This window comes from Mastigoproctus giganteus, chromosome 11, assembly GCF_048544385.1.
Source record: "Mastigoproctus giganteus isolate SK-2022 chromosome 11, ASM4854438v1, whole genome shotgun sequence".
Lineage (NCBI taxonomy): Eukaryota > Metazoa > Arthropoda > Arachnida > Uropygi > Thelyphonidae > Mastigoproctus > Mastigoproctus giganteus.
The window spans coordinates 103,699,023-103,843,201 of NC_143585.1; the positions used below are offsets into that span (position 1 = coordinate 103,699,023).

At 38.6% G+C, this 144,179-nt stretch overlaps 1 protein-coding gene across 2 annotated transcripts; it reads right to left on the minus strand.

Moving 5' to 3' along the window:
* Positions 1 to 7,149: 7,149 nt before the first annotated feature.
* On the minus strand, positions 7,150 to 114,106 carry LOC150078318 (uncharacterized). 2 transcript variants are annotated; one of them, XM_090384766.1, is made up of 7 exons: positions 114,041 to 114,106; positions 111,887 to 111,988; positions 107,350 to 107,434; positions 90,955 to 91,043; positions 78,163 to 78,278; positions 31,129 to 31,285; positions 7,150 to 7,299 (listed from the first exon to the last, which is right to left on the minus strand). In XM_090384766.1, the coding sequence occupies exons 2-7, from the start codon at positions 111,969 to 111,971 to the stop codon at positions 7,172 to 7,174; spliced, it is 660 nt and encodes a 219-aa protein (XP_090240892.1). In that variant the 5' UTR covers positions 111,972 to 111,988; positions 114,041 to 114,106; the 3' UTR covers positions 7,150 to 7,171. The 2 variants fall into 2 exon arrangements, with proteins under 2 accessions (XP_090240892.1, XP_090240891.1); XM_090384765.1 differs by lacking the exon at positions 114,041 to 114,106 and adding an exon at positions 113,401 to 113,822.
* Between the last annotated feature and the right edge of the window lie 30,073 nt (positions 114,107 to 144,179).

Sequence of the window (144,179 nt, forward strand, 5' to 3'; positions counted from 1 at the left end):
GCTTCTATAGGGATGGGATACATTTAAATAGAAAGAGTGCAAGAATATTTGCTGATGCTATCGAGGCAGTGTTAGGTGGGTCGGAAAACTGATAGCTTGGGGGGATACAAGGCCTAATAGTTTAACAGTAGCCGTAGGCAGAGGTGAAGGTGATTCTTGCACAATTGATAGGTGGAACAGGACCAGGGTATGTCTGCCAGGGGCAAAGGTTGATGACGTTGTAGAGCGAATTTCATCTTTTAAGGGCACAAAAGGTGATATAGTTGTACACGTTGGCACTAATGATATTAAGAGTAGGAGACCGGCAGAATTACTTAACAAGTACAGGTCACTGTTGAACAAAAGCCGAGAATTAGGGTTGAATTTGAAAGTGTCTGCAATTCTGCACAGACACGATAGGAGGGAGTATATGATGAGAGCCTTGTCGATCAATTCGGCCCTGGAAAGATTGTGCAAGGCTCAAGGGGTAGAATTTTTTTCAGCCTGGACTGTACTTGTTAACAGGAGAGATTGCTTCTACAGGGATGGGATACACTTAAATAGAAAGGGTGCAAGAATATTTGCTGATGCTATCAAGGCAGTGTTAGGTGGGTCGGAAAACTGCTAGCTTGGGGGGAGACAAAGACCAATAGATTAACAGTAGCCACTGGCAGAGGTGAAAGAGATTCTTGCACTGCTTCTATTAGAATGAGCAGAAGCCTGAAAAACAAGTTGCATGATATTTCAGAGACTGCTGGGAGCCATTGCAGTACAAGTAAACACATGGGTTGTGTTAGGTAGCTAAGAATAGAAACAGGTGCAGGTATACTTGCGTGTACACCAATGCTAGGTGTTTAGTAAACAAATTTGATGAATTTGAGGTATTGCTCAAAACATCAAAGGCAGATATTGTTGGGATATCAGAGACGTGGTGTCACACAGATATAAGGGATGCAGAACTGGAATTTGGGGAGTACAACGTCTACAGAAAGGATAGACAGGATAGGAAGGGGGGAGGGGTTATGCTATTAGTTAAGAAACACATAAAAACCAAGGAAGTGAAGCCAGTCGACATCGCTGGACTGTGCAGTGTTGAGTCAGTTTGGTGTGACATAAGCATTGGGAGATCAAAATTGAGAGTAGGAGTGTGCTATAGGCCTAATGACTCTGATGAGTATAATAAGAAACTGTACAGGGAAATAGAGTGGGCCAGTAAATCAGAGAGAGAGAGTCTTATAATGGGAGATTTTAATTTCCCAGATATTGACTGGAATGTGGGGCTGGTCACTCACACACTAGCAGGGCTTTTGTGGATTTATTGGATGATTGTTTTCTACATCAGCATGTTCGGGAGGCAACTAGAGGGAGTAATATTCTTGATTTGATTATCAGCAGTGATTCTTCATGCATTAAGAATCTGCAGATAAATGAACCACTAGGTGGCAGTGATCAGTGTGCTGAAGTGGGATTTACTCAAAGAGGTAACTACCGTTAGGGGTAAAGGGAAGGGTTACTGCTTCCGTAAAGGCGACTACGATGGACTGAGACAGTATTTAAATTCTATACAGTGGGACCAACTGATGATGTTACCAACAGCAAATTCAAAATTGGAAGCATTCAAAGAACTTATCTTGGAAGCTACTAGGCTTTACATACCAACTAAGAAATATTGTTCAAGGTTTAGGCCAAAATGGATGTCAGATGAACTAATGAGGTATATGGCAGAGAAGAAAAATGCATGGGATACTTACAAATTAACACATGACAGAGAAGCCTATGACAGATACAAGTTGATATGCAACCAAGTTACAAAGGAGGTTAGGCAGGCGAAGGCAGATTACGAGAAATCCTTGGCAAGTGATGCAAAGAAAAACAGCAAAGAGTTCTTTACTTATGTAAACTCTAGAAGGAAGGGGATGAATCAGATTGGTCCACTTGATATTGATGGGTCAACTGTTGATGATCCTGCTCAGGTAGCTAACAAACTAAATTAATATTTTGCATCGACATTCACACATGAGGAGTTATTCAGCAAGGGGAATGCCAGAGGTGTATTCAACTCTAGCAGTAAGCTACAGAATCTTGAAATAACTGCGAGTAAAGTGGAGGAGAAACTGTTGAAGATAAACACAAGAAAGGCACCCGGGGTGGATGGGATCTATCCAGTTATATTAAAGCAGGCAGCAAAGGAAGTAAGCAAACCCTTAGCCATAATTATGAGAGCTTCCTTGGACTCAGGGGAGGTACCCATAGACTGGAAATGTGCAAATGTGATCCCAATTCACAAAGGAGGATCAAAGGCTGACACAAGTAATTATAGACCTGTGAGCTTAACTTCTGTTCCAGGAAAATTAATGGAGGCACTGGTTAAAGAAGCACTGTAGGATCATCTAGACAAGACTTCAGTTATAACTTGGACACAGCATGGTATTGTTAAGGGGAAGTCTTGTCTGATCAATTTGATTGGATACTATGATGTGGTCACAAAAGGAACTGTATGCAGGGAATAATTTTGATATCATATATTTGGATCTTAGAAAGGAAGACTGCTGCACAAATTGGAGTAGTGTGGTATTGGAGGCAAATTGCTGATGGTTGAGTGGGAGAAGACAGAGTGGTAATCAATGGACACTGTTCTTTGTGGACTAATGTTATTAATAGAGTCCCTCTGGGTTTAGTGTTGGGTCCATTGTTGTTTTCTGTAATTATAAATGATATTGATGATGGTATATCAGGTTTAATGTCCAATTTTGCAGACGAAGGTTGGCAGGTTGTTAAGGACACTAATGACAGTACACTGCTGCAAAATGATCTAGAAAAGTTGAGCAGATTGGCTGAGAGGTGGAAAATGAAGTTCAACATTGACAAATGTAAAGTACTACATATGGGAAGCAGTAACCCCAGAGTAACGTATCAATTCTGTGGTACTAAACTGACAGTGGTAGAAAATGAAAAGGACCTGGGGGGTAATTGTGCAGGCAGACGAAGTTTTCTGAGCAGTGCAGATGGTCTGCAAGAGTAGCTCATGGTGTCTTGTCAATGATATATAGGAATTTTTCTAGCAGGGATAAGGAGGGTATTATCCCCTTGTATAAGGCAATGGTCAGGCCACACTTTGATGGACTGATCTGTACTGTATACAGATCTGGAGCCCTCATTTTAAGAATAATGCAGAGCTGTTTAACGAGTACCGGGAAGGGCAACAAGATTAGTGAATGGAACGAAGGGTTGCTCTTATGAAGAAAGGCTTAAGTTTTGCAATTTACAGTGCCTGGAGACTAGGCACCTGCGAGGTGATCTGATTGAGGTGTATAAAGCCTTGAATGGTTTGAGCATGCTCAATGCTGATGGGATTCTTCCTCTTGCTTGGAATAATCACCTGAGAGAGCATATATTCAAATTGTGGATAATCAGGTAGCTGATTGGTGGAACACACTTCCATCTTTTGTTGTGGAAGTTGATAGCCTAAATAAATTTAAGGCTGAGCTAGACAGGTATTTGGAATGAATGGAGGGGTGAAATGGGAGTGGTTTTTTTTTTTTTTTTTTTTTTTTTTTGCTGATGGTTCATAAGCTTGCTTTCTTGCATCGTATGCCTCTTCTAATGCTAATGATCATATTTCAAAGCAACCTCTTTCCTTATAACCCATTACAAAGGGAAATTCAAAAATTATTAAATTAATTACAAAAACATTAAATTACAGAACTACAAGTTTTAGGATGTCTATTTCAAAATTTAAACCAACAGTTTGTGAAAAAGGACAGTATTTTTATCCCACAGTATCAGAATCAAATTTTTTTAAACTATATGTTTGTAATAACCCTGTATATTTAATATCAACGTATGGTGAGAAAATATTCCAAAAATAAATATGATAATTTTAAATTATAGCCAGATTTATTTGTTTTTTATAACTCTGAGCCAGAACAGAAACAACTAACATTTCATCTAATTCAAATGCAATCATACACATTTCCTGGCCACTTTATTAGGACTATGGAAGTTTGAGCTATATGCAATACAACCAGACTATTAACAGTGTGGGAACAGGATCTTCCCAACTTTCAAATAAGTATGATTGCTGGTGCACATTCGGCAAGTGCTACAGCAGAGAGGGTGGCTGCACTTGTTCAGATACTTATTATTCGAGTTTTGAATGAATATAAAAATATCTGAAAAACATTTGAGCAGAAACAGCTGTGTCTGAAAATGTCATGAGAAGGACAACATGCTTGATATACAAAATAGACTGTCAAGTATAATAATTACTAAACAACTGAATTATTATTATCTGTATGGTGTAAGGAAGCCTGAGGCTTATGCTGCACTGCCAAAAAAAAAAAAATTTCTGAATTACCCTGACTGATTGATTGAGAGAGAGAGAGAGAGAGAGAGAGAGAGAGAGAGAGAGAGAGAGAGAGAGAGAGAGAGAGAGAGAGAAAGAAAACAAGAGTCAGAAGCAGAAGGGAATCACCAAGAAAGAGAAGAATGATGATATCCAGCTAAGGATTGTGGGTGTGCCAAGCTCATACAAAGCACTATAGGAATATCAGACCTTTACAAAGGCCACTGATCTTGTATGCCAACCAGAATATACTTCTTGGTGATGGAAATGCAAAGGATGGACGCAAAAGAAATGGAGACAAGTCACATGATTCAATGAGCTCTTTTATGTTTTTAAGCACCTATAAGAAAGTGCACATGGGGAGGAAAGCATACAAGGTGCCAAAACCATCCTGCTGTGTACCAACAGTACAGGTGTAATGATGTCAAGCATGTTTTCATAGCATATGAAATTTTCTCTTGATCCTCTGATCCAAATGGAGGGTACCATTAATGCCAGAGCATGTTTAAAAGTTTTTGCTGATTAGGTACACCCACCAGTATTGCATGTTTATCCCTATGCATAGCTGTACTTTCAAGATAACAATATAACCATCCATCATGCCAAACATGTAAAAGAGTGGTTTATGGAACACAAGGACAAATACCTGATTTGGCCAGCTAAGTCTTGTGGTCTCAATCCCATTAAGCATCTGGAGATAAACTGGAAAGGCACATATGTCAGTATAACCCTCTGCCTACACCACCCCCTTCCCCACCTTCCATCCTTTTCGCCTGGTGGACTCTATGGACACATCTTTTATTGCTCTTAACAGTCTCCCCCCATGGAGGATGGACTCCTTCCACAGGGTGGTCCCTTTAACTTCCTATTTCCAGGTGGAAAGTTCCAGAGTGTGTGTGTGTTTTTTTTTTCCTGGTGCCTTCCCTGGCAAGCTCAGGTATTGTCCAGGTTTGACCCCGCCAGAGACTTTTCTATTCCCTACTACACCCAGCCTGCCTCCCTGAGGCAGAGGAAGGGCAACGTGGGGTCCCACTAGGGCCCTGCAGCTAAATGGCAAGAGGAACAACACAACCCAACACTAAACTCACACTATCTCTGGCCTTTACAGAGTTTGTACCGCAAGACAGAGTATATAAACATGGAGCTGGAGGAGACTTCCCACATTGCTGCCTGACAATCAACACTACACTACTCGAATAAACGAGGACAGTTTTGTTTCATGAATTGCCCAATATTCCTTATGTCACTTCTCAACACCTTGTTGACTCCATGCCATGTTGTGTCAGAACAGTGACTCGACTCAGGACAATAGTGCTCAAACAAACTAATCGTTCATGTATGGTCTTATAAAGTTTCCAGGCAGTGTAAGAAAAATTTTTAAACAGAAAAGGCAGATCAAAACGAAGCAGAAACTATTAAAAATACAGAAAGTTAAAAAAATAATAATAAATAATAATTATGTCTAGAAATAAGAAAATAAATATAAGTAGTGGGTAATGATTAAGACAAATAAGAGAAATGGATTAAAAAATAATGCAGAGATGAAACTTTAACAACACTGCAAATTATCTCACTAATGCATATCAAGCTTAATGTCTAAGTTTACAAACTATACAAAGGTTGAAAGAGTGGTTTATAAAAGGTAATCAGCATATCCTATTGCAACAAGATCTAGAAAAATTATGGATGGGCTGAGAAGTGGCAATTGAAATTTAACATTGACAAATGCAAGTGGCAAGTAATCCCAAATACTGTCCACCCATATGCAATATTAGAATAACATAGAAACTGTGTGGCACCAGACTCAGGATAGTGGAGATTGAAAAAATCTCTAAGCAGTGCATATGAGCTGCTAGGACAGCTCATGGGGTTTTGTAAATGATATACAGGAATTTTTCCAACAGGGATGAGAAGATGATTATTTCATTGTACAAGGCAATGATTAGGCTACATCCTGAGTACTGCAACACAGGTCTGGAGGCTCATTTTAAGAAGGATGTAGAACTGTTGAAATGGATGCAGAGAAGAGCAATAAGGTTGGTGATGTTAAAAAAAAAAGACACTCACCATGAAAGACTTCAGTTCTGCTAGTTGCAGCATCCAGAAACTAGGCACAAGGAGATCTGATTGGGATGTTTGAAGCTTTGAATGGATCGCGTAAGATAAATGTAGATGTTATCTCACTCTTGTTCAGGCAACACACACACACACACACACACACACACACACACACACACACACACACACACACACACACACACACACACACACACACACACACACGCAATGGGACATAAATTTAAATTATTTAAATTTGTGCCCCTAAAATTAAATTATTTAATTTGGAAGGATGATTGCAAGATAGATATGTGTAGATTTGCTTTCAGTCAACAGAGTTGATTGTTGGAACAAACTTGAACAGAACCTGAAAAATTATTAAAGCAAATGGATAGACAATGTAGAGTTTTTTTTATTTTTTTTGGATGATGCTATATAAGTTTCCTTCCTAGCATTATTTGCCACTACTCCTACTATTAAAATCATATCATAATTCTCTATTAAAACTAATGATGTAGAAATCTGCAAAATACATCCAATACAGGTTTTAACGATAGCTATAATTATGTGGTATGAAAACAAGTAATTGATCAAACTGTCCTTACTTGCAGATATGTATGTTTTAAAGTTTATTTTACTTTACTCAAACCGAAATGAAGAAACTTCAATTTAGATCATATTAATTCTTAAAATGAACTCAGTGATGTAATATATATAATATTAAATGACAATCATGTCTTTTGTTATAAATTAATAAGATTAAAAGCAAATATCAAATAAAACATTAACTTATAAGCCAGTGTAAACAGGCTGTAAGTTTTGTGCAAAACAGTCTTCTTCAAGTGATTCCCAACGTCGTAATCGAAGCCTGAGGTAGAACCGCAGAGTTGCATATGCTATAAGCGGCAAGAGCAGAACTAGGAGAAAAGTAAAATAATCTGACATCATACAAAAGAAGCAATGAAGTGAAACAATTTTTTTTAAAAAAAATGTTAATTTACTCACTAGATAGTTTCCTTCAAGACTTAAAACTTATATTAAGATACTTAGTTTAAATAAAATTAATAAAAACATGCAAAGGCGGTTGATCCAGATAACAATAGTAAAGAGGGAGAAATGTGGATAAGAAAAAGCTACTTCAATGAGTCTGGAATTGCTTTGTGAATCAGTTGAATAGTTAAGGCATATGTTCAGACTGGTCTAGAAAAAAGAGGTGAGATTACAGATACTAGCTAATTCAGAATAGCACTCATGACAATATCTATAGAAGAGGCAAGCAGCAGATGAATGTCTGTGCGATTGGGAGTGGAGTGAGACTGAGTAATTATTAATTAACCTGAGTTAAAGAGAAGTTCTGGATACACTATCTCAGTTATGCAAAGGCAACTAGGATGGTATACAATATTCCAGGTAGGTTGGATTTGTATTATATTAATAATTGTTCAGAAGAAAATTAATGTAGAAAGTAAAAGAGAAAAACCTAGTTTTTTTTAATGCACACAATGTTTAAGCTAAGTAAGGTTATCCCAGTAAAGATATGCAATCTTGTTTAGAAATAATTGTTGAAAACAGTCTGCTGCTCCCATGTTCACATGGTAGCAGCAGACTTTTTTGTGAAAAATGAGACAAGACTAGGTTTCAGAAGTATGAAAACCAAGTTTTTTTCTGCCCACTTGAGAATTACTTGGAGATGAGCAATTTAGGAACTGTGGTGGAGACATGAGAAGTTGTAGCTATTTAAATAGAGTGTATGTACTACATATCATCAGCAAAACCACGGACAGGATTTCCAATTAATGGAAGAAGGTTGTTAATATGCAGAAGGAAGAGTGAGTGAAAGATCCAAACCTTAAGGAACTACAAAACAAAAAAAAAAAATAAATAAATAAATAAAAGAAAAAATAGAAAGCATACTACAGGATGGAAGCTTGTTTTGAGGACTTATGTGAAATACAATCCTTAGAAATGTCATGTACAATTGCTCAAGTTTCACTGAACTTTTCCCCAGAATTTGTTCAGTTCAGATATCAAATCAGTGGATTGATATTGATGAAATCCACACTGATAACTGTTGGTCAAATGGAAGCTTTCTGGACAGTGCTAGAGTGGAAGTCTTCATTACTATGGGAAGAGTTGAAGTAGGTGCAATGGGAAGGAATTTATCTTTTTTCTTTTTCAAGGAACTGTCTGGATATGAGCAAGTTCCATACATTAGTGGAATAAACCAATGCAAAAAGGCAACATAAAATGGGGGTTAAGATTTGAGCACAAGTTTTAAGGACAAGAACCTAGACTTCTTGTCATCAAGGTTGTTCTGAATTCTTCTAATACCTTTCTATCAGACAAATGGGGGAAGGCATTAACTGGAATATGTCCAGTATTGCAGGAGGAATGTTTACCAGGATTATATGCAAGAGTTAGAGGAAAGAGTAATGATATGGAGGGACACAAGGGTAACCCAAGTTAAACATGCTTATTCATATATCATGAAATCTATGCAATGATTCAGTCTCATTTGGCATCACAAGAGTTCTTATTAACTGTATTTGTTTAAGGTAGGCAAATAGTTCATCCAGATTCACATTATTTCTTATAACATGGATAAGCAAGAAAGATTTTAAAATCACTATACTTTACTATGATTTCCTATGATTAAAGCCGGCCCCTTTCAAAATCGGCCATGTGGTAGGCAATGGCATACTACCACATTATCTGATGCCACAGAGACCACAACAAAAACAACTCCAAAAACTGCTGTTAACCAGATCCCAGATGCCACTGTGTGCCCTGAAAAATTAAATTTAAGAAAGAAGAGGGTAAACATGGCCACATTGAATGTAAAAAGTTTAAAAGAAGGCAAGCTGGATATGGTCATCAATGAAATGGAAAGGTATAAAATTGACATTTTAGGAGCAACCAAAAGCATGTGGACAGGACAAGGTCATTTCAAAACCGGAAATGGGTTTTTGGTTGTTTTTTCTGGAAGTGACCAAGTAAAAGAACATGGTGTCACTGTCATTTTGAATAAGGAATGTTCAAGGTCTCTTCTTGGATACAATCCTATTAACAGTAAAATGATGACGGTTAGACTTCAGAGCCAGCCAGTAACTATCACAGTTTGGCTAAGGTAAAGAAACCAACACGAGAACAATGAGAAATGTTGGATAACTTATGTGGAAAATTAGTTTCTCGACACTGGACTCTAGCACTGCTCACTTGGTAAACAGACGGTAGGTGTTATCGGTCTGGAGCCAAAATCGAGAAGGATATATTGATTGACAGGTAGGCGTGGCAAACGATGAAATGATTGGTTGGCATTATAATGTGTATTTATGAGTAAAGAACAGTGCATAATAGTTTTGCGATGAACGGTAAACAGGTAATAGTAGCAATGAATCTTTTAAAGATGTAAGAAATTTGTAAGGAAAATAAAACGTTGGTTGATTTTTTGATGAAAACTAAATTAATAAAAGTTTCGTTCTGTTCATTTTTATGTTCTTCATTATGTTTTTTTCTCATTATTAAATGCAGATTTTTGTAGTTCATGATTGTTTTTACTATATTGTTGATTTAGGTTTGGTTACGAAAAAAGCAAAAAGGTTTCTTTATTTTTCATTATATTTCGTAACTTGACCTTAAATAGTAGGTTAGGAAATAATAGGAAAAGAAAGAAAGATTCTTTTATATATATATATATATATATATATATATTAGAGAGAGTGAATAGCTATTGACATTATGATACGTGTATATCTGCAAGAGTGTCTTTAAAAATAAAAGTACAGTAATAAAAGATTAATATTTTGTTAATAAACAATTCATGTGCCAGTCCACCCATGATTCTTAAAAAAAAAAAAAAAAAAAAAAGGTTAGGTTACCCCCTCTATTTTCGGAGGGGTTCAAGCTCCCATGGGATTCAAGTGTTTATGAATTCCATGGAAAAAAGGTCACCATTAGGGCATATTATTGAACAAGAAAATAAAAATACAATCATTAAAAAATTTATTTTTTTATGAATGTATTTCTAAATATGACTGTGATTCTAAAGGAAAAAGGTTAGGTTACCCCCTCCACTTAAGGAGGGGTTTAAGATCACAACATATACAGTCAGTCCTCGTATAACACGTGTTTACATTACACGAATTCAATCATACACGATTTATAAATAGGGGAACGATATCTTATATAACACAAACCGAATTCGCTTATGCACGATTTGCCTTTGTGTTTACAAGAAATTTGTGTATTTATGTTTCTTATATCAGTGAAGGGGAAACACATTTCACCATAATAACGAAAAACCCACACAATTCCAGCTATCGGTATTATCACAAATGCAATTGGATCAAGTTTACTTCCAGTTTATAACAGATTCCACTAGCAGAAACGCAACTGGAAATTGTTTTTATTGTTTTATGGTAGTAACCCCTAGAAATGTGCTTTAGTAAAATGTGAGGTGTTAATAGTGTATCTCTGCCTTTACGGTGTTGTTTATTCAGTTGTTACACACGTGCAGCTTTGTTTATGTGTATCAAGCGTGCCTCCTTGTTTTGTAATTTTGCTTTATTCCCTAAAAATTAGTAAAATACTTAAAAGGTGTGAAAAGGAAGCATCCTGGTGAAGACACTACAGATTCAGAGAGAAAAATAAAAGCAATATTGATAAACAGAGGCGGACTGGGTCAAAAATTCTTACCCAGGAAAATTTATAGTGGCCTCATACTAGCGTTTATGGCCAAAATCACACTGGCCTCCGGCCCACCAGGGTTTCTCTGGTAAGGCTTATGGCCAATCCACCTCAGTCGATAGAGAAAAAATATGCAATTGTGAAATGCTTTGAGCGAAATGAGAGACCATGTGATATTGCACGTGCTACAGACCTAAATGAGGCAACCCCGAGAATTACAAAGAATGCTTAGAAAATAAAAACAACTCTCATAGCAGGAACAACTCAAAGTGTAATTAAAATCTTTAGATTAAGACACAAAGAATTGGAAGAGATGGAACGGCTGTCATCTGTTTGGAAAGAAAATCAAGCAAAAAACAAGTTTGCTTACGATAGAAGCAAAAGAATTAGCAATATTTTATTACGTAATAGTCGTAATGAAATACGTATTTTATTACGATTATTTATTGTGTTTGATAATGTTTTGGTTAAAATGTGTGTTCAATCTTGGGTGGTCGGCACCTAACCCTATTTTTCCCATAGGGCCTGTTGTTCGTATTGCACGATTTTGCATTGCACGAGGGTTTCTAGGAACACAACTATCGTGCTATACGAGGACTGACTGTATTATGGAAAGCCTTCATTAGGGCAAGTTACCATTAGTGCTGAGTGCTACTAAACCGATGTTATAGTGTGTTGTCTTCGCACCCCAATTGGCACATTTTTCCACGCCTACATGTCAATCAATATTTCGTTCTTGACTTTACTCCAGACTGATAACACCTACCGTCTGTTTACCAAGCGAGCAGCGCTAGAGTGCCATATCAGGAAACTAATTTTCAGCATAAGTTATCCGATGTTTCTCATCGTTCTTATGTTGGCTTTCTTTACCTTCGCCCACAGTTTTAGTTGCATATGCACTGACATTAACGTCCACAGATGAAGATATGAAAATCTCCAATCAGCTCTTGATCTGGTCCCAAAAAAGGATGTTTTGATACTCGTGGGTGATTTTAATGCAAAAGTAGGCAAGACAGTTTTTTCTAGTCCGGAATGTGGTAGGTCTGGTCTTGGTACTAGATGAACGGGGTGAAAGTTTAATTGAATTTTGTTATCTGACAGTCTTGTCATATGTAACATCTGCTTTCAGCAGCACCCGAGAAGGCTCTACACATGGAAATCCCCTGATCATAAAATAAGGAATCAGATTGATCACATCCTTATGCAGCAAAGGTGGCATTCCAGTGTAATCACAGCAAAAATGCTTCCCGGAGCAGATTGTGGCAGTGATCATCAGCTACTCCACATCATTCTCATGCTGAAGCTGAAAAAGATCATGAATAAGGTTTTCCTTAGACAATTGGATGTAGAAAATATTCCAAACAATTATATACTTGAAACAGGCAATCGTTTTCATAATTCTTAGTAACATTACCCTGTCAGTCCCTATAGTAAAGTATAATGATTTTAAATATGGATACACAGTCCATTATAATATCTCCCCCCTTTGATTTACATTTTCTCCCAACTCAACTTATATTCTATTCAAATATTCATGACAACCATTGATTTCTTTATCATGTCTAATGTATTCTATCATTACATTAATTATCATTTGATTTTAATTTAGTATGTTAAATCTTTTAATTATGATTCAGTTCAATACTAATTTACATTTTGGCTTGTTATGCTTGCTTATTAAACACATACAAGGCAGTGGACTCCAAGTTTACCTTTGACAATTGGGTGCTTCTTAAATGCTCTTGGTGTTTCAGAATGATACACCAAGAGAGGTTTGATTTTCAGGTCTCCACTAGCATTGGCAACAAAGAGGAGGGTCAGCCTGTCCTTCATAGGCTTGTGGCCTGGCAGAGCTTATTCTTCCTTCGTGACGTAGGTTTTACTGGGCATATTTTTCCAGAAAAGCCCAGTTTCATCACAGTTGAAGACCTGTTGTGATAGATATCCTTCATCTTTCATGAGCTTCTGAAATTTCTTGGCAAATTTATCAGTGGCTTCTTTATCAGCACTTGCTGCCTCTCCATGCCTTATGACACTGTAAATGCCAGTCCTCCCCTTAAACTTCTCAAACCACTCCTGCTGACCTTAAATTCAGATTCTTCAGAGCTTGGCCCTGGAGTTTTTTCCTTCAGGTCAGCATAGATGTGCTTGGCTTTCAGACAGACGATGTCTTTGCTGATGGTCATCATCATCATCAGCCATTTTCAATCCACTGCACGATGAAGGCCTCTCCAGCAACTTTCCAGTTCCTTCTGTTTTGAGCACTGGCCATCCATTTACTACCCACAAACTCATGAATTTCATCTATCCATCTCCGCCTTTGTCTTCCAGGTTTTCTTCTAGCTCCTCTTGGGTACCATTCTGTTATTTTCTTAGTCCATCTGTCATCATGTCTTCGAGCTATGTGTCCTGACCAAGACCATTTTAGTTCTTTAGTTTTGATAAGAATGTCCTTTACTTGAGTTTGCTGCCTAATCCATGTGTTTCTCTTCTTATCTAACAGTCTGATTCCCAATATAATTTGTTCCATTCTTCGCTGTGTAGTTCTCAGCTTCTCTTCCATTCTTTTGGTGAGTGCCCAAGTTTCACTTCCATAAGTCATGGTGGGGAGTATACATTGATTCATTATTTTACGTTTCAGACAAACTGGGATATTGCTCTTCAGTATGTGACGATATTTCCTGAATGCAATCCATCCAAAATTTATTCTTCTCTTGACTTCCAGCCATTTATCATTATTACAGCTAATAACTTGTCCCAGATAAGTATATGACTCCATCTTTTCAATTACTGCTCCTTCAATCATTATTTCCCTTTCCTTGGCATACTTGTTCATCATTACTTTTGTTTTAGCCATATTCATCTTTAGTCCAAAATCCTTACTAACTGTGCATAACTGATTAAGATTTTCCTCTAATTCTTTGGGATCGTGGCTTATAACCACAATGTCATCTGCAAATCGTAAATGGTTTAGGTACTCTCCGTTCACATTGACTCTGTGACCAGTCTAATCTTCTGAAAGCTTCCTCAAGGGCAGCAGTAAACAGCTTCGGAGATATTGTGTCTCCTTGTCAAACTCCTTTCTCGCTTGCTGATGGTATCTCCTGCCATTTTCCTTTGGTGGATCCACAGCAGCAGCAAGTTCTCCATTTCTTCAATGATGGGGTTTCTTAGGGTACTTAATCTGGCACTCCCTTTGTAACCTCAACATTCTTGATGGTCCCCTTGTTCTTCAAGATGGTTCCAATGGTGAATTTGTTGATTCCATATTCAATTGCCAGATCAACTACCATAGCTCCTTTGTCATGCTTGGCAATGATGTCTTTCTTGGTTTCAATAGTGATTTTCTTGAATGTTTTCTTGGGCTGACTTACACTGACACTTTTCTTAGGACCCATTTTTTGAATCTTTTCAAAATCTTTTTTAAACTCTTTTCAAAACAAACTTTCAAAAAACAAATTTGAAAGACATGGTAAATAAAACAGAATGTGTGTTGTGTTTGTATTAACCACTTCCCTGACTATCCCGAGTTAACTGGGGTTAGCATTTAATGTCATAAATTATCATCGCAAAATATCTCGTGTCGTGTACGAATTTGTGTTCTTTCAATACTTACCCAAGTGAAGTCATCAGAAGTTGACGCCTCCGTAGCCAAGTGGGCAGGAGCAGCAGTGCGCAGCACACGCTTCTTGATTAGACCGGGGCTCGAGCCAGTGACCACAAAATACGGAGGATGTAGAAAGGTTAGGGACTGACCACTGACTTGGTTAAAATGTGTGTTCAATCTTGGGTGGTCGGCACCTAACCCTATTTTTCCCATAGGGCCTGTTGTTCGTATTGCACGATTTTGCATTGCACGAGGGTTTCTAGGAACACAACTATCGTGCTATACGAGGACTGACTGTATTATGAAAAGCCTTCATTAGGGCAAGTTACCATTAGTGAAGTCATCAGAAGTTGGTCATATTGCTCCGCATATCTCCGGAGCAATATGGCCTTAGTTACTAATGCTCCTAAAAACCAAATAACAACAACAACAGCCATCAGAAGCAGTGAAGGGTCACCTGAGTGAAGCCGTTGGCGCGTGGTAAAGTAGTGCATTCATCGCAATATGGCTCTTGTGGCCATTTGCCAGTGGGCACGTTTCTTGGAATATTTTTATCTGAGACAAGCGTCAGATGATGCCTGCTGATACCTTGCATATTGTTGTTGCCTGGTGTTCTTTCCTGAGCACTGTGCTGCACGAGGTTGTCTGTTTCATATTCAAGAATTAATTATGGATAAGAAATTATGGATAATTAATAATGAAGAATGAATTATGGATGATGACTGAAGAATATTGCAGTTCTGATCGGGATAATAATTCTAGGAATATACAACACTGAATATCTCATTGAATACTTCAATTTGTTCCATAATCATGCAACATATTACATGGCATAAAAGCAATAAAAATCGTTATTTAAAAAATTAAGTATTTTTTTGATATGAAAATAGGGAAAAATGGTAAAGGAAGAGGTTAAAACTCGGGCCCACAAACCCGGGTTCGTGGTACGAAAAGTTCATCGTATGGAGCATTCGCTGTACGAGGCCCCACTGTAATAATAATAAGTAGAGGTCAATGTTGAAAAAGAATCACAAGTTAGGGTTAAATTTGAAAATGTCTGCCATTCTGCCTATGAGGGGGTACACAATGAGGGCCTTATCAGTCAATTCGGCCCTGGAGAGATTGTGCAAGCCTCATGGGATAGAATATTTCTCAGCATGGTCTGTACTTCTTAACAGAAGAGACTGCTTCTACAGGGATGGGATACACTTAAGTAGAAAGGGTACAAGATTATTTGCTGATGCTATTGAGACTATGGAGGATAAATTGAAGTTAAACATAAGAAAGGCATCTGGTGTGGATGGGATCTATCCAATTATATTAAGGGAGGCGACAAAGGAAGTAAGCAAACCCTTTGCCATAATTATGAGAGCATTCTTGGATTCAGGGGAGGTCCCCATGGACTGGAGAACTGAAAATGTATCCCCAATTCACAAAGAGGGATCAAAGGGCGACATGAGTAATTACAGACCTCTTAGCTTAACTTCTGTTTCAGGGATAGCAATGAAGTCACTGGTTAAAGAAACAATGCAGGATCATCTAAACAAGACTGCAGTTATAGTTCAGACACACCATGGGTTTGTTAAGGGGAAATCTTGCCTGATCAATCTGATTTGATACTACTACAATATGGTCACAAAGGGACTCGATTTCATATACTTAGATTTCAGGAAATCTTTTAACAGAGTTACACATAGAAGGATGCTGTACAAATTGGAGCAGTATGGTATTAAGGGAAAGCTGCTGCTATGGATAAAAGGATGGTTGAGATGGAGAAGACAGAGTGGTAATCAATGGACACCGCTCGTCATGGACTAACATTATTCGTGGAGTTCCCCAGGGTTTGGTGTTGGGATCACTGTTGTTTTCTATATTTATCATGTTATACCTTCATCAATCATATTGATGAAGCTATAACAAGATAAATAACAAGATTATATAACAAGATAAATAACAAGATAAATAACAAGATTATATAACAAGATAAATAACAAGAATATATAACAAGATTAATGTCCAAGTCTGCAGATGATACAACGGTTGGCAGGGTTGTTAATGACAGTAACAATGGCATGCAGGTGCAACAGGATTTAGGAAAGTTGGGTAGATGGGCTGAGAGGTAGCAACTGATGTGTAACATTGACAAATGCAAAGTACTGCACATGGGTAGCAGTAACCACAGAGTAACATACAAACTATGAGGTGGTAAACTGAGGTTAGTGGAGAATAAAAAAAAAATGTTCTTGTTTATACTCCGGAACGACCACAAGGTCAGCAGAGTTTACAATAAATCAATCAATACAAATGCTAACCATATTTAGTAATTACGGACTTGAACCCCAGTTCACTCAAAGAATGTGTGCTACTGCATTCATGCTCCTGACCGCTTAGCTACGCCAGGTCAAAAAAAAACAGGGGGAACTGTGCTGTCTGATATGAAGTTTTCAGAGCAGTGCAGACAGGCTGCCAGAGCAGCTCATGGTGTCCTGTCAATGATATACAGAAACTTTGTTATCAGGGATAAGGAGGTGATTACCTCTTTGTATAAGGAAATGGTCAGGACACACCCTGAGTACTGTAGGATGAAGACAGGGCTGCTCAAAAGCATGGAGAATGCATGACCAACAACACAGGTGGCAAATCGAAAGGGCAAAAAATACTGTAAAAATTGAAACCAGCACTACCCTCTATAAATACATTTTATATGAATAGGAGTCCTAACTAATTTGATTTTCATGCTGTGCATGATTGTGTCGATTGGTACGTGTATACTTTGTGCAGAATATATATTAAATTATCGTGGTGCCATAGACAATGTACTTGTGTATTTCTGCAAGAGGAGGATTTCATCGGGACTATAGTGAGAGGTGCATAAACATGGCATATGAGAAGACTAGAAAAGAGTTTCTATCGCTAACCTTTTTATTAATTTAACAGTAGTAAAATTTTATGATTAGAGCAAATAATAAGGTCAGATTACTCAAATATCTTAGAGCAAAATACATAAAATATTAATTTTTAAAATTACCCAGATTAAGATTTTTCTGAGAAAAAAATTAAATGGAGCAGAATATAAAAAAAAAAAAAAAAAAACTGTAAAAAAAGAAGAAACAAAAAACCATGAAGGAAGTACGTTAAAGTATTCCAAAAGTACTACAATTATTGCACATGCAGAAAAATACGAGGAATATCAAACACCAGTAGGAAGATGCTGTTTTTAACATTAGTTGTCTACATATTCAATAACTAACACGTGAAATTTCATTCCCGCGTACACCAGAGGTGGAGCCCAGAATCACAGGAAGGATGTTATGGTTGACAAAGTGGAGTATCGAGCAGTGATCAAGTTCCTGTATTTGAAGGGCAAGAAAGCTCAGGAAATTGACGAAGAAATGAAAGCTGTGTATGGGCAGAATTGTCTATCCTATGACACTGTAAAAAAGTGGAAACAGGAGTTCCAGTGTGGCTGTACAAGTGTCTTTGCCGAGCCAAGAGAAGGAAGGCCATCAACGTCCAGAGACAGCGAGACGGTTGCAAAGTTTGAGCAGCTAGTGCTGAGTGACAATTCATTTCATCGCGAATGCAGTGGGAATTAGTTATGGGTCTGCCCACAGCATTTTACATGACCATCTGCACGTGTCTAAGGTCTCCACACGATAGGTTCCAAGATTGCTGATGCCTTTGCAGAAACGTTGAATGCAATGTTTTTGCCAACTGCTGGATTTGTGCTACTGTAGCACCCACGCTATTCTCTTGACCTAGCACGAGACTTCTTGTTTCGAGAAATGAAAAAACCATTTTGTGTGGACATCACTTTAATTCATCTCAGGAAGTTATCAATGAAATGGAATCGTGGTTTCAGGAAAAAAGTGCAGACTTCTATGATCAAGGAATTAAACAACTGATCCATAGATGGGAGAAATGTGTTACTATACATAGAGAGTACATAAAAAGGATTAAAGTTCTTGTGAAGTTTCACCTATCAAAGGCTATTATTTCTAGGTAAGGGTATTAACTTTTTGATACCCCCTTGTATGATGAATCAGAGCAAATTTCTGAAGATGATAAAGTAATAGGATAACCTATAGTGGAGCAAGAAAATTATTATGCTTCTACTGGAGGTGAAAAATTAGAAGCAGTGGATGAAAACATTCCCATATAAGCCATTGAGGATTCTGGTTGTTTGCCCAAAATTGTATCAAGAAAGTGGATAGACATGTTGATGGAAATTGGATCTAAACAAGTGAATAATGTTTAATTTCCTTCGAATGAAAAAAGAACGATTTTCAAGTGTATATTATACAAGGACATTATCAAACAACGAAAAGGTAAATCGTGACTGGTTAATATATTCACTTTCAACAAGTAGTATACATTGTTTTTGTTATAAAATATTTGGAACTGCAAATATTTAATTGTGTTCAACTGGATTTTCCGATTGGAAGCATGTTAGTATTCATCTGCAATGACATGAAATACCTTCTACTCATATTTCTAATTACAATAAATACTGTACAGTGAAGTCCATGTTAACAAAACAAACAACTGTAGATAAAAAACAATGTAGCTTGTATGAACTAGAGAAAAATTGGTGGACTGAAATTTTGAAACAAATTTTTGCCATTGTTCAATATTTAACTAGCCAGTCTCTTGCATTTCACAATTCCTCAAGTGAATTGTACATTCCCAATAATGGTAATTTTTGAAAGCAATTGAAATGTTAGCTAAATTTGATCCATACATAATGGACCACCTTTCCAAAAAAATATTAACCGTATGCCACATTATACTGGGAAGTAAATTTCAGAATGAAATTATTTCTTTTAATTGCTCACAAAATAAGGAAAGGAACATTAGGTAAAGTCGAAAATGGCAAGTATTTCTCAATTATTCCAGATTGCACCCCTGATATTAGCCATCTTGAACAATTAACATTTATCATACTTTTTGTTGTATATTCCAGCAATAACATAGAAATAAGGGAACATTTTTTTGGGATTTCATCAAATTAATAACACAACAGGTAAGGGGTTATGTACATTAGTATTAAATGATTCATTCCCAAAATACAACTTAAAACTAAATAACACGAGGGATCAAGGTTACGACAACGGTTCCAGTATGAGTGAAAAATATATTGGCCTTCAAAAACTTATCAAAGATGCAAATAGTCGTGCAATGTTTGTACCATGTAATTCTCATACTTTAAATTTAGTAATCAAGGATGCAGCAAGAGTCACTTTTGAAATTGTTGTTTTTTGATATTGTGCAAGAGTTATACACTTTCTTTTCTTCCTTCTTGGAAAATATTCCAAAATTCACATTAAAATCTGTGAGTGATACTATATGTGTTAGGAAAGTAGAATAAAAGCAGTTTCACCATTAAGATTTCAACTTGCCTTATGAAATATATAACACATTGTTACAATTAATATCTGACAAAAGTAGAGACATAAATACTAAAAATCTTGCTCAAACCCTTGCCACAAAGATTTGTTCTTTTAAATTCATTATATCAATTATATGGTATGATATTATAAAGTCAACATTGTTAGTAAGATGTTGCAAAATCCTAAAATAATCTCGCAGAATGTACAGAAGCCTTGAAACATTTGATAAAATATTTTGAAATGAAAAGGTCTGATGAATATTTTGAAAGGTGTATTTCTGGTGCTTTCTCATTATCAAATGACTTGGATTTGGAAACCACATTTTTTGCAGCAGCAGGTTTGAGAACAAAACACTCAAAAAATCAACTGGACTTGCCAGACAACCGAATCACAGTCCGAAAATTAAAATATCGGGTGGACTTTTATTTTATACTTTTTAGATAAGGCAATAAATTCAATATGAACTAGAGTTGACATGTTAGTAGATATAGATGCATGTTTCAACTTCTTACTACATTTTTATGATTTAAATGATGACGAAATTAAAATGCATTGCAGTAATTAACATACAAAATTGACAGATCCTTCTACATGTGAAAGTGATACAAAACGACAAAGAACTTTTTGAAGAGCTGAAATCATTAAAAGCATTAAAAATTGGTAGTGACGACCCAAAAGAGTTTCTTGAAATGATATGTAACAATAATATAATAAATACGGTTCCAAATGTTGTGATAGCAGCGAGAATTTTTTTTGACTCTTCCAGTTTCCATTTCAACTGGTGAGAGATCTTTTTCTCAATTAAAGATCATTAAAAATTATTTAAGATCTACAATGCTTCAAGAAAGACTAAGTGACCTTGAAATAATTGCTGTGGAAAATATTTCAGAGAGCATTGATATGGATGATTCAGTCAAAGTATTTCGTACAATTAAAGCATGAAAATTTATGTAAAATTAGAAGTTGAGCTGAATGCATAAGCAATTTTTTAAGGGTTTTTTTTTTGTTGTTGTTGTTTAGTGTCTTTTCGATAGCATCAGCAAATATTCTTGCACCCTTTCTATTTCTATAGGTCCTTGAGGTTGTCACAGACATTCTCTCAGATATGCCAGACAAGCTGTACTTGCAACCTGGGAGTCTAAAACGCTGATGGAACAGATATTCGGGTGACATTCAAGTCAGGTGGACCCAACCTAGGCAAAGTCCGGATGGTTTGTGACAGCCAAATCCTCTGCTTGCATCTTCACAATGGTGGGAATGTTAGTAACAATGGGTATAACCTCCATGCACTGCACACTGGGTGACACCCACATGTGAACCAATGTAAGCAGGGGTCAAGGATGGCGCCCACACCACTTGGAGGAATTGCCACCCCTCTGTGTTACCAGGCAATACTAGGTTGTAGATGACTCTCATCAACTGGTGAAATACCACCACTCTGCTTATTGGAGGCTTGAAGTGGTGGAATCCATGTTTAGTCTCCAGAGCTAAGTTCCAGTCAACCCTTGCCCATCTCTTCCATCATGCAGTATGACTAATGACTTTTGAAGTTATGATGACGATGTCCATTTCCACTTGCAGTCTGCCAAATCCCACGTACTTTTTCTGACAGGATCTCAGTTATCAGTTGATTCAAACACTGCTTATCTCAGTTGCCCAAATTATTCGCTGTATGATTCCTTTAACCTCAAAGGTGGTACTTTGTGCATATGACCGTTCCAATATTCCCTGTCAGACTTGGTAATTTGGAATCTTCTCTGGCTTAAAATCTCTCTACCTCACTGTGTCAAATTCATCTGTTGTCTCTACCGTTCTCCCAACTCCACTAATCACTTGGAGCTCTTTAACTTCCTCTCTTTCCAAATTGTCTTTCTCCAGTCCAACTTTCCTAACAATCAGGTAATTTTCCTTGGTGATTTTAATGTTCACAACTCCACTTGGCTTCCGCTTTCTAGTAACACCGACCCAGCTGGTCGAGATGCTGAGACTTTTGTAATTACTAATGACCTTGCACATATTGTTCATTTACCTACAAGAATACCGGACAATCCTAATCATGCAGCCAATACGCTTGATCTTTTTCTCACAAACAATCCTAAGTACACGGTCGAAGTGAGTGGTCCTTTAGGCACCTCAGATCACAACTTGGTGAGTGTCTCTTCTCAAATGGAGCCTTTATCTCATGGCTATTCCTAACCTCGTATTGTTTGGCATTACAAGAATGCAAAATGGGATGACCTGTGAGATTTCTTTTTTTCTTTTCCTTGGTCGGATTACTGTTTCAAAACTTCTGATGTCAACATTTGCTCAAATTGTGTCAATGAAATTATTCTAGTAGGAATGGAATCCTTTATTCCACACTCCACTTTAAAATCTCGTCCTTTATCTAAACCTTGGTTTTCCAATAAATGTGCTAAGGCTGTTCAAGAGAAGAACATTGCATATTGTAATTGGCTTGTTACCAATTCTTCAGTTTCATTTTCTGCCTATGATAAAGCTCGCAACAATTGTAAAGCAGTTATTAATCAGTCTAAACTAGATTTTGAATAGGCTAAGAGTAGAAAACTTGCTTCTTGCCCTAATGATAGCCAAGCATTCTGGTCTCTTACCAAAGCTATTGGCCGCAACTTTTGCCCTTCGCTGCTCTCACCTCTATCAAAACTAGATGGATCTGTTGTCACTTCAGCCAAGGATAAAGCTGACCTGCTAGCATACCATTTTTCTTACAACTCCTGTATCAATGATCTTGGTAAAACACCTCCCACCATTCCCAACATGCTCCATTCAATGCCTCGTGTGGTCTTCCGTCAAAAGGATGTTAGAAGGATTTTGACGAATTTTGATGCTAAGAAAGCTCCAGGTCCTGATGGTATTTCTCCACTTGTTCACAAAACCTGTGCTCCTGAACTTACTCCTGTTCTTTGCCGCCTTTTTTCACTTTCTTATTCCAAAGGTGTTTTTCCTTCTGCTCAGAAATTTGCTCATATCCAACCAGTTCCTAAAAAGGGTGACAAATCCCTCCCATCAACTTATCATCCCATTGCAATTACTTCTACTCTTTCTAAAGTAATGGAGAAATCAATTAACTGCCAACTCAAACTAACTAGAAACCTTCCGTCTGATCAATGAACATCAGTATGGATTCCGTCAGTGTTGATCGACTGGTGATATTCTGGCCTATGTTATCCATTTATGGACAAATTCAATGAAAAAGTTCGGGGAAACACAAGCAGTTGTTCTGACATCTCAAAGGCTTTTGATGGTGTTTGGCATAAAGGTCTCCTAAACAAGCTTCCATCTTATGGTTTGCCAACTGTTTTTTGCAATTGGTTATCCAGTTTTCTCTCTGATTGCTCACTGAGAGTGATGGTAGATGGCTCTCTGTCTTTAACTTTTCCACTAATGCTGGTGTCCCCCAAGGTTCAGTTCTTTCCCCCACTCTTTTCCTCTTGTATATTAATGACCTTCTTCCATTGACTGTAAATCTTATCCATAGTTTTGCCGATGATAGCACTTTGCATTCCACTTTCCATTTTGAGAAACCTTTCCCTGCTCAATCAACTTCAACTTCTCGAATATCCGCTATCAATTCCTTAAATGCTGTTCTCCAGGTAATTCTCCAGTGTGGAAAAGAACTTAGTTGATTTCAATCCTAAAACTCAGTCTTGTCTTATATCTCGCAAAAAGGATTCTTCTGCTCCTATGCTTATCTTTGGTGACACTCCAATTTCTAGAAAAAATTATATATCTCTTTTTGGAATTACTCTGACTTCTAATCTCTCTTGGCACAAGCACATTACAAATATTGCTTCTTCTGCATCTAAAAAAACTTGGTTTTCTCTTTTGCTCTTCGTGTTACTTTTCTTCCAAACAGCTGTTCACTCTGTACAAATCGCAAATCTGCCCTACCATGGAATATTGTTCCCGAATCTGGGGCGGTGTCCTCAAAACCTCTCTCAGGCTTCTAGATTCCATTCAGAAGAGGGCAGTTAGGTTAATTAATGACTCATCTCTAACAGAGTCTCTCAACTCACTGTCTCATAGATCTACTGTTTCTGCTGCATGCCTTTTCTACAGATACTTCCATGGGCACTGTTCTTCTGAATTGGCTTCTATAATTCCTGCTCTCTCTTTCAAAACAGTCCGAACATGTGTCACTACAATGCTAATATCCATTTACTGTCCAACTTCAAACCTACAGAATGAAATTTTCATCTTCCTTGTTTATTCATTCAACTGCCGTTTTCTGGAACAACCTTCCTTCGTACGTATTTCCTGAAAATTAGTCTACAGGTCAAGTCTAATGTCAACAAATATCTTCTTTCATCTTCTCAACCTCCAACCCAAGCATGGTACTAAGTACCATAAGTTCTAATACCTCTTGTGTTTGGGATTTCCATATAAAAAAAAAAAAAAAAAAAAAAAAAAAAAATGTAAGGTATCCCATCCCATCCCTGTAGAAGTCTCTCCTGTTATCATGCACTTACCATGCTGAAAAAAAATTGTACCCCATGAGCCTTGCATAATCTCTCCAGGGCCGAATTGATTGACAAGGCTCTCATTATATACTCTCTCCTATCATGTCTCAGCATAATTGCAGACACTATCAAATTTAACTCTAACTCGCAACTTTTTTTCAGCATTGACCTGTACTTTTTAAGTAAATCTGCAGATCTCTTACTTTTAAGGTCATTAGTGTCAATGTGTACAAAATATCACCTTTTGTGCCCTTAAAAGATGATATCTGTCCTACAACATCAATTTTTGCCCCTGGCAGACATACTCTGGTCCTGTTCCACCTATCCATTTTACGTAATATATTCCCCATCTGCCTGACTATAGAGTCACCAACAATAACTACTTCCTGTGCCACCAGCACATTCTGCCTTGGAGATTGCCACTGTGTTGCCTGATGCACAGGAGTGGCGTTCAGTTGGGCAGCTGAGAGCTTGATGGGCCCTCATATTAATTTCTTTGAGGGTATATACCCTAACTCTCATACACCTCAAACTCTCATAGACACCCATCAGAATGCTGAGTTAGTGACTAATTTCTTCACAGTCTCTGCACCTAGCACACACACAAAGACATCCTCCTTGGCTAGGTCATGTCCTGTTCTAGACAGGTCTGCAAACATTTCACACATTTTTTTTAGATTTTTTTTTTTTTTTTTTAGGAGCATTAGCAACGAAGGCCATACTGCTCTGGGGATATGTGGTGGTCATTCCCTGACCTTTCCGCACTCTCCGTATTTGGTGGTCTCGGGCTCGAACCCCGGTCTAATCAAGAAGCGTGTGCTATGCATTGCTGCCACTGTCCACCTGGCTACGTAGGCGGCATTTTTTTTTTTTTTTAGACTGTGATGCGTTAAAGAATTGCCCTCTTTGGTTCTCCCGTGAGCCACAGTACTACCGCTACTTTGTGCTCACTGTTTTGCTGCTCTAGTCTGGGTCATGATTCTGTTTAAGTATATTTTAATTGACAATGAAATTTAATAAGATTAATAAATTTTACTGATTAATTGATAATACTATACTAATCTAACAGATTTCTAATACAGTGCTACGTATTTCGCTATTTAGTTTTACATTAAATCTTATGCTATGAAGTTCGGGATTTACGTTACTCTATCCCATATCGTAAACAATGCCGGCAAGTTACGAACGGTAAGATCTATGGATATTGAGTATTAATTTCCAAAATCTATATCTAAATTCAAATAAACAAGGGAGTTTGACAAGGACCATAAAGCTACTTATAGAAAATAATTCAGCATAAAAATTAAGTCAATAAAACAACTAAATATATATCAAAACTTAGCGTTTGCCAGAGCTGCAAAAATCTTGGCCAACACGGTAATAACCTCATACCCAGATTCCATTGTATTAGTCGGTTCAACAGAGGTGTGCAAGGGCACACCTCTGTTGAGATTGAAGACACTACGGCAACTGGTTATATGTAGTGCTTCAAGCCAAGATCGCTGACGGTTGTCAATGATCTTGGCTTGAAGGCCTCTATCTACAAGACCTACAAGGCCCTTTCTCTCTCTCTCCTACACGAAAGTGATGTATATGAACCAGTATAAGACTCCCCCATCAAAGTTTTAGAGGAATTAGAAGTCAACAAAATGGTATACAGCTGGTTTTCATCCAAAAAGATCTCCAAAACTGTACGGTGGCAACTTCATGCTGCAGGCTACCAGCTTCTGCAATTTTATGGGCTCCTGAAGACACACAAACCGGGCATTCCTCTAAGGCCCACTGTTTCTTGCTGCAACTCAGCAATATATGAACTTTTAAAGTACATCACCAGACTGTTAACACCCCTTGTAGGGAATACCAACTGTACTGTTTCCAACAGTGTGTGATATTTCTGAACCTTATTAAAGACCTCACCATTTCCAAAGACCAAGTTATGACCTCCTTCAACATAGTCTCCTTATTTACCTCTGTTCCAGTACAGCAAGCCATTACCTGTACTAAACAACTTTTGGATAATGATACCACCTTGTCTGATAGAACTTCACTCTCAACCGAAGATATTTGTGCTGCCCTCAATCTATGTCTGACCGGCAGTGTGGTTATGCTTGACAACTATATATTGGCAGATCCACGGCACGGCTATGGGTGCCCCAGTCAACTCAATCATAGCAAATATTGCTATGGAAGAGCTGGAAAACCATATATTTCCAAATCCTCCCATCATCCTCTGGTGCCGGTAAATAGACGACATTTTTGCAATCATCCCCCAGGGTTCAGACACCCAACTACTACAGCACCTCAACTCCCTGTCCCCCTTCATACAGTTTATCATTGAGCAAGATCTAACAACACCCTCTCCTTTCTAGACGTGTGGACTCATGACTAAGACATCTAGAAGAGGGGGTGTTGTTAGATTCTAGCATGATGTGTACTGGTGAGTTTACAAACTCCAGGTCAGCACATGCTCCCAGCCATTGACTTTTCATTATCATTATTAGCAATATGGTGCAAGGAAGCCTGAGGCTTTTGCTGCACCAGGCAAAAAAAATTCTGTGTTACCCTGAGAGAGAGAGAGAGAGAGAGAGAGAGAGAGAGAGAGAGAGAGAGAGAGAGAGAGAAATCACCAAGAAAGAGAAGAATGATGATTCTTCATCATTCAGGATCCTGGGTGTGCCAAGCCCATACTCACTGGATGATGTGAGCCCCTGGGGTAAATTTTAGTACTGCATGCACCCTACTCACTCATGCCTGGACCCATTCTAGCTCTATGAATGACAGGCAGATGGAAATTTCGAAAATAAGAACTGACCTCTTAAGTTGTGGCTACCCCACTCATATCCTAGACAAGTGTGACTTATGCACTTGTCTTGTGAACTTGCTGCGCACCCTGATCTACCCCAGGTTAACTAAAACACTTCTACCACCTACATCCCTTATTATCCAGGTGTTTCAGACTGCATTTCCAGAATTCTGCACGCCTATCATATAAAATGTTTACAACTTCCAAGCTGAAAACTATGATCGCTTACCTTGAGGGTGAAAACACCTATCCCCTCCTTTTTATGTAGTGGTTCTGCATACCATATTACTTGCCCTGAGTGCGGTAGTTGTTACGTTGGGGAAACTGCTAGAAGGCTCTAAGATTGCATCTCCAAACATTAAAGGGTCCTCCGATCTGTTGACTCCAGGCACTCCTTAGTCGTAGAACATGATTGGTCTGAGCAATCATGTCCCCCCCAGCAATCATGTTGGGGGGGTAGAGCAACCTCTTACCCCCCCAACGAATGTCGAGATTGTTGACCAGTCACATAACTACCATGAATAATCTTAGCTTGAAGCACTACATATAACCAGCTGTCTTCGTGTCTTCAACTACAACAGAGGTGTGTCCATGCATCCAATTATGGAGGCAGTTGTCTTGCAATGCAACGAACATTGGCACATATGTCCCATGTACATGCCCTACATTCTCAGCAGCAAGTGTCCAATTCTGCCCAGTAACCCATTTAACATTCTCCAACCTTGTGCACATGCTTCACTTTTCTAATACATGACCACGCCCAGCATTATTTAATATTCCGTTGTAACGTATTTGTATATTAACATTAGCTGATGAAGCTAAAGTTCCTATTTGTTTATATAATTTATATATTTGTATCCTACCTATTAAATATTTTTTGTTCCTGCTCTTTTGGATGTGACAATATTCTTTATATATTATGGAACCCGAAGCAAGAGGCCTTTTCCTAAGTGTTTTATGCTTATTTTGGAATGAAACTCTGTGACCAAGATAAAAAATGAGCTCCACATAAAGTTTTCCGAACCCGTGTTGAAGTTCTGAGATTGTGGAAAAATGGTAAAAAGAAGGCTATACCATTTGCAATTTCCATAATTTGGCAGAGCCTACAAACCACTGTGATGACTGTTACTTTGCTTAGTTAATGTAGTGGGATGCAATGCAAAGAGTAAGAAGAGCATTGCATATCCTAATATTCCATCTGCTATTAGACCAGCCCCACGTGGAACTAACCTTCCGATTCCATGCCCTCCACTTATATTGGAGAATGTAGCAGCAGTAGAGTGCTGAAGGTGAAGATTCTGAAGATGAAACTGAAGTCTACGTGTCTAGAAACATTGAGTCCAGCCCTAAGTTGTTTTCACAGTATGAACTCAATGATCTGATAAGAGATTTAAGTTTACCAAAGGAATCTGTAGACTTAAGTCAAAAAAAATTCTAGCACAGGGGACATTTTTTTTCATGGTACAGACACAAAAAGCAAGAACTAGTCCGCTACTTTTCTGAGGATGGTTCTATGGTTTTTTGCAGTAATATAAATGACCTAATTAACTATTTAGGAATTAATCACAATCCTACACAGTGGAAACTTCTTATTGACTCATCAAAGAGGAGTCTCAAAGGTGTGTTGCTCCACAATGGAAATATGGGTCAATTCCAGCAGCTCACTCTGTGCACTTGAAAGAAACATATGAGAACTTGAAGAAGTTGTTGACAAATATTAGGTAAGAAGAACACTGTTGGTTGGTCTGTGCTGACTTTAAAGTGATAGGCATGTTACTTTGGCAGCAATCTGGCTATCCAAAATTTTTTTTTTATTTTGTTTTATTTTATTTATTTATTTTTTTTTTTTGTGCAAGTGGGACAGTCAGGCAAAGAGTAAGCATAGTACAGTTGGTCGTCGACTTACGACCGACTTCTGTTCTGACTGACAGGTCGTAAGTCGATCTGGTCGTATGTCGGCTATATATTTATTAACAGTATTTTTAACCTTTCTAATCTTTTCATCATCTTTATAATTTATTTTTATAATCTTTTAAATTTTTATCATCTTTTATTTTTCATTTTAAAGACTAATGTTTTCATCTTTTACTTAGCGATACTGTACATACCTTCGTTTCTACGCCTAGGCTATCTCTCTCTCTCTCTCTCTGAGGTTAAATTCAAACGTTCTCTACATTTTAATTGGTTTATTATTCATACTGTTTATAAAAAAACAAAACTACAATCTATAATTATATTGTACATAATGTGAAAAATAATACTGTACATGATGTACTGTAAACACAAAAATACAATCTAAAATTAATGTAAAAATTAATACAAATGAAATTTACAAAATCAATTTTTAATCTTTGCTTGTGCTGGGTTGTGCATCGTCAGGGTCATGTTCTTGGGTTGAGGTAGGAGTTGTTTATTTATAAGATACCGTGGAATGTGATAACTTCAAGTCATGTGCCATCATATTCACTTTCTTTTCGCCTTCATACTGCTGGATAATTTTCATTTTACACTCTAAATCAATAGTTTTCCTTGACTTCTTAGTGGCGTATATGTAGATGAAGACATTTTCCTTTTACTAAACATTTTATGCGTATTTCAGTAGAATTTTAATTAATACACCACATGCAACAGATGCTTGAAAGCGACTGGGTGTATGTGAGAGAGCGACTGAGTGTATGTGCCTGGTGCTGTCTTCAGGCCTCCCGTCATCGATGTGCCTCCTCACCTGGGTTATGGGTGTCCTCAGTAGTGACTTCCTGATTTATTATTATTATTATTTTTTTGTGGTCGTAAGTGCGGCCGGTCGTAAGTCGCATAGGTCGTAAGTCGACGACCAAGTGTAATGTCAAGGTCTGGCCAAAGAGGGCCAGTTCATTGCCTGGATCAAAGAACAGGTCATAAACCACTGGTAGACCCCAAAACTGTCCTTCTTCCATCCTTGCACATCAAACTGGATTTGATGAAACAATTTGTGAAAGCTTTCAAAATTAAATTCCTGCTTCAACTATCTTTGTGCTAAATTCCCACTGATCACCCAAGAGAAGCTAATACAAGATATTTTTGTTGGATCTCAAATTTGAAAACTGATGAGGGACCAAGATTTTGAGGGAACTATGAATAAAAGAGAAAAACAGGCATAGATTAGGAAATTACTCAACAACAGACCCTTCAGGTCTGTTGTTGAGTAATATGTTGGCGAACTATTGCCAACATATTGCCACATTGAACCAACTGTAATTGGTTGCAAATAATACATAGCTGTAATTGGTTTGCAACCAATTACAGCTATGTATTATAATTACATTTCACTGCTTACATAATTACGACTGTTTTAGATAAGAGTTATTTGGATAGTGGCCTTAAATGGATTGAGCAGACTTAATGCTGAGGGGATTCTTGCTCAGATTACAAACCTGAGGGGGCATAGATTCAAACTGAGGAAAGACAGTTGTAGAATAGATGTGGGGAAGTTTGCCTTTATCCAGTGGTTGATTGCTGGAACAAACTTCCATTTGTTGTTGTGGAAGTTGATAGTTTAAATAAATTCAAGGCAAAACTAGACAAACATTTGGAATGAATGGATCAGTAAAATGGGAAGGTTTTTTTTTTTTGGCTGATGCTGTATAAGCTTGCTTCCTTGCATCATGTGCCTCTACTAATGCTAATTTCAGTGTTCACCTTCTGTTATGTTACACTATAACAAAATGTCACTCTTTTCAATATTTATTAATTTAAAAATTTAGGTTTTAAACAACTCCACTACAAAAAACCTTACAACTTACCAATCAAGAAGGATATAGCTATACCCACTGTTGCACTTGATAGGTGGCAAGTCTTATTTTCCATTATATAGAATGGACTGCTACAATAAAGTGGTACAGAATGACCTTTTGGACATAGGGCATGCTCTGGACAACGATATGGCTCACAATAAGTACACTGAAAAATTTCAATAAGGAAAACATTTATTTTAATTTAAAATCAACTTTATAATAAACAAATAAAATGACAAAATATGTACCATGACAATAAAAATATTTTGACAAAGATTGTTACTTTTAAAGCATACTTATAAGAAATATATTACCATAATAAAATTTTAAAAAACCACAATCAGAAATAAGAACAGTAAATATAATTAATTATTACTTATTACATATTAATATATAAATTTTTGTTTTAGTGTTTAATTTATTCATCTTAAGTACAATTGAAAATGTGTGGGGTCAGCTCACATTGTGCTAAGTTCAGTTCAGTTCAGATCAGCAATTACTTTTTTTTTTTTTTTTTTTTTGTTTCTTTTTCTTTTGGTGCTGAATCAGCAAACTGCTTATGGCAGTAGAATGAAAAACTTGACCCCACTAAAACATGGTCTCTTTTGTTACAGATCCATATCTACTTTTTGTAAATTTTCTTTGAAAAATTTCCTCTAGAAATAAGTAACTACTGGCAGGAAAATTCTCACTGGATGCATCATCATCATACATACTTTTTTTTGTGTGTGTGAAAAGGTTAGTGCATTGTATTGTTGCATACTGCAGAGAGAGAGAACAGATTTAAGCATTAAGCACAATCATTCAAAAATGTAGAAATGGTAGAGGTTACTGAATTCTTTTAAAAGTTACATTTTTGATTCAAGCAAATCTGCTCACTGCCATATTTACAATATGGAGTATATATATCATTCATAATTTTCAAAGTTTTTCTTTTGTTGTATAATACATTTTAGGCAAAGGTGAACTCTGAAAATTTTTTTTCACTTCATTATTTTTCAAAATTGTTTTACTCAAACAAGTATTATGATGCACTAATTCATAAAAGAAGTAATTTGGGAACAAGAAATATTTTTGTTATAGTGAAATTTCATTAAGATAGTATTCGTTGTAAAGGCATCTGTACATCTATACACTCTCCATCCCCCACCCCCACAAAGCAGAAAACTGAGTAACCAACAAATTTTTATCATATTCATATGTAGGCAGACTGCTCTTACCACACAAAAACAAACAAACAAACAACAGCAAGTAGGACAATAAAATAATTGAAGTTCTCCATTCACAAGTGATGAAAACAAATATTTCTACAAAGAAGATATTGGCACAAAGTGGAACACTGTATCAGTAAGTGTATTTGGTTCTACTGTATAATTAGTGGTATCACCCTAGATTTTTAATAACCAGTCACTTCAATTATTTATTTATTCATTCAAATACACTAAAATGAATGATAGCAACATGTCTAATTTATAAATTTCATAAATTAACCTTCATAAATTTTAATTTATAGAAAAAAAAATTTTTATAAATTTTTAAAAAGTCATTCCACTGCACTGGGTGTGGCAGAACCAGTTGTTAAGCAGGCAATGTAAGTAGGTTTATTTATTAGACATGTACTTTAGATAAAACATTTTCAACATAGTGCCTACCAATTTCCACATAATTAAGGTATCCCGCTCAGGAATGTGAAAAACGATCATCACCTGAGATGAGATATGCACTTCTAATCTCACAACACTGGGTATGTGTATAGATGGTTTGTAATCGCTTATTCAGTTCGGTTTCTACTATTAATTATTACGCTGTTATTAATTTGTAAAAAAATTCAATTTTGGGTGGTCCCACTGGCATTACATTTTTAATTTTTATTCATTACTGGCTATTACATGTCAAATGTAATAATTGAATCCTCTTGTGCCAAATGGACTATTACTGCATAATACCTCTCAACTGCTAGACAAAAATATTTAATAAACAAATTCTGAAACAGCAGCATTGTAACTCACACCAACCCTTTGCCTTCCAAGTTACAAGTAGAATTTCAAAAATCACTGCAAAGCTTCAACATTTATTTTAAATGGAGTTAGAGAGATCCTAAGTTGAAATCTCCCAGAGTATTAGTACCCAGGAATAGAATAAGCTCATTTTCTACATTTTTAACTCATGTATTGACTTCCCTTGATAATGAAAATCTTTTTGGGCAACTTTCAACAAAACCCAACTTCAATAAACTATGGGTTGTTTAATGAACCCAACCTCATTAAACCTCATCAATGAAAATCTTGTTGGGCAAATTCAAAATAAAACCCAACTTCAATAAACTATGGGTTATTTAATGAACCCAACCTCATTAAACAACTATATTAAATAACTTTGGTGTATAACCCTCTCCACAATCTCACTTTTCTTTTCAAAAAAAGTTCCGAAATCATTTTACAAAAAAAAAAAAAAAAAAGTTTTCTCCTCCTTCTCCTTCATATTTCTAAAATTTAATTTCAAATGTATTAATATTTTATTCTGCAGTTAGCTTTAACAGCAATGCATAAAATTTCTTCTATGCATTACATCTCAATGCTTCTTTACATAAGAAAACATGACAGAAAAAATTAGTCACATTGTTTTTGAATATAGAACCCTTCACTAAGGCAATAAAAATATAAAATATTGATTGCTAGTATACGTTAAACAAATATTACATATTCTATTGTAACAATCAGCAAACACCTTTTTCAAGTTAAAATTTTTTGCCAACAATCAGCTGCTGCAGATCCAACTACCTTTTAACTTATTAATAGTGGTAAATGATGCAAGAAAGCAATGTTACACAGCATCAGTAAAAAAAAAAAAAAAAAAAACCACACACACACACACTTCTCACATCACCTGTCAATCCCATCTAAGAATTTTTCTAATTCTTCTTTAAAATTATTCAAACTACCCATTTCCAGAAAACAAGATGGAAGTTTGTTCCAACAATCAACCACTTGCAAGCTGAAAGAAAATTTCCACACATCTATTCAGCAACTCTCCTTCCTCAATTTAAATTTATGTTCAATCAAGAGGGAGGATGACATCTGCATTTAGCTTGCTCGATCCATTCTTAAATGCTACAATCAGGGCTCCTCGCAGATGCTTAGTTTTCAAAAGCAGCAATTTGCAGAACAGAAATCTTGGTAAGAGTACCCTTCTGTTTATCTCAATAATCTCATTGCTCTTCTTCACACCCATTGCAACAGATAGACATCCTTTCTGAAATGAGGCTCTCAAACCTATATGCAATAGTTAAGCCACATCTTGAGTACAGGTTTTCAAATCTATATTCAAGATGCGGTTTAATCATTGCCTTATAAAACAGTATAATCACCTCGTCATCCCTGCTGGAAAAATTCTTCTATATCATTGATAAATGGGAAGCATTCAAAGAATTAATCTTGGGAGTTACTAGGCTTTTCATACCAACTAAGAAATACTGTTCAAAGTTTAGGCCTAAATGGATGTCAAATGAACTAATCAGACTCATGGCAGGGAAGAAAAATGCATGGGATGCATATAAATTACCAGGAGACACAGATCCCTATGGTAGATATAAGATAGTCTGTAATGAAGTCACAAAGGAAGTTAGGCAAGCAAAGGCAGATTACGAGAAATCTTTGGCAAAGGATGCAAAGAAAAACAGTCAAGACTTCTTTACTTATGTAAACTCTAGAAGGAAGGGGATGAATCAGATTGGTGCACTTGACATCGACAGTTCGATTGTTGATAAACCTGCTGAGGGAGCTGACAAACAATGAGTATTTGCATCTACATTCACACATCGGGAACGTCTGCAGGAAAGTGGAGCCCAGAAGCTTATCAAACTCTGGCAGGGAGCTAAATGACTTTGTAATAACTGAGAGGAAAGTGGAACAGAAATTTTTGAAAATAAACATAAGAAAGGTACCTGGGGTAGATGGGATCTATCCAGTTATATTAAAAGAGGTAGAAAAGGAAGTAAGCAAACCCTTAGCCATAATTATGAGAGCTTCCTTGGACTCAGGAAAGGTCTGGAGATGTGCAAATATAACCCCAATTCACAAAGGAGGATCAAAGGGTGACACAAGAAATTACAGATCTGTTAGCTTAACTTTTGTTCTGGGGAAATTAATGGAGGCACTGGTTAAAGAAGCACTGCAGGATCATCTAGACAAGACTTCAGTTATAGTTTGGACACAGCATGGGTTTGATAAAGGGAAGTCTTGTCTGACCAATTTGATTGGATACTATGAAGTGGTCCCAAAGGAACTGGATGCAAAAAATAATAATGATATCACATACATGTACTTGGATCTTAGGAAGGCTTTTGATACTGCTATACAAATTGGAACAGTGTGGCATTAAGGGCAAGTTGTTGATAGGGATAAAGGGATGGTTGAGTGGGAGAAGACAGTGGTAATCAATGGACACCGCTCTTTGTGGACTAATGTTATTAGTGGAAAGTCCCCCACGGTTCAGTGTTGGGTCCATTGTTGTTTTCTGTATTTATTAATGATATTTTGATGATGGTATATTAGGATTAATGTCTAAGTTTGCAGACGATACCAAGGTTGGCAGGTTGTTAATGACACTAATGACAGTATACTACTGCAACAGGATCGAGAAAAGTTGAGCAGATCGGCTAAAAGATAGCAACAGAAGTTTAACACTGACAAATGTAAAGTACTGCATATGGGTAGCAGTAAACCCAGAGTAATGTATCATCTGCGTGGTACTTTACTCAGGGTGGTAGAGAATGAAAAGGACATAGGGGTAATTGTGCAGTCAGATATGAAGTTTTCTGAGCAGTGCAGATGGTCTGTAAGAGTAGCTCATGGTGTCTTGTCAATGATATACAGGAATTTTTCTAGCAGGGATAAGGAGGTGATTATCCCCTTGTATAATTCAATGGTCAGGCCACACCTTGAGTACTGGTCTAGAAGCCTCATTTTAGGAAGGACATAGGGCTGCTGGAATGAATACAGAGAAAGGCAACAAGATTAGTGAAGGAAACAAAGGGTTGTTCTTACGAATAAAGGCTTAAGTTTTATAAATTACAGTGTCTGGAGACTAGGCACCTGCAAGGTGATCTGATTGAGGTGTATAAGGTCTTGAATTGTTTGAGCAAGCTCGATGCTGATGGGATTCTTCCTCTTGCCCAGATTAATCACCTGAGGGGACATAAATTCAAATCGAGGAAAGACAATTGTAGAACAGATGCGTGGAAGTTTGCCTTTAGCCAGCAGCTGGTTAATAGTTGGAACAAACTTTCATCTGTCGTGTTGAAGTTGACAGCTTAAATAAATGCAAAGCAGAACTAGACAAACATTTGGAGCAAATGGATGGGTGAAATGGGAAGAGTTTTTTTTTTTTTTTGCTGATACTGTATAAGTTTGCTTTCTTGCATCATATGACTATGCTAAATGCAAATGCTAAAGATTACTACTAATTCATTTTTTTGAAATTTTGAGATGGTTATTCAAATTAACACAATTTTTATAGTTAGAAATCCTATTTAATAATAACTTTAAGCAGTGCCATTCATCTTGACTCTCTTACAAAAAATGCAGTTTAATTAAACAAGGAAACATTTTCATTCAATTTGGATATACAATTGTTGAATTTTTACAGATTTTATTCCATATTTATGACTGAGAATGATGAGATATTAAGAAATCAGGTCTGGAGGTCTATTTTTAGGAAGGATGTAGAGCTGCTGGAACGAGTACAGAGAAGGGCAATGCAATTGATGAGGGGAACAAAGTTTTGCTGTAACCAAGAAAGGCCTAAGTTTTGTAAATTACAGTTTCTGGAGACTAGGCACTTACGAGGTGATCTAATTGAGATATATAAGCCCTTGAATGGTTTGAGCAAGCTCAATGTTGATGGGATTTTTCCTCTTGCTCAGATTACTCACCTGAGAGGACATAAATTCTAATTCTGGAAAGACAATTGTACAACAGATGTGCAGAAATTTGCCTTTAGCCAGCAAGCAGTCAATAGTTGGAACAAACTTCCATCTGTTATAGTGAAGGTCAACAATTTAAATAAGTTCAAGACAGAACTAGACAATCATTTGGAGTGAATGGATGGGTGAAATGGGAGGTTTTTTTTTTTTTTTTTTTTTGGCTGATGTTATAAGCTTGCTTTCTTGCATCAGATGCCTCTACTAATGCTAAAACCCCATAAGCAGTGCATAATTACTCCACATTTTTTAAATTTTCTACCTTCATTGTGGTACCACCCAACTGGTATGTTAGTCGTCTAACATCAGTCTTAAAACCCAGCCCCTCAAAGTATCTGTGTTACAATTTCTAATACTGAATAAGTCTACTATATAGATAAACTATCTGTCTTCAACACATGCTTTTGCATGTGTCTCCAAACTACAACATTCATTCCCCCTCTATTGTATATTAATTCATTAACTATTCCAGGGTTTTCCATTCTTAAAAATTAAAATAAGTTATGCAATTCCAGTTTATTTTTGTACTGATAGCTTTATCTCCTTCAGTTTTTCCCTTTTTTTCTGTGCTTGTAAAAGGTGAATTTCATTAGCTTTGCTTCCCTCCTTCCAGTTCTTCAGCATCCTTATCAATAACCTTATTTCTCTTTTTCTCTTAAAACTTTCCTCACATTGGTACCAAGAAAATCTAGATTCTTGGTACTTCAATATAATGTACTGATACTCCCCTCTCCCAAATGTAACAGCACCATAAATTTGATATAAAACCACCAAAGATTTTCCTTTTAGGTTTTCTACCTAGAATCTGTTCATTTGTAAAGTCATTTTCAAGATATGCATTACTATGGACAAATTCAATCTACTATTTTTTATAGAAAAAAGTTCGTAAATTTTTCTCTTAGTTCCTTGCCAATCCTTATATTATTAACGGGTGCCTTAAGCTGACAAACAGCCTTTTCTGCAAAAGGAGCCTTAATTTTTTTTTTCTCTCTAACTTCTTGGGCTAATACTTCCATACACTAACTGCAGCAAGTGGAGACTCAATAATCTGGGGTGGTACTGTGCTGGTAGAAACTGTACCCCCCCCCACTGTCATATAACAAATTGATGTGAACCCGAAGAGAAAATATGCACCCTATACCTAGTATAGTTAATTTGCCAAATAATACATTAAAGACATCTATTTGGGGTCAGGACTGATGATAGGAATCCAAAGTGAATCCAGAAATTCCGCAAGGAATATACAATTTGATTCCTGTGTATTAGAATACACATTTGAGTAATTTATTTTATTGAGTTTCTACATATTAAAAAATAAATTACTCAGCTTCTAATATGTAGAGGCTAGGCTTGGAAGAATAGACTAGAGCCGACCGGACTAGCCAGGTGGGTAAAGTGCCTGCCCAGCAACCCAAAGGTCGTGGGTTCCAATCCTGCCTCAGGCTTGGATCAAAGTAAAATGCAAAAACTTTGGGAGGTGCATTATGGCCACAGAAGCCGATGCGCCAACAATTAACAAAAAAAAAAAAAAAGACTAGATTTCAGACCAATGTAAACTCTTCACCTTATTGTGGTGTAATCTGTTAACAGGAAGGCAGCCATATGGCTAATAAATAAATGAGGATGGGAGCAACAATATGGGACTAAGTCAACCAAACTGGATAAATTATTGGCTGAAATCTCATCACTGTAGAACAACAGAACTGAGACTCATGCTGGTTAGGATGTCATCCAGATCAACAAAATTCTTGCTATACATGTCTTGGAACAGAACACATGCTGCTAAATATACTACAGGAACAACCATCAATATTAGAATCTTAAACAGCAAAAGAAATAGAATTGGTAGAACTAGATCAATATGATATCAGATATTAGGCTGCAGCTAAAAAATAATTATCAATTAATTTATTCTAGAAGTAAGACACAGTGCAAGCAAGGTGTAGAAATAGCCTTTACAACTAGTTTGGAAGAAAGGTTTAAATGACTGGAAAGCATTATCATCTGTTAGTTATAAGGGAAAAAGTTATGATTTGGGTGATGAAAAAGTCTATGCATACAACCTAGTTGAAAGCTCAAAAAAAAAAAAAAATAAATAAAAATAAAAAATAAAATAAAATAAATAAACGATGACAGAGAAAAGTAACAAAAAAGCCTTTACTACATGAAATATTTAATTATTTTGTTGGTATAAGAAAATAAAAGGACAAATTGATACAGTTTGACCAAAATATTCCCAATAACTAAATAAAATTTGACATTGTTTTGAATTTATACATTGAACACCATCTTCAGTCCTTGACATTGTGTTAAGGAGATAATCATTTGTTCATGAGAGAGTGTATTTGGTACAGTTAGATTTCTCCTATGATCAAGTAAACAACAATGAAAGAAAGAAAGAAAGAAATGAAGGAAAGAAAAAGAAAATGGTTAGAAGATTCATCCAACACAGAATGCACACACTGTAAGCCAAATCATTTACTTGCTTGTGTACAGATAAGAAAATTTAAGATATCTAAAAGTGCAGGCACTGAGTATTGCTGCTTAAATTATTTTGGCCACCTTTTAACTGGAGGTTTCAAGAAGAGATGAAGTGAGCAGTTCTTTATGAGCATTCTATTATGCTACAGCAGCAGTTCCCAAATTGTAATATTTGAGATTAGTGCAGCTATGTCATCCATATAACTGAACATTAACATCAATAGAGGCATATGATGCAAGAAAGCACGCTTATCCATTAGCCAAAAAAAAAAATAATAAATAAAAAAACCCATCCCATTTCACAAATCCATTCACTCCAAATGTTTGTATAGTTCTGCCTTGAAATTATTACGCTGTCAACTTCGACAACAACAGATGAAAGTTTGTTCCAGCAATCAATCAACCAACTGCTGGTTAAAGGCAAATTTCCGCACCTCTATTCAACAAATGTCTTTCCTCAATTTGAATTCATGTCCCCTCAGGATGATAAATCTGGGCAAGAGGAAGAATCCAATCAGTTGAGCATTCAAGCCCTTAAACACCTCAATCAGATCACCTCGCAGGTGCCTAGTTTCCAGACACTGCAATTTTTAGAATTTAAGCCTTTCTTTGTAAGAGCAACCCTTTGTTCCCCTAGCCAATCTCATTGCCCTTCTCTGTACTTGTTCCAGCAACTATACATCCTTCCTAACATGAGGCTTCAAGACCAGCATACAGTACTCAAGGTGTGGTCTGACCACTGCCTTATACTATTGGATAATAAGCTCCTTAATCCTGCTAGAAAACTTCCCATATATCATTGACAATAAACCATGAGCTACTCTTGCAGATTTTCTGCACTGCTCAGAAAAATTCATATCTGACTGCACAATAACCCCAAGTCTTTTTTATTCTCCACTACCCTGAGTGTAGTACCACACAGTTGATATGCTATTCTGAGGTTACTGCTACCCATATGCAGTACTTTACATTTGTCAATGTTAAACTTCAGTTGCCTCCTCTCAGCTTATCTGCTCAATTTTTCTAGATCTTGTTGCAGTAGCGTACTGTCATTAGTGTCATTAACAACCCTGCCAACCTTCGTACTGTCTGCAAACTTGGAAATTAAGCCTGATCAATATCATTAATAAATACAGAAAACAACAATGGCCCAACACCGACCCATGGAGGACACCACTAATAATATTGATCCACGATGAGCAGTGTCGATTGATTACCACTCTCTGCCTTCTCCCACTCAACTATCCCTTTATCCATAACAGCAATCTGCCCTTAATGCCATACTGTTACAATTGTACAGTAGTCTTCAATGGGGGTGGATGTACAGCTCACAATACCGGTCAAAATCTTAATACCGGTATTTCGGTATTTTTAATTTATGAAACCGGGATACCAATATTAATACTGGTATTCGAAAAAAAAAAACATTTTTTGCAATAAATTTTGATGACAATTAGGTGCAATAAAGTAAGGAAAAAACAAGTAATTACTTGAATTCACATTTTAAATCAAACTTTTATTACAATAATAAATATTCTAGCAAAAATTATTAAACATACAGTTATTAGACTATGTATATATTAAGTGCAATAGCATCATTAATACACAGCCATTTCAGAATAAACACAATATTTGTAAGGTGGCATCGTTTTAAGTTATATCTCATATTGTGAATACCTTCACAACGAGTTGCCATGATATTGCACTACTTCGAATAAGTAATGCTTCACCTAAGGAGAAGACTAATATTACTTATTCTCAGATAGGTTGGATGGCTGTGTATTAATGATGCTATTGCACTTAATATATACATAGTCTAAATTTGCTCACAGCTTGAGGCTTTAGCCCTAAATGCATCTTAGTCTAACATACAGTTATTCTAAAAACAAAAAATGAGCATCCACACTACCTGTCCGAATAAAGTGAGCTTTTAAGAAACACAATAGTGTTATCGTTTAAACCGGATCTAATTTTGGTACATATTTAATTAGCAGCAGAAAATGTCTGTTTGGATTCTGTGCTGGTTTCGGTTTCTGCTTTTTTGGATTCTCTGCTTTGTACTGGGATAGTCTTAGACGAGTTGCAGTTTAACGCCCCCCCCCCCCTTATTCTCTCATCTTCAAAAAATCTTATTTTCTTTTTATCAAAAATAAAAAAATATTTCCTTTTTAACTTTTTATGGGACTATATCCATATTAACGAAAGAAAGGCACCGACGGTTAAGCTTGCTGAGGAAACCAAATTTAAGTTGTGGGGGGGGGTTATTAATTCTTATTTTCCTGTACCTTACTATCACCATCAGTGGCCATTGTTATGATATTCGTACAGCAGAGCTCCCCTCAAGCACTAAGCCCCACAAGCTACCTGACTGCTTTAAGAAATGAGAATTTCCAGGAGCTGAGGGATACACCCCCTACACACACGAGTACATATATTATATATATTATATGTGAGCTGTCAGTTTCTCAAGAGCAATGACACAAATATAAAACAAAAGTCATTTATCATACAAATCTACTTACAATACATAACTGGTGTTTATTTACAATCTAATCTATTCATTTTTCTCATATGATCTGTTAATACATGCTATCATTTCCATAAAATTTCTCTTAATTAAAAATAATCAACTCTCTGTACAGCTTCAAACACTAAACTAATTCAATCTTAATCACTTCCTCATATTTCTCTTAATCACTAATATCAATTCTCTGCACAACAGCAATCCATAAGTCACTAACTTAATGCTAACAATTCCATGTAATCTCTCTTAATTTAGCAGTATCAATTTTCTTTACAACTTCAACCAATAAATAAACTCAATACTAAACATTTCCATATTTCTCGTAATTTCTTCAACCTTACTCTAAAATAATCTCCCACTTTATCTAAGTACCATTTCCAAACCAACACAGTTCAGAGGATTTACCTTCCTTCCTTTTCACGGTGGGATTCCTTTGTGCAGGTTCCTTATACGGAGTGCGGCGAGGTCTCTCTCCCTCCTCATTTTAACTCTGCATCTCTGCTGTATAGCTCTTCCAGTATACTGTCTTATTTCGGGATTTTGAGAACAGTTCTCTGTTAATACTGAAGGAAATTACCACAGTAGAAGCCAGGGCACTATCTGACTGGCTTGTCATTCAACTTCCAGATTAAATTCTAGCATAGGAACATGCCCAGCAGAACCCTTCACACTATACAGCTGGACACTCCCAGAACAAAATCCGAAATGAACACAGAACTACCACTGGAAGTCTGCAACCCCTCTGAACAATAACCACAAACCCCTCTTTTGGTGCGAGCACCTTGTTTATTTCCTTCTCATTTATTTATTTATTTATTTATTGAATTGATTGTAAGTTACAATCGCCCCTTGTACTACTTTTTTATATGCAAGGTTATAAAAAAGTAATTTAAACCTGGCCCAATCACGGTGTTATTCTTTAAACTCACACTTCTTCCTTTGGTGGGAAAAACAGAATATTTTTCCCACACAACACACGCTTTCATCCTTTACCTCAATATCACCTGTTCACAATACCTTTGAACTGCTCCATACCGACACCTTTCTCAAAATGCACGAAGTGTCACATCCTCAAGTAGCATGTAATAGAGGGATTAAACTATTGCTCAGAAGCTTTTAATTTTAACCCTTCCGCACATGCCATATCACTGTTCACCATATTACCTAATTGCACTACCAGGCCTACTGCCACTAATGGAAATATTTCCGTAATGATGTTTTTGTTATTCCTTAAGTGCTTTATTTCCACACACATTATACTTACTAAGAGAAATATATTTGTAAAATTTTATGTCTTACAGTTTCATGACGTTTCCAGGTTTCTGTTGCATTTGTACTGTGTATAACAATCCCTCATTTGTACTGTGTATAATAATCCCTCATTTGCAAATTCAGCAGCATTAATGATTTATTGTTGTCGATTCTATAACATTTATGTGAATAATTCATGATAATTATTTTTTAAATTAGTACCGAAAAACCGATATTTTTGTATCAATACTGGGATTTGAATAGCGGAAAAAAATTACCGGGATCCCAGAATCTCGTTGCAAGCCATAGGTAGATGGGATCTATCCAGTTATATTAAAGGCGGTAGCACAGGAAGTAAGCAAACCCTTAGCCATAATTATGAGAGCTTCCTTGGACTCAGTGAAGGTACCTACAGACTAGAGATGTGCATACGTGACCCCAATTCAAAAAGAAGGATCAAATGGTGACATGAGTAATTACAGACCAGTTAGCATCAGCATTAGTAGAGGCATATGATGCAAGAAAGCAAGCTTAATCAGCATCAGCCAAAAAAAAAAAAAAAAAACACTTCCATTTCACCCTACCATTCGTTCGAAATACCTGTCCAGCTGAGCCTTAAATTTATTTAGGCTATCAACTTCCACAACAAGGGATGGAAGTCTGTTCCACCAACCAACTACCTGCTAGCTAAAGGCAAATTTCCACAAAGATATATTACATCTGTCTTTCCTCAATCTAAATTTATGCCCTCTCAGGTGATTATTCTGAGCAAGAGGAAGAATCCCATCGGCATTGAGCATGCTCAAACCATTCAAGGCTTTATACATCTCTATCAGATCACCTCGCCAGTGCCTAGTCTCCAGACACTGTAATTTGCAAAACTTAAGCCTTTCTTCGTAAGAGCAACCCCTTTGTTCCATTCACTAATCTTGTTGCCCTTCTCTGTACCCGTTCCAGCAGCTCTACATCCTTCTTGAAATGAGGCTTTCAGACCTGTATACAGTGCTCAAAGTGTCGCCTGACCATTGCCTTATACAAGGGAATAATCACCTCCTTATACCTGCTAGAAAAATTCCTGTATATCATTGACAAGACACCATGAGCTACTCTTGCATCCCGTCTGCACTGCTCAGAGAACTTCATATCTGCCTGCACGATTACCCCCAGGTCCTTTTCATTCTCTACCACTGTCAGTGTAGTACCACAGAGTTGATACGTTGCTCTGGGGTTGCTGTTTCCCATATGTAGTACTTTACATTTGTCAATGTTCAACTTCATTTGCCACCTCTCAGCCCATCTGCTTAACCTTTCCAGATCCTGTTGCAGTAGCATAGTCAGTAGTGTCCTTAACAACCCTGCCAACCTTTGTATTGTCTGCAAACTTGGACATTAAGCTTGATATGCCATCATCAATATCATTTATAAATACAGAAAGCAATAATGGACCCAACACTGAACCCTGAGGGACTCCACCAATAACATTAGTCCACGATGAGCAGTGTCCATTGATTACCACTCTGTCTTTTCCACCTCAACCATCCCTTTATCCATAGCAGCAATTTGCCTCCAATACCACACTGCTCCAATTTGTGCAGCAGTCTTCCATTTGCAACAGTATTGAAAGCTTTTCTAAGATCCAAATATATCATATCAAAGTTATTCCCTACATCCAGTTCTTTTGTGACTGCATTATAGTATCCAATCAAATTGGTCAGGCAAGACTTTCCCTTAACAAAACCATGCTGTGTCCGAGCTATAACTGAAGTCTTGTCTAGATGATCCTGCAGTGCTTCTTCAATCAGTGCCTCCATTAATTTTCCTAGAACAGAAGTTAAACTCACAGGTCTATAATTATTGTGTCAGCCTTTGATCCTCCTTTGTGAATTGGGGTCACATTTGCACATCTCCAGTCTATGGGTACCTCCCCTGAGTCCAAGGAAGCTCTCATAATTATGGCTAAGGGTTTGCTTACTTCTTTTGTTGCCTCCTTTAATATAACTCGATCGATCCCAACTTCTGTTCCCGGGAAATTAATGGAGGCACTGGTTAAAGAAGCACTGCAGAATTATCTAGACAACACTTCAGTTATATTTCGGACACGGCATGGGTTTGTTAAGGGGAAGCCTTGTCTTTCAAATTTGATTGGATACTATGATGTGGTTACAAAGGAACTGGATGCAAAAAATAATTTTCATATCATATACTTGGATTTCAGGAAAGCTTTTGATACTGTTGCACATGGAAGACTACTGTACAAATTGGAGCAGTATGGCATTAAGGACAAAATGCTACTAAGAATAAAGGGATGGTTGAGTGGGAGAAGACAGAGTGGTAATCAAGAGACAACGCTCTTTGTGGACTAATGTTATTAGTGGAGTCCCACAGGGTTCAGTGTTGGGTCCATTGTTGTTTTCTATATTTATTAATGATGTTGATGAAGGTATATCATGCTTAATGTCTAAGTTTGCAGATGATATGCAGGTTGGCAGTGTTGCTAATGACAGTACGCTACTGCAAGACGATCTAGAAACGTTGAGCAAATGGGCTCAGAGGTAGCAACAGAAGTTTAACATTGTAAGGTACTGCATATGGGTAGCAGTAACCCCAGAGTAACTTATCAACTGTGTGGTACTACATTCAAGGCGGTAGAAAATGAAAAGGACCTGAGGGTAATTGTGCAGTCAGATATGTAGTTTTCTGAGCAGTGCAGACAGTCTGCAAGAGTAGCTCATGGTGTCATGTCAATGATATACAGCAATTTTTCCAGTAGGGATAAGGAGGTGATTATCCCCTTATATAAGGCAATGGTCAGACCACACCTTGAGAACTGTATATAAGTGTGAAGTGTTCCGTAGGTTTTTTCTCCGTTGTAATGTGTGCTTGCCAATGTTCCACAGCTTCTCGGTTATGGTGTGTTATGTTAGTCGGTCAAAGTTAGCTGGGAGTCAAACGGTCTCTGGCAAGAACGAACACTAATCTTTGCATCCAGAGAAACATGGGTTTCATATGATTGTCTAGCGATTTATATTAGGACAAAAATCTTGTGCCCTCAAGACTCACTCAGATTGACACTGAGAGAAAGCTCGCAGCATCGAAGATTGCATTGTGTTCTCACTTTGAAACCCTCTTCTAACTTAATTGGGCTCCAGAGTGCCACATTAACTATGGCTCTTCATCAATAACTCATCCAGGAAGTTGTGTGTCGTCAGAGAATAATCATAAGGCAAACATTAACAAACAAAACATGGTTTATTACACAATACAATAGGTTACCTAAGTGAGTAAATAAAATCATTAGCAAGGCCGTTGGTTTGGCCAGGATACAATTATTGTTTGTACATCATGTTACAGTCACAATTAGGCATGTCTGATGGCGTTCTTCATGTGATATCCGTAGGATAGGTGCCACTCATACTCAGGCATACATATCAGCGTCGGGCTGCTTGATCACTCCAGTGTAAATGTAGAAGTTGCCTAAATTCAGTAGATATTACAAGTATCAAGATACTTAAAGAAGTAAACTATGTTGTTATAAATTCCTAAGTGCTAGATATAGTAACACAGGCACTCACTAGAGTGTAAAAGTTGAGAGGAGAAATGCGTGAAGCCCATGAAAGTATTACAAAGGGGCATATGTCTATGTGGGCAGTCAGTATCATTAAGTATCAGATCAAACAAGAGTGAACTCACCATTAGTCTTCTCCTTCGTCTCCAGGATGATCGTCTCTCAGCAGCAATTTCTCATCTTTAATCTTTTAATCTCGACTCTTCCGTCCCCTTGTTCTCATCTTGAAAACCCCGAGCGAAAAAGAAAAGGTCCATGCTTCTCTCCACGGTTTTCTGCTCCTATCCTTTTACTCTTTTTTCCCTTTTTTTTCGTTCGGGATTCTTGCTTTTCCAATTCCACAGCCAACAACCACACCTAAAAAAAAACTCCCTGGTTCTCTGTCCTCCCCTGTACATATATAGTTCCCCCTCCTTTTTCTCACCCCCCCCTGTATTGGTCTGGGTTAAAATTTTATTGAATTGAGTTGGAACTCGGGTACGGTAACTTTTGGACACCTGACAAAACCAAAGGGTGACTTAATGTCGCGGGTGAGGGGAACTCCATATTTCTACGAGACTGTGTCTTCAAACTGAACAGAGGCCGTCGGACATAAAGTTCGCCCACTCCAATATACCAAATCTTCAAACAACAAATACTCCATAAACACTTCTCATATTTACGGGATGCGACACTTCCCTGTAAATCTCGGGAAGTGTCGCATCTTTCTCGTTGTTTTCGTAAACAATGCGCTCCGACACTTTCTTTCTTCCATCGAATAAATGACCTCGAGCCGTCAGCCAGCCGGTAACTAACGGAGATATAGGGTTTCACAGCTGTGGCATCGATTGCTCGTGCATGAGCGAAAGCAAAGGGGCTTTCACAAGAAATGGCAATTGTATCGAGTAAACATAGTCGCCGCGGGAGTATAGGGCGACTGTTTTATATCTTTCTCTTTAGGAATGAATCACGACGAGTAAAAATGAATGCATTTTTACTTTTTACATACCTCACCGCCACTGATAGATTTTGTGCAAGTGAAAAGAAAATTTCACATGCCCCAAAATCCAAAGGGTTACACCTCTTGAATGATTGAGCGTGTGGTCTTCTTTCGGTTGGATGGGGTACCGTACACATATATCTCCTCTTACATAAATAAATTAACCTAAGTTTGACAAAAAGTGTCGTACAAAACAGTTTGTTCAATCTACTATATACTAAACATTGATAGGATTGTGTAATGATAATTAATAATTACTGGGAATGATCTCCCAGGTGATAACCTTACCTTGGTTTAAGACATTGGGCCTCAAGAAAACAAAAACTTTGGAGAAAAAGGAGAAAAAAAAAAATCAGCGTGTTTTTATGAAATATAATATTCATTTCAAAATATAACACATGTTTGTAAATTGTAATGTCACTGTCTTTCAAGTTCACAAAAGTTCTTTATGAAGTATACTGGAAACAGAAGCTGCTTTTCATTTTCTCTTGAATGTTCCATCTGGAAATTAGTGTTCTGGAGTGCAGAAAGGACTGTTTATCACTGGTCCGAAGATTCACCATGAGTTCATTTCTTCTAGGACATGTTGAGTATTGCGGGTTCATGATGTTTTTCTCACGTGACCATTCGATGCAGTATCACATATGAAACAAATAATAATACAAAGAATTAGTATCTCTCCTTAATTCCATCATCGATTACAAGATGACATATACATAACACATGCTCCAAATCGCATCCATTACAATCTATAGCTAAGATTAACACATTGTATAACAATAAATTTTTGTTAACTCAATATTGGTTGGCCCCTTTTCCTGAAATGCATGTTCAGGGTTTAGTAATGGAAAACATTTAAGACAATAAACAACTAAGGTGAGTAAATAACAAAAAAAAAAAAAAAAAAATACATTGGAGTTCAGTGTTGGCATTCAAGGTGAGCAGATGCGCTTAGTCAGGGCTCATCAGTTAAGTGGTTTACTTTTGGATAGTGCTTTTAAATATTTCTTTTATTTAGATATTGTTGGATTATTTTGTTATAGGTTTTCCTGTAACAGTTTGATTTTAATAATATTATAGATATAATTTTTTAAAGTTACCTTTTATTGATATTTATTTAATTTTATAATGGTAGTTACGAGATCTGCCTTAAACACATCACAGGGTATCGTGACTCACATGGAAATAGCCGATGGCAGTTTACGGATGAGTCATGATTTAATCCGTTGGAACCTGTGGAATGTTTTCCAAGGTCGACCTGGTGACTAATCCTACCACACCTGGGGATTCTTTTCCTTGTGATCGATGTAAGGAGTGCACCGATCTTAAATTACAATTTGGTGCACTGATGGAAAAATTTGAGTCCCTGAAAAAACAGGTGCTTGCCCTTGAGATTAATGCATCTGGGAGCTCGTAAGGGACTCAAGACTCCAGAAATTTACCAAGTGAGGCACACCCGATTCGAGCCTCAAAACAGAAAAACCAAGTACAAACTACTCTGGTTAAAAAGGACATTGTTTTATTAGGAGACTCCATTGTCAGGGAAACAGGGAATATTTTTTGTAATAAGGATAGGTGGAGTAGAACCAGGGTATGTCTGCCAGGAGCAACTATTGATGATGTCACCAACAGATTGTCAGATTTTAAAGGGGGTAAAGAAAATATTATTATTCATGTGGGGACTAATGATATTAAATGTACACGATCTGACGATTTGTTGGAAAAATACAGGACCATGCTGAAGAAATGCCACGAGCTAGGCCACAATGACTATGTGTCTGCAATTCTGCCCAGACATGATAGGAGGGATTATACGTTAAGAGCTTTGTGGATTAACTCAAGATTTGAAGGAATCTGCAAGGCTTTGGGGGGGGAGGAATTTCTATCGGCATGGCCCACACTTGTAGGTAGAAGGAATTTGTTTTGTAGAGACGGGATACACTTAAACAAAGGTGGTGCAAAAGTTTTTGCCAGTATTATTGAGGATACCTTAAAGGTTCAGGGAAACTGCTAGTTAGGGGAGGATGTGGGTAATACTGACACGCGTTTATCTGATAATATTAGTCAAAGTAACTCTTGCACATACCTCAAAAGTTCTTATCTGTTACCCCAACTGGACATATTATCTAGATGTTCTGGGGGCAGAAACGTTTCACGTGAGCAGGTAGCTAATATCAGGGAAGAGAGCCTAAAAAACTTCAAGGGTTGTGTTAGGGTGTTAAATATACAAGAACAGTAAATCTTAATTGTTTATACAGTAACGTTATAAGTGTCGTCAATAAAATGAGCGAATTCGAACTGCTGGTTAAAACAAATAACGCGGACATAATAGGGCTTACAGAGACGTGGTGCCACCTGGAAATTGGGGATGATGAGTTTAACTATGGATTGTATAATGTATTTAGAAAGGATAGAGTAGGGTAGGATAGATAGATAGAAGGGGTGGTGGGGTAATGCTTCTTATCAGAAGCAGCCTGAGTACGATGATAGCTTTCCCGGATTCAGACATATCACATGCTAGTATAGAGTCTGTATGGTGTGAGATAGTTGGAAACAAAGGTATAATGCGAATAGGAGTAATCTACAGATCAGATGATTGTGAAGATTATGACAAAAGCCTCTACATGCAAATGGAATGGGCAAGTAAGCGTCAATGTCTTATTATGGGCGATTTCAATTTGCCTCTAATTGATTGAATAAATGGGAAGGAAACTCGACATGGGGAACAAAATTTTTAAATCAACTAGATGACTGTTATTTGTATCATGTCAGGGAAAGTACTAGAGAAAAGAATATCCTAGACCTCATCATCACCCATGAATCAGATAACATAACAGCGCTGACAGTAGAGGAACCAGTAGCAGGAAGTGATCACCGAGTTCTACGGTGGATAATGACGAGAGAGGTAGCAAAAGTAAAAGGCAAAGGAATGGGTTTTAATTTCAGAAAAGGAAATTACGATGCCTTAAGGTACTACACGGCCTCTATTAACTGGGTAGATATCGTGCAGAAAATGAATACATTTGAACTGTGGTACGCTTTTAAAACATTAATCACAGATGCCTTGAATGCGTATATACCATTAAAAAAATACTCCATGAGGAGGGTTCCAAGTTGGATAAATAGTGAAGTTGCCACATTACTTGAACAGGAAAAGGTGGCATGGAAAGGTTACAGAGCAATAAAAAAGTACTGAAGCCTATAACAGCTACAAGGTGATGTGTAATAGAGCCACAGAAAAGGTTCAACAGGCAAAGGCAGTTTATGAGAAATCACTAGCAAACAGAGCAAAGAGGGGGGATAAGGAATTATTCACATATATAAATGCCAAGAAGAGCAGAACAAACCAGATTGGACCTTTACGTAAGAGAAAAGGGATAGTATTAAATACACCAGCTGCCGTTGCAGATGAACTCAACAGTTATTTTGCATCGATATCTACAAATGAAAAACCTTTTGTGGCAATGGGAAATTGTGCGAGCGAAGTTAAAAAATATATAATTAATGATATTGAAATTTTGCAAGATTATTTAATGAAAAAATTTTCAAGCCTACAGACCAGTAAGGCTCCTGGAGTTGATGGAATATACCCTATAATCTTAAGGGAGGCGGCAAGCGAGTGCATTGAACCATTGAGGCTAATTATGCGAGTATCACTAGACTCTGGGGAGATCCCCTTGGATTGGAAAAGTGCAAATGTATCTCCCACACATAAGGGTGGCTCTAAAAGTGAAGTTGGAAATTATCGACCTGTCAGTCTGACTTCAGTAGTAGGGAAAATCATGGAGGCAATGATCAAGGGTGGAATTCAGGATCATTTGGATCGAATTGAAATTCTCAAGGATACTCAGCATGGTTTTGTAAATGGAAAATCATCTTTAACAAATCTGGTTCGCTATTTCAAAAGGGTCACTCACGAGCTGGATTTAGGGAATAATTTCGACATTGTTTATTTAGATTTCAGCAAAGCTTTTGACTCAGTCCCACATGAGCGGTTGCTTTATAAGCTGGAACAGGTTGGAATCACTGGGAAAATCCTTAGATGGATAGAAGGATGGCTTCAGGGCAGGAGGCAGAGGGTTGTGATAAATGGCTATTCCTCAGATTGGGTTGATGTAAGAAGTGGGGTTCTCCAAGGATCAGTATTAGGACCACTGTTGTTTTTAATTTTCATAAACAACATCGATGAAGGGATAGAGGGTGTGATGTCTAAATAAATTTGCAGATGATGTTAAAATTGGTAGAGTAGTTAATGATCACTGTCAAGCTGAGCTTCTTCAGAGAGACCTAGATAGACTTCAGGAATGGTCAGAAAAATGGCAGCTATGCTTTAATCCAACAAAGTGTAAGGTATTACAACTGGGAAACAGTAATCCCAAAAAACGTATTCACTTGGTGGAGTTCAACTAAACCCAGAACTGGAGGAAAGGGACTTGGGTGTTACGATGTGATCAGACACAAAATTCTCTGAGCATTGCAAACAGGTTGCAAGGAAGGCCCGTGATGTCTTATTGATGATCTATCGAAATTTTGCAAGTAGAGATAGGGACGTGATAATCCCATTATATAAGGCTTATGTTAGACCACACTTGGAATACTGTGTTCAAGTATGGAGACCGCACCTAAAGAAAGACATCGAGCTTCTTGAAAGGGTACAAAGACGGGTAACTCGCTTGGCGAGATCAGCAAAGGGGCGTCCTTATGAAGAAAGACTTCGAATATGTGGGTTGCAGAGTTTGGAAACTAGACACATTAGAGGAGATTTGATTGAGGTGTTTAAGACTCTGAGAGGCATCAGTAAAATGAATGAGGACGAAATTTTCAAGATTATAAATGACGCTAGAAGTAGGGGACATAAATTCAAGTTACGAGGGGAAATGTTTAGATTGGACTGCAGGAAGTTTTATTTTAGCCAGCGAGTTATAAATTACTGGAATAAGTTGCCTTCGTGGGTGGTAGAGGCCGACGGTTTGGAGAAATTCAAAGGTCATCTGGATAGTATTTTCGGGTAAAGGAAGCGCATAAGATGGTAGGTTTAATTTCCTTTTTTTTTATTAATTATTATTATTTATTTATTTTATTATATATTTTTTTTGTTTTTATCATTGTTTTGTTCGGATTTTTTTTTTTTTTTTTTTTTGGCTGGTGCAGCATAAGCCATAGGCTTTCTTGCACCATGCGGCCATTACTAATACTAATATATTCGATTAATTGATTACACGATTATCCATGCAACAATAAACGTGAAATTATACAATCAGTGTACACTTAGTTCAGACAGGTAATACACTTCTGTCTGTATTAAATAAATCAATATTATAACTATGGTTCGATTGATTTCGACAGATATCACATTCTTATCGTACAGCCGGTGGTCATCACACTATGATAGATAGTGGTAAAGGCAGAAAGCTGGTTATATATATAAAAACAGAAATTCCTTTCTCTCTCTTTTTTTTTTTTTTGCGAGAAAGTAAATTCAACTACTTACTACTACATAAGGCATATACTAGAATAATAGGTCACAAGAGGAAAGAGGTTACATGTATATGTTGAGTAGTAAATAAAAGGATGATCAGGAACATACAAATAAAACTCACTCCCACCATCTATCCAGGTCCATAGCGCATCACACTTTAACTAGTCCTTTGCATTTAAGCCAAAAGGCGCGAATGCTGGCTGAGTGGGTGGCACACATTTCTTGTGGGTAGCCCCAGGGGCATTGGAAGTTGTGGTCACTCGATTGTGGGAGCATTTCCTGACTCGGACAGTTTTTTTTTTTTTTTTGGTAGTTTTTTGGCGCATAGGCTTCTGTGGCCATAATGCACCTCCCAAGGTTTTTTTTGCAGTACTTTGATCCAAGCCCGAGGCGGGAATCAACTTGGACAGGAGAAATCTCGGACATTGACTACCGTTTGGAACGGGAGCGTCTCCTGGAGTCTTCTTGCTTTTTCCCCTCCATCTATGAAGACGATCTGATACGGGCCGACAATCGGGTTGATCCATGTGCCAAAACGGGATGAGGTGAAAGTTCCTGGGTTGAAGACGCAGGCAAAATTCTGATTGTCACATGTTATGATAGCTACTTCTTCTGGTGCTAGCATTCCTCTCTGTCCACTCACTAAACGAAGCTCGAAAAAGGCCCAGGTATCGAATGGGATGGTGAAGGTCTGGAAGGGGCATCTGGTCGAAGATACCTTAGAAGGGGAAAATTTAATTATTGTCGTGGAAGTGAGCATTCCTTCGACCCTTCGCGACTTGCCGAAGCCTGCACCACTTCCTCCTGGTTAAGGGAGTCTTCTACATAATGCATGGTAGCATTGTGGGAAAAACACCTTTCCTGGGAGCCTACTGGGTCAGATTTCCTACCTATGGGCAGACCCTGCCTCCTCTCTACCTGTTCCTTTGCGAGTCCGAACAACCGTTGAGGTGACGAAATTAGTTCGACCATAGAGGGCTTTCGGTGCGAGTTGGCAGGTCGATTCAACGCCGGAGCTCTCCGGGCCTTTGAAGAGGTGGGACACACAATGCTCCAGATCCAATACGCTGGCCCCAGGACGGCGGTTACCAACTTCTCCAAGAATCTCACAAACGGTTTGCCGAGCACCTCCGATACAACTATATCCAGGAAGAGGAAAAAGAATATAGGAAATACGTGAGGAAGGCAATATCATTTGCACACATGCTCTCTTCTCACTTTGCCCTTTCAGACAGTATTCCATTCCTTTCACACCTCCTCTTCTCCACAAAGTTCCAACCGGGGGGAAGGCATTTTATGTCCTTGCACTTCACATTCACACAGCACAATTACGTTCCCAATCACGAATATCACACTCTTGGTTCCCTCACACATGCATCACTTGATTTATTTGTGAAAGCATGCCAGGCATGAAGAAACTACAAATATTCCCAACAGAGCCACAGCAAAAAGAATAATAATAAGTATTTCGATCCAGGAGAAGAATCCCTCATCGATCAATTGATGGAACCACACTGTCCACGGTGACAGCCCTGGTGCATAACTGGATATGTGTGAGACATGGGAAAAATTTGGATGATTAACATGTTAACGTCGGGTCTTCCAAACAAAACTATATCTTTACATGCGGTGATAATTCGAGCGACTAGGCACAAGTTGGGAACGAGGGTAGCCTGTCCGGAAGAAGCTCTTTGACGCTCATAGAACAGAGACGTTTTTCCTGATTTATTTTCTGATTATTAGCTTAAATTGGCATATTAACTTATTTTCTAGAGTAGCTTTATATTCCTAGTTACGATACTTAGTTTAAAGTTTAACTTAGACAGAGATTTTGTAGGTATTACTTAGTATCGGTAACGGTATCAAATCCACGTGTTACAAATTGAACGAGAGGTTTTTTTTTTTAACCAAATTTAGTCGATTTATTAACCAATTGTTATATCAAATTATCTTCTATAAGTAGATTATAGACCTAGTCAGGATCCTTAGTTTATTCTAAATTGAGATAGCGAGATTTGGAAGCTAATCAATACTTACGAGTCCTAGAAGTACCGTTCTTGAATTCCCGCCATTTTTACACGATAGCATAAGCTTAGTGTAGTATAGTGCATAATATAATATTGTCAATTAATCAGTAAATCTATTAATCTTGATAAACTTTATTATCAATTAAATTGTACTTTTAACTCTATATATATATATATGACTTAACCGTAACAAATAATTAATACATAACTATAGTGGTACACGTGATACGGAAGTTATATAAAGGGAACTCGTAGAAAACACTCGATACCGAAAAAATAAATATAGCGTTATAACTGTTTTGGGATATAACTTAAGGATTTAATTTTGTTCTGAAATTGAAATTTTATTGAATTAAATCGGAATCATAACTCAGACAAGAGCAGCAAAGCAAAAGGCTCAAGCTAATGGGAGTGCTGTGTCTCAGGGGAGAACTGAGGGGGGGGGGCAGTTGCCCTCTGAATCACAGTCTTTTAAAATGCACTGTTTGCTTGACGTTTGCAGAGCAGTCGGGTGCGGGACATGATACTGCCAAAGGGGATGTCTTTGTGTGTGCACGATGTAAGGAGTGCAAGGAAATCAGGCGACAACTCAGCGTTATTATGGGCCTTTATGAGAGCTTGAAGGACAGGGTGGATGCCCTCGAAGGAAATAAATTGAGGGGCCCATCAAGCTCTCAGCTGCCCACATCAACGCCAGAGCTTGCACTTGGTCATCAGGCAACACAGAGGCAGCCCCCTAGGCAGAATGTGCTGGTCCCACAGGAACTAGTAGTTGTTGGTGACTCTATTGTCAGGGAAACAGGGAACATGCTTTGTAAAAAGGATAGGTGGAATAGGACCAGGGTATGTCTGCCAGGGGCAAAGGTTGATGACGTTGTAGAGCGGATATCATCTTTTAAGGGCACAAAAGGTGATATAGTTGTACACGTTGGCAGTAATGATATTAAGAGAAGGAAAACGGCGGAATTACTTAGCAAGTACAGGTCACTGTTGAAAAAAAGCCGTGAATTAGGGTTGAATTTGAAAGTGTCTGCAATTCTGCCCAGACACGATAGGAGGGAGTATATGATGAGAGCCTTGTCGATCAATTCGGTCCTGGAGGGATTGTGCAAGGCTCAAGGGGTAGAATTTTTTTCAGCCTGGACAGTACTTGTTAACAGGAGAGATTGCTTCTACAGGGATGGGATACACTTAAATAGAAAGGGTGCAAGAATTTTTGCTGATGCTGTCAAGGCAATGTTAGGAGGGTCAGAAAACTGCTAGTTGGGGGGGGATACAAGGACTAATAAATTAACAGTAGCCACTGGCAGAGGTGGAAGTGATTCTTGCACTGCTTCTAGAAATGAGCAGAAGCCTGAAAAACAAGATCTAGGATATTTCAGAGGCTGCTGGGAGTCATTGCGGTACAAGTAAACACATGGGTTGTGTTAGGGTAGCTAAGAATAGAAACAGGTGCAGGTATACTTGCGTGTACACCAATGCTAGGAGTTTAGTAAATAAATTTGATGAATTTGAGGTATTGCTCAAAACATCAAAGGCAGATATTGTTGGGATATCAGAGACGTAGTGTCACACAAATATAAGGAATGCGGAACTGGAATTTGGGGAATATAATGTGTATAGAAAGGATAGACAGGACAGGAGGGGTTATGCTATTAGTTAAGAAACACATAAAATCCAAGGAAGTGAAGCCAGTTGACATCGATGGACAGGGCAGTGTCGAGTCAGTTTGGTGTGACATAAGCATAGGGAAATCAAAATTGAGAGTAGGAGTGTGCTATAGGCCTAATGACTCTGATGAGTATAATAAGATATTGTACAGGGAAATAGAGTGGGCCAGTAAATCAGAGAGTCTTATAATGGGGGATTTTAATTTCCCAGATATTGACTGGAATTTGTGGGTTGGTCACTCACACACTAGCAAGGCTTTTGTGGATTTATTGGATGATTGTTTTCTACATCAGCATGTTCGTGCGGCAACAAGAGGGAGCAATACTCTTGATCTGATTATCAGTAGTGATTCTTCATGCATTAAGAATCTGCAGATAAATGAACCACTAGGTGGCAGTGATCACAGTGTGTTGAAGTGGGATTTACTCAAGGAGGTAACTACCATCAGAGGTAAAGGGAAGGGTTTTTGTTTTCGTAAAGGCGACTATGATGGTCTGAGACAGTATTTAAATTCTATACAGGGGGACCAACTGATGATGTTACCAACAGCAAACTCAAAATGGGAAGCATTCAAGGAACTAATCTTGGAAGCTACCAGGCTTTACATACCAACTAAGAAATATTGTTCAAGGTTTAGGCCTAAATGGTTGTCAGATGAACTAATGAGACATGTGGCAGAGAAGAAAAATGCATGGAATACATACAAATTAGTGGGTGACATGGAAGCCTATGATAGATATAAGTTGGTCTGTAACCAAGTCACAAAGGAGATTGGGCAGGCAAAGGCAGACTACGAAAAATCCTTTGCAAAGGAAGAAAAACAGAAAATAGTTCTTTACCTATTTAAACTCAAGAAGAAAAGGGATGAATCAGATTGGTCCACTGGATATTGATGGTTCAACAGTTGAGGATCCTGCTCAGGTGGCTAACAATCTAAACCAGTATTTTGCATCTACATTCACGCATGAGGAGTTATTCAGGAAGGAGAATGATGTAGGTAAAGTAAACATTGGCAGTGAGCTAGATGATTTTGTAATAACTGAGAAGAAAGTGGAGGAGAGATTGTTGAGGATAAACATAAAAAAGGCACCTGGGGTGGATGGGATCTATCCAGTTATATTAAAGGAGGCAGCAAAGGAAGTAAGCAAACCCCTAGCCATAATTATGAGAGCTTCTTTGGACTCAGGGGAGGTACCCATAGACTGGAGATGTGCAAATGTAACCCCAAATCACAAAGGAGGATCAAAGGCTGACACAAGTAATTATAGACCTGTTAGTTTAACTTCTGTTCCAGGTAAATTAATGGAGGCACTGGTTAAAGAAGCACTGCAGGATCATCTAGACAAGAATTCAGTTATAGCTCAGACGCAGCATGGTTTTGTTAAGGGCAGGTCTTGCCTGACCAATTTTATTGGATACTATGATGTAGTCACAAAAGAACTGGATGCAGGGAATAACTTTGATATTATATATTTGGATCTTAGAAAGGCTTTTGATACTGTTGCACATGGAAGACTGCTGCACAAATTGGAGCAGTGTGGCATTGGAGGCAAATTGCTGCTATGGATAAGGGGATGGTTGAGTAGCAGAAGACAGAGAGTGGTAATCAATGGACAATGCTCAATGTGAACTAATGTTATTAGTGGAGTTCCTCAGGGTTCAGTGTTGGGTCCGTTGTTGTTTTCAGTGTTTATGAATGATATTGATGATGGTATATCAAGTTTAATGTCCAAGTTTGCAGATGATACAAAGGTTGGCAGGGTTGTTAAGGACACTAATGACAGTACACTGCTGCAATAGAATCTAGAAAATTTCAGCAGATGGGCTGAGAGGTGGCAAATGAAGTTTAACATTGACAAATGTAAAGTACTACATATGGGAAACAGTAACCACAGAGCAACATATCAACTCTGCGGTACTACACTGACAGTGGTGGAGAATGAAAAGGACCTGGGGGTAATTGTGCAGGCAGATATGAAGTTCTCTGAGCAGTGCAGATGAGCTGCAAGAGTAGCTCATGGTGTCTTGTCAATGATATACAGGAATTTTTCTAGCAAGGATAAGGAGGTGATTATTCCCTTGTATAAGGTAATGGTTAGGCCACATCTATACAGGTCTGGAGGCCTCATTTCAAGAAGGATGTAGAGCTGCTGGAACGGGTACAGAGAAGGGCAACAAGATTAGTGAATGGAACAAAGGGTTGCTCTTACGAAGAAAGGCTTAAGTTTTGCAAATTACAGAGTCTGGAGACTAGGCACCGGCAAGGTGATCTGATAGAGGTGTATAAGGCTTTGAATGGTTTGAGCATGCTCAATGCCAATGGGATTCTTCATCTGGCTCAGAATAATCACCTCAGAGGGCATAAATTCAAATTGAGGAAGGACGGATATCGGATAGATGTGCGGAAATTTGCCTTTGGCCAGCGGGTGGTTGGTTGGTGGAACCGACTTCCATCACTTGTTGTTGAAGTTGATAGCCTAAACAAATTTAAGGCTCAACTGGACAGGTATTTCGAACGAACGGAGGGGTGAAATGGGAGTGTGTTTTTTTTTTTTTTTTTGGCTGATGCTGAATAAGCTTGCTTTCTTGCATCATATGCCTCTACTAATGCTAATGCTAAGTTCTCATTATGACACTTGATATCGGTTTTAAATTGGATAGTGTAAGTAGTCGCTTCTTGGGTCAGTTCAACTAACCTTGTGGCAATTAATATACCTTGGAAGTTCACAGAGACTGTTCCAGAAAGGCATGTTGAGTATGCATGAAAGGTGAGGGTAGCTAGTGTATCACAAGCAAAACATCCGATTGGCCTGGTAATGTCTTTGACGAATTTAAGACATACCATATGAGTTTCCAGGTAAAAGGAGAACTCACGAAACGATAGATCCAATGTCAATAGTGCTGATTGTAACATTCTCGAAGTGAGCCTACCAGATGGCTCTAATTCCAACTGGTGTGACATTTGAGTCTTTGGAAGTTTATTGATTTTGTTAGCCACCAACTGTTCCAAATAAGATTTGCTTTTCTGGCAACGAACCTTCTCTTCGTAGGATTGGCATTGAATCATCTGGTCATCGAAAATAAACTGCTTCGAAACACTATAGTTTGCCTGAGTGTCTTCGATTTTGCCATATTTTGGTCGAGATACCAGGGCCACCTGATCTAAGTAGGCTTCGCTATTATCACCCACTCTCAAAATCAGATGATGTTCAAGAATAACGGGGGGGGGGGGGGGGCTGATCAAACACTCCAAGAACCTGAATTTCAATATTGTTTCGTGTAATGGCAAAGTTCTTTAGGGATATAGATTCACCAGTTTCATTGGCATGCATTTGCACATCAACTATGTACCTGCATGTAACTCCTTCAATTTTTCGAACTTCATACACTCGTGTGAAGTTAGGGACTAACCAAGCTCGATAGTGTAAACAGGGCTGACTATCGATAATATGGCAACTTGAGCCACTATCACTTGCAATACAATTCGTAACTCCTGGCCAGCTCAAGGTTAACGCCTGAAAACGGTAGTCAGGGACGCAATGCCGGCCCCAACCGCAGTAGGCATTCTGTAGGCAAGCCATCTGACTAATAAGATGCAACTCTGTAGGAAAAGTATAATACATCCGTTTAGTCTGCCAGTGACACTGCACTTGTTTGAAAGTTAACTGCAATCAGAAGAGTTTGTTCGGAGTCAAAAACGAACCATAGGCATTGGTTGTAATACAAGTTCAACAAAGTCACATGGGCTTTAGTGGAAATTCTGCATGGTTGGGATAAGTCTTCTTGACATTCCTTTATTTTGGCATGCAGAATCTGATGTTTGGTACATGTTGTATCTAGTGTAAGTATGAGTGCGCACAGGTACAAAATGATCTGAAAGGGCGTGACACATAAAAGCGGTCTCGGCTCCAAAGGAATATGTTCCTCCAAATACTCCTGCACTCTCCCCGTGGTTGTTCTAACCACTTCTCCTGCTGAAAGACCTGCCAAGCTCGTGAGGTGCCAGGCGGTATGAAATAACTTCCACATGGCACTAACAAGCAAAAAAAGACCTTTGACTGTTTGTGCCACCGATTTGATGACAAACTTAGAGTACCACACAACTGTTGCTGCCAGGATACCTGAAACTAGGTATATTATGTAGGACACAAAGGGTGGAAAGCAATGTCGATTGTTTATCAACTCCCAACAAAGAATACAAGCCATTGTCTTACATTCATCTCTTCCTGCCAAGTGACAAAGGGGGAAAGCAACGTCAATTGTTTATCAACTCCCAACAAAGAATACAAGCCATTGTCTTACATTCATCTCTTCCTGCCAAGTGTATTGTACCTTGTACAACCTTCCCTTGTTGGGATACGAAAAGAAACTTTAATGGTCCGGGGGTTAGCGTGAACTCCCGTGGTACCTCGGGAACCTATTACATAGGTTCTTTCGTTTCCAAATTTCCTTATAATTAGGGTACCCTTCTCTAACGTGGTGAAAACTGGGTCTGTGAACATAACCCGCAATCCTTGCTCTTGAAACTGGGCTTGTTCGTCCGACAACGTCTCACATGTCTAACCTGATTCACACCTTCTGTGGGTGAGGTCAGACACATTTTGCATGAAACAATTGGCGGGTTCCTCACAGTCCGCGATCCACACTCTGTCAGCCAATACGTTTCGGAGACTTGTCTCTGACATGCAGCACATGAAGCTTCCTGATCGCAATCAGTTTCGCAGCAGTACTTAAGGCTTCCTTTACGTTCTTTGCTGCATTCACATCCTTCTCCATCTCTTTGACACTGGTAAATGGCTGAAGTGCCATTTTCTTTCAATGATTGTTTCAACAAAAAGTGCATTGGAGGGGTTAAAGTACCATTCCTAAGAAGAATTCGGGAAACCAACTGTTCAATACACTTTCCTCCACAGTTCGTGATGGAGCAACTATTCTGAGGAACCAATTTATGCAGCGATGATGTGGGTTTTATTAATTCACACGCATATACTCCATATTTGACTCGACTTAGTTTGACATTGGCTTGAGTAAGCAGCAACAAAGTTCCCAAGATCAACATCCTTAACCAACAATCCCGGGCGGAGCACCATACTCGCTTCGGAATACAACAGTTGATCTAAAAAGATAAAAGAAAAACAGTCACTCCAGTGTGTTTCTCCCGTTCTCCAAAGAAAATCCTTGTTTTTCCCTAAGACAGAGAAAACTCAATAGCGATCCTTCCACTCACAAAGCTCGCCACTCTTCAGAGCAAAAAGGAATTATTATTTTTTTTTTTCTTTTAATCTCTCCACACATCTCTAACAAGACCTGCCCAATCAAAGCCCTTTTCACTGTCCTGTGGGTTTAATCTCTGTCCGAGTGGCCCTAGCATCCACTGTACTGCTCTCTCTATTCTATCGGGTGGCTCTTCCCTAGCTGCCTCTCCCAGCGCCTGATCACGTTGATCTGGGGTTACAACCTTATCTGTCTGTTTTACCATCATGAACACCCTCCATCGTCTCTGACCTCACAACTGAAGCTGTTTCTGGTACCTGCACCTCCACCTGTGACTGAGACGTTGCACTTACCTCTCGAGGGGTATGAATGATTCGGTCCCGACTATGTAAGTTATACGTGTGAGACTGGGCAGGTGCCCGGGCGGTTCTCTCTGAGCTCGCTGGCGGCTCTAATCTCGGTTAGTTCCTCTGATTCCTTGATGGGAGAGACAACAGATTTGACACGGGTATGCTTATTGTCTAAGTTGGTTGGGATATTACAGGTCTAGGGTCAATCGGGGGGGGGGGGGGTCCAGTCGCACACCTCCACTTCAGGATCATCAAATATCCACGTATCTTTTGGTGTGGTCTCTGTACATGCTTGATCTTGTAATTCACTTTCTTCTGGTTCTTCCATTCTGAGTTCGGGAAAAACTTTTCGATCCACTACCTTTGTCAATCGATCTAAATGCACTATCTGCCTGTCCTTTGGGTTATAGAGATTCTGTATATCACAGTTGACCAATGAAGTTTGACTAATTAACCCGGTATGGACCTGAACTTAAACAAGCTAATTTCTTTGTAGTACCTGCCTTTATCTTAGGGGTGACCAGGTAAACTAAACTTCCGACACAAATATTTTTGTCTACTGCCACAGCTGTCCTGTGTTCTTCTTGTTTCTGCACAGCCTCTTCCAAATGCTGAGACACGATCTCATAAGTCCTGTGGAGATGTGCACACATCTGTTCTGAATAGTTCTCCAAAGACGCACAAGAACACCTCACTTTGTTACGCCAGAGATCTGAGGGTAACACCAGATCTCTACCATAAATCAAGAAGTTGGGGGATTCCTGCGTGGAACTGTGGGTCGCTGCATGGTACACAGCCACTGCAAGTGGAATCATTTCGTCCCAATCCGACTGAGCGTTGTTCACCATGCGACAATATATTTGCTAGAGTATGGTTCAGACATTCAACTTTAGCATTGCACTGTGGGTGGAAAGATGAAGTGTGGAATTGATGGATATTCAGTTTTTCACACACTTGTCGGACTAATGAAGACATGAAGTTCGTACCTTGATCCGCAAGAATGTACTTAGGTATCCCATGTCTCGTAATTACATTATTAGTAAAAGCTGTAGCAACTTCATCTGCCTCTTGAGTCTGCAGTGGAATCACTTCAGCACAGCAGGTAAAATTATCCACTGCTAACAATAGATATTTATTTCCCCTCAACGACATCGGAAGGGGTCCTAATATGTCCAAGGACACCTTCACCCAAGGTGAGTTTTCAAAAGGGACTCTCATCAGAGCTGCTTTAGCCTTAGGATTATATCCTCTACGTTCCATACAGGACTGACATGAGTTAATATAATTCTTTACATCGCTATACATGCCTATCCAAAAGAAATCTTTTCTAACGTCTTCTGTAATGCCAAATGCCCTCCACTGAGAACATTATCATGACATGACTTCAAACCGATGGGAACTACCAACTGCTCACCTGGTTCTGAACACGTAGATCCCGGTTCAGGTAGAGTGTAGTGATGTAATATTCCATCCTCACTCAGATAGAAGGAACGTGGGCTTCTCATGGATGGCTGGAGTGTTCTCTCTAACTGTTCAATCAATTTCTGCAAAACTGGATCTTCTCTTTGCAGAGCTTTTATTAAAGTTTTAGTTTGTTGATGCGACATAATCAGTGATTCTGACGCCATGTCCGCTGAAATAGGAGCAACCAACTCCGCAGTTTTCCGTTTCCCAGGCCTTTTCTGTTTCTCTTCTTCTTCCAACACAGGCCTAGATAAAAAAGTCTGCATTTGAATGCACTTTATCAGGGCGGTACACAATTTTAAAATCGTACTCTTGTAACAACATGCTCCAAAGAGCTAAGCGTGGTGATGGATTTTTCAGATTGAGCAAATGGCTCAATGGTTGGTGATCCATTATCAATGTGAAATGATTGGACACAAGGAAAGGTCTGAACTGTGTCACTGCAAAAATAATTGCCAGATTTCTTTCTCGGTCGTACTATATATTAATTCTGGACCTTTTAAAAGCCTAGAATCGAAGGCAATTGGCTGTCTAGAGTTCTCATCTACCTGTAGTTCCAAACAGGCCGCCACGTAATAGGATGAGGCGTCCGTTGAAAGGACGAACGGTTTCGTGAAATCTGGATAAACCAACAAAGGCTGTGTTATCAGAGCAGTCTTCAACTGGTCAAAAGCCTGCTGAGTAGAGCTGTCCCACGCAAAAGGTGTTTCTTTCCTGGTAAGCAGAGTTAAAGGTTGAGCAATGTCAGCGAAATTTGGGATGAACTTTCTGTAGAAACCTGCCATTCCGAGAAATGATCGGATTTGTTTGATTGTTCTGGGCAGTCTACAGTCTCTGACTGCGGCGACATTGGAAGGATCTGGACGAATATCGTTCCCGCTACCAAGTGACCTTAACTGTTCTTTCAAACACACTTCTTCAGCTTCAACTTTAGGTCATAATCTCTCAGACGCTGACTTTCCTTAGTTTCCCATGATGGAAATTAAAGCCGGCTGAAGAGACGATAACGTCGTCAAGTTACACAAAAATTGATTCTTTTCTTAGATCATGAAGTACTAGGGACATGGCTCCCACGAAAGAGCACTGAGAATTTTTTAGCCCGAAAGGCATTTTCCGGAATTTGTACAAAAATTCACCCATGGTAAAAGCTGTTTTATGATGGTCTGCTGGGTGTACTTCGATCTGGTGGAATCCACTCTGCAAGTGAAGTCTAATGAAGTGAAGTAACGTGCCTGTCCGAGAACTTGTAGGATTTCTTCCATATTAGGAATAGGGAAATTGTCGGAGATAGTTTTAGCAATTAATTTACGAAAATCCACACAGCCGGTAACTACCATCCCTTTTTTTGGCTAAAACAATTGGTGCAGAGTATGGGGAGTTACTCGATTGTATGATGTTGGATTCCAGAAGTTCATTTATCTACCTTCGAACCTCTTCCTTCGACAAGAAAGGGACTCTATGGGTCATTTGCTTCACGGGGATATTATTTGTCAGTTTAATTCTATGCTTAAACACTTTTGAGTCACCCAACTGTGCGGGAGAATTAGCAAAAACATCTCTATATTCATGCAATAGGTCCAATAATTTGTCTCTTTGTACACCTGTCAGATGGCCAAGATTCAAATCTTGTAAAGTCACGGAAGACATTCTTTTCTCATCTGTTTTCTCACTATAAAAAGTAACTGGATTACTCCTAACACCTTCGGGGCGGGCAATATTCATCCCTCTGGGAAGGTGAAGCATTTCAGTCGTCAGGTTAGCAACAAGAACTGAAACTTTACGATCTGGACCTATTCTGTCTACTGAACACCTCACAGCTAAGCCAACCACAGTTAAGTTAGAATTAGGTTCTGTCAACACTAGTTGTTCTGGGGAAACAGCAAGTTGGTTACAAAATGCTGTAACTACTTGTTCTGAGGAAGCTGGTATCAAATGTTTACAAGTTAATTTAGCTACAGACGGTTTTGAATTCAAATACTGATCTCGCATGCCTTGTTCTCTTAAGCAACTTCTCAATGGGACTGAGTGTATTATCCCCTTACCCAGGTCTATTGTGAATGAAAATCGCCTTAAAATATTTAATCATAAAATTACATCGTACTGTCATTTAAAATTTCCTGCAGCTGCCAAAACATTTTCCTTAAAAGTCGTGTTTTGTCTAGTCTAAAATTCACTGTAATCTCTGTATCCGTAAATAAATCCGTGCTCGAAAGTGTGACACTCGCTCCCATGTCCAAAAACCTAGCCGGAATATTTTGAATATACCCAGAAATTAACGGTAACTTAGCGTCATTGTCAGAATAAATACCCCATGCTGTATATTTCTATGGGGGGCAGATGGTTTACTAATTCTGCTCAGACTTTGAAGTGGTGAAACGGTTCCCCGACATCGAGAATCTCTTTCACTTCATTCACAAGTTTGTTCTAGTCAGAAAGACCTATCATTATTTTGTCTACATCCCCCCCCCCCCGATTTACTGGTCTACCTGATGCAGCTTCAGGTTGAGTTTGATTACTAGCAAGCCCATTTCTAGGTATTCCCCTTCTTTCTCTTGTAAAAGAACTCGTATTACCTCCATTTTGATTATTGAAACACGTTTTATCTGCTATTGAGTCTCTATTTCCATTAAAATTACTGCCCTTTCCATTACCATAGGGTGTCCCATTTTTTGGCATCACAGCATATTCGTGCGCTGTGCACCTTGCAACCAAGAAGAAGAAAATTTGGCATCGATCAAAAGTTATACAGACGGCCGCAGTGAGCAAAGCAATTGCCCCTACGTTCTGTAATATTGGCGTGATTCCGGAACACATGCTTCCCGGCATAACTCGGTTCTCCGTGGCATCTGTAATAGCGGTCGTTGGCCCCAGTCGTGGAGTCTCCTGGCAACGCCCTGTTTGACTGTGAGTGCTTTATGGCGAGCGCTACACGGTCGCAGAAAGGAGAAGATGCATAAGCTTCAACATTACAGTTTTGGCATGGATTTTTTCCATTAGCCGTGCCTTGCATTTCTAATTTATTAGGAGTAACATTATTTATAGAGAGTGAACAACGATTGTTGTAGATCTTGTATCTGCTCTTGTAAGGGCTTAATAATTTCTTTAAAATAATTTTCCAATTAATCCCGAGCTTCATCAGCGTCATTCTGACAATACATGGCATTAATTGGTCTGTATTTTGTTTCTGTAAGATCATTAATCTCTTTCCGTTTCGCAATTGTCACTGCCTGGGAGAAAGTTAAGAGATTCTGGGAAAGTACCATTCTCCTGATTTTATTTGAAACACCCCTGAGAAACTGGGCCAGCATCGCCTGATCCAAAATCATAAACGTCTCTTGCGATTCGCTTTGTGTTTTAAATGCCTGTCTAGCTAAATTCTTTACGCATGCACTATGAGGCTACTGATTCTGTTGCCCTTGAACAGCGTTTGAGAATTGGTGTAAGCATGTGACTATAGGTTCCGTTTTTTCAAACTGAACTAAAAAAGCATTCTTGAATGCACTATAACTCTTTTCCTTGCATAATTCTAATGAGTTGGCCAGAAATTCTGCAGCAAGAGAACAAAATTTCACCTTACAGACTGCAATCAGTTCCTGGTCCCGCCAAAGAGCTAACTTGCCGACACTTACTAACTTTCAAAAAATAACTGCACGGAAGGTCCCTCATCAGGTTTACCAAAGAAAATTGGGACCAGCCCTAGGTAACGCGCTATATTAGCCTAATGAGGTCTACTGGCTCAGGGGGGGATTGTGTTTGCTGAGTTGCAAACAATGGAACTGAAATCTCTAAATCTGTGGTTTGGGAGCCCTGTCTTTCCATTTCGGATTTATTGATGTCTATGTAAAATTAGAGTAACCCTATCATTTGTCTGGGTAAAACTGAGTTCTCACAAAATAGTGACCTACCTCTCTGTTCAGCTGAAACAGAAATATAACGTTAATAATCACCAATTCTAAAACAAAAAGTGTTTCAACATATAGCAACTCGTTTTCTTTTAATTTTGATAAATTTTCTAGGTCAAAACGTTACAAGTTGCTGATTGTTGTTCGATATGAGTGTTCATGAAGATGTCCGTGTTATTAGCATTGCTGCAAGGGAAAAACGAAATACCTAAGACTACTCTCTGCACACACACAAAATATAAGTGCTGTCACTATTCTTTCTACTACAGAAGTAAGCTTCTCAATCTACAACAATCAGAATCATTCACGGGCATTCTTATAGAACGGATTTTTCATCCCGCAATAACACACTTGATCCTGGTCACAATTAGCACCAGTGTTCCATAGGTTTTTTCTCCGTTGTAGTGTGTGCTTGCCAATGTTCCACAGCTTCAGTTATGGTGTGGAATGTTAGTCGATTTGTTTGTTATTTGGTTTTTAGGAGCATTAGCAACTAAGGCGATATTGCTCCGGGGATATGCGGTGGTCATTCCCTGACCTTTCCGCATCCTCCATATTTAGTGGTCACGGACTCGAACTCCGTCTAATCAAGAAGCGTGTGCTACGCACTGCTGCTCCTGCCCACCCGACTACAGAGGTGCCATGTTAGTCGGTCAAAGTTCGCTGTGAGCCAAACAGTCTCTAGCAAGAACGAACACTAATATTTGCATCCAGAGAAACATGGGTTTCATATGATTGTCTAGCAATTTATATTAGGACAAAAATCTTGTGCCCTCAAGACTCACTCAGATTGACACTGAGAGCAAGCTCGCAGCATCGAAGATTGCATTGTGTTCTCACTTTGAAACCCTCTTCTAACTTAATTGGGCTCCAGAGTGCCACATTAATTATAGATCTTCATCAATAACCCGTCCAGGGAGTTGTGTGTCGTCAGAGAATAATCATAAGGCAAACATTAACAAACAAAACATGGTTTATTACACAATACAATAGGTTACATAAGTGAGTAAATAAAATCATTAGCAAGGCCGTTTGTTTGGCCAAGATACAATTATTGTTTCTACATCATGTTACTGTCATAGTTAGGCATGTCTGATGGCGTTCTTCATGTGATATCCGTAAGATAGGTGCCACTCGTACTTGGGCGGACTTATCAGCATCGGGCTGCTTGATCATTCCAGTGTAACTGTAGTAGTTGCCTAAATTCAGTAGATATTACAAGTATCAAGATACTTAAAGAAGTAAACTATGTTGTTATAAATTCCTAAGTGCTAGATATAGTAACACAGGCACTCACTAGAGTGTAAAAGTTGGGAGGAGAAATGTGTGAAGCCCATGAAAGTATTATAAAGGGGCATATGTCTATGTGGGCAGTCAGTATCATTAAGTATCAGATTAAACAAGAGTGAACTCACCATTAGTCTTCTCGTTCGTCTCCAGGATGGTCGTCTCTGAGCAGCAATTTCTCATCTTTAATCTTGACTCTTCCGTCCTCTTGTTGTCGTCCCTTGTACTCATCTCAAAAATCCCGAGCGAAAAAGAAAAGGCCCACGGTTCTCCGCTCCTCTCCTTTTACTCTTTTCTCCCTTTTTTTCCGTTCGGGACTCTTGCTTTTCCAATTCCACAGCCAACAACCACACCTAAAAAAAAAACTCCCCAGTTCTCTGTCCTCCCCTGTACATATATAGGTCCCCCTTCTCTTTCTCACCCCCCGTATTGGTCTGGGTTAAAATTTGATTGAAGTTTGTTGGCACAAGGGGACTGTCACTTTTGGACACCTGACAAAACCAAAGGGTGACTTAATGTCGGGAGTGAGGTGAACTCCATATTTGTATGGGACTGTGTCTTTAAACTGAACAGAGGCCATCGGACATAAAGTTTGCCCACTCTGACATACCGAATCTTCAAACAAAAAATACTCCTTAAATATTTGATTCGAATTACTCCACACTTAGGATTCTTACAGGCATAACTCCTTTTTTCTCGGCAAGTGTCGCATCTTTCTCACTGTTTTCGTAAACAATGCGCTCTGACACTTGCTTACTTTCATCGAATAAATGACCTCGAGCCGTCAGCCAGCCAGTAACTAACGGTGATATAGGGTTTCACAGTTGTGGCGTCGATTGCTTGTGCATGAGCGAAATCAAAGGGGCTTTCATGAGAAATGGCAACTGTATCGAGAAAACATAGTCGTCGCTGAGGTATAGGGCGACTGTTTTATATCTTTCTCTTTAGGAATGAATCACGACGAGTAAAAATCAATGCATTTTTACAGAAGGCCTCATTTTAGGAAGGTTGTAGAGCTGCTGGAACAAGTACAGAGAAGGGTAACAAAATTAGTGAATGGAACAAAGGGTTGCTCTTACGAAGAAAGGCTTAAAATTTGCAAATTACAGTGTCTGGTGACTAGGCACCTGGGGGTGATCTGATTGAGGTGTATAAGGCCTTGAATGGTTTGAGCAAGCACAATGCTGGTGGATTCTGCCTCTAGCCCAGATTAAAAACCCGAGGGGACATAAATTCAAATTGAGGAAACACAGTTGTAAAATAGATGTGCAGAATTTGCCTTTAGCCAGTATGTGGTTGATTGCTGGAACAAACTCCAATCTGTTGTTGTAGAAGTTGACAGCTTAAATAAATTCAAGGCAGAACTAGACACAAACATTTGGAGCAAATGGATGGGTGAAATGGGAAGGGGTTTTTTTTTTTTTTGGCTGATGCTGTATAAGCTAGCTTCTTGCATTATATGTCTGTAACAATGCTAATGCACAACAATATCAAAAGTTTTCCTAAAATCCAAGTATAAGAATCAAAATTGTTTTTTTGCATCCAGTTCCTTTGTGACCACATCATAATATCAAATAAAATTGGTCAGACAAAGACTTCCCCTTAACAAACCCATGCTCTGCCTGAATTATAACTGCAGTCTTGTCTAGATAATCCTGCAGAGCTTCTTTATCCAGTTACTCAATTAATTTCCCTAGAACAGAAGTTAAACTAACAGGTCTGTAATTACTCATGTCACCCTTTGATCCCCCTTTGTGAATTGGGGACACATTTGCACATCTCCAGTCAATGGGGACCTCTCCTGAGTTCAAGGAAGCTCTCATGATTATGGCTACGGGTTTGCTTACTTCCTTCGCTGCCTTCTTTAAAATAACCGGATAGATCCCATCTACTCCAGGTTCTTTTCTTATGTTTAACTTCAACAATTTCTCCTCCACTTTGCTCTCAGTTATTACAAAATCGTTTAGCTCCCAGCCAGAGTTCGATAAACGTGTGCACTCCCCTCCCTGAATATCTCCTCATGTGTGAATGTAGATGCAAAATACTCGTTCAATTTGTCAGCTATCTGAGCAAGATCATCAACAGTCGAACCATGAATATCAAGTGGACCAATATGATTCATTCTCTTCCTTCTAGAGTTTACATATATAAAGAACTCATGTTTTTCTTTGCATCTTTTGCCAAGGATTTCTCATAATCTGCCTTCACCTGCCTAACCTCTGTGACTTGATTACAGACCAGCTTATATCTACCATATGCTTCTGTGTAACCTGATAGTTTATATCTATCCCATGCATTTTTCTTCCCTGCCACAAGTCTCATTAGTTCATCTGACATCCATTTAAGCCTAAACTCTGAACAATATTTCTTAGCTGTCATGAAAAGTCAAGTAGCTTTCAAGATTAATTCTTTGAATGCCTCCCATTTAGAATTTGCTGTTGGTAACATCATCAGTTTAAGCAAAAACTCTTCCCTTTATCCCTAATGGCAGTTACATCTTTGAGTAAATTGCACATCAGCACTCTGTGATCAATGCCACCTAGTGGTTCCTTTATCTGCAGATTCTTAATGCATGAAGAATTACTACTGATAATCAGATCAAGTGTATTACTCCTTCTAATTGCCTCCCAAACATGTTGCTGTAGAAAAAAATCATCCAATAAATCCACAAAAGCCTTACTAGTGTGCGAGTGACCAATCCACAAGTTCCAGTCAATATCTGGAAAGTTAAAATCCCCCTTAATAAGACAATCTGATTTACTGGTTCACTCTATTTCTCTGTTCAGCTGTTCATTGTACTCATCAGCATCATTAGGCCTATAACACACTCCTACTCTCAATTTTTCTTTCCCAATGCTTACGTCACCACAATCTGACTCAACATTGCACTGTCCAATTTTTTTTCTTAACCCCTCCACTTTTCTTATCCTGTCTATCCTTTCTCTACACATTGCACCCCCCAAGTTCCAATTCTGTGTAATACCACATCCCTGATATCCCAACAATATCTGCCTTTGATGTTTTGACCAGTGCCTCAAATGCATCAAATTTATTTACTAACCTCCAGTATTGATGTACATCATCCATTGCTGGATAGCATTTTACATAGTTGGTAGCATTATGATTTATTTCCATATAATTTGCAATTGTGCAAAGTATAAATGTACTATCATTAAATGGTGAATATTTTTAAAATTTACTAATAGGTTATTATTAGTTTATTGATTATATTGAATTTTGGTTTTTATGGCTCCAGCAAATAGAGAAGTTTTTGATTTTTTTATTGACTTAAATTGGCATATTAATTTATTTTTTAGAGTTGCTTTATATTCCTAGTAACAATACTTTAGTTTAAATTGAATTTAGATAGAGATTTTTAGGTTATTACTTAATATGGTAAGGGTATCAAATCCACATGTGGACAGGTTTTGCAGTTCCCGCAAATGCAAAGTTGTTAATTATACTTAGCCGCTTTATTAACTTAATTGTTAGATTAAATTATTTTCTATAAGTATCTTATAGACCTAGTCAAGCTCCGTCGTTTGTTTTGAATTTAGACTGTGATTTGGAAAGTAAATAATACCTCGTGTCCGTAGATTAACTGTTTGTAAATTGCCACCATTGTTATACAATACAACGTGTGCTAGCGCAAGGTTTAACAGAAAACTAGATAGCATAAGATTTAACAGAAAACTAGATAGTGTAAGGTTTAACGGAAAACTAGATAGCAAGTACAGTAGTATCAATTAATTATTAAAATTCATTAATCTTATTAAATTTCATTGTCAATTGAATTGTACTTTTTTTTTAACTAAATAAATATAGTGACCTAGTTATTACAAACATAACATCATAAAAGTCATATAAAGTAACTCGGAGATAATATTCGATACCGAAATACGTATATATAGTGTTATAACTGCATTGGGATATAGGTTTAGGGTATTGGAATTTTATTGAATTTGAGTAGAAATCATGACTCAGTCCAGAGCAGCAAAGCAAAAAGCTCAAACCAGTGGAAGTGCTGTGGCTCAGGGGAGAACTGAGGGGGGCAGTTGTCCTCTGAATCATAGTCTATTGAAATGCACTGCTTGTGTGATGTTTGTGGAGCAATCAGGAACGGGATATGATATTGCCGAGAGAAATGTTTTTGTGTGTGACGATGTAAGGATTGCTAGGAAATCAGGTGCCAACTCGACATTGTTATGGGCTTATATGAGAGCTTGAAGGACAGGGTGGATGCCCTCGAAGGACTTAAATTGAGGGCCCATCAAGCTCTCAGCAGCCCACATCAATGCAAGAGCTTGCACTTGAACATCACGCAACACAGTGGCAACCCCCAAGGCAGAATACGTTGGTCCCAAAGGAACTAGTTCTAGTAGGTGACTCTATTGTAAGGGAAATGGGGAACATATTGTGCAAAATGGATAGTTGGAACAGGACCAGGGCATGTCTGCAGGGCCAAAGGTTGATGACATTGTAGGGCAGATATCATCCTTCAAGGGCACAAAGGGTGATATTGTTGTACACCTTGGCACTAAAGATATTAACAGTAGGAGACCATCAGAATTACTTAACAAGTACAAGACAATGCTGAAAAAAAGCTGAGAGTTAGGGTTGAATTTGAAAGTGTCTGCAATTCTACCCAGACATGATAGGAGGGAGTATATGATGAGAGCCTTGTCGATCAATTTGGCCCTGGAGAGATTGTGGAAGGCTCAAGGGGTAGAATTTTTCTCAGCCTGGTCTGTGCTTGTTAACAGGAGAGACTGGGACACACTTAAATAGAAAGCGAGCAAGAATATTTGCTGATGCTATCAAGGCAGAGTTAGGTGGGTCAGAAAACTGCTAACTTGGGTGGGGGATACAGGGACTAATAGATTAACAGTAGCAGCTGGCAGAGGTAAAAGTGATTCTTGCACTACTTCTATTGAAATGCAATTGAGCAGCAGCCTGGAAAGAAAGGCAATGGGAATTTCCAGGACTGCTGGTAGTCATAGTGGAACAAGTAAATACATGTGCTGTGTTAGGGTAACTAAGAGTAGAAACAGGTGCATGTATACTTGCATGCTAGGACTATAGTTAATAAATTCAATGAGCTTGAAGTGCTAGTCAAGATATCAAAGGCAGATATTGTTGGGATATCAAAGACATGGTGTCACACAGACATGAGCAGTGCAGAACTGGAATTTGGGGAGTACAATGTGTACATAAAGGATAGACAGGATAGGAAGGGAGGTGGAGTTATGCTGTTAGTTAAGAAACACATAATCTACAGAAGTGCATCCAATTGATGTGGGTGGACAATGCAAAGTTGAGTCTGTTTGGTGTGACATAAGCACTGGGAAAGGAAAAATGAGAGAAGGTGTGTGTGTTATAGGCCTAATGATTCTGCTACGTATAATGAGCAATTGTGCAGAGAAATAGAGTGAGCCAGTAAATTAGGGTGTCTTATAATGGGGGATTTTAATTTCCCGGATATTGACTGGAATTTATGGGTTGGTCACTCAAAAACTAGCAAGGCTTTTGTGTATTTATTGGATGATTGTTTTCTACAGCAGCACAGTCGGGAGGCAACTAGAGGGAGTAATACTCTTGATCTGATTATCAGTAGTAATTCTTCATGTAGCAAGAAACTGCAGATAAAGGAACCATTAGGTGGCAGTGATCACAGTGTGCTGAAGTGGGATTTACTCAAAGAGGTAACTACCATCAAGGGTAAAGGGAAGGGTTTTTGCTTTCATAAAGGTGACTACGGTGGTCTGAGACAGTATGTAAATTCTATACAGTGGAACCAACTGATGTTGTTACCAATAGCAAATTCAAAATGGGAAGCATTCAAAGAATTAATCTTGGAAGCTACTAGGCTTTTCATACCAACAAAGAAATATTGTTCAAGATTTAGGCCTAAATGGATGTGATGAACTAGTTAGACCTGTGACAGAGAAGAAAAAGGCATGGGATAGATATAAATTAACATGTGACATAGAAGCCTATGATAGATATAAGCTGATCTGTAACCAAGTTACAAAGGAGGTTAGGCAGGCGAAGGCAGATTACGAGAAATCTTTGGCAAAGGATGCAAAGAAAAACAGCAAAGAGTTCGTTACTTATATAAACTCTAGAAGGAAGGGGATGAATCAGATTGGTCCACTAGATATCGATGATTAACTGTTGATGATCCTGCTCAGGTAGCTAACAAACTAAATGAATATTTTCCATTGACATTCACACATGAGGAGTATTCAACTCTGGCAGTAAGCTAGATAATCTTGTAATAACTGAGAGCAAAATGGCAGAGAAATTGTTGAAGATAAACACAAGAAAGGCACGTGGGGTGGATGGAATCTATCCAGTTATATTAAAGGAGGTGGCAAAGGAAGTAAGCAAACCCTTAGCCATAATTATGAGAGCTTCCCTGGACTCAGCGGAGGTACCCATGGACTGGAGATGTGCAAACGTGACCCCAATCCACAAAATATAGGATCAAAGAGAGACACAGGTAATTACAGACCTGTTAGTTTAACTTCTGTTCCAGGGAAATTAATGGAGGCACTGGTTAAAGAAGCATTGCTGGATCATCTAGACAAGACTTCAGTTATAGCTCAGACACAGCATGAGTTTAAGTGGAAGCCTTGTCTGACTAATTTGATTGGATACTATGATGTAGTCACAAAGGAACTGGATGCAAAGAATAACTTTGATATCATATATTCGGATCTTAGAAAAGCCTTTGATACTGTTGCACACAGTAGACTGCTGCACAAATTGGAGCAGTGTGGCATTGGAGGCAAATTGCTGTGTTGAGTGGGAGAAGACAGAGAGTAGTAATCAATAGACACTGCTCTTCATGGACTTATGTTATTAGTGGAGTCCCTAAGGGTTCAGTGTTGGTCCGTTGTTTTTTTTCTGTATTTATAAATGAAATTGATGATGGTATATCAGGCTTAATGTCCAAGTTTGCAGACAGTACAAAGGTTGGCAGGGTTGTTAATGACACCAATGACAGTACAAAGACAGTACTGCAACAGGATCTAGAAAAGTTGAGCAGATGGGCTGAGAGGTGGCCAATGAAGTTTAACATTGACAAATGTAAAGTACTACATATGGGAAGCAGTAATCCCAGAGTAACGTATCAACTCTGTGATACTACACTGACAGTGGTAGAGAATGAAAAGGACCTGGGGGTAATTTTTCAGGCAGATATGAAGTTTTCTGAGCAGTGCAGACGGTCTACAAGAGTAGCTCATGGTGTCCTGTCAATGATATACAGCAATTTTTCTAGCAAGGATACGGAGGTGATTATTCCCTTGTATAAGGCAATGGTCAGGCCACAACTTGAATACTGTATACAGGTCTGGAGGCCTCATTTTAAGAACAATATAGAGCTGTTGGAACGAGTACAGAGAAGGGCAACAAGATTAATGAATGGAACAAAGGGTTGCTCTTACGAAGAAAGGCTCAAGTTTTGCAAATTACAGTGTCTGGAGACTAGGCACTTGCAAGGTGACCTGATTGAGGTATATAAAGCCTTGAATGTTTTTACCATGCTCAATGCGGATGGGATTCTTCCTCCTGCTCAGAATAATCACCTGAGAGGGCATAAATTCAAATTGAGGAAATGACGGTTGTAGGATAGATGTGCGGAGGTTTGTCTTTAGCCAGTGGGTGGTTGATTGCTGGAACAAACTTCCATCTATCGTTGTAGAAGTTGATAGCTTAAATAGATTCAAGGCAGAACTTGACAAGCATTTGGAGCGAGTGGATGGGTGAAATAAGGTGGTTTTTTTTTTTTTTTTTTTGGCTGATGCCTATGTAAGCTTGCTTTCTTGCATCATGTTCCTTTGCTAATGCTAATTTTCATCCTTCATTTAAACTGGTCATGTTAAATCTAATTTTAAAAACATTTACAAGATGACAATGTTTTATCCCAGAAAATATAGAGGTCAGTATGAGTCCAAGTAAAAATAATGGGGAAAAAAAGATGTTTAAAAAATCTTCTGCAATTAGATGCTTTGATCCACAATAAATAATTTAAAAGTAAGCCAACTATGAGAACTGATGCACAAGTAATTTTTCTGAATTAATGACATATGTGGTTTGACTGTGAATTGAAAATTAAAGAATTTCAGTTATGCGAGCCTCTTCTGTTTTTAAGTTGGTTGGTTGTTGTTGGGTTTTTTGGCGCAAAAGCAACTTTGGCCATATTGCACCTTCTGTCTTGAACAACAGCGGATAAATGTTTAAAAAACCTGGATCATTTCAATAAACGGAACAGATTGGTATAAATGGATCGGAGAAAGAGAGATTCTTCCAGTTCTTGCTAACTTATTTAGGTACCTATATATGTCTCTCATTATTCCTATTTTAGAATTGGTGCAAGTAGATTATAATAAAATGAATGGCATTTTAATATATCATTTATTTATAATGATTGCACCTTGTCTACATTGAACAGGATATCTTATAATAAAATTATAGATATTGATGCTGTTGACCTATTTTATCTTGTTCCCTATAAAAATTTTTTGGGGAGAAAATGTTCTGGATCAAACAAGTCTCGCACAGATTTAGGTCTCTTCACAGTTAATCAATTTCATCATGGCCCATTTCTCGATGATAATATTTTTTAATTTAACTTTTAAGTAGCTTAATGATTTTGATATTTATCTGTATCCTAAGGTAAAGTTATGGTATATATTGTGGTCTCTCATCTTAATTTTATGTAGTTTCACATTCTTATGTGAATTTTTAATTATTCACTGAATTTATATATATTTATGCTAATTCACTGTTGTTAAATGCACAGCACAAGCACGCATACTTTTTTCTTAATAAACAAAAGAAATAACTTAATCTGAGCACTTACTGGGCAATAGAAACCCTTAGGGCAGATGGTGCATGTTGTGGATCCTTCTATTAATGAATAAAAACCATCTCCACATGGTAGGCACTTTTCAGCACTTTTATTTGGCTGATAATACCCTTTAAAAGAAATATGCAACTATTTTTTTAATAAGTAATATTACTCATATTAATAAAATATTATAAGAAATTAATGGCACTAACTGTCAATCCTTTATATTTTAAATATATGTCGAGAAATCGCGCGCGCGCACACACACACACACACACACGCACACACAGTGATTCAGGAGGAATAGTAAATATTTTGGAAGGTTATAGTATTGATTATTCTGAGTAAAAAGTTCACATAAACATGTGTCCAATTCTCAATGGATACAGAGATATAGCTGTTTGAAACTGGCATGCACAAAGCCATTATGAGAGGTATTAAAGAATGATAAATGACACTGTTTGTATTTATTGACCTTTTGAATGATACAAAACACAAATAATTGACAAATTTACAGTTCACAATAAATGTTCAAAAATCCCACTGCAAACCTTCCTGGGCATGGACCTGGGAGGTGTTGAGCCCTTGGCCTTCGCAGATGATCTTGTCCTTTTTGTATGTGCTAACACCAGGACGAACCTGGATAAAATGGCAAATGGAGCACTGGTAAAACTTCAGAACTAGGCAGCCCTGCACAACCTTACCATTTCAGGAGAGAAAACAAAATCCATACTCTTTAAAGGCAGGGTACAAATCACAAGACCACCTACAATAAAATTAAACTTTACACCCATACGGCTGCACACTGAAGTCAAGCTCCTAGGTATCTTCTTAGACTCGGGGCTTACCTTCCACCATCACCTAAAGTATCTAGCCAACAAAATTCAAAGGTACACTGCTATGATAAGGCGGGTCAGCAGGGCAGACTGGGGACTGAAGCACAAAGCTCTTACTCTCATATACCAAGCGGTATAGTGCCAATTGTGTGTTATGGTGCCTCCATCTGGTACCGAAAAGCCATCCTAGCAAGAAATAAACGTAAGTTGGATTCAATCAAGAGATTCATGCTCCTTTCAATTTGCAGGGTGTGCCGCACCGCCAGCACCCCTGCTCTGCAGGTATTAACTGGATGTCAGCCACTATACTTAGAAGTGGTTAAAAGAGGGCTTTTTTATCACTTAAGGAAGGGAGTTCCAACCCAACTGCTTAATTTTCAACTTGACACCACAAACGGCACCAGGCAGGAAAGACAACGGATAACTCAACATCTACAAGAGATATGGCAACATGACTGGGACACTACAACAAAACGATTCCTTCCATCTATAAGTTCAACTCAACCAGAACCCTGGTTTTCGCCTAGCCTCCATGTGACCTTTATCATCACCGGCCATGGATCCTTCCAACAAAAACTGACCGCCATGGGAATCGAGAATGATCCACGTTGCCACTGGGGCGAAGAGGAGTCCTGGGGGCACCTCATGTATGAGTGCCCCAGCTACAACAACATTAAGCTTAAATTCCTCACCACAATACAGAGAAACCTTTGCAATCAAGGATTCACTCTGCTACTCGAGGAAGATACCTATAAGGCATTAACCACCTACGTGCAGGAAACATTTGCACTTAGGCGAACTAAGATTTCAGAACACAGAGCTCAAGAACTAAACCGGACCAGCATGGGATAACTCTTCCCCCCCCCCAGAACAACACAGACATGATCATGCTAACCCTAATAGGGTAGGATCTATTGCAGACACCATCCAAGGTGCGGGATTTAAAAGTCATTGCAAACCCGAAATGGGTAGGATATACTGCTGGCACCGATTTAGGTGCGGGATTGCTGGCACTGACCACAGTGCGGGATCTACAGGCACTATGCCATTGGCAATTACACAGGGGCACCTGTCCCCTGTGACTTTTAAACCCACACCCTTTCCTATACTTCACCTAAACTTGGGTGAATTTATTCTCCCCTGTCAACCCACCCAAATTCATTCTCCCTTCAATCCTCTCTTCTTCTATGCCCCACTCTCTTTTCTTTTTTAATCTGTTACTTTATTTACTTATTTTTATTTTTTTATTATTATTTTTTATTTATATATATATATATATATATATATATATATATATATATATTTATTATTTTTATTTTATTTTATTTTATTTTTTTTTGGTCTCTGTCAGGAAGCTCAGGCAACCCTGGCAGAGGCCAGCCAGAGTATAATGGGCAGCCTGGCTCACCTCCCAGTAGTGGTGGCGGGCAACGTGGGGTTCCCTTAGGGGCCCTGCGGCTAAGCAGCCAGAGACAGAACAACAGAACACAGCACTACTCTGTCACAAACCAGACACCACACTTTTTCTGGCTTTTACAGAGATTCTGTAATTCTTCACAAAGTATCATGGTGCAGATGTGGGAAACCACTGGTGGTGCCTTCCACAAAACACTATGCCAACCTCAAATGCACTTTGCAACTGTTGTGGTAATATGACGCATTGTTCTTCTGAAGTCGTCTTGGCATTCCTTTATGAGGGCAGCAGTATCCAAAATGCAAGTGAGTAATTTGTCTCTTGTATTCACCTTTTCTTTGTATACTGCGCTTTTCATCTACCCACACAAAGAAAAATCTAACTGAGTGAGGTCTGGAGACCTTGGTGGCCAATGAACGGGACCCACCGCAGCTGATCCATCGTTCAGGGAAAGTTCGATTTAGATATTGTATCACCAGACAAGTATAATGTGCAGGAGCACAGTCATGCTGAAAGTACATAGTGATCCTCGTAGCCAAGGAAACATCCTCCAATAGTAGTGGAAGTTCGTTTTGCAGAAATTTGTGTACTAATAGTAGGACTTGTTCTACCGACTGAAGAATGTGTTCTATTTCATCCAAATTTTGTTCATTTGCACATTCAGAAGAAATATGAGTGCTGGGAACTGTACCAGTTCCCAGTTTGGTGTAAACACTAGTAAACGCTCTTGAATCTGGTATTCTATTCTGCGGTTAGGAAACCATCAACAGTTTCCTAACCGCAGAATTCTTCTCTACATCTACAAGCAACAGAAGCACTTCCACCACAAAAACTGTAAACAAACACCATATCAGCATATTCAGCATGTGTGAAGATGTGCGGCATTCTTAACAACACTTCTAACACCAAACAGCATCAGGTGCTGTTTGGTGTTAGAAGTGTTGGTTATTAACACCAAACAGTTAATAACTGCTTCTTGGTCACATCTGATTCAGGGAGCTGTGCATGCCAGTTTCAATACGGAGATACAACTGTATCTCCATATCCACTGAGAATTGGACACATGTATATATCAACTTTTTTATTCAGAATAATCGATACTATAACCTCCCAAAATATATACTATTCCTCCTGAATCAACCTGTGTGTGTGTGTGTGTGTGTGTGTGTGTGTGTGTGTGTGTGTGTGTGTGTGTGTGTGTGTGTGTGTGTTATTATTGTTATTTGGTTTTTAGGAGCATTAGCAACTAAGGTCATATTGCTCCGGGGATATGCGGTGGTCATTCCCTGACCTTTCCGCATCCTCCATATTTGGTGGTGATAGGCTCGAACCCCGGTCTAATCAAGAAGCGTGTACTACGCACTGCTGCTCCTTCCCACCTGGCTACAGAGGCACCTTGTGTGTGTGTGTGTGTGTGTACAGGTAACTCTTGTATAACACACATTCCTACAAAATCTCGTGTAATGTGAAACCATGTTGTACAGGACTAAGAACCAGTACAAAAAGAGGATTACGTTCCAAAAGCTAACAAAAATACACCATTTTTTTTATAACTATCAAAAAATTAATTTTTATAATAGTTGTGTTGTTGTTTGTTATTTGGTTTTCAGGAGCATTAGCAACTAAGGCCACATTGCTCCAGGGATATACGGTGGTTATTCCCTGACCTTTCCACATCATCCGTATTTGGTGGGCACGGGCTCGAACCCCGGTCTAATCAAGAAGCGTGTGCTACACACTGCTGCTCCTGCCCACCTGGCTACGGAGGCACCTTTTTTTTTTATAATAATAATAATTAAATATTTTAACTTTATTTTATAATAGAAGTAACTTAAATAGTAAAAACTGAACAAATGTCTTACCTTACAAACTGTGATACATATATGTCAGATAATTTACATTCATTTAATTTTCTTCCTCTTCATCGCTGCTAAGAGCACAAACAAAAGAGAACGTTTTGTCTGTTGCAGAATATCACCTTCTGAACTTTCTTCTGCAGCATCTAGATTTTGTGTATGTTCTGCTCTTTTTAAAAAATCAGTAATCTGGGTTTGTTTGGTTTTGCTTGATAGATCTTTGTAAATTTCTTGATATGGAGCTAAACATTTTTAAGCTCCCTTTTGAACTTTGTATTCCTTTCAGTAGAAGGATCTGCATTCAAAAAATAAGATTCTAATTGCTCGGCTAAGTTTATGCCTTCCTGTAAGGTTTTTAGTGTAAAATATGAAGTGATATTGAGAAAAAGCCACGAGTTAAGGCAAAATTTCAAAGTATCTGAAATTTTGCCAAGGCATGACAGGAGGGGTTACAAGATGAGAGCCTCTTCAATCAGAACAGGCAGAGAGATTGCACAAGGCTCATGAGATAGGATACATTTAAATAGGTGGGACGCAAGAATATTTACTGATGTTATCGAAGCAGCGTCAGGCGAGTAGGAAAACTTCTAGTTTGGGTAGGTGGGGGAGAATACACAGAATAATAATTTAATGGCAGCCATAAGTAGAGGCAAAATTGATTCTTGCAGTGCTTCTACTTGGATATACAGTAGCACAGAAAGCAATGTGGGTGAATTACAAGGCCTACAAGGAATAATCATAGGACAAATAATTATATGGGCTAAGTTGAGTTACTAAGAGTAAAAAACAGGCACATACATATTTTCTTATGTACTAAGAGCATAATAAATAAATTTTATAAATTTGAAGTAACAGTTAAGTATTATAGGAATATTACATATATGGTGCCACAGTGACAGTGGAATTTAAATATGATGGTACGATGTTTTAAATAAAAAAAAATAAAAAATAAAAAAACAGAATGTATATGGTTAAAACACAAATACATTCTCAAACAGTACACATTATTGAACAGGTTTCCAGGTGCAATTCTGAATCAGTCTGATGTGACAATGGGAAAACAAAAATGAAAGTAGGAGTATGTTATAGGCCAGAGGTTCCCAACCACCAGTATGTGAACTGGTACCGGTACACAAGGAGTGAGTTACCGGTGTGCAGGCTGTGAATGACACCACCTGCAATTTGCCTCATGGGAGAGTAAACTTTTTAAATGTTAATATCTTACTAAAGCCAGAATTTCTTTTTATTTTTCACAGTTTGTACTTTGTATCTATGCGAGTGTTTCAGTCTTCCTTCTTGGAAAATATACCTCTTTTCTTTCTTGTACTTCTTCATTCATAGAACTTTATCTCTTTACTTCCCCTCCTTTTTCTTCTTTTTTTATACAGCCAGTCTTCCTTCAGAGGTTGCTTAATGAACATTAAAAGTAGTGTTTGCAGTTGTAGTGATTTCACAGGTAATTTGTAATTTAGATCATTAGAAATTATGACATACTGCTATCCTAATTATTATATAGTTTTGATATTCCAATCAACAATAATTAATACCTTAGTTCAAGTAAAATATAAGCATTCAAAATGTAAGTTTTAAAATTCTGTTTAGCAGATATTTAAGTAGTTTAAACAATTTTCAATAACTAGTTTTCCTTATATTGACACTAATCACAAAAATATCCTTTCGCACCATTTGATGCCATTTTTTACCACAAATAATTCTTAATACTCACTCACTCAGGAAAGGTACTTTATCGTCTTTTCGAGCTGCACTCTGAAGTACATAATTTTCTTCAATCAGAAGATTCCAAAAAATATAATTTCAACAATTTTAGCAAGAGGTTGCCCTCCCATATCTGAATATAGTGTTATTTATTTATTTACTTATATATTCCTTTTTTCCCCCCTCAAATAATTTCCCCCAGTTCATTTTTGCACTAGGTTTTTTAAAATTCTTTCACCTGTTTAACCACTACTTCACTTCCACTTTCTACTAATCCCTTAAACTTCTCTTAGTTCTGGCACCTTGTGTACTTTTCATTTCTATTTTCACAGACACTATTTATTCTACAAAACATTCATATAAGTTTATAGTGGGTAAAAATTGGAAAATTTCACACATGTCTCTGTAGTATAATATCTGACTGAGTGTATAAAGCTCAGTCATGTGTTAAGATTTCATACAGAGTTTAGTATCTCTGATTTGACATAATTATAGTATCGCAAATAGGTCACTCGAAAGTTCGAATCACGTAGATTGGCAATAGATAGTTAAATTTATTATCGATTATAACTACTTAGAAATTACTAACGTAATGTTATAGCATAATACATAAAACTTTATAGCAGATAGAATACATATACCGTTAAGCTTGATATACACACACACATATATATATATATATATAATAACATAAGCTTCACGGCATAACCAGTGCATAGTGTTATTACTTAGAATATAAGTTTAGTGTAGTATTTTTAATTATATTGAAATTGAACTAAAATCATGTCTCAGACCAGAGCAGCCAAGCAAAAGTCTCAAGGTAGTGGGAGTGCCATGGCTTGGGAGAGAACTGAGGAGGTTGGTTGTCCTCTGAATCACAGCCTTATGAAATGTACTGCTTGTTTGATATTTGTGGACTATCAAGAATGAGACATGATATTGCCAAGGGGATGGATGTCTTTATGTGAGCTTGATGTAAAGAGTGCAAGCTCCCCCCCCTTCAAGGGCCCCAATTTAAATCCACCACGAGGCCCTCGAAGGATTTAAATTGGGGAGCCCATCAAGCTCTCAGCTTCCCACATCAACACCAGAGCTTGTACTTGATAATCAGGCAACAGCAGCAATTCCCAAAGCAGAATGCACTGGTCAAACAGGAGCTAGTTCTGACTCTATTATCAGGGAAATGGGAAATATATTGTACAAAAAGGATAGGTGGAATAAGACCAGAGTAGTGTTCCAGAGGCAAAAGTAGATGATTAGATTAGATGATGTAGAGCAGGTGTCATCTTTTAAGGGTGATAAGGTGATACTGTTGTATATATTGGCACTAATGATATTAAGAGTAGAAGATCTGCAGACTTACTTAACAAGGAGAGGTCAATATTGAAAAAAGTCGAGAGTTAGGGTTAATTTTTAAAATGTCTGCAATTCTGCCCAGACACGATAGGAGTGAGTGAGATAGAAGCTTTGTCAACCAATTCAGCCCTTGAGAGATTGTACAAGAAGGCTCATTGGGTAAAATTTTCCTCACCATGGTTTGTGCTTGTTAACAGGAGAGACTGCTTCTACAGGGATGGGATAAACTTAAATATAAAGCATGCAAGAATATTTGCTGATGCTATCGAGGCAGTGTTAGGTAAGCTGGAAAACAGCTAACTTTGGGGGAGGGATTCACGGACTAATAGATTAACAATAGCCGCAGGCAGAGGTAAAAGTGATTCTTGCACTGCTTCTATTGGAATTAGCAGCAGCCTGGAAAGCAAGATGCTGGGGATTTCAAGAACTGCTGGGTGTCATCATGGAACAAATATATACATGGTCTATGTTCAGGTAGCTAAGAATAAGAACAGGTGCATATATACTTGCATGTAAATAAATTCGATGAATTTGAAGTGCTGGTCAAGACATCAAAGGCAGATATTTTTGGGATATCAGTGATGTGATATCACACAGATATAAGGAATGCAGAATATGAATTTGGAGAGTACAATGTGTATAGAAATGACGTACGGGATAGGAAGGGAGGAGGGGTTATGCTGTTAGGAAACAAAAAATCTAAGGCAGTGCGCATTCAGTTGATATGGGTGGTCAGGGCAATGCTGAGTCAGTTTAGTGTGACATAAGCACTGGGAAAGCAAAAATGAGAGTAGGAGTGTATTATAGGCCTAATGACTCTGATGAGTACAATGAACAGTTGTACAGAGAAAAAGAGTGGGCCAGTAAATCAGAATGTCTTATAATGGGACATTTTAGCTTTCCAGATATTGACTGGAAATTGTGGGTTGGTCACTCACACACTAGCAAGACTTTTGTGAATTTATTAGGTGTTTTCTAGAGCAGCATGTTCAAGAGGCAACCAGAAAGAGTAAAACTCTTGATCTGATTATCAGCAGTGATTATTCATGCAGTAAGAATCTGCAGATAAAGGAACTACTAAGGTGCAGTGATCACAGTGTACTGATGTGGGAGTTACTTAAAGATGAAACTACCATCAGGACTAAAGGGAACAGTGTTTGCTTTCGTAAAGGTGAATGTGGTGATCTCAGACAGTTTTTAAATTTTATACAGTGGGACCAACTGATGATGTTACCAACGTCATCAGTTGGTCCAAATTCTAAATGGGAAGCATTCAAGGAATTAATCTTGGATGCTACTAGGCTTTTCATGCCGACTAAGATATACTGTTAAATGTTTAGGCTTAAATGGATTTCAGATGAACTAATGAGACTTGAGGCAAAAAAGAAAAAATGCACGGGATGCATAGGAGACACAGAAGACAATGGTAGATATAAGCTAGTCTGCAATCAAGTTACAAAGGAGGTTAGGCAAGCGAAGGCAGATTACGAGAAATCTTTTTGGCAAAGGATGCAGAGAAAAGCAGAAAAGGCTTCTTTCCTTATGTAAATTCTAGAAGGAATGGGATGAATGAGATTAGTTCACTTGATATCGATAGTTTGACTTTTGATAATCCTGCTCCAGTAGCTGACAAACAGAATATTTTGAAATTACATTCACACACAAGGAATTCTGTATGGAAGTGGAGGCCAGAGGTCTATCAAACTAACAGGGATCTACATGATTTTGTAATAACTGAGAGGAAAGGAGAGGAGAAATTGTTGAAGTTACACATAAGAAAGGCACCAGGAACAGATGGGATCTATCCAGTTATATTAAAGAAGGCAGCAAAGGAAGTAAGCATACCTGAATCCAAGGATGCTTGCATAATTATGAGAGCAGCCTTGGATTCATTGGAAGTCCCCCACAGACTGGAGTGAAAATGTATGCCGAATTCACAAAAAAAGGGATCAAAAGGTGATACGAGTAATTACAGACCTGGTTTAACTTCTGTTCCAGGAAAAATAATGGAGTCGCTGGTTATAGAAGCATTACAGGATCACTTGGACAACAAGACTGCAGTTATAGTTCAGACAGAGCATGGATTTGTTAAGGGAAAGTCTTGTCTGATCAATTTGATTGGATACTATGATGTGGTCACAAAGGAACTGGATGCAAAAAAGAATTTTGATATCATATACTTGGATTTCAGGTAAGCTTTTGATACTGTTGCACATGGAAGACTACTGGAGCAGTATGGCATTAAGGGCAAGTTGCTCTTATGGATAAAGGAACTGTTGAGTGGGGGAAGAAAGAGTAGTAATCAATGGTTAGTTGGCTGGTTGATTCAGAGATTTCTTAGGTGCATCGGCAACTATGGCCATAGTGCACCAGTAATCAATGGACACTGCTCTTTGTGGACTAATGTTATTAGTGGAGACTCATTGTTGTTTTCTATATTTATCTATGATATTGATGAAGGTATATCATTCTTAATGTCCAAGTTTGCAGATGATACATACAAAGGTTGGCAGTGTTGTTAATGACAGTAATTACAGTATGCCACTGCAACAGGATTTAGAAAAGTTGGGCAGATAGGTGGCAACTGAAGTTTAACATTGACAAGTGCAAAGTACTGTATATGGGTAGCAGTAATCCCAGACCCCAGAGTAACCTAACTGCAGGGTAGCAGACTCAGTGTAGTGGCGAATGAAAAAGACATGGGGGTAATTGTGCAGTCAGATATGTAGTTTTCTGAGCAGTGCAGACAGACTGCCAGAGCAGTTCTTGGGTCTTGTCAATAATATACAGTAATTTTGCTAGCAAGGATAAGGCAGTAATCAAGCAGTGGTTGGGCCACAGCTTGATTATTGCATACAGGTCTGGAGCCTTCATTTTAGGAAGGATGTAGAGCTGCTGGAAAGAATACAGAGATGGGCAACGGGATTGGTAAGGGGAAAAAAGGGTTGCTCTTATCTTGAATTTACTCACATCTTTAATTTGGTAATAAAGAACTATTCCTGAGATAGGGATTTCAGGCCTTATAGAAAAATACGATTTAGTTTGTCAAATGTTTTTTGAACATAAACTGTATTCAAAGATATTTGAGAATGGGTGTTTTTTACCTATGTAAACACTAGAAGAAAAGGGTGAATCATACTGGTCGAATAGAAATGAATGGATTAACTGTTGACGATCCTGCTCAAGTTGCAAACAAACTGAATGGATATTTTGCATATAAACTCACACATGAGTAATTTTTTAGAGAGCTAGGGATGCCAGAAGTGAGTCAAATTCTGACAGAGAGCTGAACAATTTTGTGATTACTGAGAGGAAAGTGCAGGAGAAATTGTTGAGGTTAAATGTAGAAAAGGCACCTGGGTTAATCAGATCTATCCAGTTATACTAAAGGAGCCATGATTATGAGAGCAACTGGATTCAAGTGGAGGTTCCTAGAGACTGGGGAAGTGCAAATGTATCCTCAAATTCACAAAGTGGGATCAAAGGGAGACACATGAAATTACAGATCTGTTAGGTTGATTTCTTACAAGGAAAATAAAGAGTCATTGGATAAAGAAGTAACGTAGGAACATCTAGATAGGAATGCAGTTATACTTCAGTCACAGCATGAATTTGTTAATGGCTAACTTATCCGACAAATATGATTGGATACTATAACGTGGTAACAATGCAATTGGATGCAAAAAAAAATGATACTGATAATGTATTTAGATTTCAGAAAAGCTTTTGATACTGTTTCACATAAAAGACTGCTGAAAAAATTGGAGCACTATGGCATTAAGGGCAAGTTACTGATATGGATCAAGGAATGGTTGAGTGGGAGAAGACAGAAAGTGGTATTCAATGGACACTGCTCTTTGTGGAGTCCCTCAGGATTCAGTGTTGGGCCCATTGTTGTTTTCTATATTTATCTATGATATTGATGAAGGTATATCAGGCTTAATATCCAAGTTTGCAGATGATACAAAGGTTGGAAGAGCAGTTAATTACAGTAATCAGGGTATGCTACTGCAACAAGATCAGACAAATTAGGCATATGGGCTGAGAAGTGGCAAATGAAGTTTAGCATTGATAAATGAAAGGTATTTCATATGGGGAGCAGTAATCCCAGATTAACATAACAGTTGTGTTGTACCACATTCAAGACAGTCAAAATGAAAAAGACCTGGGGTAACTGTGCAGTTCTCTGAAGACATGAAGTTCTCTGAGTAGTGTAGACAGGCTGCAAGGGCAGCTCACAGGGGTTGTACAAAGATATACCGAACTTTGACAGCAGGGATAAGGGGGTGATCATCCCACTGTATAAGGCGATGGTTTGGCCACATCTTGAGTACTGCATAGAGGTCCGAAAGCCTCGTTTTAGGAAGGACATGGATCTGTTGGAACAGGTGCAGAGAAGAGCAACGAGATTGGTCAGGGGAGCATAAGGGTACTCTCACCAGGAAAAGCTTCAGTTTTGCAAATTGCAGTGTCAGAGACTAGGCAGGCACCTGCAAAGGGATCTGATTGAGGTGTTCAATGCTGATGGAACCCATCCTCTTGCCCAGACTACAGTATAGGGATCTGATTGAGGTGTTCAATACTGATGGGATCCATCCTCTTTCCCAGACTACAGTAGTAGTACTACTGTGCCAGGTTGACCGTCACTAATCCAGCATCATTGGGACCTGTGGGTGCCAGATTAGTGAGTTTGCCGGATCACTGGTGGTTAGATTAACACATACAGTTTACTCAACAGGTAACCACCTAATCGTACCTCTAAAATACCCTGTAAATCAGTACAAGTAAATCTGTAATAACAACAATAATAAATGATTACACATTTATATACTTCTGCAACACATGTGCAAAGGTAATTTTATTTTATCTTGAGGTTACCCTACCAGTTTCTGTGATATTTGTGATTCTAGTGGGTTTGGAGGCTGGTTATAAAGGTCCAAAATTAGGTTCCAGTTTAACATTTAGCAGTTAACTTATTTAATCAGTAAATTCCATTCCTAAAGTACTGCATACTTATTATTTGTAGGGGTATATATATATATATATATTTTTTTTTTTTTTTTATATATCTGTAATTTATATCACTTCTTTCAATTTTTTTGCCAAAAGAATCAAGTGTTAGGGATAAAGAAAAATGCCTACATTTGGAGGTGATCATACATACTCAGAGTAATAAAACACACATGAAACTCTTTTATATATTACTGGTTCAGCTGCTATCATATTACCGTTGTTCTTATAATAGCCTGATTTGCAATGTCAGTTAGTTATTTGAACAAATGCATCAAAAGCTTAACTTCATATTCAAAAATTAACTCATTAAATTCTTGTTAATATATGAACTTGAGGCCAATTTTATGAAAAAACATATATTCAAGAATGGTTTTAATATTTCCATAATTTTTGTTCCTACAACTACTGAACACATTTCTATATAGAATGGTTATGACATTAATGAACTTAAAGTACATTATCATTTTTCCTACAAATGGCTAATGTTTGGATTCATATATATAAAAAAGAGGTACATAACAAAATACACTGTTATAACATCCACGAAGAATGTAAAATAAAAGAAAATAGAATGAACTAAATAGTTTTCAGAAATCAAATTAGTATAACTTACCAAGAGGGCAAGGTAAACATTCTTTTGAACCACTTTCTACAGCAAAAAAACCAGCAGCACAAGAAATGCAAGACGTACATCCAGAAGTACTAAAGATAATGAAATGATAAGGATGAAATACACAACATTAAATCAATATTTTTTTCTGAATTTAATGTAATATATTAAGAAAATTAAAGAGTAATGAATCTTTTGGAATCAATAGTATTATTAGTGGCAAACTAATGCCAGGAAGTAAACTGATACAGCATCAGCCATTAAAAACAATGATATATAAATAATTTTATCTACCTGTTTGCCCATTTCTTCAAATAATTTGTTCAATCCTCTAAATTTATTCTGACAATGAGTTACATTTTAGCTGATGCAAATTTCTGGACAACTATGCTGAAAACATTCCTTTTCCAATTTAAATTTATTTTCCCTTGTGTATGTTGTCCAAGAATGAGTAAGGATGCTATCAGCATTTAGCTCACTCAAACCACTGAAAACACTTCAATCAGGTCTCTTTGCAGATGTCTAGTTTCCAGATTCTGCAACTCACAGTTGCAGCATCTGGAAACTAGACACTTGTGCTGCTCTTCTCTGCACTTATTTCAACAAAGATATGTTCTTATGAAAAAAAATAAAATAAAAAAAAAGAGGTTTCTAAACCTGTAGTATTAAACCTGTATATAGTAATAAAGCCACTGTCTTATACAATGGGATAATCACCTCTTTGTCCATGCTTACAAATTCCAGTGTTTTGTTGACAGAACACCACGAGCTGTCCTAGCATCTGTATGCACTGCTCAAAGAACTTAGTGTCAGATTGTAAAATAACCCCTAGCTCTTTTTTCAATCTCTACTACACTGAGCATGGTATACTATTAAGTGACATGTTATTCTCAGCTTATCCTGATCATATCCTGATCCCTGGCATTAACTATTCTGACAACCTTTGCATCATCAGCAAATTTTGACGTTACTCTTCATATGCCTTCATCAATACAATTAATAAATACTGAAAGCAGTAAGGTTTACAGAGCATCAGCCATTAAAAAAAGTCTGGCTCTGAAACCCAAAGAATTCAACTAACAGCATTAGTCCACTGCCCATTAATAACCACTGTCTTCTATTAATTCACCATCCCTTTGTGTAGTGTTTATCAACAACAATGGTTAAAAAAAAAAAGAAAAAAAGTGGGATACTGAATTCCTTTACTGCATATTTTAAAATTTGCATTTTATTTCTAAAAGCAAGTGCCTTTGTAGATGTATTCATAACATGGGATACACAATGCCATTCAAAATTTTCACATAAAGTTTGTCTTTCATTGTAAACGAATACATTTCAGACAAGATGGGCCTTTAAAAATAATTTAATGCATTGAATTTTTTTAATCAAAATTATTTTGTTCCAATGAGACTGACAATGCACTAATAAGAAAGGAAATTGGCCAGAAACAAGGAATATTTTCAATATAATGATTGGTTGGTTGGTTTGGGTTTTATTGGCGCATCAGCAACTGAGGCTATAATGCGCACCCAATATAATGAAATATAACAGTTATTGTTTGTTTGGTTTTTTTTTTTAGAAGCATTAGCAACGAAGGCCATATTGCTCCGGGGGGATATGCGGTGGTCATTCCCTGACCTTTCCGCAATCTCCGTATTTGGTGGTCACGGGCTCGAACCCCGGTCTAATCAAGAAGCGTGTGCTACGCACTGCTGCACCTGGCTACGGAGGCGCCATATAACAGTTATCTGTTGCAACAGGATTTTACTGTATTATGCATTATCCATGTTAAACCTCAACTCCAACTCTTCAGGCCATCTTCCTAATTCATCCAGATCTTTTTTTGAAGTGGCATATCCTGATTACTATCATTAACCACCCTATTCACCTTTCTATTGTAATGAATACAGAAAACAGCAAGGGGGAAACACCAAACCCTGAGGGACTCTAGTCATAATCAATACATTATGAACAGTGTCCATCTCACCACTCAACCACCCCTTTTTCCATAGCAGACTTGCCCAAATGCCACACTGCTCCAATTTGGTCATGTGGAACAATATCAAGAGCATTACTGAAATCTAAAAATCTACTCTGATAATGATGTCAATTTTTTTTTTTTTTTTTTTTTGCATTCAGTTACTTTGCAATTACCTCAAATAATAATTACTAGTTAATCAAATTGATGAGCCATTTTAGATAGTAATATTAAAAGTACTGTCAATAGAACGGATGGATTTTAGCTACTAGTTAGAGGTACAAATTCTGATATAACAAGTTAACTGAGATTTCATATTTTTTCAAATATTTCATATTTGAAAAATACAGCCGGACCTCTATATAACGAAATCGATCATTCTCTTGAAAAAATTCGTTAAACAGAAATTTCGTTATAGAGAAATATGACCTTTTCAACAATGAAAAATTCTGTAAATTCAGAAATATAGTAAAAGATGGGAAATAAATAGGAATGAATAAATTTTCTAACATTTTAAAGTAATTAATTTATTAATACATACATATTAAGAAATGACTACTTACATGATGCGTACTATGTATTAGTACACTTTTAAGAATTATTTCGTAAAATATTTGGTTATTTTTTGTTATACACTGCATTCTACTGTACACCATTCATAAAAATGCTCACATTTGCTTAAACACTAAAATATATATTCTGTTGCATTTTCTTTCCACTGAAGGCCTCAATGCAAAGTTTCAAATGCTGCCATCATTTCTTGTTTCAAAGGTTTAATATTTCCCTCATTTTCATCCAACTCATCATAGATATTGTCACTAGTCCTTTGAATGCTCTCCAAAATGTTGGAGTCACTTGGATATTCGGCTACTATGACATCATTATCAACTCCTAAAAATTCATCAAGAACAATTTCTCCACTGATCAAATCTCGCTTGGAACTCTTCCCAAGATTGCTCAATGTCTTGTAGTGCTGGGGTTCATCCCTCTCATTGCTCTTAATTGGCGTTTTGGCAAAACATGCTTTTGTGAAACAATTCTTAATCGTTGTTTCCGTCACATCTTTACTCCACAATTTTGCCAACTGCAAATCTATAGGTTGGTTGGTTTCTATTCTCAGTAGAAGTTTTTTCAGTATGTGCCTTTGGTAGTGCATTTTCAAATCCTTGGCCCATTGGCTACAGTTTAGACGAGGTATTCAGATGGAAAAAAACAAGCTTTACACTTGTAAGTTTTGAAATTACCGAGTGAAGATGGACAGGGCAGTTGCCGACAATCAACACAACTTTTCTGTTTGCTTTCATCATCTTTCTATCGAAATTTAAAATTCACTGTTCAAAAATTTCACTTGCCATCCAAGCTTTTTTGTTGTAGTCCAACTCTAGCAACTTGACTCCTTTGAAACATTGAGGTTGTTTACTTTTGCCTATTACCAAAAGCTTCAGTTTTTTCATTACCAGCCATATTGGACCAACCAGAAGTGTAATTATCTCCTTACTATTTTTACCATCTAAACATTCGTAACCTTTAAAAGTCAGTGTCTTGTTCAGCAAACATTTAAAAAATAGATGTTTCATCAACGTTGAATATGTCTTTGAGCTCTTAGTCCTCCATAATTTTTTTTCAAAACTGTTTCTTTCCAATGGGTATAGTCTTCTTTGATTGCAACTCTACTTTCATCAGAAATAACTTTTTTGAGGAAGCCATGGCGCTCTTTAAATTTGTCCAGGCTTGGAATGTTTTATGCCCCAAAAAAGATGCATACTCCATAGCCTTTTCTTTTATTAATGGCCCTGATATTGGCACCTTTTGGTTTCGAATCAACTTCATTCACTTAAAAACTGCTTCATCTACATCTTCACAAAGGCATAATTTCACACTCTTCCGACTGGGTCCCATTTCCTCAAACACTTTGAAAATCAAAACAGTTTTTCAGAATGGTTAACACACTACTGACAGGAATACCAAATTTTAAAGTAATTTTATTTATTTATTATTATTTTTTTTTTTTTTACAGAGAAAACAAGTTTACCAGAGCCGATGGCTGTGTCGAGAATATGCCTTAAAATTTGCCAAAGGCTGTGGACACAGATTGACCAGCGCGACTTCTCAGTACATTAGTGTATAGGTTTTACTTCTTTTTAACCATTGCTGGGCAAAGGCCTCCCCCAAAACTTTCCATCTTTTTCTATCCCGTGCCGTGGTTGGCCAGTTTTCCCCTGCAGAGTTTTACAGGAACCACTAAATTATAGAATGTTTTAGCTCTTAATTCGTGGAATTAATCCCTTTAGCTTTTAAAATTTAAAGATATTAAATCTTAGTCCTTTTAGCTGTTAATTCGTGCTTTCTACAGCATCAGCTTTATTGCCTAAAGGCCAGGGGTGCAAACAATGCGTACCCAGGTCTCTCGAAATCAGTCTGTTATATGGAAATTTTCTTCATTATACAGAAACTATTTTCAATGTAATGACTAAGGGGAAATCAAAAAAGTTCACAACATAGAAATATTTGCTATATGGAAGTTCATTAAAGAGAGGCCTGACTGTATATGAAATGAATAGAACCTTCCCACAATAAAAAGTCCTTTTGGCCATGGAATATTTTGCAAGCATTACCTAAGCACTCTAGGTTAAGTAATACTGATATTAGAGAGCATCCTCGGATTCAGGGGAGGTCCCTAGGATCAAAAGTTGACCTGAGTAATTTCTCTGGAACAGATGTTAAGCTAACATCTGTTCCAGAGAAAATAATGGAATCACTGGTTAAAGAAGTAATGGACCATCTGGACAGGAATGCAATTACACAGCAAGCAGAGAATGGATTTGTTAAGGGGCAGTCTTGTCTAACCAATCTGATAGTTTACTATGATGCAGTGACCAAGGAACTGAATGCAAAAAATAATTCTGACATCACATACTTGGATTTCAGGAAGGCTTTTGATTCTATTGCACATAAAAGGCTGCTGTACAAACGAGCTGTTGTTTGTTATTTGGTTTTTAAGAGCATTAGCAACTAAGGCCATATTGCTCCGGGGACATGTGGTGGTCATTCCCTGACCTTTCCGCATCCTCCGTATTTGGTGGTCATGGGCTCGAACCCCAGTCTAATCAAGAAACATGTGCTATGCACTGCTGCTCCTGCCCAGCTTGCTATGGAGGTGCCGTACAAATGAGCAATGTGACATTAAGAGCAAGTTACTGCTATGTATAAAGGAAAGGTTAATTAGAAGAAGACAGAGTGGTTATCAATGGGCACTGGCTTTCATGGACTTAGCAGAATCCCCCCCCCCAGGATTCAGTGTTGGTCCCCAGTGTTGTTTTCAGTATCTATCAATGATATTGATGAAGGTATATCAGGCTTATTGTCTAAGTTTGCAGATGATACAAAGGTTGGCAGGTGGTTAATAACAATCATCAAGGCAACATAGAAAAACTGCAACAAGATCTAAAACAACTTAGGTCAATAGGCTGAGAAATGGCAATTGAAGTTTAACATTGACAAATGCAAGGTACTGCCTATGGATAGAAGTAACCCCAGAGAAACGTACCAACTGTGTGATACTACACTTAAGGTGGTAGAAAATGAAAAAGACCTGAGAGTAATTGTGCAGTCAGATATGAAGTTTTCTGAGCAATGCAGCCAGGCTAAGTCATGGGATTTTGTCAATGATATATAGGAATTTTGCTAGCAGGGAAAAGGAGGTGATTGTCCCTCTGTATAATGCAATGGTCAGGCCATGCCTTCAGTACTGCATACAGGTCTGGAGGCCTCATTTTTCCTTCCTAAAAAGGAAGGATGTAGATTTACTTGAGCGTGTACAGAGAAGGGCAACAAGATTGGTGAGGGGAATGAAGGGATCCTCTTACCAAGAGAGACTTAAGTTCTGCAAATTGCAGTGGCTGGAGACTAGGCACCTGCGTGGTGATCTGACTGAGGTGTATAAGGCCTTGAATGGGTTGAGCACGCTGAATTCTGATGGGATCCTTCCACTTGTTCAGATTAAGAACCTTAGGGGGCATAAATTCAAATTAAGAAAAGACAGATATAGAATAGATGTGCGGAAATTTGCCTTTAGCCAGCAGGTGATTAATTGCTGGAACAAACTTCCATCTGTCATTGTGGAAGTTGATAAGTTAAATAAATTTAAGGAAGAACTGGACAAGCATTTGGAGGGCATGGTGTGATTTTTTTTTTTTTTTTTTTTTTTATTGGCTGATGCTGCATAAGCTCATACATTTGCTTTCTTGCATCACATGCCACTACTACTACTACTAACACTATAAAGAGAAAGATAATTCCCCCTGTCTTGTATCCTGTTGCTGAAGAGGGTCATTGAAGTGGTTATTGGCAACACTGTTACTGTACCAATTCTACAAGAAAAATCTCAAGATCTCGGGTCAGTGAGACTGACTTTTCAATCTTTGCAGTGTCAGCAGATTTCAAATTGTGATTGAATCGTAAGAGGTTATCCTTTATCAGAGAGTTATAAAACTGGTGTACCAGGAATTGTTTTATCAGGAATCACTTTCCAAGATTTTTTTTCTGGGGTGATAGGTGTGAAGAGAGTAAAACAAGCAAACAATGCATCACAGTTCTTTGTTGAATTAATATGGATGGCAATAACAAAAGAAAACCACTGGTCATAATCACATATACAAAATATTGTTGTTTTAAGAAGATAATTTTGACCGGACTTCACATTACATATTACAATAACAAACAGCTATGGATAATGCAATACATATTCAAGTGAATGGCTGTGTAAAATATGACTGTAAAACAAAAGTTGTGCTCATTCTTAACATCTGTATTGTATGCCATGTTCTCTCTATGTTAACTGAAGTGAAATTAGAGTTTTCCCCCAATAAACATTCAAAGATTCAGTCATTAGACCAAAGCATAATTACAGATTTAAATGCTATTACAAAAGATATTACAATGCATCTACTTGAAAATATGGAAAAAGGCTCACAACTGATGATTGATATGAAGAAAGCCATTCAGTTTGTATGCAGCTCATTGTGTCAAACTATCAACAGTGCAAAATTGTTGCACTGGTTTAAATGCAAAAAGCTGGTTTAAATACAATTGAAAACAACATAACCACACTTGTGGGTATTGGATATATCCATGATCTGATGGTATGGGCCAAAATAATGCTTGCACTCACCTCATGAATTCTTGTTTGTCACCACAACAACCAATGTTGATAACATGTTCTGAGGACAGCAATGTATCAAACAAGAGGGAAGATAAAGCTTAGAATATAAACCTATATAACTTCAAGGGGTGTGTCAGGGTAGTAAACTACAGAAGATTACTCCAGACAGAGTAATATTAGGAATGTTGTCAATAAAATGGCTGATTTGAACTCCTGGTTAGGACAACTAAAGCTGATATAATAGGGTTAACAGAAACGTGGTGCCACCCGGAAATTGGTGATGATGAGTTCCACTACCACACATATAATGTATTTAGGGATGACAAAAGGGGTGGAGGGTAAAGATTCTTATCAAAAGCAGCCTAAGGCAAAAAAAGCTTCTGCTCAGTTCTAAAGTTATGTCTGCCACATAGAATCTGTATGGTGTAAATTAGTCAGAAGTAAAGGAACAACGAGAGTGGGAGTAATCTACAGAACCAGAAGATCATGAAGAATATGACGACAGTCTTTCCATGCAGATGGAATGGGCAAAAAAGCATGAATGTCTTATTTTGGGTGACTTTAATCTGCAAACATCAAACAAGTAGCACATTTTGTGAGGCTGTGATTCATAGGACATCTGCTTAAAACATCTCTGGAATTATGTGGATTGACACATCTGTCATTTGGATCCTCCTCCACATGGCAAAAAATACCTTCTGCAATGTTCAGCAGCCTTATAGAGTTATACAGCCTTATACAGCAGCCTTGTTGTGTAGTGGCAGTACTGGCAGCAAGAGGTCATATCCACTATTAGGTATGTGTTCATAATGTTTTGACTGGACAGTGTGTGTGTGTATTTTTCTTATGTAAAATTTAAGAAATATGTCCATACATCATTTTTTTTTTTTTTAAATGAGTGTGTCAGTGGGGTCATATCAACCACCATCATGAATTAGAATGGGAAGAGAACACATGCAGTGATTCACCACTGATCTCAATTCTTTTTCTTTTCTTTTTTTTTTTTTTGCTCATATACCATCCCCCTTCTCAGGAGTAGTTTTATTCAGATCAGTAATAATGGCAATCCTAGGACATCTGTGATAGACACAATGTTCTTATGCAGCACTCATGTGTTCATGAATTGCATATACACTATCATTATCATGTGTCAAACTGCTGTTTTTCTAGTGTATCCCATTTTTATATCTCTATACTCTCATGTTGTCACGGTTTCCATTAGTGTTAAATGTGTACTACTTCTTACATATAGTTCGGACCTCGTGTCCCATGAAATTTACCCATTTTCCTATGCTAAAAAAAATTAACTGTAAAATAATTTCAACTCTTCAGAAGCAGGGATCAAAGTGGTGCAAGCACATTCTGAAACACATGTTAAAGAATGAATTTTCGCGTTTTGGAGAAAAAACGGAATTTCTCACAATTCTGGAAAGGATGAGTTACATCAAATGGAGACTATTTGGAATCATTAAAATTTGAATGTACATTAATATAAATAAATAATTTAAAAAATTATGAATGGCCTGCATACCACAGACATTGTTGATTCCATTGAACAAGTAAACATTAGCTCTTTATTTAACAGGTGACAATATTCAATCAAGATGGTCTTCATAGTGACCAACAAATCATATGAATGGATCTGACACTGAATAAAGTTGGTCTTTTGCTGCAAATGCTATTTTTTCACATTTCATCACATGCACATGGGAATTACCAAGAATTGAAGAGAAAAAATCTATGCATAACATCCAAACTTAATGGCTGATCAGAAATTTTTGTTATCTAATATTGCATTGATTATTTTTTCAAATTTAGTTAAAAAATGTTTTAACTATTTGCTTTGAAAATTTGCTTAAGCTGTAACATTACCAAGTTACCTGCACAATTCTGAATCCTAGCAATTGATTTCAAGCATCAAAACTAATTTTAAAACAGAGAGGATTAAAGTTTTTCAGAGCAGATTTCAACACACTTGTGTTAAATTGTGCAATGAAGATTTATATTGACAATGCACTGTGGCATTAATGTGACCTTCCTTCCTTCATTTGTCACCATTAGTATTATAAAAAAACACACATCAGTACTAAGTGAAATTCAACTCATTTGTAAAATAAGCACTGGAACGAAAGAGTACTAAATGGGTTTATCTGTAACTGATATTAATGATTTGTTAAATAATCATCTTCTCTTCACTTCTGCTAATACTATGCATATCATTACAATGCATGTTACATGAGTTCAATGGGATAACTTAAAAACAAACTTTGTTATTCTAACTAAAATAAGAACTATAACTAAAAATACTAATAAAAACTATATTCACCAATGAACAACAGAATTCTCTGTGTAATATTTCAATAATATTTATTCAAGCAACTTATTTTTGATGTGAAAACATCTTTGGCAGTACCTAATAAATTTCGGACTAAAGTAAAACTAATTTGTCATGATTTTGTGACACGAAAATGACGTCACTTCTGGTTTTTCGATTTGATTAACAAACCGAAAATGATGATTTTGTGACGTGAAAATGATGTGTCGCGAAATCATAATAGAATAGGGAATTCCAAGAGGATGAAAAAGGTGTCAATCAGAGTTGTCAATGACAGACAAAAATCACATGTCAACACAATTTTGTCGATTCAAAGCACCATTCATGCGACAAGGCATGAATGGTGCTTCAAATCGACGCATCTGTCATTTAATCATGTTATTTTCTTTTAACATGTGAATGTATCTTTGCGAGTTTGAAGCTCCTGAAGTTATAGCCCGTTTGACCAATTTTATTTGGTCAACTTTTTCAAGTGCATAGAATTTCAACATCACAGCAGTCCACACATGCACATTTTGCTATGGTTAAATAACACTCAAAAGATGCTTTGGTGAGAACAAAGAAGATGGCATCGCAATGATTGACAAGTTAGTGTCTGTTTCCTACCGGAAAGAGACACTAATGGACAAGTTAACAGACATTAAACAGACAAGTTAGTTAGACAAGAGACACTAATAGACAAGTTAACAGACACTAACTTGTCAATCATTGCAATGCCGTCTTCTTTGTTCTCGCCCAAAGGATCTTTGGGACCATTATTTAGCCATAGCAAAATGGCGATGTTGAAATTCTATGCACTTAAAAAAGTTGACCATATAAAATTGACCAAATGGGCTATAATGTTTCAACTGCAATATGTTCATAATTACATCCACAATCTTCTTAATGTATATCACACAAGTTACAGCATCTTCGTTCACTAGCAGTGCCTTTGGCATGAAGTTAATGTGGCTCACATCATCCTCACTAATATCGTGCCCCATATGCTGTAGCTTGTACAATAGCTGAAGCAAGCACAGCCACCGATTTTATTGGCTCTAGTAGCGGATTATGAATTTGAGGGGCCCGAGGCACAAACAAAGTTTTGGAAAGCCACCTAAAATTTTAAAATATTGAAATTTAAACGAATAAGGCATGAATTTTTATTTAAGCTTTTTATTTCTATAATAAAAAAAATAGAACAAAAATTATAAGTATAAGTATCTAATCTGTGCCTCTGCTGACCTGCAAGTGTTATTGCCTGTACACAAACACTGCATGCAATTCACCACTCACTGGCAAGCGATATATATGGTATGTGTGTGCACAGCTCTAACACTGTGATCACCATGTTGTTTTCGATTTTCATACAAATAAAACCTTCGTCTGAGTTCGCTTTAAAATGAAATAATAACAATTTTTTTTGTCAGTCTGGGGGGCCCCCTGGGCATGTGGGGCTTGAGTTGTACACCTCATACGCCTGTGCGATAATCCGCCACTGATTGGCACTCAGAGTCAAGAACATTGTAGGTTTACCAAGCTGTCTAATTATGTGAATAGATCGCACTTATGTTCAGCCCAGTAGTAGGTAGAGGTTGGAATTGTCCTTAGGAAGGCCAAATTGTTTTTGATACAACTGTTAATGTATTCTTTGGAGTGAAGTTACTTGCGGATCAGTTTTGTATCTTTATCTATGTATTTGAAACCAACCATCAGTTTCTCGTTCTCAATCACATTACCTTCATTGCTACGTAAAGGAGATGATAGGGAGTAATGCCACATCAGTCAGATCACCTGAGCTCACTTGTTGCCATCATGAATGGAGTCACACATAAATTCTCTCTGAACATTCTGAATTGTCCAAGATAAATTGCTGGAAAAGGACAGTTCCTCTGCGTGCTTGTCAAACAGTAAGCTATGTGGTATGTTAGTTTTGAAGTTCACTGTATGCTCTGACACTATCTGTGGGTCACACCAAAACTGACTGATCTAGCATAAAACATTACATCATTCATAACTTTGGTTCTAGTTTCGATTTCAAACAATAAGCTCTGTGGTACATTAGTTTCTCCTGGGGATTCTAAGATATTTATCATTGCTCCATATTTGCTGTTGGGTGAGGAGACTCCTCGGTCGGAATGGCTACGTTTATGTTGTCTTTAACCAAATTAATTTATATGTGACTCATCAAAGAATGACTGATCTATTGTGATTTGATACAATTGATAGAGAGGCATGTCAACCAAATATTGAAGCCATGCTTTAACCACTCGCTTTCTTACTAACCAGATCAAATAGCTGGACTTGTGTATTTCCCTGCTTTTTATATGCACAAATAAGGTACCTGAGACATGCATATGGACAATACAGCATTCTGGGCCAAGTGACCAATGTGACTGTTTCAGTCAATCTCTCTTGGCAAGCAATGGACCATCATGTTGATTGAAACAGGCACATTGATCACTTGGCCCACAATGCTGTATTGTTCTTATGTGTCTCACAGGCACCTTATTTGCATGAATGGTGTGGAGAAATAAGCCTCTGTCACTAAACCCAACTTTGGTAAATGCAATGGAATTCTGGGTAGACAAAGCCATTCGACTTAGTGCTGGAATGGTGCTGTTCTTAAGCAATCCTCTGCAGCTATGTTGGGAAATGCAGTGCATATGAATGGTGCACCTTTAGCAGCTGGTTTCTTTGTCATTTTCAAACCATATATGATCGCAAATGTAGCATACAGAACAGAAATAATTTTTCATAAATATCCTTTCAAACTCTTGATGCACGTTCTTATGTAAATAGTAGTTGGTATAAGGAAAAGGAGATTGATTATTTAAATTCATCAGCTCCGAAATTTGAGAAATGTTCTGTTGTACATAATTAATATTCACTTTGGGTACATAATTGTTAGACAGAGCAGAGCCATTGCTGGTTGAAGGCACTGCTAAATCTAATGCTTGATTTTCTGTCTTTTACGCAATCTCAATAGTCTTTGTCATTTTTGCTTGCTCATTGCTACCTCCAGCTTTATTTTGTTAGGTTGGCTTGCTCGATACTCTCGACAATGCTCTGCATTTGACCTCGCCATCATTGAACACAGAGGCTATAGCAGTGTGGCATTCAGTCCCTTTCACTGCTCAGAAAATTATCGATGTGAAAACATCTATAGTGGCACCTAACAATGGAATGTAACGAAAATGCAGACTGCAACAATACAAGGAATAGGGAAGATAGAAGGGATAGTGGGTCATGCTTCTTATCAAAAGCAGCTCGAACATGAGGAAAGTTGTCCCAGATTCAGAAGTTGCACATACTTATACAGAATCTGTGTGGTGTGAGTTAGCTGTATGCAAAGGTATAATAAGATCAGAAGATTGTGAAGTTTATGATGAGATCCTCTACAAGCAAATGGAATGGGTGAGCATGTGTGAATGATTTATTATGGTAACTTCAATTTGCTCCTAAATGAGTGGAGCAAGTGGATAGGAAACTCATCATTTGAAACAAAATTTTAAATCAACTAGATGACTGTTATTTGTATCAGCATGTTAGGGAAAGTATTATGGGGAAAAAAATTTCACACCTAGTCATTTCCCATGAACCAGATGACAACATAGGGCTGACTGTACAGGAACCATTAGCTAGGAGTAATCACAAAGTTGTATGAGAATGAGGGGGGAGGGAGGGGGGAGGGGGGAGGGAGGGAGGGAGGGAGGGGGAGAGAGAGAGAGAGAGAGAGAGAGCGTGCAATTGTTAAAAGTAAAGGAAATTATGATGACATAAGGTGCTATATAGCCTTCTTCAACTGGGAACATAGCTCACAGAGTGCAAATACATTAGCATTATGGTATAACTTTAAAGCTGTAATCACAGAAGCCATGAAAGTGTATATGCCATTAAAAAAAAATAGCACAAGGATTCCGAGAGGGATGAATAATAAACTAGTCAGTTTAATAAAACATAAAAAGATGGCAGAGAAAAATTACAGTGCAATTAAAAGTAGTTACAGATGCAAATGGATCTGTAATAAAACAACAGAAAGGTTAGGCTGGAAAAGACAACTTATAAGAAATCACTGGCTCAGAGAGTATAGAATGGAGAAAAGTTTTTCCCCGTGAGTAAATACTTAAAAGAAAAGAGCAAATAAGACTGAACTTTTGCATAATAGATGAGGAAAAGTTACAGATAACCCTGCTGACATCTTTGTTGAAGATGAGCTTAATGGGTACTTAGTACTGATTACAGACAAAAGACCCTTAGTAGTATGGAGAAACTGTGTGAGTGAAGCTGGAAAGCATGAAATTAGTGATATTGAAATTTTGGAAGATTATTTATTAGAAAAACTTTTGGGCCCAAAGGCAAGTAAAGTTCCTGGAATTGATGGCACATACCCAATAATTTTGAGGGAAGTGACAAGAGAGTGCATTTAATTGTTGAGGTTAATTATGAAGTTGTCACTACACTTAGAAATTATTCCCTTGAATTGGAGAAGTGCCAATGTATCTCCAATACATAAAGGTGGGTCTAAGAGTGAAGTGGATAACTATCAAACAGTCAGTCTCACTTCAATAGTATGAAAAATAATTGAAGCAATGATAGAGTGTATTACAGGTTCATTCAGAGAGAAATGGAATTCTGAAGGAAAACAGCATGGTTCTGTAAAGGGAAAATCATTTAATCAAGCTGTTAACTTTTTGGCAGAATCACTCATGAGCTGGATGTAAGAAATAATTCTGACATTGTTTACTTAAATTTCAGCAAAGCATCTGACTCAGTCCCACATTAGTTACTGTATAAACTAGAACATGTTGGAATCACAGGGAAAATCCTTAGATTGACTATAGGATGGCTACTTGGCAGAGGATTGTGATTAATTAGTTATTCTTCAGACTGGGCTAATGTCAGAAGTTGTTTTCCTCAAGGATTGGTACTGGGACACCTCTTATTTTTAATTTTCTTAAATGGCATCAACAAAGGGATAGAGGGCCCAATGTCAAAATTTGCAGATCAGCACCAAGCATAGTTTCTTCAGGATGACTTAGATAGATTTCAGATGTGGCCAGAAAAGTAGCAGCTATATTTTAATGAAGCAAAATGTAAGGTCTCACTTGGGGAACAGCAGCCCCAAAATAACTTGCACACCTGGCAGGATTGAACTAAAAACAGGAGAGGAAAAAAGGGGCTTGGGAGTTACAATATGGTCAGACGTGAAGTACTCCGAGGAGTGTAGACTAGTGAAGGACATAATCAAATGATTTTCATAACTGATTGATTAATAATCAATTATTCAAATTACTGATTATTACACAAATCAGTTGATTATGAAATCTATATCAGTACTCTACCATATTAAATTATGGTGGCATTTTCATAATCCATTATATGCAAATTAGCTGATTACAAAATCAACAACAATAGTGACTGAATGAACTATTCCCAGAACTATATACAGCAACTTCTTAATTTATACGGTTATGTTCCAGAACGTCTTCTGCAATTTAAATTTGTCCATAATGTAAATATCAACAAAAAATGCGATAATTGATAATTTGTTTCTATATATTTTCAGTGGTATGGTTTAGCCATGCGAGTACTAGGCTTACTGTCTTATTATTTTTCACTGCATAAGGACCACCGCTATGCAAATCTATTGCATTGGTGGTTTGATTTTAGTATCATTTCGTTGTTGCATGGATTTGTTTAGCGTTCAAAATGCAGTGATTCCCTGACTATTATTGGCCCCGTGGTCCTCCATTGAGATGGGACGTAATGGTCAGTCTATTTTATTTTATTATTTTCAGTTCATTTGGTCACGTTGGTAGTCCACTTTTCCACCTTAGTGAGATTTCACATAATTCGGAAATGAGAGCCATCTGGGAGTGCCCCTAAATTTCTTTTGAATTGGCTTATATTTTCTAAATTATATTAAGAATGTTGCTTCAACAGTACCCTCTTCTTCTTCCCCCCCCCACCACATTTTACTTTTATTTTATTGGTTAAGTTCATTTTCACTCTACTGGTCTGCCATGCTACCGGCATATATTTTATTTTAGTTTATAACTGAAGAGAACTATACACCAAGTAGTAACAGCACTTTATCTTTAACTGAATCACAATGAATTCTTTCATTGTCTTTTTTTTTTCGATTTGCCAATTTCATAATTACCAATTTGTATATATATTTTTTATTTTATTTTTATCACTAGCCATATAGTGCAAGGAAGCCTGAGGCTTATGCTGCATCAGCTAAAAAAAAATTACCCTGAGAGAGAGAGAGAGAGAGAGAGAGTGTGTGTGTGTGTGTGTGTGTGTCTGTCAAAAATAGAAGGGAATCACCAAGAAAGAGAAGAATAATGATGATATCCAGCTCAGGACCCTGGGTGTGCCATGTCCATACTCACCAGATGTGAGGGTTAATATGATCAACTATGAAAAATACCATGAAAGATTGTTTTGATTATTGGTAATAATAATTTATTTTGATTATGACCTTCAATTGTGCTCATCACTAGTGTAGATAGTAAACAAGGAAGGTCCCCATAATGGTATCCTATCAAACATTTGCTTGCAGAGGTAGGAAGATCATAATACAACTGTATAAGGCAATTGTGAGACTGAACTTAGAATACTGTGTCCAAGTATGGAGACCACACTAAAAAAGACATTGAGCTTCTTGAAAGGGTCAAAGACAGGCAATGAGCCCAGTAATACTGGCAAAGAACATGCACACGATGAAAGATCTCGAATATGTGGTGTGCAGAGCTCGGAAACTAGACATCATGACATCATAGAGATCTCACTGAGGTGTATAAGACTCCGAGAGATAAAATTAAAATGAACAATGTTATAAATGATTCCAAACCTAGGGGTCATAAATTCAAATTATGATATATCAATACAAATTCAAATTATGATATATCAATACACACAGTTAAAGCTACATACTTGCAGTATGATCCAGGTGGGCATGGAATACAGAAATTCTGATTTGGACAACAACCTTCACTTTTACAACATTTGCAGTTTGTGTCTATAAGATAATAAAAATGATAATAAGATTATGAAAAAAAAAAAGTGTATGAATTAAAATTTTGTCAGTTATAACTGATAATTAATCATATACAAAAAGGATAAAGTTGTTGTTGTTTCATATGTTTTTTGGCATATGTGCCTCCTGGGCCTATTCACTAACACTTCTTTTTTTCTTTTGTTTGAGTCAGGATATCAGGAAAATATCAAGGCCCTGAACAGAGTCTCCTGTAGCAGCCAGCTCAGTGAAGTGAGTTTCTTCATGAAATTTTGAAAACTTGTAAAAATGAAATCTTTTATGCATAAATACTTTTAAATTTTAACTTGTTCTTATTTTTATTTGGTTGCACAATATCAGAGTAAAATTATTTTAAAAAGATAATCAGAATTTTTTTAAAAAGTGACAAAAATAAATTCTTTTTTACTTCTTTTCTAATGTAATACTTCTACATTATGTATTAGCCATCATTCAATTTCTTCAACTTATGCATCTGGATTCCAGATCCTTTAAGCTAGTCAGGCAACCGTGCTGATAGCACTTCTCCTCCAAATTTTAAAATCAATTTTCATGCTGCATCAATTATAAACTGTGTCTACAATTACTTGGCCACACAGATAAGAGATGGCTGCACATAATGAAAGATTACAGAAATTTGTATATAAACAGACACAATTTGAAATGACTTTGAAAATTGCATATATATTGTACTCTGGAAATTGCATATGCAGTCTGGAAAAAGTTACAATCCATGATGGTTAGAACTGATAATTGAAGGAATTTTAAGTAGTGAAACAGTTAAATCATGTTCAAGAGTGTTAATAATTCCTGCAAATTGGACAAAGGCTTAAAAGTAACTGATAGTAACTTGTATAGCTGAATGCTGGCAAAACATAAGGATGTTTTTAATATATGTGCACTTCTACAGTATAGATATGGAATTCTATTAGAAGTAATATGGGCCAACAAGAAGGTGGAAGAAACAACCACAACTCCCACATTTATATCTTTTTGATTAGCATAGATATGGAGCTTCTTTGTATTATCCAAATGCATGTGCTGCATATAACTGCTGGATTTTAATGTTTCACAATGAAGACTTTCCCTATTGCCAGAAGAAATCATTCCAGGATGTAGCAACACCCTTGAAACAACGTCAAACATCTACATTCTAAGTTATTTGTTGTTATTTGGTTTTTCTTAGGAGCATTAGCAACTAAGGTCATATTGCTCCGTGGATATGCGGTGGTCATTCCCTGACCTTTCCGCATCCTCCATATTTGGTGGTCACGGGCTCAAACCCTGGTCTAATCAAGAAGCGTGTGCTACGCACTGCTGCTCCTGCCCACCTGGCTACAGAGGCGCCTACATTCTAAGTGTGCATGAGCTCATCCAGTTTGAGTCCTGCAAGGCAGTATTTCACTGGATTTGCAATGATAAAGATTGACCCATTATTAGTCAAACATATACATCCAACTGAGATTAAAGACTTCTAACATTCACTATATAATTGTACAGTAGGGTTTCTCATGAAATAAAGTAGAGAACTATCTGCTTCAATATAAATGCTGTGGACTGAGTTTGTTCTAATCACATCCAGACTCACCTGAAGGGCACTGTGCTGAATAGTATTTAATCATAAGAACCTTTCCTAGAAGATTCACACAGTGAAGATCCATAGCCTAAGTGGGACCAAATTAAGGCTCTGTAAAGATGTAATAAAAAGCTTCTGTCAGCACTCCAGGTCATGCTTTTAGAATGTTTAGCTTCTTCATGCAGATAGCCCAAATATTACAGAGACTGCTTTCAGAATATTTGACTTCTTCAAGCAGACCATGCAAAAATAAGTTACATAAGCTTCAATATTAGCTTTAGTATCATTGAGTAGCAAGCCCAACAGACAAAAATCAGTCAACTACTGAGTGCCGGGCACTCAGGATGAAAGGTCCATAGTCACGAATGGTCGTTAGTGTAGTATCTCAAATAGAAAGCTTTATGGTAACTGAAAAAAGTTTCTAGTACCCCGGCTTGGCCTAAAACTGAGGAACTAACAAAAATGTTGTCTATTTGAGTCTTTCCAGTTGTTGTGAATGGCAAAGGTGAGAGAAGCAACTCCGACTTTTTCCTGGAGAAGCGATTAAAGTCTTGGGGGAGAAACGATTGGCAGGCGAGGGCCGTGCAAGACTCTGCGCAGGTGCCTCCTCAACACTGGCTCTCTGAGTACCTCCTTGCTGGGACAACTCCACTTTGAAAATTGTTAAAAAATACTTCTCGTCACAAAATTTATAAATGACCTTTATAGAATTATTAACTAACTATTTAGCATCCTTTCTGTCACCAAAAGGAAAGTTACTTAGTACAAAGAAGCATGCTATTGAAGTGCAATAAAAAATTGTTTTTTTTTTTAATTTTAACACAAAAAAGAAATGATAGATTTCAATCAGAATAGTTTTCCTTGATAAGCATTGAATAACGCATAGGTAATGTGATTTTTAAATATTTAGCTCCATTAGTGACGGAAACACAAAAATTACTCATATTTTCCTGTCTGGCGTCGTCATTTTTAATTTAAAAAATATATTTTAAACATACTCGTTGAGCTCTTTTCAATGGTGTATAATAAGGTACAGGTTGTCAACAACATTTTTGTCCCCCAACTTTTATCTCCCCATTTCTCAGACAAATTTTTGTCAACAACGATCAATATGGCATTATGTTGGCCCACCTGATTGTACAAACCCATACAAAATTTCAAGTCAATAGGTTGAGTAGTTCCAGAGATACAATGCTGTGACAGACAGATGGACAGACAACTGAGTGACATAAGGGTCCTTCGTTAGACAATGGATCCTAAAAATTAAGTGAGATTAGACTATTTTTCAAACATAATTCTGACCGTGTGTAGATTGGTTTGTTTACAGAAGTATACAGGTGTAGATTTTTAGTCTGCTATACAATAACCATTCCTCAAAGCCCATGCTTATATTTTGGATACTGAAATTTGGAACTGCCTTTCAACAGTATTCATGACTGCAACTGAAAAGAAATTATGAGATTATTGGCATACACATATATATTTCAATTCTTTGAAATATCCTTTCATGTTAGTAATTCTGATGACAAATAACACTGCATTGAGAATGCTTTCTTGAAAAATTTAAACAAAGTATTTTGATAGCAAATCTGATATGTTCTGTGGTGAATGAAACTTTCCAGAGATGTTTTAAGGGCAGGTGAGTAAGCCTCCTTGGACACAGGAGAGGGCTTCATATTGCAGTCCAAGTCACCACAGGGAAAGGCAGTTTGGCCCAGAGAATGTTTTTCCCAGGGCTTGTGGCAGTTTTTTCTCTCTGTCTGTCTCTCTCCCAATGCCATTAATTAAGGGTTGGTAATAAGCCACCAGACACTTGGTTAGCATGGAAAAAGGCAGTTAAAAGGGTTTATTTTTTGCACCAAACAGCTAAGGCCACGAGCAGTTTGTCTCTATAAAAATAACTGTAAATTGCATATATTGTACTATCTGTTTGCTTTGTTTGCTTAATTAAAAAAACTCAAGTTACCTGGTTCTTGCATGCACCCACCCATAATCCTTCCTGTCACACTTGGACCCTGACACAGAAGGGGAGAAATCAAAGCATTTCTTAAATGATATAACAGAACTATAACAAAAGAAGGGGTCCAAAACCAGCCATGAACCTTGGCCCCTCAGGTAGCATTACACAGTCCTGGAATAGCAGCATGGATTGGCTGAATATGCAAAAATTATCTTCGGTGGGTATGCACCTGTTATTTTCAGCATGACTGTCCACCAATATTGTAAAGCTGTTACAACATGGACAGTGATGCTGAAGATAATAGATGCATACCCACCTTTAACCAGTCTATATAAGACAGGTTAACCTGTCTTTATAAGTGGGATCGACTTGATTACTTTTACAAAGAATAAATTGATAAAAAAATAATTTCTTTTTCTATCATTTTCTAAATTTCTATATTCCTCCTAAATGATCAAAATTTCTTAGTTTCCAAAACCTTTTACTTAATTTTCTTAATCTGGTCTATATGTGATATACTGAATTGTCATACACCAAATCAATGCACATACACTGAACTGTTGTACTTGACAAATGGGTTGTAGCAGACACCAACTGTCTTTCATCAAATCATCATACACCAAATTGTAACATACTGCAAAATGTCACGCACAAAACCATCATACACCAAACTGTCTCATGCACAGAACTGTCATACAACAAATTGTTTTACACTCAAATGATGTGATCCCATTATAAATAACAATTTTTGGATTTAAGGGTTTTAGTCTGTAATATACATATTTCCTGTAACGCCTTTCTTCTAATACAAAACTATAGTTCGTGATTCATAAAAGGAATTTTAAGACAAGACACTATACATTAAAAAAATTAAAGTATCGAAATTAAAAAAAACACTTACTATTAGGAAAATTTCCTGGCAAACAGAATTCACAAGATTCTACAAAATATGAACAATTAAAGACATCACTTTCAACAGGACCCATGTGGATGGCATGCAGCACTAAAATGGAATAATTTTCAAAATCACTTTTTTTTTCTTATATTTTCTTTTAAAAAAAAGACAAATTACAATGTAAACAAATGATGGTGCAACAGTTCACAAAAGTAATACCTTTGTAATACCTTTATTATAAAAAATAATAATAATAAATATTACTAACTGTGTAAGACCTTAACTCATAAAATAAACATAACACCAATACTAATTTTATTTGAACAGCAATACAACTGCCAGCCATCAGTGCACAACACTTATCCAAAGCCACAGTATGCAAAGATATGGCATTGAAATGGAATATAGGTAAAAACTTAGTTCAGTACCTATAAGACACTGCAGAAACAATTTTTTCAAGCCCTGCAAAAGCAAGCAATAAGTAAAAAAAAAGTCTATCAGTTTTGGAAAATCAGCATCTTTAGGCCATATTATATCGACAGTTGAGTATAATTATGTTTGCACAAGTATCATAAGCCAATCTGCAGGTTGTGTGGGCTACAAGATGCTCCCCATCTGAAATCATTTAAAAAGTCTTTGATTACCATAACATATGTAAGATGTATAGTAAGCAACACGTAAGCAGGATGCGTGTGTACAGAGCTTTAAAATAAATTAGGATCATATGAAGAATGGTTGTTTCTCAGATGAATTCAACTTGCAGATTCAGTTCTGGTTTATACTAGTTATGGTAACAGATAATAAAATATAAACAGATGAAGCACTGCACTATCTGTTTTCACACAAACAGTTAAAAATTACAATTACAGTGTTATGGTACCATCTAATTTGGTATGATAGGAAACCAGAATTTCTATAATGCTACTGCCATACACTGCCCTGCAAATAATGCATTTCATAACTATTATTGATTAGGAATATCTGAGGAATATGTAATGTGCTTTTTCCTCTAAGGTCAATTTTTAAATGAATATAGTAAAAATGGAAACAGTATGTATATGTTATTAAAGATGTTTGCTTGTTTTAATATTTGCAATGGGGCAACTAGGCTCCAGACTAATTCAGCCAGCTATTTAATGCAATAGTTATAACTTAGAATAAACAAATGATGGTGAAACAGTTCACAAAAGTAATACCTTTAACATTTAAAAAAAAATCGTCTTTTCTTGAAAAAACTGAGAACAGTTGTGCATTTACCCGTAGCATAAGACCCTAAATAAATAGTTATCAATGAAAATGCTTCATGTTACCGAAGGGGCACTCAGCTGTTTGTGTGGAAGAGTGGCATTACACATGTACTTCACTTGATCAAATAACTTTTCCTTAATTTTTTCATATTTCGTGTAAAGGGCATTATGTGGCTGTCCAATGGTATTAAAGGTGGGAAAAAACATTTTACGATCATTTTTTTTTTTTTAAGTTAAGTACATTCGAATAACAGCAAAGCAACTACTACATACCTGTCAATGAAATAAGATTGAATGATAATCTAATATACACATGTTTCAGATGTGACATTATGTCTAAGTTAGATTCATTTGTTCCGAAATGTTTTCATATCTTATAAAAAAAAAGCACTTAACTTTCTTTTCAGTATTTAAAATTAACCCATTATTATTTTTCTATGGATTTCGGACACAACACGTTATGTGATAAGTCTTTTCCACTATTCCGAGCAAAATTACGTGTCAATCAACATATCACCGCCGAAGTAATATGTTAATTCGATGACTCACAAGCAAACGCCCCGAACTAAAGTTCAGCGTCTACTACATTGAATTAACACAATGCAAGCAACCCCATTGTTAAGCTATTTTACAAAATGATATTTTCCACAGTTACCCATTTTTAAAATTATGACCATTGCCCACATTCTCATGGTTAACACAATGATTACAAAACTATCTCCAAAATTGTGAATTTATATAGATTCAGTGGCGCAATAACTCCAGTTAACATAAACTAGTGTTCAAAGAAAGAGCACCAACTAGTAATATCACATTTCTAACCCTTTTCGCGAAAGTATATTACATTAATGACTAGCATCACAAATAGAAATATAAACAAAATATATTTATTAATAGGTAAGGCAAAGCTAACCGATATTTCACAATTACTCTCAAAATATTACAAATGAGCATTTGCAACCTTTATACAACAGCTTTGATAAACACGACAATTATGGCTGAAATGTTATCAGAAACCTTCAATTTGCTTCAGTTTATCATTTTAAATGGAAAACAAAATGAAAAGTTCACCAGGTGCAAACTAATATTTAGTTGAACCGTCTCTGGCCCTAGTGACAGCAGCACACTGTCAAGGCATTGACACGATCAATTTCTGAAGAAACCAACTGATAGTTCGTGGTTTCAACCACGAATTATGGCTTCCTGAAGTTCACGAAGGGTCTCTGGTTTCTTTCTGGCAACTGCAGATTCCACAAGATGCCAACAGTTCTCTATGGGATTCAGGTCCGGGCTGTTTCTGGCCACTAAAAGTTGTAATGGACCATTCTTCCAACCATTATTTCACCTGTAACAAATGTAAACCCATTACTGTCGAACCTCTAATGCAGAAATGAAGCTAAAGTAACTACAGAAGTGCTTACTTACACTTTTCGCCCGATGACAAGGAGCAGAGTCGTCCTAAAAGATGCAGTTACTTGGCAGGTTGAAATGGTCTCTAATGATTTGCAGCAATTTTTGCATTCAAAGTATCCATTGGCATTTATGGAACCTTTTATTAACTGTAGGTGGCCTATTCCGTGATACAAAATGCACCCCCATATCACTTAGCTGGTAGGGATTTCACTTTAGAGCCATACAGTCTGGATGGTATTCTTCACGACGTCTACGGCGAATGGTTTGTCTCCCATCAGAGCCATGCAGGTTGAATTTCTTCTCATCCGAGAAAATAACTGACTTCCACTGCTCGGGGATCCATTTGACATGCTCCTTACACCAAATTAATCGGGCCTTATTCATTTTTTGTGTGAGGAGGGGCTTCTTCTTAGGACGACGGGCTACAAATTCATTTTTGAAGAGGCATCTTCTGACTGTTACTGCACTTGCTACCACTCCTGTATGTTCTTCCCATTCTCTTTTCAGCTCAGACGAAGAACCCTACGATGGGAAGAACATCCTTCCTCATGTAAAGCAACAGTAGCACTCTTTCTTCGTGGCATCAACTGCACGTAACTAGCCATCCTGACACAAGCAAGGAATGACTGCAACTCTTTCAGAGCGTGCTTATATAGCTAAAAGTAGCAGCTGATGCAATATTACATCAACACTTTATTATTATTATTATTATTATTATTATTATTATTATTAGCCATATGGTGCAAGGAAGCCTGAGGCTTACGCTGCACAAGCCAAAAAAAAATAAATAAATAATTCCCCGAGTTATCCTGAGAGAGAGAGAGAGAGAGTGTGTCAGAAGTAGAAAGGAATCAAGGAAGCCTGAGGCTTATGCTGCACCAGCCAAAAGAAAAAAAGAAAAATTTCCCGAGTTACCCTTAGAGAGAGAGAGAGAGAGAGAGAGAGAGAGAGAGAGAGAGAGAGAGAGAGAGAGAGAGAGAGAGTGTGTGTGTGTGTGTGTGTGTCAGAAGTAGAAAGGAATCACCAAGAAAGAGAAGAATGATGATATCCAACTCAGGACCCTGGGTTTGCCAAGCCCATACTCACCAGGTGTGAGTGCCTGGGGTTACTTACGTGTGTCAATCATTAGGACGACAATTACAATTTTTAGGGGTGATGCACTTTCATTGAACACCAGTGTATATCGCAAGAAGTCCCGGACCACTGATTGTAAGAAGTAGGATTTTTTTTTTTTTTTTGCCCTAATTTCAATCACATTTCACTTACTTTAATTTGTAGTTTTTCTAGTTTCTTTCATTCAATTAAGTCTCATTTATTTACCACATTCTTTCTTATCCCCTTCATATCATAGTAACAACTAGCGTAGCTACCATTTTTCGGGCCCCTACTTAATTAATGAAAATTGCAAAAACAGGAGACAGCCAAGGACGCCGGGCCCCTAAATGCCCCGGGCCCGGAGGCAATTGCCTTGCCTGCCTACATCGTAGCTACGCCGCTGATAGTAACCTCTTCATACCACAACCGTTAGAAAAGAGTCACTAATAAAGCCGACTTCTTTATTTAAGTAAACCCTAGAAGGAGGGGGATGGATCAGATTGACCCACTTGATACCGATAGTTCGATTATTGATGGTTCTGCTCAGGTAACTGAAAAACTGAATGAATATTTTGCATCTAAATTCACACATGAGGAGTTATTCAGGGAGGGGAATGTCACAAGTTTATCAAACTCTAATAGGGAGCTAAATGATTTTGTAATAACTGAGAGCAAAGTGGAGGAGAAATTGCTGAAGTTAAACGTAAGTAAGGTACCTGGGGTGGATGGGATCCATCCAGTTATATTAAACAAGGCAGCAAACCCTTAGCCATGATTATGAAGGCATCCTTAGACTCAGGGGAAGTCCCCAAGGACTGGAGATGTGCAAATGTATTCCCAATTCACAAAGGGGGACCGAAAGGCGACAGGAGTAATTACAGAACTGTTAGTTTAACTTCTGTTACGGGGAAAATAATGGAGTCATTGGTTAAAGAAGCACTGCAGGATCATCTAGACAAGACTGCAGTTAGAGTTCAGACACAGCATAGGTTTGTTATGGGGAAGTCTTGTCTGACAAATTTGATTGGATACTATAATGTTGTCGCAAAGGAACTGAATGCAAAAAATAATTTTTGATATCGTGTACTTGGATTTTAGGAAAGCTTTTCATACCATTGCACATGGAAGACTACCGTGCAAGTTAGAAGAGTAAGGCATTAAGGCCAAGTTGCTACAATGGACAAAAGGATGGTTGAGTGAGAGAACACAGAGATTGGTACTCAATGGACACTGTTCTTCGTGGACTAACGTTATTAGTGGAGTTCCCCAGGGGTCCCCCTTGAGACCATTATTGTTTTCTGTATTTAGTAATGATATTGATGAAGGTATATTAGGCCTAATGTCTAAGTTTGCCGACTATACGCAGGTTGGTAGGGTTGTTAATGACAGCAAGGGCAGTACACTACTGCAACAGGATCAAGAAAAGTTCAGCAGATGGGCTGAGATGTTGCAACTGAAGTTGAACATTGACAAATGCAAAGTACTGGATATGGGTAGCAGTAACCCCAGAGTAACATACCAATTGTGCGGTACTATACTCAGGATAGTGGAGAATGAAAGAGACCTGGGGATAATTGTGCAGTCAGATATCAAGTTTTCTAGGCAGTGCAGACATGCTCTAAGAGTGGCTCATGGGGTTTTGTCAATGATATATAGGAATTTTGCTAGCAGGGATAAGAAGGATTATTCCTTTGTATAAGGCAATGGTCAGGCCACACCTTGAGTATTACAAGTAGGGAGCATACAACTTGAGCATACAAGTCTGGAGGCCTCATTTTAGGAAGGATGTAGAGTTGCTGGAACGAGTACAGAGAAGGGCAACAAGATGAGTGAATGGAACAAAGGGTTGCTCTTGCGAAGAAAGGCTTAAGTTATGCAGATTTCACTGTCTAGAACTAGGTACCTACAAGATGATCTGATTGAGGTGTATAAGACCTTGAATGGTTGAAGCAAGCTCAATGGTGACGAGATTCTTCCTCTTCTCCAGATTAATTGCCTGAGGGGAATTAAATTGAAATTGAGGAAAGACAGTTGTAGCATAGATGTACGGAAATTTGCCTTCAGCCAGCAGGTGGTTGATTGCTGGAATGAACTTCTATATGTCGTTCTGGAAGTTGACAGCTTTATGAAATTGAAGGCTGAACTAGACAAATTTTAGAGCGAATCGATAAGTGAAACGGGAAGGGGTTTTTTTTTTTTTTTTTTTTTTCTGATGCTAAATAAGCTTGCATTCTTGCATCATATGCATGTACTAGATGTTTTTAAAGATGTTTCTCTTTTTCTGCCAAAACCTCTCATTCAACCAGAAAGCAATAGATTTAGAGTTAAAGGATAATTAAAGTTTAATGCAGGGTTGAGTAAATTATTTGCATAATTACTCGATGTTAATCACAACGCTTAATTCTAAACTGCAGGGTGGAGAGGGGGAGTGAATTTTTCTCTATTCTGAGGGTATATGAGATTTTGTCCTATAATACCACTCGAGAAATAGAAGAGGGAAATCGTTGCCAGATAATACCATTAGACGTACATGCTAAGTTATCCAATAATAAGGTAACAAAAAATACCACAACTACACTAAGAAAAAAAAATATATTACTTTCAGACAGGGTCTAAAAAACAAAAACAAGCTATTGTTTATAGGCAACCCGAATATGATATCAAAATTAGTTTTTGCACCCAGTTCCTTTGTGACTGCATCTGCCGTGCATTGTGTATTAAATCCGTAAATTACTTGTGTTCCATGGTCGATTTGTCTCTTTTGCTGGACGAAAAACCGGAGTTGCCGGGGGAAATAAACCTTGCTATCTACACCTGAGACCGACTAATTCAGCCACGGAGTGAAAAAAGCCCATTAAATTTCCTCGCATCATCCACAGGATTCGAAGCAGGGCCTTTTCCACCGGAATCCCCTAGTCAGAGTCTATCCTGCCACGCCCTAAACACCAAACGGCGAAGCCCCTTGAAGTAAATAGTGACGCACCACGATCAGGCAAGCATTCAGGCTAACGCAAAAGTATCGGGGTGGGGCGCCAATATGGTCGCTGTTACGTGTGGACACGTTATTTCGTGCTCCTGATTTTTAGTTCTAAAATGTGTATTTTTTCCAGTCTACAGCAAAAGTTTTCTGCACACAGCAAGTTATCAACATGTGAAACATTGTGATGAGCATAGCTTTGTGAAATGCTGGTGTATTTACCAGATTTCAGCGTTTTTCTCTATTTCCTTTGTTTTGTGAGACCGCATGGTCAAATGAGAAAGTGCACTGATATAACGCAGCTGCCGCGCTGAAGTCTGGATCTTACCTCGGGTGCTTCCAAACTGCGAGTAACCTTGGACCAAATCAGAGTCCCATTTTTCGCTGATTTAAGCGCAAAACTGCCAATTAATGACGATATTTGTGTTTCTCCCCCCCCTCCATCATAAACTGTCCATGGTGTTACACAAACCATTCCCCAGTGTACAATACAGCATATTAAATGTCACCATAATTTTTTGGAACCCCTAGAAACGTCATAGGGAATTAGTCCCACTCCTCTGGGTGAATTTTAACTGTTGGCTGTTTCCCCCCACCTGAACACAGTGGGTGTTAGCCCAAATTTTTGCTGCCGCACTGCCCAGCCCCTATTTCACTTAGAAATACGCGACAGGTATCAATCTCCACCGACCTACGGGCTCTATAACAGTAAACCAGCGAAACTTCGCTAAACCGGACAGTCCCGAAAATCCGGATTTTACTCAATATGGAGGGAAAGCCTGAAAACACCTAGGACATTACATACCTGAATCCCAACGATGATCCCATCCTCATAGAAAACCAGGATGAAGCGGCGGATCCCCGCACTGGAGCCCCACAGACTGGCAAGAGGAAATATAGAAAGCCAACAGTGCTCAAGTTGGAGCGAGAGACGTGCTCACAAACTCAACTGAAAGAACCAAAAGAAATCCAAGATACCAGCCAAGCAAGAGAGATGCCAATAAAAAACAACCGGAACCACCTCTGTACCCCTCTCTGCCGGAGGGCACCGTTCCCGAGAAGGCGATGTTCCTCAAGGCCGCCCTTGAAACCTTGGTCAAGAAAGAGACCAACATTGTAACTACAGCTCTGAGAGGGCGAAATTGTTAACCTCTAGAACAGCCTGGGTTCGAATCCCGTCGATGACGCGAGGAACTTTAATGGGCTTTTTTCACTCCGTGGTTGAGTTAGTTGGTCATAGGCGTAGATAGCAAGGTTTTTCTCCCCAGTAACTGGGATTTTTTCGTCTAGCAAAACAGGCAAATCAACCATAGAACATACGCAATTTACAGACACAAATACGGGTTAATGTATTTAATTACGGGTAACCCTAAAATAATAATAATAATAATAATAACCTCTGGAACAAGCTGGACACGCTCTTAACCGAAATATACATTGAGTGCGAAAGAGCAACAGCCAAAATCCAAGCATATATTGAATGTGGGGCGAAACAAATGCAACAGCGTGAACCCACATATGCAGAAACCTTGAGGAATTCCTCCAACGTACCCGGCAATACACAAACCAAAAACCAACCTGCCAAAAGAAAAACTCTTCTGCCAACTCCCAATATTGTTGTGCTGAGGCCACTCACCACTGATGACACCATCACCAGTGAAAGTATAAAGACTCATTTTATACAAGAACTATCTGATGACCTGAAATCGACAAGAATAAAAACAATCAGAAAAACGAGGAGTTCGGGAATCGTCATAGAGACGGAAACCATCGAAGAAGCCAGCCAGATTAGGACTAACCCCAAAATAACAACTATATGACTGAAGGCGGAATCACCAAAAAAAAAAAAAAAAAGGACCCTCCGTCAAAATCTACGACCTGAATAGCAACATTATGCCAGAAGAACTGGCCTCTGAGATATATTTCAGCAACCTGCAGAGGTCCCTCCCAAATACCAACATGAAAGAACTGGTCAACGCCGAGATATGCGATTAAACCCATTACAGGAAACTCAAAGAACTGGGTCGTCGAACTTAGCCTCGCGCCGTGGCAAGTCCTTGCCAAGCAAACAAGGATCTTTGTAAACTGCAGCAGCCACAGATTTCAGGAACACATCGTGGTCTCCAAATGTTATAGGTGCTGCAAGTTTGGTCACACCACCCATACTTGCAGCCAAGCAATCCAGACATGTGACCACTTTGTCGATAAAGGCCACGACTACAAGAACTGCCCTAAGCAAGATGAACAACCAATATGCACCAACTGCAAAGGCCAAAAACTGGACACAGCACACACACAGTAAGAGATAACAAATGGCCCATCTGCATAAAAATCAAGAGTTTGAACCAATCCAGAATCGACTACGGCAGCACACCCTAAGCAATACAACGCTACGATTGTCAAATTCTTCCAACACAACGCACAAAGGGCAAGGGCCATAACAAACCAAATCAGGCTCAAAGCTGACATAGTAAATGCTGACATCATCATCCTACAGGAACTATATATCCACTTCAAACTGGTCAGGCGACATCCCCTAAAATACAAAATAATACAGACAGAGGAAACAACTCCATGGGCCGCAATTCTCTTAAGAAACACAGATATAGCAGCCATCAAAGTCTCCCATCTCTGCACAGCCTGGGCGGCCTGCGCCCAAGTTATACCCGCAATCGGCGCCTTCTACATAATATCCCTGTTATGCAGGCCTGGAGAAGACATCACTACAGCCACCAGATACTTGGAGCGCATCACCAACACGCTCCAAGAAGAAAAATTATCATCGGACCTGATGCTAATTGCAGATCCCCAGCTTGGTACAGCCACACACCTCACAGACAAGGCACCAGTAATGGACAACGACTGGAGGAGTTCATTGCGAGCGATTCCATTGCTGTACTAAAGAGGCCAAACCAGATGCCAATATTTTGTAATCTGAGATGGGAAGCGACCATTGATGTCTCCCACGCCACTCGAAATATAGCGGAAAACATTTCGGATCGGACGGTGTGTGATGCCTAGACCACGTCCGACCACAGGGTTCTCACCTTCCAACTGAATAGGAACCTCCACAGGCAGCCAACAGCAGGACGAATTCTCCACCGCAACGCGCTCCATACTGCAAACTGGGATATATTTAAGGAGATCCTAAGTGCTAACAAAAACGGAAGAACAATGGAACCGGAAAACGCCAGAAGCTCAGACGAATTGCAAAGGACAATCACAGATATCATCACCGACGCTGCTAGCACTGCAATAAAAAGAAAACGACCTACAACTGGAGCTATGCCGTGGTGGACCCGTGAGTTGCAACGACTCCTGAAAGATGTCCAAAGCAGGAGAAAAAACTTCCAAAGAGCGAGACGAACTTGGCCCGCGCAGGAAGTGGAGACACTCAGGGAACTCTATAGAGAGGCACGGAACTCATACACTGCTCTCTTACGGAAAAACAATCAAGAATCATAGGAACGACTTGTTACTAACACGGGGAAATGCTGACCCCTGGGGCACCGTTTATAAAATCGTCACGAACAAACTCCCCAGGGGATGGTAATAACAACCACGATCACACCAGAAGGTGTTGAAACGTGTTCCTGGGATGCATCAACAAACAACATTCTGGATACTGTCTTCTGCCCTCGTGTGGACCCACAAACAGAGTAACAGATTAGGACATGTTGGGAAAATGACGCTTAACAAACTGACGATGTGGAGCCACAATTTTCTAAAGAGGAGCTCTTCCAGGCTGCATCACATATAACTGCTAGAAAATGCCCGTGCCTGGACCTCCTGGATCCAGAGATCATTAAGAAGGTCACTGAAATTGACTGTGATCTATTGCTCCAACTGTTCAACTAATGCATGCTAGACGGATCCTTCCCACTCGACTGGAAGATAGTCAATGTAAAACTTATAATCAAAAATCCGAACAAACCACTTGAACAACCGTCTTCAATCAGACCAACCGCCCTAATCACCGTCTGCAGTAAACTTTTTGAAAAATTAATACTAGCACGAATCCAACACTATTCATAATAACTACATAATCCTACACCTACCGTTATTAAATAACATAAATAAATAGCGTTGTGTTATATTAAAATAATAATGATGGAAATAAATGAAATAAATAGAATGATATAATTCCACCGGATAAAACTGATAAAAAGGTAACTATCTGTACATTATTTAGGGTTGCTCGTAATTGAATACATTAATCCGTATTTGTGCCTGTAAATTGTGTGTTGTTAACTGTCTGTATAATGAAATATGAAATTTTAAACTGCAATGAATAAATTTCAATAAACAATGTAGATAAAACACACGATAATAAAACCAATAAAAGCGCTAAAACACCGTAGCTTTCAGAGGCATCCGCCTCCTTTTTCAACAGTGACGTTTATCGTACAGTTCTTATGATGGGGTGAAAACCAATGTATGTAGGAAACCCATGTGCCGGGGCCAATATACACACATTACAATACGGCACAAATCAACCATCATAAAAACAGTGTTATTAGGGCATTGTTAGATAGGGCTCGGTCCCATTGCAGCACTTCCGAGGATAGGAAAGAAGAAATTAAACATGTCACAGCAGTTCTCAGAAAATGCGGCTACCCCCCGAGTTTATTCGAATATAGATAAATATGTCCGAGAAGCGGACCATGGACAAAGAGAACCGTTTACACCAGTTGCTACCTCATACATTCCCTACTATCCGGGCCTAACTGAGCATATAACTCGGGTATTGCGCGATTGCCAGACACGCTGTGGGCAGCTCTGCCAGTGCGGCGGTTGCACACAGTTGTGTCACAGGTCAAGGACCCCATACCAAGGGAACGTACAAGTGGGGTATGAGATAAGGTGCTCGGAATGTGGGGAATGTTATGTTGGCGAAACGAAACGTCGGTTTAAAGATCGTCTGGGGGAGCATATGAACGCGATAAAGACCGCGGATTATGGGAAGTCTGTTGTGGCGGAACATTTTTGGGAGGAGCATCATCAAATCTCCCCAGACGAAGCTGTTATCGTCGATCGGGCACATAGATTTTGGGACCGCAAGTGGCTCGAGAGCTTGCCGATTTGCTCCTCTAAGAGCAATACCATTACTAGAGACAAGAGAATCCGCAATCATCCCCTCTTCGAGGCGGTGGTTCTTGGATGGGATGAGCGGTTTCGCCTAGCACTCCCCGAGCGATTTCCGGTTCCAGTGCACATGGGGAGAATACTGCTCCTTTAGAAATACGTGCTGAGAATCGTGAGCCTGCTGATATTTAAGAGGTGCCGTATGATGCCTCTGAAAGCTAAGGTGTTTTAGCGACTTTATCGGTTTTATTATCCTGTGTTTTATCTACATTGTTTATTGTAATTTATTCATTGCAGTTTAAAATTTCATATTTCATTGTACAGACAGTTACCTTTTTATCAGTTTTATCCGGTGGCATTATGTCATTCTATTTTTTTCATTTATTTGTATCATTATTATTTTAATATAACACAAAGCTATTTATTTATTTTATTCAATAACGGTTGGTGTAGGATTGTGCAGTTATTATGAATATGAATATTCCCGACACCAGAGGCCTATTTGAAGAATCCAACACTACTACCAACTAGCGAACCTACCTTCACCCAACCAATATGGATTCCGACAAGGTCGCTCCATTGTTGACGCCCTTCAAAGCCTAATCACACAAGCACATGAGCTGGATAAAAAATACCTACTGGGCTATTTCCATCGATTTTGCCGGGGCGTTCGACACCCTATGGTGGCCGAGTGTCCTGGGCCGGCTCCGGGAGGCCAGGGTCCCCGGCAACCTGTACAACGTTATTCAGAGCTACCTCACCGACAGAACGATCATCGTCAACACCCCCTACAAGGCAATAAAGAGACAAATCCACAGAGGCTGCCAACAAGGCTCAGTGCTGGGACCAACTACGTGGAACTTGCTGATGGACAATTTCCTGAACCTGGAGGTATACGTATATGTATATATGTATACCTGTCTCGCAGTGGAACCGGGACTATTCGTCCATCTCCACCAATTATTATGTAAAGAAAAAAAAAAAAAAAAAAAACCTTAATCATATCGGTCTGAAGTGTAAATGTGTATTTACCAGGCCTCTCTGCCATCAGGTGAAAGCCACCAATGGGCAAATACCGCTCGATGCTAGCCCTAGCACAAGAAGCTAACCTCGGTTTACTCCTATGTCAGTGCTAACATATCACCAGAAAATACAGCACACACCAGTGGCCGTGCAAAACCAGCAGGTGCCCGCAAAATCCCACTCCCAGGTCGCCCACACCCGAGAGCCAGCAAAAAAAAAAAAAAAAAATTTCTGGCATCTGAGTGAAAAAAAAAAAAATTTACCTGGAGGTAATCTATTATCAAACTATTATATTTAGGCCACCCTAATAATTAAATTCATCTGCAGTGCTGTGTCTTGTGTCTGTTAATTGCGTGTGTTCTATGGTCGATTTGTCTGTTTGCTGGACGAAAAACTCCAGTTTCTGGGAAAAAAACCTTGCTATCTACGCCTGAGACTAACTCAGCCATGGAGTGAAAAACGCCCATTAAAGTTCTTCGCGTCATCGACGGGATTCGAACCCAGGCCTTTTCCACATGGTGTGGGGAGAACGGTGACGATACCGCTGTGCTACCGTGCAGATTGACTTGAATGTAGTCCGTTAGCAGGCTTTCGCGGACGACCTTGTCTTGACAATTGCAGCCAACTCCAGACTACAGCTGGAGACCCAGGAAAACTGCGCCATACAAACCCTCCAAAACTGGGTCGGACTTCACTTGCTCCAAATCTCACCCACTAAAACTAACTCCATACTCCTCAAGGGAACGCTGGATATACGCAGACCTCGCCAGATAAAAATAAGCAATACAACCATCTGATTCAGCAAAGAACTGAAATATCTGGGAGTCATACTGGACACACAACTGTCGTTGAAACCACACCTCAACCACCAGAGAGGAAGATACGCTTCTGCACTGCCCTGGTTAAAAGAATTGCCCGGCGAGACTGGGGATTAAACCAACGCACAATGAAGCTGTACTACAAGGCAGCACTTCTGCCAATAGTAACACATGCAGCGGTTGCATGGTATAAAACCCCTGGTCTTCGCGGTTAGCACAGTGGTATCGTCACCGTCCTCCCCATACCAGGTGGAAAAAGCCCGGGTTCGAATCCCGTCGATGACGCAAGGAACTTTAATGGGCTTTTTTCACTCCGTGGCTGAGTTAGTCGGTCTCAGGGGTAGATAGCAAGGTTTTTTCCCCAGAAACTGGAGTTTTTCGTCCAGCAAACCGACAAATCGACCATAGAGCACACGCAATTAACACACATAAGACACAGCACGGCAGATGAATTTAATTATTCGAGTGACCTAAATATAATAGTTTGGTTTTTTTTTTTTCTGTATAAAACCCTAGTTTCTGGGGTAAAAAACTTGCTATCTACACCTGAGACCAATAACTCAGCCACTGAGTGAAAATGGCCCATTAAAGTTCCTCGCGTCATCGAGGTGATTCGAACCCAGGCCTTTTCCACCTGGTGGGGGGAGGACGGTGACGATACCACTGTGCTACCTACGCAGACGGAATAAAAAAGCCATCACTGCTGTCAACCTGAGGATCCTGGATTCCATCCACAGAATTATGCTATTGTCCGCTACTCGCGCTTGCAGCACAGTGAGCACAGATGCACTACAGATTATCGCAGGAGCCCTTCCTGTGATCTTGAGGGGGGAGTCAAAAGAGGCATGCTCTATGAGCTCACTCGGGATAAAACTTGCACACACACCAGGATTTCACTGCAAAGCTCCCAAACAACCACGCTGCTGAAAAAAAGAAGGTTCCAGGCTCACCTGATGCAGGTGTGGCAGGCGCACTGGGATGCCTCCACAAAGGGACAAATCGCTAAAAAATTCCTCCCCAAAGTTGACAGATTTCAGCCGATTACCTCAACCTGATATTCATCAGGCTTATTCACGACCTACCTATTAACAGGACATGGTGCCATCAAGGCCAAGTTGACCTCACCCGGAATTACAGACGATCCCAACTGTACCTGCGGTGAGCAAGAAACCAGGCAGCACCTTATGACTACCACCAATATGATGATCTCCGCTGTCAAATGGTCACAAGAATACAATACTGTCCTAAAGACCAAGAAGAACATCTCTTAGAAGGCAAGGAGACATACATTGCCTTTTCTGAATATTCACAGGAACTATTAGCGAGACGCCGAACCCTGCTACCCCAACAAGCGAACCAAACAACATAACCGAGAGGAATAGGAGAAACCCGACACGGGGATCTGGACAACAACAAGTCTGAGACAAGGTTTTTTTTTTTTTTGTTTGTTTTTTTTGGTAGTTATTGGCGCATCGGCTTCTGTGGCCATAATGCACCTCCCAAGGTTCTTGTAGTACTTTGATCCAAGCCCGAGGTGGGATTCGAACCCGCGACCTTTGGGTTGCTAGGTAGGCACTTTGCCCACCCGGCTAGCCCGGTCGGCCTGAGACAAGGAACAACCACAAACAAAAGGCTCAACTGACCTAACTACCAAAAATGGCTGGTGGACTAAGACCTACCCTTTCGGAGAACAGAATCCCAGCCACAACAAGAGACCCAAATTGAACACTCTAAAATGACGCACAACTTTATACCTAACTGAAGACAACATGGACGTGGAACTATGCCACATGAATGACCATAATCCTAGGACTGGACTCCTACACACCGAGCCCAGACTACACAGCTGCCAATAGCCTTATTAGCGACCTGAATCGAGCCCATTTCACTTTAAACTACATTCCCGGGGTATGAGGTATGAGGTATGAGGTATTGAGGGTCTAGCGGCTCCTGGGATTTCTCCCATCTCCGCGAATGTTCTATGTATCGGTGACAGTACCCTGTCAAAGCCAGAGATTTAGAAGTGTGTGGGTCATGAGTAGTGTTATATGTTGTGCCCATTGTTTATCCGGCTTATTGGCCGCCAGGCCCCTAATGGGACCCGACGTTGCCCATACCTCGCCACGTGGAGGCTAGCCGGGTGTTACCATTGAGTCAATTGTACTCTGGCAGGTCCTGCCACTTACTTTCCTGGGATTTTAGTGGCTAGGACCTAAAATAAAATTGGAACGACCGCGGTTGATTTTAAATCACTTACATTAAAGCACTAATATGGGGTTTGACGCTGAAAGCCTGTTTCTAAAGTGCCTAAAAGGTTGGGCGAAAATTTTTGGTGTATTTTAAATTTGGACGTGTAGGGCTATACGCTGTGCAAGAAAAAGTGCTGGGAGGGGAGAGTGAAGGCTGGGGGGTGAAATAGGAAGAAGAGGATCGATAGGGTAGGTTACCCCCAATTTTTCAGTGAGGCATGCCCATGCCCCACCAGAGGGAAGAAATGGTGTGGCAGGGAAGAGAGGCGACAGCAAGCCGTCACCTCCCTCCCCTGCCGGGAGTGGGAGTAAAAGAATTGCACTGCACAAGAGAGTGCAGAGCATAGAGCCAATATGGCTCCGTTGAGGCAGCAACTTGGAGTTTCTCTATCTTCGTTGGTCTTCTCTGTCATTGATAGCCATATTTTTCCTCAGCTAGGAACACTGGTCAGGTCCATTGTTGGTCTGTTAGCTATGGCTGTGGTTCTCTTCATCATGGAAAGATCAGCAGCTCCATGGGGTTATTCTTGCGATCGCTGGTTTTAGATGATTAGTAGTAAGCAGGTTCCTGGGCGAGGTTCTCCTTGAGTCATCTCCACGCGTGTTCTGTGTCTCCTTTTTTTTTTTTTTTTTTATCTTCTTCTGTAGATGGCTATCAGTGTTTTACGCCTACCAAATAGTTTTTGGGCATATTCCTTTAGCTCCCTGTATTCCTCAAGTGAGTCCAATAGATGTGATTCCACGTTCTTGGGGAGGTAGTGTATTGCAGTGATCAGTCTGCACCTGAGGTCCTCATAATGGGTGCAATCATACATAATGTGCTCCCAGCACTCAAGCTCCCCACAGGCACATCTCGGATCCACCTCAATCCCCAGCGCTGCCAGCTTGGCTTTAAAGGCCCCGTGACCAGTCAATAAATAGGTGGTATATAAGCCAGGTTGAAACCAAGTTGGGGGACTGGGGTACATCCTGTCGATGTTCGGAATGAATTTCCTGGTGATATTTCCCTTATTTGAGTTGGCCCAACGCTCCTGCCAAACTTGCATCAGGTGTTTTTGCAGCCTTGTCTTTTCATTTTTTTGTGGTGCATTAACGTCCACAGTATAGCCATGGTATGTACAAGGTATTCCTTTCTCTATGTGGTAGTTCATTCCCCTACGCATGATCTCTAAGTCAAGGGGAAGAGCTCCGGCCAAGACCTGCAGCGCGTGGGTACTGGTTGTCCTACAAGCACGTGTAACTGTCAGTAGGATTGTTCTTTGCGTTGCATCAAGGATGCGTCGGTTTACTACAGTTCCTGTTTTGGAAAACCATATTGCTGAGGCGTAAGTGATGATCGGTAGGAAGGTTGTTTTATAAAACAATGACAGGGTGCGTTGGTTTAACCCCCAGTCCCGCCTGACGATCCTAGCCACCAATCCAGAGTATCTTTTGATTTTGGCTCTGATATAAGTTAGATGGTGTTTAAAGGTAAGATTACCATCCAGTATAACTCCTAAATATTTTAACTGGGTCACTAATTTTATTGTGGTAAGTCCCACCTTTATTTGTGGCGGTCTACGTATATCAAGCTTGCCTTTTAGCAGGACGGAGGACGTCTTTGTTGTTGATATCGTCAGGCAGTGGGTTCTGGTCCAGTTTTGCAATATCAGCATTGCCTGATTGGCCTTTTCCTCTAGCTGGGCCCGGCTATCTGCAGCAATGGTGAGGACCAAATCATCAGCAAAGGCCTGGGAGCGCACATCACCGAGGTGCAAAGCCAAGAACCCATCCAAAACCATATTCCACAGGAGCGGTCCCAGAACAGAACCCTGGGGACAGCCCCTGTGGACATCACGATTCACTCTACCATAAGGTGCTTCCACGATGATGCGTCTCTCAGAGAGATATGACCTAATTATGGAGTATAAGTTGATCGGAACTTGTGCCAGCCTTAGTCTTGCCAGTACGCTCGGCCACCAAATGGTGTCGAACGCCCCAGCGAAGTCAACGGAGATGGCTAGAAGATATTTATTATTGCAGTTTGCTGCTAATTCCGATAGGCTACGCAAGGCTTCCACAGTAGACGAACCCTTCTTGAATCCGTATTGCTATTCCCGGGGGTGGCAGACACCCTCCTGGCTTCCGCTTCCCCAGCCAATCCTCTCTTCTACTGGTGGGGGTAGAAAAGGCCCGGGTTCGAATCCCGCCGTGACGCGAGGAACTTTAATGGGCTCTTTTTCACTCCGTGGCTGAGTTTTTCAGTTCAGGCGTAGATCGCAAGGTTTTCCCCTCCAGAAAACTGGGGTTTTTCGTCCAGCAAATAGACAAATCGACCATAGAACACACGCAATTAACAGACATAAGACACAGCACGGCAGATGAATTTAATTATTCGGGTGTCCTAAAAATAATAGTTTGTTTTTTTTTATTCTACTGATGGGGCATGAGCATGCCCCACTGATCATCTGTGGATATCTTCTCTATCGTCCCCATTCTTCTGCCTTTATCCCCAGTCTTCCGCCTTTCCTCCCCCACTCTATCTGCACACAAGCGAACGCCCCACACATCAAATCTAATCTCGTCCAAATTTACAGTTTCACCCAATCTCGGTCTATTCATTTCAAGCGACACCCCAACGCAATTGTTATTATTTATTTTTTTTTTAAATCCTAGCCACTAAAATCTCAGGAAAGTAGGAGGCAGGACCTGTCAGAGTACTTACCTAAAATACTGGTGTACCTGGTCTGCCTCCACAGGGCGAAGTACGGGTAACGTTGGGCCTCAGTAGGGGTCCAGGGGCTAAATGGCCAGAGGAACGACGACATTACAAATTTACAATATCCACCCACTTTTTAAATCTCTAGCCATCCCAGTGAACTGGTTCACCTACAATGAAAGCAACGTGGAGATGGGGGGAACCCCTGGTGCTGTGTGACATCAACATACTCCACACTTTATACTTACCACTGTGTCTTCAACCATACCTTTATCTGTAGCAGTAATCTGCCCTTATTGCAACACCGATCCAATTTATACAACAGTCTTTTAAGTGGAATGGTATCAAAGGCTTTGCTGAAATCCAAATATATGATATCAAAATTAGTTTTTGCACCCAGTTCCTTTTTGACTGCATCATCATATCACACAAGATCTCCCCTTAAAAACACCCATGCTGTGACTATAAATAAAAAAAATGCCACACTAGAATCACCCAGAACATTATTTCAACTACGAAAAGCATGTGTTCTCTCGTCGATTTGCCTATTTTACTAGATCAAATACCCGAGTTTCCGGAGGAAATAACCTCCTACCTACACCTGAACCGACTAACTGAACCACGGAGCGAAAAAGCCAATTAAAGGTCCCTGCGTAATTTACGGGTTTCAAAGCCGAACCTTTTCCACCCGGTGCGAGAAGGATGGTGACAATTGTGGATTTATTGGATGATTGTTTTCTGCAGCAGCATGTTCGAGAGGCAACCAGAGAGAGTAATACTCTTGATCTGGTTATCAGCAGTGATCATTTGTGTATTAAGAATTTGCAGATAAAGGAACCAGTAGGTGGCAGTGATCACATTGTACTGATGTGGGATTTACTTAAAGATATAATTACCATCAGGGGTAAAGGAAAGGGTTTTTGCTTCCGTAAAGGTGAGTACAGTGGTCTCAGAAAGTTTTTAAATTCTGCACAGTGGGATAAACTGACGGTGTTACCAACAGTAAATTCTAAGTGGGAAGCATTCAAGGAATTAATCGTGGATGCTACTAAAAGTTTCATACCTATTAAAAAATATTGTTCAAGGTTTAGGCCTAAATGGTTATCCAATGAACTAATGACACTCGTAACAGGGAAGAAAAATGCATAGGATGCATATAAATTATCAAGCGACTCAGAAGCCTATGGCAGATATAAACTAGTCTGTAATCAGGGCACAAAGGAGGTTAGGCAGACGAAGGCAGATTACGAGAAATCCTTGGCAAAAGATGCTAAGAAAAACAGCAAGGATTTCTTTACTTATATAAAGTCTAAAAAGAAGGGGATGAATCTGATTGGTCCACTTGACATCGTTGGTTCGACTGTTGATGATCCTGCTCAGATAGCAAACAAACTGAATGAGTATTTTGCATCTACATATTCACACATGAGGAATTATTAAGGTTTGAAAATGGCAGAAGGTTATCAAATTGTAGCAGGATACTTAATGATTTTGTAATAACTGAGAGCAAAGTGGAGGAGAAATTGTTGAAGTTAAACATAAGAAAAGCACCTGGGGTGGATGGGTTTTATCCAGTTATATTAAAGGAGGCGGCAAAGCAACTAAGCAAACCCTTAGCCATAATTATGAGAGCATCCTTGGACTCAGGGGAGGTTCCCACGGATTAGAGATGTGCAAATGTATCCCCAATTCACAAAGGGGGATCGAAGGGTGACACGAGTAATTACAGACCAGTTAGATTTACTTCTGTTCCGGGTAAAATAATGGAGTCACTGGTTAAAGATGCATTGCAGGATCATCTAGACAAGACTGCAGCAATAATTCAGACACAGCATGGGTTTGTTAAGGGTTTGTTATGTTTTGTTATGGGTTTGTTTGTCTTGTCTGACAAATTTGATAGGATATTATGATGTGGTTACAAAGGAACTGGATGCAAAAAATAATTTTCATATCATATATTTGGATTTCAGGAAAGCTTTTGACACTTTTGCGCATGAAAGACTATTGGAGTAGAATGGTATTAAGGGCAAGTTGCTATAAATGGATAAAAGGATGGTTAAGTGGGAGAAGACAGAAGGTGGTAATCAATGGGTGCTGCTCTTCGTGGACTAATGTTATTAGTGGAGTCCCACAGGGTTCGGTGTTGGATCCACTGTTGTTTTGTATATTTATCAATGACATCGATGAAGGTATATCTGGCTTAATATCGAAGTTTGCAGATGATACAAAGGTTGGCAGGGTTGTTAATGACAGTAATGACAGTGTGCTACTGCAACAGGATCTAGATAATTTGGGCAGAGAAGTGGCAACTGAAGTTTAACCTTGACAAATGCAAAGTACTGTATATGGGTAGAAGTAACCCCAGAGAAACGTAGCAACTGTGTGGTACTACACTTAAGGTGGTAGAAAATGAAAAAGACCTGGGAGTAATTGTGCAGGCAGATATAAAGCTTTCTGAGCAATGCAGATAGGCGCCAGGGCAGGTCATGGGGTTTTGTCAATGATATATAGGAATTTTGCTACCAGGGAAAAGGAGGTGATTATCCCTCTGCATAAGGCAATGGTCAGGCCATTCCTTGAGTACTGCGTACAGGTCTGGAGGCCTCATTTTAGGAAAGACGTTGATTTATTTGAGCGTGTACAGAGAAGGGCAACAAGAGGAATGAAGGGATCCTCTTACTAAGAGAGGCTTAAGTTCTGCAAATTGCAGTGGCTAAAGACTAGGCACCTGCGCGGTGATCTGATTGAGGTGTATAAGGCCTTGAATGGGTTGAGCACGCTGAATTCTGATGGGATCCTTCCACTTGTTCAGATTACGAACCTAAGGGGTCATAAATTCAAATTAAGAAAAGACAGATGTAGAATAGATGTGCGGAAATTTGCCTTTAGCCAGCGGGTGGTTAATTGCTGGAACAAACTTCCATCTGTCGTTGTGGAAGTTGATAGGTTGAATAAGTTTAAGGAGGAACTGGACAGCCATTTGGAGGGAATGGCGTGATTTTTTTTTTTTTTTGCTGATGCTGCATAAGCTCTCTTGCATCATGCTTTCTTGCATCATATGGCACTACTACTACTACTACTACGATGCCAATGTGGTACCCGTGCAGACACTCATGCTTGTAATACTGTGACTGAAGTATAACTGCACTCCAGTCTATATGGGCCTGCGTTACATCATTATCAATGACTCCTTTATTTTACCTGGAACAGAAGTTAAGCTAATTAGGTGGAAATTGGGTGGCAGGACTTGCCAGAGTAAATACAAACTATTAGGTACCTGGTCTGCCTCCACGGGGCAAAGTGCGGGCAACGTCGGGCCTCAGTAGAGATCTGGCGGCTCAATGGCCAGAAGAACAACGGTACATGATACCACACATTCCAAGATCCACACACTTTTAAATCTCTGGCCTTTACAGCGAACGGAATCACACCACAATGTATACTACTGGTGCCGTCTGACCCTAAATGCACTTTACACTTTAACTAAGCTGCCATCGCCAACATGACTGCCAACCACATCGGACACGTTGTTCATCGCTCCGTCATTTTAGTTAATAACATGTGGATTAAGTGACTCAAAAAAAGTATATCAATTAAATTTTAAACTCCAGTGGATTCTCCAGGTGAGAAACTTTTCTGTTTGTCTGGGCTTATTAGTTGAATACAAGCGTTTTTTCTGTTTTCTTTGTTTGCCAGACGGTATTGGTCACCGTGCTGCTGACAGCAGGGAAATAGAGAGTGCGTCCAATTATTTCTGGCTGCCGCGCATGGCTCCACCTCTTAACTGGGGAGGTGATTCATAACAGTGGAATTAATTTTGGGCAAAGACTACTCCAACAATTCCCAAAGATTTCCGTGTGGATACAACGAAGAGAACATGACTTGGTTTCTCCCCTCTCTTCCATAAACATTCTATAATGGAAGGCAATCTCCAAAATTACTGCTCCTACTGAAAAACAAATGTCACCTTCGTGCTCACCACCCCTGAAAACCCGCAGGAGAAAGTTGCTCCGATCCTCTAGGGGTATTTTCGTGAATAGCTGTTCCCCCCCACGTGACTGTGGGGAACAGCCTAAAACTTCTTTAGTGCACAGAAATTCACTAAATTGGGCTATGAACTTGTAGTGGATGTCTTTCAACACCAATAACAAAGCCCTATCGTAACCACATCCCAACAGTCCGAACTTACCTCGATTATCTGAAATTATCCCAACATGCAGGGAAAAACTGACAAAGCTCAAACCACGACACAGGAAACCAGCAAGGAGGACGTTACAGTCATAGAGCATCACGAAGGGTCGGCGGACCGTCGCGTGGGTGCTTCCTCAGCAATAAGAAAAAATTATAAACCCACTATTCTCAAGTTGGAGCGGGAAACCCGCTCACAAACCGACATGAGAGAATTATAAGAGACCCACGCATCGCAACGGGATTCCACCGAGGAGAAACAAGAAGGTACACCATTAGACCCAACTTTGCTTGAGGGCACTGTCCCTCAACAAAAATTGATCTTGCAAACCACCCTTGAAAACCTATTCAAGAAGCAGAGTAGCAGAGTTACCACAGGATTAAGAGACAAAATAGTTTCCGTGTGGACCAAACTGGGAACAATTTTGGACCAAACCCACCTGGAAAATGAAAAAATAATGGCCAAGCTCGATGCCTATCTGGAAAGTGGGGTAAACAAAACGCCACAGCGCGCTCCCACTTTTGCTGAAGCTTTGAGGACAAACACTGCCAAACCAACAAACAATACAAAGCCAGAGGCAAGAAAGACACTACTCCCCAAACCTCACCTAGTGGTTCTCAAATCCATTACTCCGGATGGACACCAAACCAGCGAGGAAGTAAAAAAGACAGTGATGGACTTCCTGACCGAGGACTTTAGGACAGCCAAAATAAAATCTATACGTAAAACTCGCACCACTGGGGTGATTATTGAAAGTAAATCCAGCCATGATGCCAACCTTATCCTGAGTAATACTAAGATCACAACACTTGGCCTCACGGCAGAACCACCCAGAAAGAAAAGACCCTCCATAGCCATCTATGACATAGATAAAGACCTTAGTCCAGCCACATTCTGCGATGAAATATACAGACGCAACCAAAAGAGGACCAACCTACCCAAGACCGGCGAATGTTATTATCCCTAAATATCACACAAGAAGCACATATGCTTCTTGTCTGATATTTAGACAAGTATCCACTCCGACTCCGTAGCCGAGTGGGCAGGAGCGGGAGTGCAGTAGCACACGCTCTTTGAGTAGACTGGGGTTCAAGCCCCTGCCTGCTGAATACGGTCGATCTGCCAACCCGCACTGGACCAGCGTGGCAGATTATGGTCCATTTCCCTCAGCATGAATTGTTGAGGAGGCTTCCACCCTGCAGTGGGTTGATAATGGCTGCACTTTACTTTTTTTTTACCACTCCGACTGAGCGTATCCATCTCCGTCGTTGTCTCCCAGGTTTTCTTCTACCTCCTCTTGGGTATCATTCTGTTATTTTCTTAGTCCATCTGTAATCAGGTCTTCGAGCTATGTGTACTGCCCAAGGCTATTTTAGTTCTTTAGTTTTGATAAGAATGTCCTTTACTTGAGTTTGCTGCCTAATCCTTCTCTTCTCTTCTCTTCTTATCTAACAGACTGATTCCCAATATAATTCGTTCCATTCTTCGCTGTGTAGTTCTCAGTTTCTCTTCTATTCTTCTGGTAAGTGCTCAAGTTTCACTTCCATAAGTCATGGTGGGGAGTATACATTGGTTCATTATTTTACGTTTCAGACAAATTGGGACATTTCTCCTCAGTATGTGACTATATTTCCTGAATGCTATCCATCCAAATTTTATTCTTCTGTTGACTTCCAGCCATTTATCATTATTACATAATAACTTTATTTAATGATGTTCCAGATATGTATATGAATCCACCATTTCAATTACTGCTCCTTCAATCATTATATCCCTTTCTGTGGCATACTTATTCATCATTACTTTTGTTTTAGCCATATTCATCTTTAGTCCGAAATCCTTACAAACTCTGCATAACTGATTTAGATTTTCCCCTAATTCTTTGGGATCGTGGCTTATAACCACAATGTCATCTGCAAATCGTAAATGGTTAAGTACTCTCCACTCACATTGACTCTTTTCTGCGAGCAGTCTAAGCTGAAAGCTTCCTCAAGGGCAGCAGTAAACAACTTCAGAGATATTGTGTCTCCATGTCGAACTCCTTTCTCAATTTTAAATTTGCTACTGTCTTTGTCTAGTCTAATAAAGGAGGTAGCATTCTCATATATTTTCTTCAAAATCATAATATATTGGGTATCTATGCCTTGTCTTTCCAGTGCCCAAAACATTGGAGTCAAATGCCTTTTCATAATCCACAAATGCCAGGTATAACGGTGTTTTATATTCATTTGCTTTCTCCATTAGCTGTGATATTATGTGAAGGTGATCCATAGTTGAGAATCCTGTCCTAAAGCCAGCTTGCTCTTTCGATTGATTCTAATCAAGTATTCTTTCTAATCTGTTAGTAATGACCCTTGTGAACAACTTGTAGATATGAGATAACAAGCTAATTGGTCTATAATTTCCAATTTTTGATTTATCTCCTTTCTTATGCAGCAAAACTATGATTGCATTATTCCACTGCTTAGGCATCACACCTTTTCTAATGCACTTTGTGAAGAGCCTTGCCAGTTTTTGTGTCATGTCTCTTCCTCCCAATTTTAACAACTCTACAGTAACTTCATCTTCCCCCGGGGCTTTCTTGTTCTTCATTTTCTTCAACGCATGTTCTACCTTATCAGGAAGGATATCAGGTATATTATTATTTTATTATTTATTATTATTTTTTTTTATTTATTTATTATTTATTTATTTATTTTTTTGCCCTGATATTAGGGCAGTAAGAGCTGGTAAACCAGAGCGTTCGGAGGGCGGTCGCGATACATGCATAGTTGTAGCCTACCTCCCCGTGGTGTAGACGGACACTGGGCAGGCTTTCCAGGTGATCGCCATAACATTAAATTATATTACTAATTTGCGATCCATTTTCCCCACTGCTGGCATCATTTCTCCATCGTATAGAAAATAAGTAATGTTCTCTAACGAAATTCGTTGTGATTCTAACGGTATATTTTTTAAGAAAACAAACACATATTACATAATACCTTCTGAACATTTCGCAAACCCCCAGGTATCCGCGGACCCCAGTTTGGGAAACACTGCTTTACTATATACTTTATATATCCATTTGCTGCATGATTTCCATTGCAGTTTGGACATTTCATTGTGTCTGATGGATACTGTCTGCTCGGGTAGCACAGTGGTATCGTCACCGTGCCCCCACATCGAGTGGAAAAGGTCCGAGTTCGAATCCAGTCGATGACGCGAGGAACTTTAGTGGGCTTTTTTCACTTCGTGTCTGAGTTAGTTGGTCTTAGGGGTAGACGCAAGGTGTGGAAAAACTGGGGTGTTTTCATCCATCAAAACAGGCAAATCGACCAGAGAACACACGCAATTTACAGTCATAATACATACAGGGTGTTTTAGTTAAACGTTTCAGAACTTCTAAGAGGGGTAGGGTACATCCTGACAACTCGAAATCATATAGCAATGTGGGGTCGGAAATGCTTTCCTGAAGCGGTGTTGTACACAGAAGCACCATAAAGAAAAGAGACCGTAAGTGAGAAATCGTTTTAATAATACATAAAAAGAAGCAAAAGGTACATGGATTAAAGTAAGTGTTCGAAGTTTCTTCCACGGGCTACAATGCACGCCTCACATCTCCGACGCATGGACATCCGAACATTCTGAAATACTCCAGGCGAATTTCGAATTTCTTCGGCAGCTACTGCGATTCTTGCAACCAGCTCCTCAGCATTGTCAACAGGGGTGTCATAAACTAGCGATTTCATATGACCCCAGAAATAAAAATCAAGACATGATAGGTCGGGTGACCGAGCAGGCCAACGCACGGGACCACCACGTCCGATCCACTGTTGACCAAATGTGACATCCAGGTAGTTACGAACATCTCCGCTATAATGGGCAGGGGCTCCATCGTGTTGGAACCACATTGTCTGTTGCGTCGATGCAGAAATCTGTTCATCTCTCAAAAGTTGTAGCAATACTTGCTGCAGAAAGATCAAGTAGATAGGTCCGGTTAGACGACACGGTAACAGGTAAGGTCCGATGAGGTGATCTCCCATAATACCGGCCCATACATTGACCGAAAATCGAATCCGTGCTGCACGACGTCGTATTGCATGCGGGCTCTCGACCGCCCAGATATGGTCGTTATGCGTGTTGAAAATTCCTTCCCTTGTGAAGGATGCCTCATCGGAAAACAACACTTCAGCAGGAAAAAGGGGATTTGTAGCACATTTTCTAAGGTACCACTGTGCGAAAGCAATACGAGGTGCATAATCCTCCGGTTGCTGTGTCTGGACACGCTGCACGTGAAACGGATGCATGTCTTGTTCTCGGAGAATCCTCCAGACGCTGCAATGGGAAACCCCGACTGCGTTTGCTAGACTTCGTGTACTCGTTCTTGGATTCCCCTGTACATGCTGCAGCACATTCTGTTCGACGGCTGGAGTCCGTGCTGTTCTTACCCTGTCCCTGTCAGCTCTTTCAAATGAACCTCTCTCAGCTAACCTCTGGTGCAGTCTTGCAAAGAAATTATGACTGGGAATACGCCTCGTCGGATATCGTTCCGCGTACAAACGTTGTGCGGCTGGCCCACTACAATTTGCAGCCCCGTACGCCAAATGCATATCGGCTAACTCTGCGTTCGTGTAATCATCCATCCTACTAACTTGGCATTCTTGTTCAAGAAATTCGAAATTCGCCTGGAGTATTCCAGAATGTTCGGATGTCCATGCGTCGGAGCTGTGAGGCGTGCATTGTAGCCCGTGGAAGAAACTTCGAACACTTACTTTAATCCATGTACCTTTTGCTTCTTTTCATGTATTATTAAAACGATTTCTCACTTACGGTCTCTTTTCTTTATAGTGCTTCAGGAAAGCATTTCCGACCCCACATTGCTATATGATTTCGTGTTGTCAGGATGTACCCTACCCCTCTTAGAAGTTCTGAAACGTTTAACTGAAACACCCTGTATATGGGTATATGTAAGAGATTACGTTTGGCCCGAATATAATAATATGAATTTGTATCTGATGGACATTCTGTTTCATTATGCTCTGTGCGTCCACATCATGGACAGACTGGTATTGCTTTCTAGGAGTAACTGCATTTTTGGCATTTGTAGGATCTTAGTGGGTTAGGAATGCAAGAATGTACCCAGCAATTTAAACAGCCAACTTTCACTGAGCCTTGGTAAAGCCGAATTGTTAAGTGTAAAAATAATGCTTCGTGTGGCTAGTAGAATGCCATCTTTCTTTATCAGAATACCTTTAGCTTGCTTTACCTGCCGATCACTTAATTCTTGAACAAATTCTGCTTCTTCTTCTCTGACATTCATCAGGTCCCATTCAGTAATGATACCTCTAGAAGTATTTAGCGTCGCTTGTGGTGTAACGTGTATTTTAAATCTACCGAGGAAGAATTTTCAGAAATGTGAAAGATTTCTGATTGAGCTTTTTCGCTAAGAAATGTCCTGATGTAAGCGTTCTTACCTATTTTGGTGAGCATGCAGTATTCTTCAGATATCAAGCGATATCCGGAGAATGCTGCAATAAATTATTTTACTTATACTTACTTAAATAAATAATTTTACTTAGTGGCTCGTTGGTGAGGAAATGAAATATCAAAAAAAAGTAGGGTAAGATTTGATTGGTTGCCTCTACTTTCTGTGTCTTTGAACTGGTAAGTGAAAGGTCATTATTTTCATTTGGATGCATTTCTTTGAATGACAGACTTAGCATATTAACATGTGGAAAGCTTTCAAAATTCATGTTTCTCCTTTAGCCCTGAGGATAAGATCTTTTTCCCCCGATTTCGGGCCCTCGTAGGTAGCACAGTTGGTAGAATCGCCGTCCTCCGGACACCCGGCGGAAAAGACCTGAGTTCGAGCCCGTTGATGACGTGAAGAATTTTAATGGGCCTTTTTCACAAGGTGGCTGAGTTAATCGGTCTCAGGCAAGGGTAGTATGGTTTTTTCTCCCGGAAACTCGGGTTTTTCGTCCAGCAAATAGGAAATCGACCACAGAACCCAGGAATTTACAGACAGTATACACGAAGCAATATGGCCTTAGTCGCTGATGTTCCTAAAGCCCCACTAGAACAATAACAACAGCCCAGGTTTCGGCCTTATTTGCTGATGAGGCAGTAATTGCAAGCTTGTTAGGCCTAACGAAAAGAATCGAATAAAAATAAGGAGATATATTTATCTGTGGATGGAAGTTTGACAGCATTAGTACTGCAGTTAGGTAACTACGACTTACAAACACTCTTTTACTGATAATACTGCTTATTCAACTGAAATAAATAAAAATTACACTGAAACAAATTTACGAGTTATTCACAGCTCTTTACTTGCCTTTGTTTTATAAAAATAATTTAATTATAATATTAATCAAATTATTTATATTTTAGAAGTTATTATAATATTAATTATAATTAAATTATAACGAATAGCTATTATTAAATTATTAGAGACATAAGATGGTATATATATATATATATATATATATATATATATATATATATATATGTAAAAAGAGGATTTCAAAATAATTAACATATTTATTCAATGGCATTAACTTCATTCCGCGCCTATCACGAATCAGCGCCTGTGGCAGAGACCATACTCGCCATACTCTAGTTATGCTTCTGGCAATCAGTAATTGAAAATGATTTGTGGGGGGGGGGTATAGTATATTTTATGATTATTTTATTATTACCGCTTCTTTTTATTATATATATTATTTTATCTATTTATACACAATATATATATTCATATCCCCTCCTTGGAGCCTTCATTAGGCCGATGCTTAAGAAATTTATTTGATTTTCTTTTCTTGAAGCAAGGGGGGTCCTCAATTTCCTTCCAAGGCCCACATGCTACCTGCTGCATAATATATATTATCCATTAATTTTATCAGAAGATCCAAGTTCTAAGGACTTTATTTTATTATTTTTCTCTTTACTCTAGCTTCCCTAGTTTGGATAGTTCGTACCACTAATTGTTAATAGTTGGTGTCAATATCACAACATAAGCTCAAGATAAAACAACAAACTAGATTTATTTTTCACAAGATATTTACAGACACTTTATAATTCATAATATCGAAATTCTACAACAATCAACTATTACTATACATGTTATAATGTCTACACTCATCTTTGTTCTTCTAAACATAATTGTAACTTCCTCATCTGCTATACAGAATGCTAATAACTAACCAACACAATCATTTGAGCCTTTTCAGGCTTAACAACTTTCCTTGTTCTCAGACACTTCTAATCACAGATGAGTAACACACACACTTTCTTTCTCTCTTACTCCCAAGTTATTGACTCTACTTCCTATCACTTACAATATATTCTGTTCCCCTGGTTTCAGTTCTTTACTAAATGTCCTGTCAATTACTTTTTCTTTCGTTTATTTATTTCTAACACCGTTTCCGCTAATAATAATTCTATATAAACTTACTTGCATTCCTTTTCTACCACCTGGATGAGTTTTCTTGCTTTGCTTCTTCAGCTATTTCCTCGCTGGACTTAGCCACCGCAAACTCGCTAGATGTGCTCCCGGCTCGACTTCAGGCATTCCTATCGCGCACAGAATCTTCCTCCAGGACTGTTGCTTTTTTTCCACAGTGGATAACTCGAACGACCTTCCTTACTCAGATCATTCCGCCTTTGCTATTTTCCTTTCCCACTATACTATCATCTTTCCGGAACTTTCTATATGCATTTCCCACACTCCCAGAATTTCCTTCAGCCACTCTCAAGCGCCTTCCCGGGATTCTCCTCCGCTTCGGGACTCTGACTCTTTTTTTTTTTCTTCCTCTCTTGCATCCGAGTTTTGTTTCCAACTCTCGCTTATTTTCCATCCAATCACATTTTTCTCTCTCTCTTCATCTTGAATTTCATTCGCTTAATTTTCTTTTCTCCTCGCCTGGACCCGCGTCTGATAGGTACAGCTCCTTTCTTTGTATTCACAACATCCGGGCTCTAACCAATCTCTAGAAATTATCCTGGGATGACCATTTCACTTACCTCTTCTGTCACGCTTCCTTACAAGACATTGCCTGTGAAATCATTGAGTGCTTCCCATGTCGGCCTGTTTGTACTTTGTTTACATCTCGAGTCTGTTTACTGATCTGGGTTTGTTTACTGATCTGGGTCTTCCTTTTGGATGGAGATGGAACCACTTTAGGGGTGTGGGCGTTCTTTTGTCCCCCGTTACCGTCAGCAGCCACAGCCCTATTTTTTTCTGTAGGCACGAACTGCGTCAAACTGGCCTACCCATTGTATCATAATCTGGTCAGCGTCTCTCCTGCTGCTACACTAATCTCTCACTTTTCGAAGAGTAAACAGCACAAACAATTCTGCTGAGTGCTTCACTGTTTTTAACTTAGTTATTTGATAATCTATAAATTCTAAAAATAAGTGTAAGAATAGTTCTTACATTCCCTAACACTCCGTCAAAAAAAAAAAAACGTTTCCCTTTTTTTTTTTTTTTTTTTTCCTATACCGACCAATCCTCCCCACTAATATGTTAATCTTTGCCCTACCTATTATTTATATATACAGTACATACATATCCCTACATCTCGCTTATGAGTAGCCCTCCATACAAATTTTTTTTTTTTTTTTTTAATTTACTTTTTGCACTTACTAATTCTACTCCCATCCCAAGTACTCATCAAGTAATCCTCCCACTAAATACAATTGCTGGAGTCTGTTTGATTCTTCAGTTTATTTGCCCTTTCTGCACCTTGATTCACAAATCCTTCTTTCCACTGTCCTTTGATTCTGCTGCGGTTTGCTAGTTCCGTTCGAGGCCTGTGATCTTTATTTTCTAGTCTCTCTCCCTTTTGAGATATTTGACCTGAATCTTGTCTGACTTTCTCTGTTAATTCTACTATTCCCACATGCACTATTTTGTTTTCTGCCTGTTGCCTTGTTCCGTCATTTTCTCTAATTCTTCTCCTTCTCCTTAATCTTCTTAACTCCTCCTGTGCAATAAGAACTTTATCAACACCTTTTTTTCTTTGCGGTAACCTTCGACTCGTTCTTTGCATTTGCCTCTCATTGCCTTTCCTTACGTTTCTATTCGCTTCCACAAATGCAGTCGGTGTCTTACTTTCAACATCATTTTCTGTCATCTGATAACTAACCTCGACCCTATTTGGTCTATTCTCGCTTGCATCTGGCCTGGATTTCAGGTTTGCTGGGCGCCATGGATAGAACCGACCCCTCTTCAGTTTCCATACCTTTCTTGGATCATCAGCTTTGTATTCGCCCCTGTGATGTACCCTTCGTGCTGGGCAAAATCTAACCATATGCCCATAGTTACCACAGCTATAGCATTTTACCAGACAGTGATCAAATTTTCTATTATTCGGCGTGACACGAAATGAATGATTACTGTCCTCGAACTTACCTCTCTGATTGCTGTACCTTCCCTTATTCCGACCTGCTTTACCTTCATCTGCATAAAATGACTTATGTCTAATTTGCCTATAATCTAAAGAATTGACACGTATGTGTTGTC

Coding starts and splice junctions, on each gene's coding strand:
- LOC150078318 (XM_090384765.1), bottom strand. CDS start 113,458: ATGTCACATCTGAAACATGTGTATATTAGATTATCATTCAATCTTATT. Junction 78,279..90,954: donor ATGTTTACCTTGCCCTCTTG/GTAAGTTATACT, acceptor TTTCTTTTAAAG/GGTATTATCAGCCAAATAAA. Junction 7,300..31,128: donor AGCTATATCCTTCTTGATTG/GTAAGTTGTAAG, acceptor CTTTTCTCCTAG/TTCTGCTCTTGCCGCTTATA.